Source organism: Aulonocara sp. 'chitande type north' Nkhata Bay, linkage group LG20 (assembly GCF_057382095.1).
Source record: "Aulonocara sp. 'chitande type north' Nkhata Bay isolate Kocher_YH1m ecotype deep benthic linkage group LG20, A_spYH_male_GT1.1, whole genome shotgun sequence".
NCBI lineage: Eukaryota > Metazoa > Chordata > Actinopteri > Cichliformes > Cichlidae > Aulonocara > Aulonocara sp. 'chitande type north' Nkhata Bay.
The window spans coordinates 32,681,568-32,798,211 of record NC_141363.1 but is presented as its reverse complement, the minus strand read 5'-3'; the positions used below and the strand labels follow the sequence as shown (position 1 = coordinate 32,798,211).

The 116,644-nt window shown below is 41.2% G+C and overlaps 7 protein-coding genes across 13 annotated transcripts in view; 4 read left to right on the top strand and 3 right to left on the bottom strand.

The window, feature by feature from the left end:
* The first annotated feature begins 21,477 nt into the window (after positions 1–21,477).
* Positions 21,478–38,893, top strand: LOC147306031 (uncharacterized). 2 transcript variants are annotated; one of them, XM_086277176.1, is made up of 3 exons: positions 21,478–21,969; positions 34,979–36,705; positions 37,005–38,893. In XM_086277176.1, exons 2-3 carry the CDS (start codon positions 35,137–35,139, stop codon positions 37,461–37,463), a joined length of 2,028 nt encoding a protein of 675 aa, XP_086133302.1. In that variant the 5' UTR covers positions 21,478–21,969; positions 34,979–35,136; the 3' UTR covers positions 37,464–38,893. The 2 variants fall into 2 exon arrangements, with proteins under 2 accessions (XP_086133302.1, XP_086133303.1); XM_086277177.1 differs by lacking the exon at positions 21,478–21,969 and adding an exon at positions 32,045–32,370.
* Positions 38,493–46,971, bottom strand: irf10 (interferon regulatory factor 10). The gene is made up of 8 exons (XM_086277179.1): positions 46,059–46,971; positions 44,092–44,287; positions 43,841–43,917; positions 41,496–41,550; positions 40,682–40,780; positions 40,042–40,428; positions 39,825–39,943; positions 38,493–39,212 (listed from the first exon to the last, which is right to left on the bottom strand). Exons 1-8 carry the CDS (start codon positions 46,227–46,229, stop codon positions 39,108–39,110), a joined length of 1,209 nt encoding a protein of 402 aa, XP_086133305.1. The 5' UTR covers positions 46,230–46,971; the 3' UTR covers positions 38,493–39,107.
* A 3,240-nt stretch (positions 46,972–50,211) lies between these two features.
* On the bottom strand, positions 50,212–72,703 carry bmp7b (bone morphogenetic protein 7b). Its single transcript, XM_086277257.1, has 7 exons — positions 72,027–72,703; positions 56,788–56,980; positions 55,280–55,428; positions 52,759–52,962; positions 51,595–51,671; positions 51,147–51,257; positions 50,212–50,946 (listed from the first exon to the last, which is right to left on the bottom strand). The coding sequence occupies exons 1-7, from the start codon at positions 72,424–72,426 to the stop codon at positions 50,797–50,799; spliced, it is 1,284 nt and encodes a 427-aa protein (XP_086133383.1). The 5' UTR covers positions 72,427–72,703; the 3' UTR covers positions 50,212–50,796.
* A 6,808-nt stretch (positions 72,704–79,511) lies between these two features.
* On the top strand, positions 79,512–89,440 carry spo11 (SPO11 initiator of meiotic double stranded breaks). Of its 2 annotated transcripts, none has more exons than XM_086277878.1 (13): positions 79,512–79,694; positions 81,812–81,925; positions 82,592–82,680; positions 83,012–83,078; positions 83,184–83,307; positions 83,643–83,729; positions 85,428–85,464; positions 85,558–85,667; positions 85,767–85,866; positions 86,237–86,274; positions 86,649–86,725; positions 87,124–87,235; positions 89,093–89,440. In XM_086277878.1, the coding sequence occupies exons 1-13, from the start codon at positions 79,582–79,584 to the stop codon at positions 89,210–89,212; spliced, it is 1,188 nt and encodes a 395-aa protein (XP_086134004.1). In that variant the 5' UTR covers positions 79,512–79,581; the 3' UTR covers positions 89,213–89,440. The 2 variants fall into 2 exon arrangements, with proteins under 2 accessions (XP_086134004.1, XP_086134005.1); XM_086277879.1 differs by having other exon boundaries at positions 83,199–83,307; positions 89,093–89,439.
* A 1,901-nt stretch (positions 89,441–91,341) lies between these two features.
* On the top strand, positions 91,342–98,447 carry LOC147306027 (5-aminolevulinate synthase, non-specific, mitochondrial-like). Of its 5 annotated transcripts, none has more exons than XM_086278145.1 (6): positions 91,342–91,424; positions 95,511–95,616; positions 96,049–96,217; positions 96,456–96,618; positions 96,775–96,959; positions 97,717–98,444. In XM_086278145.1, the coding sequence occupies exons 3-6, from the start codon at positions 96,137–96,139 to the stop codon at positions 97,723–97,725; spliced, it is 438 nt and encodes a 145-aa protein (XP_086134271.1). In that variant the 5' UTR covers positions 91,342–91,424; positions 95,511–95,616; positions 96,049–96,136; the 3' UTR covers positions 97,726–98,444. The 5 variants fall into 5 exon arrangements, with proteins under 5 accessions (XP_086134271.1, XP_086134272.1, XP_086134273.1 ...); XM_086278146.1 differs by having other exon boundaries at positions 91,373–91,424; positions 95,514–95,616; XM_086278147.1 differs by lacking the exon at positions 91,342–91,424 and adding an exon at positions 91,441–92,602 and having other exon boundaries at positions 96,817–96,959; positions 97,717–98,447.
* Positions 98,448–101,705: 3,258 nt separating this feature from the next.
* LOC147306026 (dual specificity protein phosphatase 7-like) lies at positions 101,706–106,326 on the top strand. The gene is made up of 3 exons (XM_086278222.1): positions 101,706–102,483; positions 103,125–103,553; positions 104,689–106,326. Exons 1-3 carry the CDS (start codon positions 102,114–102,116, stop codon positions 104,997–104,999), a joined length of 1,110 nt encoding a protein of 369 aa, XP_086134348.1. The 5' UTR covers positions 101,706–102,113; the 3' UTR covers positions 105,000–106,326.
* Positions 106,327–114,348: 8,022 nt separating this feature from the next.
* tnnc1a (troponin C type 1a (slow)) overlaps positions 114,349–116,644 on the bottom strand; it is a 3,971-nt gene continuing 1,675 nt past the window's right edge. Inside the window, exons 3-6 of the mRNA XM_086276820.1 lie at positions 116,498–116,644; positions 115,833–115,947; positions 115,160–115,296; positions 114,349–115,022 (exon numbers count right to left, since the gene is read on the bottom strand). Coding sequence (XP_086132946.1) covers positions 114,991–115,022; positions 115,160–115,296; positions 115,833–115,947; positions 116,498–116,644 — 431 coding nt within the window. The 3' untranslated portion in view covers positions 114,349–114,990. The remainder of the gene's footprint in view (positions 115,023–115,159; positions 115,297–115,832; positions 115,948–116,497) is intronic.

Genomic DNA, 116,644 nt, shown 5'->3' with positions numbered 1-116,644 from the left:
TATGTGAGGTAGGAGGTAGGAGCCAAAAAGGGTGTAGTTTGTGTGTGTGATCACCCGTGTGTACACCTGTGAGCATGGACACGCTTGTTTTTTTAAAAGGTTCCTTCATGTAATGATCTGCTAGAGGGTGTGGGGGGGCCACAGCCCCGTCCTCCAGGGCATGAAGCAGGTATGGAGGAGATCAAAACTCCAGACATCCAGAGGCCCCCAGAACACAAGAGACCAAGGAAGACCAACAGAGGGGCAGCCGCGCCACTGTCCCAGAAAGAGCTGAGGAGAGTCCCAGATGAGGGCTCACTCAGCAGCCGCAGAGCAGAAGCCAGGGGGAGTTGCAGTGACACGCCCGTGAGCTCCGCCGGCAGCCAGCCGTGCCTGAGTGACCGAGCCCCAGGCCGAGAGGCCGGGGGCACCCCACCTCCGAAGTGGCCCGAGCGAGCCCCAGGCTCCAGGCCCCGATAAGCGGCCGCCAAGGAGTGAGCCGGTGTGTACCTGGACGCCTATCCCCAGACACAAAGAACCACCAACGCACCGATGTCTGAGGGAGTCCGCCACTGGCAGGGGAAGTGGTGGTGGGGGGAGATAGGCCTCCAAACCTTGGAGGGCCTGAGATGTCCCCAGAGAGGTGGCGTCTGATACCCAACCTGACATATAGACACAGACATACAGGCACACACAGATACAAACATCCATTCCCACCCTCATGCTCTCATATGCACTTACTCCACACTCAACCAACGTGGAGACAGACATAAAGAGACGCTGTACACACGATCACACTCCCCAAGCGTACTCTACGAACCGGGTCTAGGTACCCTTGCCCCTGGAGGGGGGAACTGCACCCAGACCCAGGTGGTGTTACCCTTTTCCCTGCGGTGGGGAGAGGCAGACCGCCCCGACTCCGCAGCAGCAGGGAGGCCCCACACTCCAGACCGCAGTCGGACGGCCAACTCCTCCTCCTAGCCCCCCCGCTCCAGCAGGCCGCAGAGAATGGGGGTGAGAGAAGACTCCAAACCTCCCTCCACCCGCTCATTGTAGTGTTGATGCATGTGTGTTCTAAGGTGCATTTAAAACCCAGGAGGGCATGGAGCTACCTGCCAGAGAGCAGCAGGTAAGCGCATAGTCCCTCCTGCTAGCCCTCAATGTCTACGTGTATTTAAAATTGAGAGGTGGGCAACGACGCCAGGGGTGAGGTTGTACACCCTGATGGTAATTTGGACTCCGTGTATCGTGCCCACCCCCAAGACCCTATATGTATGTGTAATGAGAGTGTGAGTAATGTGAATGTCTAAGTTGTGGGATAAAATTGAGGCAGAGGCAGCCAGAAGGGGACAGGGGGGGGGGTAGCCTCGTCTGCACCCTGGTGACATACCCCTACTCCAAGGCCCTGCATGTGTGGGTGGTTGTGGTGAAGCGGGAAGAGAGAGGCAGCTGGAGATGGGGAGGGAAGGAAGGGAGGGGCAAGTGACCCCTCCCTGGGGCCAGCTCCCCCGCTGACCCCAGTAGGCACCCCCATACTCCGCGACCCGCCAGGGAAAGGGGGCCCAGGCCCATCCAGACCGAGGCCCAGTGCAGCAGCGCCCCCCGGCCACACAGAGCCCGGGACAGTCCACCCAACCCCACCACAGAGAAAACTGCACCCACCCCACCATCCACTCATCTTCCAGACTACATAAGACAATAGACACCCAGGCTGAGATGTTCCTCCACCTCTCCTGTATCTCCCTCTCCTGCAGAGAGAGTTCCTGAAGAGTGGAAAGCTCCTGCAAGATGTGGCAATCTTCCCCACCAGTTGAAGAGCCCCCCGGCTGGCTCGACGCACCGGCGGCACCCTGCGCCAGGGCTGGGCCCCCATGCACCCACCCGCCCACAACCCCGGCAACACACCAACCAGGACCCAAGCCCCCGAGGCCCGGCCAGGGCCCCAGCCCAGAGACGGAGTGCCCCCAGAACCTCACGCCCATCCCGGACCCACCCAGGAGCAGCCAATGCCTGGCACTTGTTGAGGTTAGTTGACCCAGCAGACGACATGGTTCGATGGTGTGGGACTGGTTGAAGAGCCTTTAGCTTTGAAGGTGTTTGAATTTGTCTTGTCCCCTCCTGTAAAGGCTCCAGGACGGTGGTGTGCGCTGGTGTGTTTGTAGTGGGTGGTCATCTAACCATTACATCTCCTGGCTTTGGTGCGGGCGTTATTGAAGGTCTAACATTCACATTGTACTTTATCTGTCTTTGCTCCTTTTTTGCACTTTCCTGCTATGTTTGCTGACTCTTCCTCTCCCCCCTTTTTGATCACCCAAGCTGTATTTTCTAGGTTTTCCCTCTCACTGCTTGACACTCTCATCTTGGCTGCCTCTCGGTGTTTCACACACACACACAGAGACACACACACTCTCTTGCTCGGTCTGTCAGACATACTCTGTTGTGTTGCAGGGTGGTGTGTGTGTGTGGCTTGAAGGGTGTGATAGTGGGTTACAGCATTGTGGTTACTATGGGGAGCCATCGGGATCAGAAGGAATATAATGTTTTTACACAATATTAATGGGTATACCAAGTTCAAAAACCTCCAGTTTCAGTGATCCTTGTTTAGCATAGTTTTGTGTTTTATTATTGACAAATGTAATTAACTGTAATCTTTTTTTAAAAAGCAAAGCAAAAAAGAGAATGACTGACTCAAAAATATTAAGACAACATTATTCAGTAGATTTTTGATTTCAGTATGGAGCATACAAATGGTGCTTTGTGAACCACAGTACCCACTTCAGACATTAAGAAACTGCAGTCATGCATGACAAAGCAAAGGTGTGACTTGCATGTTCCACTGGGAATTATTCTTTTACGTTTTGCCTAGGACACTATTTATCTCAAGCTCAGTAATCAGTGTTTGGTCAGGTGTGGAGTAGATTAGTATTTTCTTTTACATCACTTGTCTGGGGGTTCTGCGCAGTATGTTGGCTCTTCCGAGGACACTCTTCTGGACAGGGGGTGTCTGATGTTCCTGGAATTTTCAAAGAAAACAACCACGACTATGTCTGGTTGGCTAAGCCAGAAACTACTTGTCTGTCTTGAACTTGAACTCCTTCAGGACCTTGGTCCTATTGTTCTCAACCACAGTTGGTGATGTCTCCCATCAGGAAGATTATAGGTCACATGCAGCATGGATGTTCCTGTGCTGCATATGTACACTATCTCAGCCATTTGGTTGTGCCTCTGAGTGTACAGTGGTCCAGCTTGCATCTTACATCCTGCTACTATGTGGTGGATTGCTTCTGGGGCAACTTCGGTCCTGTCCACTGTTGTAGATTCCTACAATGGATGGATCTGTTGCTTAGAACCTGTTGTCAGAATTTGATTTGATTTGATTTAATTTAACTTAATCATTATTTTTTTAATACAATTTAAATTGATGTAAATATCCCAACCCAAACACTATTGAAATGCATAATGTTTTAGATAGTTAGTTCCTTTATATTAGATTAATACTAACAAAACATACCTTGTTTCCTGATAGTTCCTAAAACTTCCTCTTTGATTTAGTATAATCTTGAAATTGTAAACATTGTTTTGCTTTGAATAAATCCAGTAAAATTATTTTTTTGACCCTTATCACGAGGGGAGTGTACATATCTCAATATCTCTGTACTTTCAACTGCTCCCTTATTTCCTCAAAGGGTTGCAAGACATATTTTGATTTGGCGCAGATCACTGGATGCCCTCCCTGGAATAACCTTTCCCACTGCATGTATGCGGGCTTTGGACTAGCACTGAGTGTACACTGGCCTGTGACTATTGAGGCTGGGTTTATGTCTGCTCAATCAAACCGCATGCCTTTTACGTCTAAGGCAAATGTGTTAAACACTACACCACAGAGCCACTGCAGTATACATATTTATGTAATAACTTATAAAGATACAGTCACACACAGGATAAGAAGTTCATTAAAAACAGAAACACTACCTAAAATGATTGTTGAAATGCACATTTGTGCTGGGGAGAGGGTTAATTGGCACTTAGCATTATGGGTTCTTGCAGGTCCTGACTCCCCCTTCCTCAATAAAAGGCATCTAATAGGCTTCTGCTGTACGTGGTCATTCCAGTCTAAAACCAAATGCCATGTAAAACTCATTGTAGGCCATGTAAGGAGAAGAGTAATAAGATATTATTTAATGGTGCTCTTTGCCCATGAACTCTGAAATCCTCCTTATTTTTCAACAGACAATCTATTTAGATGTATAACAGAAAGCGCTCCAACTCAGCAGTGTCCTGTTACAGTTGAACTTTGGGGACTTACAGTAACTCTTACAAAGCTGCAAGGGTACTTTTTTGCTTTCATCCTATAATCCAAGGCCTCATCCACTTGAGAGTACATTGCTATACTTGTCAACAACTTCCAGTACCTAATTTTTAAGTCAGTATTGACATCTGCTGGTGAAGATTGTGCATTACAGCTCATATTAGTTCACACTTCAAGAGATTCGTTGTGCAGCTCACGGCACCATTCCTCAAAAAAATTACCAAGTGCAACTAATGCCAAATTCAGGAAATCAAAAAAGTTGAAATTTGGACTGATTGTGTGGGAAAGTATTTGTCAGATTTGCTGTTATCGCCACCAACAACAGATCAAATGTGAGTAGCGTTCATTTACTGTTGATGTAGTGTCTTTGGGAAATAAAGAAAAATTATAATCGCATTATGTTTTTTGTTTGTCATTGTAGATACTCACAGGTTTAATTCATTCAGGTGAAGAAAAGGGGATTTCCAGTCAGTGTTCATGGTGTTCTTGAGCGCGTGTTCATGAGTGTGTATGTGTGTGTGTGTGTTGTGCTTGTTGCTCTTTCAGCTTTATCAGTGCTGGCTTCCTCTTTGAAACTGTGTTGTCTCAGTTTTCTGCAGCATAGTCTCTGATGTGGTTTGTGAGTCATAGTGTGGTAAATATACAAATTTGCACACACACATTCAGAGTCACAAACACATATAGTCACATCTACACACACAGTTTTCATGGTCACTACTTAGTATTCCCTTTGCATTCATGTTTTACTTTGATGGAGCAATAAGCTATGAGCCCGCTGACATAAGTTGTTGGATTTTCTCAGGTGAACAATGCGTGCAGCTACGGCGCCTCAGCAACAGAGCAAAAAAAGAAGAAAGAAAAGAAAAGGAAAAAAAGTTCACATCTTCACTTTAAATCTTCACAGCTACACCAGACAGTAAAGGCAAAGGCCTCAAACTTTATTAAAAATATCACATTGTGCTGTGTGGGGATATTCTGGGGGTCACCATGGCAACAGACATCCAAGTGCCACATCCACGAATGTGCACACCTGCCTGCCAGTGTTCCAACTTGTGCCTCGGAGCCTCGCTGTTAGACATTATCTAGGTGCTGTTTGCTACATGTGACAGGACAGAGGCGACAGTAGCAGTGCCTTTGTTCTCAGAAAGAGAAGCACGCAGCTCTGTCAAGGTGTTAATTAGCCATTGTGAGACGAGACAGTCGTTAGGATTGAGCTTGCTTCAGCTGTGAGATGCACAAACTTTTGTGTGAAACAGCTTTGTCTTGCCAGACTTTGCGATGAATGCAATACAGTGAGTGACAGCTTCTTTGAAAGCAGCAATGCATTATATATACAACCACAGCACTCAATACCCTCTGTCCTTGCCAGCAGGAGATCTGACAGATGCAGTATATTTACCTGTTATGTCATTAAAACTTCCTGACAGCCGCCAGCTTAATATAATATCACATTCCTTAGTTGTGCTTTGACTCTCCACAGCTCGGGGCATGTATTTAAGCTCTAGTTTACTCAGTTAAGTTTAAAATGTGTAGTGGTGTAGTTTTGCAAGGGCATGCCATGTTTTTTTCAGTGTCTAAATGAGATGTTGTGACTCATGTGGAGAAAACCAGTAACTTGGACTGGGTGACTGACAGTATCGGATTGACTCATCATTCTGATCCTTGCCACCGATATACAACAGTGAACTTAGTATTTTCTTGAGGACATTACTCATTGCAAGATAAAAAAGGAATGCTGCACAGTAAAGTGGTTTGGATGACCTGTGAGTATAAAGGCCAATTGTATTTAGTGTTTTTCATCTGTGGAAATGTCAGACCATATTTGTGTGATATTATGCATGTTGTAAGTCAAAACACACACATATATGGACAAAAACAATCAACGGTATAGTCTGCCAGTTTTGTGATGCCTAGATTAGAAAGCAGATTACATTTGTGAATTCTGAATAATAGCAGAAAAATATTCTTAAAATATTCACACTTATTTATTGCAAACAAGTGAATTAGAATTTTTTTGGGCCATAGAAAGTTGGTGTCAGTGGTGTGTCGAATGACTGATTTGAAAATAAAAACAAGCTAGTGGAGATTTCTTATCACAGAACACTTGTCTGCATACATGTGCATGTATGTGAGTGTGTGAATGTATGCATGAGTATGTGAGTCACGCACCACTATCCAGCCCCCTGGGCTTCGAGTTCTGACGCCCATCTTTCAGCTCTTCTACTGCACACTGAACCCAGTGAACCTTCTGCTGTTTACACTCTCCCCCTCCTCCTGCTCACTCTGTCTCTATTTATCTCTCTCACGCACTCTCATGCTCATCTATTCTCCCTCCGTCTCTCCTACTTTCTCTCTCCATCTCCCTCCAGCTCCCTACAGTACATCTCTCATTCTCACGCACTCTCGCTCTCTTGTGTTCTTAGGCTTTTCTCTCGCGAACCGTCCTCCATCTCTCTTTATAACTGTACCTCTACACTGTGTATCTACCTCTGCAGATCAAGACTTATTCAGACTCAGACAGTCTCTGCCTTTATAAGGTTCAGACAGACACTCAGGGTTAGGCTGTGTTAGGGTTGTCCCTTTTAATGTGTAGATTTGTGGCCATAGAAAGAAACAGACAGAGAGGTGAGCGGAGTGAGAGATGTAAATGCATAGAGAATGATTTTTCTGATTTTCAGACATTTAAGCGCCAGACTGAAGATTGAATGACAATAGAGCTCCTCATTCTCAACCTCCACCTTCTCTTCATCGCCGTCTGCCTGCACATCCACATTATCTCAGTGCCGCCATAACTATCATCATCATCACTCCCAAAAACAAACATGCACTCACTCCATCAGGTTGCAGAAAGTCGAACAGCTGCTGTGTTGTCAGCCCTCTGCTGCCCACACCAAGCCCCTTCTGTCCAATGCAACTTTCACCATTAGCAGACTGGTAAAATGTGGCTCTGTTTTTGTGCGCGTCTGCGCAGGCCAATTTTTTTTTCATGAATGAGGATATGTGTGTGGGAATGTGCTTGGGATAGTAGGTGGGAAGGTTCAGCGGGGAGGGCATGCCATTCATGCCAGCTCCTCTTGTAACTTTACCCCTCACATCACAGTAATGTCATCTTCGGCTCCTCAGCTCTGAACTGCTTCATTTGAAATTCTCTGGCGCATTGTGGAAGTGAAACACGCTATTAATAATCCTGGTTGGGTGAGCGAGTGTGTGTTGGACACAGCTTGAAAGTCCATTGAGCTGTGTAGAGGAGGTAAGCAGAATGTGCATCACATGGTGTGCACCTCAGAGGAGCACATCTCGCTGTGCCAGAGAACAGTTTGTGCGTGAGGGTTTGCATGTGTATTTGAAAGTGTCTAAATGTGTGCAAGGTACTGTATGTCGTGTGTTTGTATGCGTGAAAAGTGCTTTGAAAACGTGAGATTGCTATACTGAGAATTATGCATTCACCATAAGTCACAAGGTTAATCTCCATGCAACAGCTCAATAATTCACACCTCATATGCTTTAATCATGTTCTGAAAAATCATGATTTTCCATTTACTATATATCTCTCGCTTGATGAGAAATGATGTTTGTATTGAATAATGATATTTAGCAGGCTAACTTCACGTGTTTATTTATTTTGCTTGCGGCAGATCAGCTTTCTTGGCAGAATCTCATCAGTATTTGGTACAGGTTGGGAATCCCAAGCCTGGTCACGGAAGGCACACGTACACTGTAAATGGCTAATCGGGTATCAAACCAGCAGAGAGGAAAAAAAAGAGTCTCCAGTCCTTGTCTCATTCATTTTTCACAGCCAGCAAATGAAGTTGGTACGGTGGGAGCAATCAATTATAGATGAGAGAAGGTAGGATGGAAAGAGAGAGAGAAAGATGAAGGGGAAGAAAGAGGCCTACCTCGCATGCGGCAGAGCTTTAGCACATCATTGAATATCACAGTGGTATTCTGCAACCTGCATGCACATAGCTGCTCAGGTAATGGAGTTTGGAGGCCTAGGACTGCACAGAGAACACTGGACAGAAAATCCTTCAATGTGCATGAACCTCAAACACTAAACCAGTAGCATTTGATTCAATAACAACTCCAAACACGAACTTTTACAGCGTCTTGGTTCACTCGTGTGTGCACTTGTGTTTTTCTATGGCTCATTGCACTGACACAGTCATAGCGAAACTGCATTGTGCCTTTTCACAAATGTCGAGCAACAGTAATAGCGTTCCCTCGGTAGGTTACAGCTCGCTATGAAACCAGGATATAAAATTGGTTAAGATGCAGCATTTTAGAGTTCACACACGCTCTCCGGTCTTTTCTGTGTTTGAGTCACACTGCATTTTGTCTATCCTTGTTACTCCTAGTTACTACAGTGTATGTTACACATAGCAGACCACAAACAGATTTTCTGAGATAAATTTAGTTGTGATTCTAGGAATTTAGAATTTTAAAAACATTAACACAAAAACTACATTTGTATTATAACGAACTGGGGCTGATTGTAGCTGCTGGCAGAAATTATTTGTGAATACATTTTCAGAACTCTTTGATGTGTTGCTTTCATCGATACCATAGTCTCTGACATTCAGTATTTTTTGTCATGTAGAAACTAAAAGTAAAGCAATAGCTTTGATCAAATTCAGGTACCGGGGCTTTCCTGGACAATCAAGCCGCACATTACCTCTGTGCATTTTTTTTCTGTGCCATTTAGTCTTTGATAGTTTCACAACTCCAACCTGTGGCACTTTTATTCAGTTTAAATCCACGGGACTGTCCCACACATAGAAATGCATACGCAGATACACATTTGAAATCACATTCAATGTGATTTCAGTGCAATTAAGAGGAGAAGTACTGTCTTCTCTTCGTAGCTGTCCGTAGTTTTATATACAGATGTTTTCAGCGAGCTTTCAGTGCTATGTTTGAAAAGTAAGCGCAAAGCATCACTCCGTGGCCTCACTAGTCGTTAAATGTCAGATATTAGCTTCTGGAAACAGCTCTGTTTGTGCCGTCTGTATTTGGTGTCTGTGTCTTAGTGTGTGTGTTTCTCTTTGTGTGTGTGTGTGTGTGTGTGGGCAGAGAGGCTGTTTGATGTGAGTCAGATCCAAACCCAGGCTGGTTTCTCTCACATGTGTGTGGGACGCATCCAGATGGCTCCATAGGACTGCGCAAATGTCACTCTGATAATGAGACAACAGGGCCTGCTGAAATACAGGTAGCAGGGCTGTGGTTTGCCCTTTTATACACACACACATACACTCAAAGAAATTAAGTGAAAAATTAGAGACCATTGCAATGGGATTACAACAGCCACGGCAACAGTAAATTTTCAAGCAACAAATCTTGACGAGACAGTGTTGAAAAAAAGATCTGTCCACAGGCACAAAGACATGAATGTTTGTCTGCTACAGTAGATGACAGAGACATACTCTATAGACCCACAAGATGAAAACTATATCAGCTTTGCAATCACAGCTGCTACATATCACACGTTTCCTAAATTTACTTCATACAGGCAGATACTTTAAAACACTGGAGCTGCCAATACCAAGAAGGTTCTGAGTTTAAAGCTGCTGGTAGGATGGAGCTTAAATGTTTCCATGTGCCCATAAGGGTTTGTGCTGGTTTCCTCCAAAGTTCAGTAACACTCATATTAGGTTTTCTGGTGATTATATATTTACCTAAGGTGTTGATGGGACCATCAATTATTGTCTGATTTTCTGCAACCTGATTGTATCCTCGGTTTAGCCCAGTGTCTGGTGGTGTCCACTGGTTAAGTAATAATATAGTGACATAATTTCTAGGTTCAAGGCTCTACAGAGTTTGCTGGCACCTGCTTTTTACTGAATGTTTTTACAAGGCTCTATACATTCCTGTGAAAAACTAAGTTCACCCCATAATTTGGTAGTTTGTAGAACCGCCTTTAGCAGCAGTAACTTGAAGTAAACATTTTCTGCATCAGTTTATCAATCTCTAAAATCACAGAAGAGGAATTTTCAGGTTTGGGGTTGTTTGTTTATGAACAACACTCTTAACAGCCATCTCAGTATGTCAGTCAGGTGGAGGCCTGGACTTTGACTGGACAAGTCCAACACCTTGATTTTTTTTTTCCCAGCCATTCTCTTTTAGAATTGATTTTATGTTTTTAGGGTCATGATCAATGTTCCCTCTAATTTTTCATGTGTCTGAGCGAACACACAAACTCCCTGAGCGACCACTGTGAGCAACAGCAGACGTGTGCACTGTGGTCACGCCAGCATCGAATCCATCTAAGTTACATGGTTTATTAAAATAATCAAATTACAGCATTTACATTTATGTTAGACTACTTTTAATTAACTGCTTTAGCCCACTTACAATGAAAATGTAAAAAAAATCTTGTTCATGACCTGTGTAGCATGTTAACACTATTGGAAGTAAAAATAACTTGAACTCCAAATTTGAAAACAAAACTTTCTTCTTCTTCTCTTCTCTTTTTTTTTTTTTTTTTTTTTTTTTTTATATAAAGCTCTGACTTGTATTATGAGTATGAGTCTGTGGTCTTGGAGCGAGTCCTGTAACTCTCTGTCTGCAAAATACAGTATATAATGACCAATGGGCAATTAATTATATAGTTACTTCTTCAAAAAAGTAACAGAGTTATGCAAACAACAAAGTTTTTTGCAGCTGTTTACCTAAAAGTGCAGCCAAGGCGTTTTTTTTTAAATAAACATTTCAAACTATCTACAGAACAATCAGCTGTTCTGCATCAAATCTGATGCCACACAAATTATTTGTGCCACTTCAAAAAATAATTTCTGTCCACTATGAGATAAAGGAGAACAACAGCCTGATACCTGCAGGCCTGACAACAGGAGATGTATCACTCCTGTAACACCTGTAACATTCAGTAATTGATAAATTGCCTGTATTTGTATAGCGCTTTACTTAGTCCCTAAGGACCCCAAAGCGCTTTACACGTTCAGTCATCCACCCATTAACACACACATTCACACACTGGTGATGGCAAGTTACAATGTAGCCACAGCCGCCCTGGGGCGCACTGACAGTAGTCGCCTGTTCTGACACACACAACAAAAATATTGACTACACTGCACACTAACTACACAAGATTTGCGCTAAACATTGCAAATCTCTCACATCTCAAAACACCGCCCTCACTCCTAAAACTTCCCCGTCCCTAAACAACTAAATGCCATGCTGCCATATCATTTTTTGATTGGTCGACATGGTACATTTTTCGACCAATGGGAAAGGGTGGGGGTTTTTTGGTTTTGTTTTTGCTCACATGCAGAGAGTGCTTTCAAGCGTTTTCCTTGTAAAACGCCGTTTTTACCGTTTCTTCCCGCAGTAAATACAAAAAACGATAGTATTCAGGAAGAAAACCAAACATTGCATATTTTTTTTATCATAACTCTGGTTTTACGTTGCCTATCAACACAATTTAAAAACTTGTATAAAGTCCACACTTTTTCCGTCAATTGTTCCGTCTGTCCTGCTAACATCTCCAATAGTTGTACACGTTGTCATTAACGTGGCTTAACTCCACATCAGCCACGCCGCTTTGCTAGCTAAAACACTGGTATTGGCACATAAGGACACTGTCATAGCCTGTCAATGACGTTGATTAGCTGCATATATATGAATGTGAATGGTATTATTGGCTGGACTATGGGAGAAGGTGGCATCGTTGTGCGCAATGCAGATTTTTTGTGCACAGAGACCGTGCCAGCATGTGCGCAGCTTAGAGGGAACATTGGTCATGACCCATTTTCAGCCATGTAGCTGTTAGATAGATGGCCTCACATTTGACTCTTTAATACTTTGACATAGAGGGGAGCTCATGGTTGACTCGATGACTACAAGGTGTACGTGTCCTATAGCTGCAAAACAAACTCAAATCATCACCCTGCTACACACTGTGCTTAGCAATTGTTATGATAAGTTTATGCTGATATGCTGTGTTTGGCTTTCACCAAATGTGACCAGAATCATCACCTTGGTTTTGTGTATACAAAGGACGTTGTTATACTGTTGGATTATTAGACCACTGAATAGGTTATAGATTTTCTGTTTTGTTCAGCTGCAACTTTGCAAAGCAGTCCTTCAAAACAAGTCATACTTGTTCAGTCTTTTTTTGCATGTGTTGTAGAGTTTGAGATGTGGCTCTTGGGTAGCACCTGGCTGCTACTTTTGTTAATTTGTATGGAAGCACCAGTTAGTTTTTCAGAGGACTTCATAGAGTTAGTTAGTTTGTTTCATCTTAAAGATTACAGTAGGCTTAGAGCAGCAAATAATAACTGCTAATCTTGTTGTGGTTGGCTAACACATTAGCTGCAGTTTTGTTTTCTGTCTTCTTTCTGTCATATTATGCCACTTGCCTCTGCCCATCTGTAACTTGTTCGTGCTTTACCTCACTGATAAATCCTCAACATGTACTGTTGTTCAGAACATTTTAACCTGTATGTTGAAACTTCTCAAATGCATCTGTAATTTGAATAACTCTTTGGATAGCAACTAAGCTAGCAAGCAGAGTTTTAAGGCAAATGTTAGGCAGGTAGCAAACTTCAGTTTTGTTTGAACCCCATGCACATTTTTAGATAATTTGTTAGAACTAACTCTTTTTTTTTTTTTTTTTGCCTGTCCCGTTTGGCTCTTTTACCATCAGAATTATTGTCTAAAGGCAAAGAAAGATGCCCAACGGATTTACTTTACCAAATTGACCATCCCAGCCTTGCCATAATGGTCCATTTGATTCACCTTTTATTGTTTATTTTATTTTCACTTGCTGAATACGGGACAGACTTGACTGGGGGAAAGAAGGGGAGAAAGAAAGAGAAACAGCTGAGAAGAGGGACAGGGGAGAAGGGCAAAAAACAAAAACCAACAGAATGGGCAGAAAAAGAAAAAAAAAAGAAAAAAGAAAAAGAAAATGCATATATCGATCACCTGGATCACCTGTTGAGAAAGAAAAAAGAAAACAAGCAGAAGAGAACAAGAGTAATAGAATAAACAACATCACAATGATATATGGGAATATGACAGTAAATACTAAATATTAAACATTATTGTGCAGCACATAAGATCAACAGAACACAGTGTGCTTTGAGGTAGGAGCCAAAAAGGGTGTAGTTTGTGTGTGTGATCACCCGTGTGTACACCTGTGAGCATGGACGCGCTTGTTTTTTTAAAAGGTTCCTTCATGTAATGATCTGCTAGAGGGTGTGGGGCGGCCACAGCCCCGTCCTCCAGGGCATGAAGCAGGTATGGAGGAGATCAAAACTCCAGACATCCAGAGGCCCTCAGAACACAAGAGACCAAGGAAGACCAACAGAGGGGCAGCCGCGCCACTGTCCCAGAAAGAGCTGAGGAGAGTCCCAGATGAGGGCTCACTCAGCAGCCGCGGAGCAGAAGCCAGGGGGAGTTGCAGCGCCCGTGAGCTCCGCCGGCAGCCAGCCGTGCCTGAGTGACCGAGCCCCAGGCCGAGAGGCCGGGGGCACCCCACCTCCGAAGTGGCCCGAGCGAGCCCCAGGCTCCAGGCCCCGATAAGCGGCCGCCAAGGAGTGAGCCGGTGTGTACCTGGACGCCCATCCCCAGACACAAAGAACCACCAACACACCGACACCTGAGGGAGTCCGCCACTGGCAGGGGAAGTGGTGGTGGGGGGAGATAGGCCTCCAAACCTTGGAGGGCCTGAGATGTCCCCAGAGAGGTGGCGTCTGATACCCAACCTGACATATAGACACAGACATACAGGCACACACAGAAACAAACATCCATTCCCACCCTCATGCTCTCATATGCACTTACTCCACACTCAACCAACGTGGAGACAGACATAAAGAGACGCTGTACACACGATCACACTCCCCAAGCGTACTCTACGAACCGGGTCTAGGTACCCTTGCCCCTGGAGGGGGGAACTGCACCCAGACCCAGGTGGTGTTACCCTTTTCCCTGCGGTGGGGAGAGGCAGACCGCCCCGACTCCGCAGTAGCAGGGAGGCCCCACACTCCAGACCGCAGTCGGACGGCCATGTTAGAACTAACTCAACAAGAGCACAGAATATCACTTTTAGATGTCTACTGTAACTAATTAGTTCATTGATACTATTACGCCTTTCAGCCCTGAAAATCCTCTTTTCATGGATATCTAGATACTGTGCTTTGTCTATAATGACTATATTGATCAATGTATGACAAAGTATTACAATGACATTTAGAAAAAATATTACTGATCATTTTGAGAAAAAAGTCAAAACATTATTTTGAAATATTAAATGGTATATATAAAATGTTATACATTTTGAAAAAAAATCCAAATATGTAATATTATATAATATTATATATAATGTTCAAGTCAGACAACTGCCGTGGCTGCTATACCCTCTACAACATGAGTTATTTATGAGTTGTGAATTTGTGAAGACACTTTTTTGAGTAACAGAAATTATTTCTCTTGTAGCACAAAAACAGTGCAGTTATCAGTATAAGAATGCTGAAATGATGGTGCAGAAAGCTACAAAGAAAAACCACACAAAGCTTGAGGAGTTTGTTCAATATGAATTAGCTGGCATAGGACATCTTTGGATAAAGTTAGTATGTATATGTTCACAACAGTTTAGTACACAAATTAGTTATTTTATAGCAATATTCCAAATAATAGTTCTAGTTTTGTCTCATTGGATCTCTGTTGTATTTTAGAAAAACATCTGTTGGCAGATGTTTACCATCATACTACTGTTTTAACCCTGTTCACTGGGTGGGTACTAAAAGTGGTATTTGGGCCCTGGAATGACTAACTATCCGGTTGTTCAGTGATGACGTGACGAATCCTACTTCCGGGTCTAAAGTAGTCTGCGTTTAATATGGCTTTTGTGTTGTTAACATGTTTAATGTTATGTATTTTCTTCTGTTTGATCTCAAAAAGCTCCTAAAACAGTCAGTGATCCCTGTTGACCTCCCTCTGCTTTTATTACCGCTAATCATTTATTTAAGCTCAGTTTTTAAAACCTTAGGATGTAACTACAGCCCAGCCCATGCAGCAGTATATGAATGACTAACATCGTATTGTGGATGGATTATCTCAGTTGTTCTCCTGGCTGAAGTTTGGTCTGTTTACAGCATCCTGCCATGCGATTACATTCGTTCCTGACCACCGAGAACACTCACGTTAACGTTTATCGAGTGGAAAAAAGTTAGCTTGTTTATATTATGCTAACATAGCTGTGTCGCTAGCGGTCACGTAGCACATCATTATATACCAGCTAGCCCAACTTCAGTAACCCTACAAATGTCACTGCTGTTTAGTTTTCTGTCTTCATTTATGCTGGAAGTGATAGCAGAGCTGTACGTTTTAATTTGTTTCCAAAACCCCGCAGTCAGGACATGCTATATTGTATTTAGATAGAAGCTAGCGAGCTAACTCCCTGCTAACTTCTAACTCTGTTAAATGTCATAAATTCCGTTTTCATGGATGCCTGGATGTTAAACTCAATTGTTACACCCGGTAGAGCAGAACGCTGATCATTTTATTAAAGATGAAAGACTTTAGACAGTTTTTCAACTCTCAGTAATGCCATAGTGATCGTTTGATATATGGACCTGCAGCGGAGTTAAGACCCAGACACGGCTAGTGGCGTCAGACTGAACAATCGGATGTCAAACCTTGAAAGTGGATAGGCTTTCACCCCCTCCCTTTGCTGGACAAACAGACAAGAAATCTTAACGCATGAATGTAACAAACACACTGAGAAAAAATAAATATTTAAAGTAAAATAATGTACTGATCACATTTGCAGGCATACCCACTAAGTGACTCATGAGTTATAGTCTAGAGGTTCATGTGCTTTGTTCTCTGATCACTTGATCTGTAGAGAAACAATGTATCTTTATTATCAAGGCTGGTTATTGACTTCATCAGGGAGATGAATGCAGTAATATTCTTTCACTGACTTGTGCTAAATGACGGCTTCACCTCCGTCCCTCTCCAGCTGTCGGAGGTCACCGTGGGTCACCACACAGTTGCCATGGGAACGGGAAACAAGAAGGAAATTTCTCCTGAGCACCAAACAGTGACACCTTACTTCGTCTCCGACAGACTCGGTTGAGTTGCACATCAAGTGTGAAAGCAGGAGTGAGAAGTTGTTGTTTATTTAATTTTCTTACGAGTCACAAGAGTGGCCAGTCAACCCCACTCTTTTTCACACTCCCTCTTTTTCTTTCTCTCTCCTATGTAGAAACCTATTTTCACACGTACCCTTGTGGATGTTTGCTCTCACATATTTTCTTTGTCTGCATCACTCCACTCCGTGGTTCTCTCACACAATATATATTCCTGCTATCTGGAACAGCAAAGCACAGGTGCAACCCTGTCTGTGTGTGCGCAAGTGAGACGGTATTTGTTACTTCAGCTCTCCAACTGCTGTGACCCAGTGTAACTATTGCACCTACATTGTCAACCCTCTAACAGCTCAGTCAGCCTCTCGAGGTTCCCACACCTGTTTGCCTAACAAGCACACCAACATACTTTTTATATCAGGCCTCAGTCACAAATACTAATCCACTGACACCATTATGCTCCAATGTGTATGGCATGTGTGCGTAGAGGGGGTGGGGGTGGAGCTGATGGCATTGCTGCTGTATCAAACTGCTGGAAGCAAATTTCCTCTAAGGTGATTTGTTATAGTGACAGAGCAGGAAATATTTTTAGCCAGAGTGAAAGGACAAATAATCAAGCAGGAAAGACAAATGGTAGACAACAAGGGAAGTGAGGGAAGGAGAAAGCGAGAAAGCAAAGGAAGAAAGAGTGGGTAAGTGAGAGAGAGAGAGAGAGAGAGCAATGGGGGAGTGAAATCTGAGGGTAAACCAAAACCACCTGGATGTTGCTGACTTGCTACTCTTGTGTTTAGAGCAGTCTATCTACATTGCATTACACATGCACACTCGCATAACCACACATACCTCATGGTCATATGCACACACACACGTGTGCACGCACACACACATATGGATCTAAATATGTGCAATTGCTTCTAAAAAAGTTAAAAATCCTTCTTACTTATGAAAACTCAAGTCATGTATGTTGTAATAAATGTACAGCAAAATGAACCACCAGTTAATGTAATCTTTTCTGCTGTTTAATATACAGTTTTAGTTAATTAAGTGACTGCTTTTGATTTCTTGTGTTTATTTATACTTTGATGAAAATGTGTCTAACCACCTGATCGTCTGATCATCTGACTTGCAATTTATACGACTGTAATGCCAGATTGCCCAGATGGTTAACTAATGAAATAAAAGCTAAATGTAGGAATAAAAAGTCCAAGTCGAAGCAAATTTTCCTTGAAGTTGTGAATAAAGCATAGTGGAAACTTCTCGTAGCATTTACTCAGCAGACAAAACCAGGAGTGATATAATACAACTAAAGGGACAGAGACTAAAACTTCTTCTTTTTTACTTCTCCTTTTTTTCTCAATGGAATTCTTACAAGTGTAAGACTTTGGTTTTCTGGGTTCTGCTATCACGGCAGTCAGGAGCCTTGGCCTTAACCTCAAAGTGGTTGGTAAAACAATTTATAGTGAGAAGAGCGGTGGTCGGGACAATCTGGTTTGCATACACAAGTCGAGAGGCCGTTATGTAGCACAATGTCCTCCTCTCTGTCTCTGTCTCTCTTACACACACGAACATACACACACACACACATAGCCTACACACTTTCTCTCTCTCTCTCTCACTGGTTTGTTCCCTGAGTCAGCACTCTGCCTCAGCTCCAGTTTCTCTATCCCGGCCCTCCTCTGCCCGCCTGCCTGCAGGACACTATTAGGACATCATTGTGTGCATTTGTGAGTGTCTATGTGAGCCCATGCTTGTGTGTGTATAAAAGAATGGGTGTGCGTGCCTTTGAGGGAGAGAGCTACTGTTGCATTTACATGGTCAGGTCCTTTCAGCATCTTATGCAATACGATATTTTTCACTTTGCGAGTAACCCTGGATATTTTTGTCGGCTCTACCGAATCAGCTATTATTGCAGCTCACCATAAAAGATGCACGTCTCCTCTCACTCTTCCAAAACACTCCCAATGGGTTTTGCATGTTGTAGTGTGAGTGTATCTATTTCTGTGTGTGTGTGTGTGTGTGTGTGTGTGTGTGTGTGTGTGTGTGTGTGTGTGTGTGTGTGTGTGTGTGTGTGTGTATGAGAGAAAGAGAGAGATTCTGTATACTACTAGTTCTGCTAACGTGGCCCAAAAATAGCGAACTGGAGAGGTGTGAAGTAAAAATGGAAAGGACACTTTAGTAGAGGAGTAACTGACACGGGGTGAGTCACTTTCTCTCTCACACACACACACACACACACACACACACACACACACACACACACACACACACACACACACACGCAAACATGGGGTGTGCTCATGCAAACTATAGACTTACAAGCACACACATGCATACAGTACCCAAAACTGTAGCATGTCACAAAAACGCAGAGTTGTGAAATTGTCTCACTATGGCTTTGTCACCACTGAGTGTGTAGTCAAGACTCGCAAGATTGTGTCTCACTGCCATGTGATTGGCTGCTTCACTGTTGGTTTGATTCCAAATTACTGTAAAAGATTCCCCCATTACTGGTTTAAGGTACTGCCTCACTTATAAAAACCTCCTTTTTTTCTTAATGGCTTAGCCTTTTGTAATCCTTTGCAGTTTCTCCACAGAGATCTGTGGGCCCAGTTACAATCAAAGACTGTTATATGGCAAAGTGCTAAATCGATTTGCCCGATTTAAGGGTAGACGGGTCAGATTTCACCCAGAAACCTATTCCCTTGCTATTATGGGCTTCTCGAGGTATATTTGACTTTGTGACAGCCTCTGATCAGTGTATTGGCATTTGTGCTTGTCTGTTTACGCTCTAGGAAGTTAATCCCTTTAACACATTGTGAAACGCCCTACATCACATTGACTGCACTTTACACGTAACACCACCACACCTCACAAATTAGTCATTTGTTTATTAATGCACTTGAACACTTTAACACTACAAATTCAATGTGGCTACATTATTTTCTGTGCTCTTAAAGTGATTTGTCATTACTGTCGTTCTGAGTCAGCATTTTTGTCAATGAACTGATGTTTTAACAGAGCATATATTCAAGTTCAAGCCAAAATGGAGTTGTTGGCTTTTTTCGTAACCTTCATTTTTGAATGTTGACTCAGTGATAAGACTAGTGTTTTTTCCCAGTTCTATTTACACCAGTGCTTAAAGGATGTTGTATTGTAAATGCAGAAGTGAGACTGGGAGAGAGAGAAGGAGAGAGGAAACGATACTAAGACGTTTTACTGACACAGTGCCTAATGATCACAAGAGCGAAAGATACATGCACGATTATGAGCACACAGACACACACAAGCCATGTGATCTCTCGATTAGTGCTGTAGTCACACCCTCCCACTCTCTCTGGTTGTTTGATCACAATCTCCCTCCTACTCCTGGGCTCCAGTCAAACAGAAACTTTCAAGAGATAATGCTTGCTCGACATGAAATCACTGATGACCTTTGCTGAAATAACTTAGATATTCAATTTTTATGTTCAGTGGAGATGTTCAGCTGACAGAACAAAAATAAATCGCTTCGAGCATATGTAGACATTTTTACGTCAGTTGATATTCAAAGGTTGCGTTTGATGGTATTCAAAACCTAAAGGTGAAGGATATAGCCTAGAATTTTATCTACGGGGGTTATAACACTGTGATGTAGCTGTAATTTTGTGGGGGTGAGATGGTTTATCTTATCTTTGCCTAAAATTTCTTCTTGAAACATGTTGATAGTTTTAAAGATGGCTGCACTTTTCTAAAGGCCCTTTACAGAGCTGAATGTTAGTCATTCACCATTTACAAGGGAGATCGTTTTGCCTGTCGGATACCCAGCCTCTCTGTGCTGTTCTGCTTTTTTTTGTTTTAAGAGGTCATCATATGATCAGCAGGAAAGAGTGATTGGTGGTGTGGTTAACAAAAATGCAATGTATTCAGTATATCCACAAATTAAGTTATTATTTTCGAGAAAAACTTTTAGGTATCTAACTTTTAGGTGTATGAGCTTCTCTGCAGCTGTTATAGTGCCTCTGGGAAGCAATCATAAGATCATAATCAACAATGATTATTCATCATTTTCGATGGCCAGGGTCATTATAGACGTGACAGAAGAAAAGACAATAACACAAATAGAACACAGTCTGTAATCTAAACAGAAACTATGCATTATTGATCAATCAGGGAAGCTTGTGATCACAAATAAGTGAGTCTTGAGCTCTGTTTACTTTCACTGTTAAATAAAAGCATGCAGATCATACATTAGAACTCTTAAGTTGTATTTAATCATTCAGCGCAGTCAAGAGTTAACAGAAATTAACCTCATAACAAGAAGCTTCCCACCAGAATGTCAGTCAACACAAACCTATGCTCCCAAACCTTGTTTAGTTGTCCTTAGAGTGCAAAATGTAATTTAATGATTAAAGAAAAGAGTTGGAACGGCAATTGTTTGAACTACCTTAAAGTTTCTATAGGGAAATGTTTAGTTATTAGTTCTGTTTGAACCAAAGATCTCATGATTTTACTGGCATTCAATTGATGGGAAACTGCTGATGTTGATCCTACACAGCTGTCACATTGTGTTAAAGAAACCACCCTTCAAGGACTTATGCCAAGTCATATGTTATGGGAAGTGGAGCACACAGTACAGTAAAGAAAAGCATATGACTTATTGCTACATCACACAGGACATTCCCATACCTCAGTGATTTTGCAATAAGACGTGTGAGTGGTCTTTTGTGGTTTCACGCTTGAAAGAAAAGCACATGATGGCACTGCACGCAGATCATGAACAAGTGATTACGCTAAAAAGAGAACTGACTTGTTATGACTATGACGAAACTCTCAGTGTGTCAGATCTGGACAGCTGGTATTACACTTCATCTGTCACAGCATGTCAATACTTAGTGATTATGTTTAGCTGTCTCACCTACAAGTACTGTGTGCCCAGCAAGCACACCTTTTCTATTGTCCACGCTGACTGTGATTGGCTGATGGGCTAAGAGGCTGAGGTGTTGCAGCAAATAGCACAGCTTGTGGGCCGGTCCATTCTGCAGCTCGAGGGAGGTTAATGAGTGAAGCCACTGGGCTATCAGCCAAACATGAGCAGCAACGCTAAGGCTCCCACAATGAGCCTGACTGTATTACCACTGAGCTCTGTCTAATTATACACTCCCAGCGAGGGAGAGAGTGACAGAGAGCATGTTAGGCAGGGGAAAGAAAAAGTTATTAAATGTTGCTGTGTGTCAGAGAGACTTACTGAGGGGATGACTGTAGACTGAAGTTATAACAGTGAGATATATACAAGGTGTGTGCTAGCAAGGAGATAGAAAGAGAGAAGGAGAGAGAGAGGGAAGGAGGGGGTTGGAGAGATCAAGCAAGAGAGAGACAGAGAGCACACTCACTCAGAGAGAGAGAGAGAGAGCAAAGAGGCGTTTAGAAAGTGAGAAGGAGGAGAGGCAGGAATAGGATGAAGGGAGGGAAGGCTGAGCAGTAGAGAGGAGGAAGAGACTCGCAGTGTCAAAACTGGATATTCCTACGTGCCTGCTGCCGCCTGATCCAATGAGTAAACTCTCTGATACCTGCTACGCAAAGGCACCCGGCAAGGTATGTGACCACACTGCTTCCTCCTCTGAGTGCGCGCGTGTGTGTATGAGAGAGAGAGCACAGGTGTGTTGGCAACTTCGAGTGACAGGATAAACAGACTGGGCTGTGTGATTCGATTGCCCCGAAAAAACTGGTTCATGAGTTACTGTAGGTGCATGTATTCTGAGAGTAAGCTAATCTGATTATAGCTAGAAAATGTGTTTCAATTGTTTGTGTGTGCGTGCATGTGAATGAGCATGTTGTACAGACTCATGTAAGTCAGCACCTATGTGTGTGGGTGTTTGTGTGCGTGGAAGAGAATAACAGAGAGCGTGTGAACAAGAGGGAGAGTGTGACTGATCCAGAGAGGAGTGTGTGAGAAAGATGGAGTCAGACAGAGTGAGAGAGGTGGAGGTTCATCACTCAGCCTCAGACGGCAGATCAGGGCTTTCAGAATTAGAGCAGTGGGCTTAAATAGCCTTGGTCCAGAGATAGCAAGGGGGCCCTCGAGGAGCCCACTTAAATTGGGAGGGATGGGTATAATATTGGTGAGGGTGGGGTTAGCCCATGTGGGGGAAAATTTAGAAAGGGAATGATGGAGGAGGAGTAGAGGGGGGAAAAGATTTGCAGATGTTGGGGACAAGTCTAGGAAAGAGCTCATGCAATCAAAGGCAGGTGCATTAGGCATCTGTGATCTAAGTTCCTATTCAAGCAGTGTAAGAGATGCTTTATAATTATTCACTGGAAGAACTTATAAAGTCCCTTTTATTTTTTTTAATTAACTTCAAAAGTCTACTTAGTCAAAGACTTCGATTTTTTCTGTTTCTGTGTTTTCCTCTTGAAAGCACAGAACATGTGAGCCAGTTTGTAGTTCCATTATTGACTGCTCCCTCCTCATTTCTTTCCCATTCGAGATAGAGATAGAGGGAGACTCATACTCCACCAGTGTGCACAGTTATCATTTCTGTGTATCTATTTCTGCTACATCAAGCACTGTCCTTCTGTTGTGGTGACATCCCATATGCTGCATAAAGGAACATTTCACAGGTTCAAACAATTCTCAGCTACAGATGTGATTGAAGGGAAGCATATAACATTTGTCCCCATCGACTTAATTTACTTACTTCAATTATGAGGGTGATTTGCTGGAGTGTACAGGAAGTCTTATGTCTCAGTGTGATTGCTTTGAGAGATGCTTGTTTCTGAAAGGAACGTGAGTTTCATCTACAAGGTGCAATCGTTGCTTTGAATTTGTCATTTGCAATTTGAAGCAGGGATCCTCTGGTGTATCAGTGCAGGTTCATGCCAGAGCAGGGCTCTAGTTGTAAATGGGTGTTTTCAAAACCCAGATCTCCCGTGTTTATTTTGTGTTATAGCAACTTAACAAGTCAAAGCCTACGGCTCTATGATATACTCCAGTGTACAGAGATGTGCCCTTATGAATGATGTAAAGGCAAACTGAATGTACCGATGGTTCTATATATATTTTGGGAAAGAGAAATACAACTTTTCTCTGTGGGCTGAATTAGAAATACAGCATGTTCTCCCATGCCATGTTTCTTAGAGTACTGTCACCATGCAGAGGAGAACAGGCCTCTTGTGGGAGAGGGTTGAGTGGCTGCTGGCCCTTTAAGAGGTCTATTTTTACAGGGGCACACTCATGCATGGAGCGAGGCGCACAGACGAGGCAGTGGCACACGGAGACTGTATCTGTGCTGCCTCACTTCTGTGACTCCAAACAGCACATCCTGCAGGACCATAACCTTGTGACTGAGTGACTGTGAGAGAGTCATAAAACTTGTGCAGTCCACAGAGGAGCGCGTGTTCTTTTAACACAAGCTCAAACACGAAAATCATCAAAACTGGAAGTTACAAGGTTTTCACCCAACAGGGAGACTCAACCCTTTTTTTCCCTCCAAGTGGATCTCTCTGAAGTCTAAAAGTGATAATGAGTGGGAGCTTGCAATAAAGACACCCTTATGCACACTGTACACAAATGTGCCAACATTCCCACATACTTGTTTTGATATGCAGATAGCTCTGAAAGAAATCTGAAAACATTCATGCCCCCTTCTTACAAACACATAATACACTTTAGTTTACTTAACACCCACACACTCCTCGAAAGAAACCACAAAAGTGAGTACATTTCAGAACATTTCAACACAAACGCACATCCGTGCACTTAGAGGTGCGCATAGTGCTATACACCCACGTAAAAAAGAAAAAAATTACTTATACATCCTCAATATCTGGACCCAAAATAATCTTCTCCTTATGCAATCTGCATGTTATATAATGCATGGCCTGTCATTATCACAGCGCTCCTTCACGCCCTGCTGTGCCTCTCCACCTACAGCACCACGCAGACAGGCAGACACACACACACACACACCCTGCACCTTGTGTTAACAGTCATATACTCTACTCTAGCACTCCCACCCACGTTGAGTGTATGCTCTCAAACAGCTACCCAGATGAGTGAGAGGGAAAGACGGAGAGGAAGACATAGAGTGGGTGGGGTAAGGAGACTGAAAGTGAAAGGCACAAAAAGGGAAAACTTACAGAATGAAGTGTAAATTCATGCAGAGACATGATTAAAGAAATCATATGTTGCTCATATATACGAGTCACTTTTAAGGCTGAATTTAAAAGGGGAAAATTCTGTCTTGAACACAGTGAAGCGCATCGTGGATGCAGTATTTTAGCAAGTGTCTGAGTTTACCTAACTCCACGTAACCTCATTTATGCGTTCATTTTCTTTTTAATTTTGTTTAACAAGTTTATTTTCAGGAACTTAGAAGGCAAGAAAACATTCAGGCACGATGTGTGAGGAATAATCACCCTCATTGTCACTCCAAGTCACACCTATTGGCATACAAAAGCTTGCGTGTCTTTGCCAGTCTTGCATGTCCTCTCAAGGAATGGACAGGGAGTCACCTTAGTGCTGTCCTACTATAAACTCATACAGCGTCTAATTTAGGAGGCATAGTGAAAAGAGAAGCTGCGACATTAGGTAATTATTCTGTGAACTTTATTTCATTATGAAGTAGTTCTTCATTTGTGCCATTTTTAGTCAGTCAAAGGGACTTGCATGTCTGCTGTTCCAAGATCAGCACTCCCACAATTGGAATGGTATGAGAATTGGCTTGGGAGCTCAGCAGAGGAGCCAAGAGTGTGTGATGAATAATCCCAAACACAGGCAAGTGTTTGAATACAGTTGACACTGTGCCAGACTGCTTTAAGGTGACAGCACACCTGTTGATCAGTGTGTCCTAAGAGATGAAGGTGCAGGGAGTGGCATTTCATCGATGAATCTCCATTTGAATCTGCTTATTTTTTATGTTAACTGAAGATATGTATATGCTTATAAACCAGTGTATGTGTGTGGTCAAAAGCAAACTTACATATTTAATCTGCCGGTTATCCAAGTCTGTTCTTGCTCTTTGTATATATACAGATCGTTTTCCTTGGCCTTGACATGCTAACCCTTGTGTATGATCAAGCAGTATGTTCTCCTACTCCTCCACACTTCATCTACAATAGGGGTCAGTGACCTTTCAACCGGGCCACCCACCACTAACACCCACAGTTTTTTAGCCAAGCCTGCCGTTCTGCCTGCTGAAGCCCGTGCAAGTAAAATTGCTCCCTCAGACAGACCCGGTGTGCACAAACAATAGAATGCACAGTATTGGCTTTGGTGTCACTGTACTGAAGGTGTAACATCTGATACATCCTGTATCAATAGTGACCTTAAACCCTATCCGAAAGTGGGATGTATATTACCTTTTCTATCCGAGCACTCTTCCTACTCATTTCGTCTCTTTTTTCCCCCCTTTGGTCTTGGAGAATATTAAAATAACTCATCAAAGCATCTTTCACTAATTTAATTTATCTTCTTTTTATGAGCAGACATCATCAAATTGATGGGTGATAAAGGTTCTCTCTCAAGTGGATTTGGGACTTTCCTTGTATTCATTTTGAAACGAAGCATTAAGCCCACTCAATCATATTTCGATATAATTTGCAGCACCCTCTATAACAAACTGAATAAGCATGTGTTGAGTAAATGACTGTGACCGTGTGTGGCTGGTTGGCAGATTTGGTGTGGGAGGGGTTGTACAGCAATAGCAATAATGGCAGTGTATAGCAATGTTGCCTTGAATACCAGCAGGGATAAAGGTACTCTAGACAGTATATGTGAAGCCAGTCTAGACAGTCTCTCTGAAAATGAATGGCACTTAAGCTACCAACAGGAGACCTGGCCATGCTCTCTCCATGGAGATGTCATCACTATGTTTGCTTACAGCTTGCTGACATTTTTGCTGCTAAACCAGACAACCAACAGAAACCCAGTTTGAGTGGCAGTCGCCAGGGGACAATGCCAAAAACAACAAAACTTTGGAATGAAAAGTAATCCCCCTCCTCTTCAGCCACACACACGCACACACACAGACACTTGTCCTCTCCCTTTCAAGCTCTTTTCACCCCATCAGACTTCATCACCCTCCCTTTGGCTTTCCCCTATTCTCCCGCCTCCACCCCACTCGTAAGCTGATGATTTCATAGTGTGAGAGTACGGCTTGGATGAAGGGCTCTGAGTCGGGTTAATCATGTCACTAATTCACAAATTCCAAAACTCTGACTGTTCTACCTGTGAGAGAATGTACATAAGAAGTTGGAGATCTAAGTTAAAAGAAAAAGGAGCCTGTGAGGCCCATGATGGAAAATACCAAAGCATGACTGTGCATCTGCAATGCGTGACATCACTGCTATTGCATAAGAATTGTTTTCATCTGACAAACACTAGTCAGTTGGTGTTTGTTTTGTGTGTTTTTATATCTTTGTGAACTATTTGATGCCTAGAAATTGAAACCAAACTAAGTACTTGGTGGTTGAAAGCATATGTGGTGTAGATGCTACATTATAGGCAAATGATCACACTGAGACAATGGAAAAATGCAAAAATGAAACTTCCATCAGCAGACGCTTTAAATGTCAATGAATGACAATTGCATGACACCCGCCCCAGAGAATGTCAGCCACAAGATTTGCAGAATACCTGTCAAGTTGTTTCGCGCTGACCCATGTGTGCACACTTGTATGTGAAGTGCACACTGAAGTATTTACAGAAGTAAAGAGAGACAGACAGCAGCAGGCCACCACGGTCAAAGAAAGAGGAGCATGAGGTGGAGAATTTTTTGCTTCTGCTGACTGGCTGACCTGCATGTAATTAGTCAAGTCATATTTTTAACTGATATTGCGTAAAAGCCAGCTTAAGGAGCAATAGCTGCCCTATTTATACCCTAGGGGCTAATGGCCTGTACCACTACATAGGGGGATTTCCTCCCAGAACTATACTAAGCCTGCCTTAGGCCGTACCAGTTAGGATTCACAGGGATTAACTCAGCAATACATTACAGACTTCACATTGTAGTCTGCCATACTCTCCTCCTATTAACTCTGCTCTTGCAATCTTCAGCAGTTGTATTTTCAGTTGTCATGTTTAGGAGTTTATATGTGATGTTTATTTTTGCTGGACTGTTGATCTTATTCATACAAAAAAAAAAATAGCAATATATTTATTACTTTATGCAGCTATGAGGTGTACACAGCTGTCATAAGTGAACAAAGAATCAGTCTTATGACTCTTTGCATGCACGTTTTTGTGTACATGGAGCCTGCCGTGTGTGCGTGTGTGTGTGTGTGTGTGTGTGTGTGTGTGTGTGTGTGTGTGTGTGTGTGTGTGTGTGTGTGTGTGTAGGGGTGTTAATAGTAACTCCTGAGCCATAATCTGATCTTCATTATGATGAACCTGCTGCGGGCAGGGCTGCTGGCTCATCCTGCTGAAGAATGGGTCAGTGCCCTGAAGGCTGACCTGGCGTTTTGCCCAACAAGCCCGTATCACCGTGTCCTTTTATCAGCTTAGCCTGGCTTTTTGTAGAGTAATCTGCTGCACAAAGCTAGTAGTACTCCCCCCCACAACCCACCCCTCCCATCCCACACCTCAACCTTACTCTACCACCACAGCTCATCCTAATAAATGAGAAAATTATAACGAATGAGAATGTTTGCTAACTGGTCTACAAATTAATCAAGACGCTTGACCCCTACAGCAAAGGGGATCCAGTGGATCAGTTGCGATGTGATGGTGTGGTTTTAATCCATTAAAAACCATCCCATTGCCTGTCCAGTGCTTGACTTAAAGGGAATGGTGGGTGCAAATCAAAACAAAGTTTATATAAATATAAAGTCTCTCTCTCTCGCTCTCTCTCTCTCTCTCTCTCTTCCTCTCCCCCCCACATCTTCTTCCCTTGTCTCCTCTTCTCTTCCCTTTGTTCTGATCTGTTACATTCAGCAACAAATTTCTGCTGCATCAGACGTCCATCATAGATCTTCTACCCAGCCTGAAACGTGATCGGATACTTAATACAAGGCTACACATGAGGATGAGGGAGAGGTGGGGGTTGGTTGGGGGTGGGGAACCCCCACACTAAATGTCATTTTCTTAAAAAAAATGTAAAAAAAAGTAAAATGTCCCATGCTCTCTAAATCCTCAACTGTAGAGGTCTTTAACCCCTCATGGTACTTTACACTCCTGCTACGGTTTGTTGGATGTAGTCTGACTCATCTGACCTTTCTCGTCTTGGCCTGACCCCGTGTGTGTGTGTGTGTGTGTGTGTAGGTGTGTGTGTGTGAGATGGACAGATTAAATAGTGCAAAGCTAGAGAGTGAGACAAGCAGAAACAGAAGAGACTGAGGAAGAGTACACCAAACGCCTTAGTGCTATCATAGTACCATAAATGATTAACACGCAGTGTGTTTGTTGTGTTAATATTTGTATATATACGTTTGAATTTGCTTGAATTTCAAAGCGTGCTACATAAGTAGAAGACAACAGTCATTTCTATACCTCTGTCATAGTAAATACCCAGTGATGAACCCAGTCCTATTTCTTTCACTATGACTGGGCTATTACGTGTAAATGTCTATCAAATACTGAATAGTGTTTCATATAAAAGCTGACTGTGTTCATATGATTTTATTTACACCTGAACATTTAAATTATTTCCTTTTTTTTTTTCCCAATATGAAAGTATTGCATCTGCTAACTGACCTGGCTTTGTTGATTTTAGTTTAAAATCTTTTATTTAAGCGGCAAGTTATCTTGCATAATCATCCAATTTATTGAAATAAAAAATATATATATATGAAATAAAGGTACAGTAAATCAGCCATTGTTTTAGAAATTGGTTGCTTTTGTGTATTTTTCAAAGTTGAAATTTTCAAAACTATTCGTTCAGCCTCCACATCTCGTCTCGTCACATCAGAAAGGCAATTTGTCACTCTTTTAACTGATTAGAAGGGCCTTGGCACACCCTTGTAAATCATTATTTACAACTGCCTGCTGCTTGCTATCTTGTCAGTCACTTACATATGTCACTTATATGTAATATGGTATGTGTAATTATTAGCAACCTATAGTAGTATTAGTAAAGTATAATGAATAAGTCTACTTTGCAAAATAATTGAACCAGTTTTCAAAATCTGTGAGACTTATTTTCCGTACATTTTATTTTTTCTTTTCTTTTTTTTTATTATGTCTTTGCTACACATACAAGAAATACCACACTCTTCTACGGTACTGACTAGCACAAAGGAAATATATATTTAAAAAATGTAAAAATAAGTGGAAATGTTCGTGCAGTGCTTTATGGTAAATTACAGAGCAATTTTTATACGCCTTCTGTCATTTCTGTCTGTCGGGCTACAGCCTCTCATCCAAATCACAACAGATACGTCCCCTTGCAATGCATTGCCGAAAACCAAATCTTTTGGAATGTGTTATCCTGCCTCTGCAGGCATCTGCCACGATGGGTTTTTTTTTCTTCTTCTTTGTGATATGCAGTGCCATAAAACCGTTTCATCTTTTTTCTTTTCTTTCTTTTCTATTGCAATGATTGGCCAACAAGTTACAGTGCAAGCGGTAAAGGCGTAAGTGCGAATCCATTCCAGTCAATCTCCCACATACAGTAATGTGTAACTTTGCACTGTTGAAAGTGATACACCATAGAAAAAAAGTGCATATTTAATTATTGCTCTAGATCAGAAAAAAGTGCAAATGCACAGCTACATTTAAGTTTCTTTTATGTAAACAGCGACACAGGGACTTGTGATTCAGATTTTATGTCCATGTCCATCACCATAAATATAGTTTTGCAAGATAAACTATGGATTTTGAGTATTTCTTCATAGCTCTTGTTATAATTACTGCTCCCGCTGTCATAAAAATGGGTTGGAAAGAAATGCAAGACAAGTGAGAAACAATTATAAAATAAACATAATGTAATACAGCTTTTTTTAACAACTGCAAATTATGTTCTGTTTGTGAACTACCTTTGTTCCTACTATACTTGGTATATTTTATCTTTATTCATTATGGCCTAGTGGAGCAGTCTACCTAATAAAAAAAATCTAATTACCTTCAAAATATTTTTTTCTATTTTATTTTTAATGTAAAATTTAGTTTCATTTAAAGTCCTAATATATGCCGTGTTGTTCTTAATCTGCACCGCCTCATGAATTTACCTACAGTCTCTTGTGATATGATTGTGATACTCAAATAACCCACATAAATTTAACAATTGCTTTAGCAGACAGCACTCATGCCCACACAACCTCGATGCACATCATTTTCACTTTGAAAAAAAAATACAAGTAATGTTTTCTAAATGTCAGAGGAGATGCACTTGGCAGTTGTCGCCTGACTCTGAGATTGTTTTAATGTGGCCTTTAGGCTGATTTTTGAACACACACCTACTTGTCTGATTAGCTTTCCATTTCTTTGAAGATGAGAAGTTAGACAAGATTAACTTCTGATGTGCTGTTGGTGGGTACAAATGGTTTGCTTATAGAACTGTAAAGGAACAGAAAGATTTCTTTTTTTCACTTAACCGTGAATAATGATTTGATTGCTTCATTAAATCCTTTTTTCTCTTGTGCTCCACTTTATGTTCTTGTTTCTGAATCGCAATTTTGTGCTGATAATTAACATAAGCTTGTTTGAGATGAGGTTTGGCCCTGTTTCTTTGACGAGAATCAGACAGGGTTATTTGCATAGTATTGCGTTTTCAGTGCAGGGCCTGTTTATTATTTTTCAGAAGGCTTTATCACTGACAGGTTTTTGATTTCTCGCTGTGAATGAAATACACTGCTCGCGCCGATACAGTCCTAATAAGCCATACCCGCTATACCAACACACTTCACTTGTATCGACTGAATCACTGAAGCAAATCATTCAGAGCTCTCCTGCAGTGCTCCTGTTAGCGTACGAGCTTGAGTATGAGTGTGTGTGTGTGTGTGTGTGTGTGTGTGTGTGTGTGTGTGTGTGTGTGTGTGTGTGTGTGTGTGTGTGTGTGTGTGTGTGTGTGTGTGTGCATACATATGAAGTCAAATCAAATGTATTCATAAAAGCTCTTTGAACAAGCAGGTTCGCCATAAAGTGCTTTGATGAGAACAAAGGACACAAATTCAGATGAAACTACAGATAAACAAAAAAGAACAAGTATTGTGTGTGTGTGTGTCTGTGTGTGTGTATTTGTGTGTGCGCGCTTGATGGATGTGAGGTTTAGTTTTGAGTCAGAAGCAGCAGCAAAAGCCTAAGTCTGAGAGTGTGTGTAGGATGAGCCTCCTACCACGTCCCTCCCTGTCTCTCAACAGTCTCTGCCTCCCCTTTATCCCTCCCTTACTTTAATGTGGCAGTATGTCTTCTGAAATATGTTCACACGTATAGATGAATGATTTTCATTACTGATTTATTTTATTTTATTTTATGCATTTAAGATTGGGTGTGCAGTATATAATCTATATGGGCTGCATCCTCGATTGTGTGTGCATATATATATTTATATAAGTGTACACACACATATATAAATATAAATATGTATACAATGTATACATATATGTGTATGCGTGTGTGTATATAAGTGTATGCATGTTTGTATCCCTCACAGTGATTAAAGCAAGTGGGCGGCAGCAGCAACTGGTCTGCCTGTGTGGCTCTGCATAGCAGACATGTTTCTCACTGCTAGATATTACTCATTTCCTCAGCCCTTTGCACACACAAGCATATACACACTCACTTGACACACACGTACTCATATACACAACAGACACAGACGGATAGCAGGCTCTCAGTTTTTTCCCTCAGTTTGGTGGGCTCGCTGGTGCTATTTCATGCGTACAGAGATCAGAGGCAGTGTGTAGCTGGAAGCTGCTGATATCTGCGGGTGTTGTAACTGGCTGTAGTGCTTTGGAGAAGCAGTGTAACACATTAAGGAGCTGAGGAGTGGGTTGACCCTCTGGGAGGACTACAATATGAATGACTGCCAACTCCGGGATGTCTGCTTAGCCTGCTGTAAGGTCAGTGTGACATCAAGTCACAACAACTTGCAACTCCATCAACTTGTCTGTCTTCTCCTTGGATAAGAGCACCTATTACATGTGTTTTTGTTGCAGTTAGAATGATGGAACTATTGTTTGATGTTTCTTTATTTAAAAAAAAATAGGCGAAATATCAAAGTAGGCAAAAGTAGCAACCAAAATTTAGCAGTTCTGTTTTTCTGATGTTGGACATTACTCCTGAGTAATGTGTGAAGAGAAAAGGCGGGACGAGGAAGAGCACTGCAAATGTACATGTCAAGTTGTTCAGAAGTTGAAAATGTAAGCATTTTGCATTTCAATGTAATAAAAAGAACATTTATGGATTATTTTATAAGTTGTAGTGAAAATGAGACACACTTGCATTTATTAATTGCATATATTGTTACAAAGCCATGCAAAAAACTGAGGAATCCCTAATTGGAAGGAACATGTAACATCATTATGGCTTTGATCGGACGCTTTTGATATATTTAAATGTTACAACAACAGTAGCTCCAGCTAAATTCCAACTCTCTGTGTGCATGTCTGCACAGTGTAGGAGTATTCTGTTAGAACCTGACATTTCTCTGCAAACTCCTCCACATGTACAATTGTGTTCTTTGTTTTCTTGTACTTTTTTTTGGCAAGTTTATATTCGGTCTATTTTGACAACCTTTTTCATAATGACTGTCAAGATGGCGAGAGTATAAGAGTCATATGAGGACAAAAGCTGAAGCCAATTTTTTTTTATTATTATTTAAGACATCTGGATTCTAGACAAGTGCTTGTTTAATGAAATTCTGCTATAGAAAAAAAAAACATAAGAAAGCCTTTGAATACTTTGTTGATTTTGATGTTTGTTTTTAGGTTTATTTTATTGCTTTCTAAAAAGGCTTTTTTGGCATATTGAAGAAACCAATAAAACTTTAAGTCAATGAATTTAACAAATTATTGTGAACATAAATATTAACAGCTCAGATGAACGCACATTGAAAATGTCTGTAGATTACGTAACGTCTGATTAAGGCCCCATATCCAGAATATATCTTTTTTGAAACACAAGGCCTTTTTTTAGCCCCCAGCTTTCAGCATAACTTAAAATAAGTCACTTAACATTGACCCTCATCATCTGCTTCATCTACTAACCTAATTATTGTGCATTATAAACATTTACGAATTTTCTTCACCTTTCTTGCCGGCATCCGGGACGAAAGAAAGCCCCTCCTCTCACTGCCCAGTTTTCAGTTTTCAACTCAGATACACAAACAGCTTGCTCCACTCTAACACTTATTCTGTTTTTGGACCAAGTCACTTGATGAGCAACAGTGTTCCCGCCTCTCTATGGAGTATCCCTATCTAACCTCTCTAACCAGCTGGATGTGTGAGTGTGTGTGGATACAGTTGCCATGGTGACAGTGTGGCGGATGGTGAGACGGCAGGGAGTCGGTAGGCAGTTGAGACAGACTTGCGGGTGAGTGCGGGGCTGGTGCGGCGGGAACAACGATGGCGGTGGCGGCGGAGGGAACAGCTGGACTCAGAGCGTGGCAGCCATCATTTCAAAAGAGCTCATTTAAAGCATTTGGAGAAGAATTGAAGGAGCTCCCCCGCACTTCTCACTGAATGAAACAAGGCTGCAAAATCTCTGACACATTTGAGGACTCAAACACAAACACACACGCACACAAAGACCTAAACAAATAAACACATTCACATATTTTTCCAGGGAAAAAAGAAAAATAACACATGCACGCAAACAAACATCGCATACGTGCGTGCAGGGACGCAAACAGACGCGCATTTTCCCCCTGCATTCCCTGCTGTGACACATAATTAATATGCAAAGACATATACCCTGTATCCACAACAACTGGTGGTAATATCAACAGTGCTTCTGTCAGCTTTGGGTGGGTGGTGACCAGCTTTGCCTTTCACTGGGGGAGTAAGTACAGCTGCCTGAGGGGAGTATTTGTGTGTCTGTTGCTGTCCATGTGCTTGTCTCAGAGAGAAGGGTTGGAGGGGTGTTAGTAGTAAGGCTTATATAGAATAAAGAGAGCACCCGAGGGTGTCGAGGGGGTGGTTCATGAAAGTGGTACAAAAACGTATCTGCATATTCCAATCATCCCCTGAGAGTCAGAGATGAAAACTCTCCTGCTGTGAGTGCTCTACGTGTGTGTTTTTGCGCACTCATACACATACATACTGCACTGCCTCTGAACTTCACTGGCTGCAAAATGTATTTTTAGCCCACATGTGGGAGTAATGTGTTTGAATGAATCGAGTAAGTTGGGTGGTTTCAGTCCCACCGCACTGCAAAGGTAATGACTAATTAGCTACAGCAATCAGAAAAACTTGGAGTTTCTAACCTCTTTAAAGTAGTTTGGAAGAGGGAGTCACCAACTGATTTCTCTCCATCTGCCTGATACAGCAGAATGTTTGTTTGTATGTCTGACCAGACTGACAGCTAAGTCTTAACTACAACTGATGCCAGGACCTAACAGACTGTTCCTCTTCAGTGTTCACACTTAATCTCTCTTACTTCTGTCTCGGTCCCCTCCCTCAAGTTTACCCACCTATCTCTGTTTTCTGTCCTCTTTTATCCTCTCTGTAGGTGAGTGGTGCTTCAGCACAAGAGAATCCACAGTGATCTGACAGTGATGCTGTGTGTCAGCTTTCCCCTCTGTCTGCACCCCTCTTTCTCCCGTGAGGCCCATGTGACCTAGCCTACACCCATAAACAGGGGGCCCCCACTGCCGCTGGAGCCCACCCATGAATCCCAGCCCTGACCGCGGCAAAGAGTGCCTCCCTCCGAAGAAGAGGGAGTCTCGCCAAGGATCAGCAGAACACCACATCCCCCTGGATGAGTTTAAACCCCCTGTACCTCTGCGGAGTCGGTCCAGTATAGGGAGAGGAGAAGCCAGTGAAAGGGACCGTGTCCAGGCAAATCCGAACCCGCATCTCCTACATACTCCTCCACCCCTTCCTGCTCCAATACCAGGCCTCCCTGTGCCCATACCATGGACCCTAAGCTATTCACCCACTGTTTCTCTTCCGCTCTTCACAGGGCAGGTCAGCGAAAGGAGGGGCTCAGGATCACCCGCTTGGAGAGATGATCCTCTTTCCTCATCCCTGCCCCATCACTCCAGGTGGCTCAGAGGGGAGGTTCCCCTTTCTCTGCCACCTTCTCCATCATCCTCCTCTACTTCATCCTTTAAGACTCCCTTCCCAGCCAGTCCCAGAGAGATGTGGTCCTATATTAACAGCGGTCGGCGGGACTATAGCTCCTCTCTCTTTTCCCCATCATACCTGTTTGGCCACCACCCTCTCTACTCCCAAGAACCAAGCTTAGTTGAAGTGAGACCCAGGTACTTGGGAAAGCGGCCCAATGGCCTGGATGGGTCAGGCAGCAGGACTGCCTCAGCCTCTAGGCCTCTGCTCACAGGAGACTATGGGAATGATAGCAGCAGAGCCCAGCTTGATATTAGTCCACACAGCTCCCATGCCAATGGTGGACGGCGACAGCAGGAGGATCTAACAACACGTATCCATTCTGGAGGGCCATTTTTGTCAGACTCTCAAGCTCAGGGGGCCGCTGAGCCACATTCCTCACTGCAGGATAGACATCTGCCTGGAATAGTTAAGACCAGCTCCAATTTGCTTTCTCTCAGTCCCCATCCTCTTGGACCAGACTCCAGGGCAAGTAGAGGGGGACTATTGGATCACCTAGGGGCCACACCAGCTGAAACCCAAATCATCTACTCCTTGGGATCGGCATGTCCCTCCAGCCCTCAGGCTCAAACCTATCCACTCTACAGCTCCTCAGGAACAAGTCTTTACAGCCTGCACAGGGAGCCAGGCCCCAGACAGCACAACTATAGGAACTCACCACACTCACCACTGGGTCTACCTAACAGCCATGACAGGCCACAAAGAGACCAGGACAGAGACCAAGAAAGAGACAAGGTCACACAAAAGGAGAGGGAGCGCAGTACAGATAAAGAAAAACAGAAGCAATCACAGTATGACAAAGACCAAGAAAGAGACAGTGAGCGTGAGAGACGACGGGACAGAGAAAGAGACAGAGGGAGAGATTTGTCTCCTTCCCATCATCACCCATCTCCCCCTGCACTCCTACCTCACTTCACCAAGGGTTCTTTGATTGAGCTAGCCAGCGGGCGACTGAAGCGGGTGGAGGAGCTGAGGACTGAGGACTTCCTGAGGAGTGCAGATAGCTCCCCAGAATTCCACCTCAGCACCTGCACCGTCCTGCAGATTTCCCCCAGTAGTACACAAGGCTTCAGTCACCTGCATGTCCATCTCACAGACCGCAACACTCAGGTCAGCTTTGCTTTGACATAAGTTCTTACACACACACACACACACACACACACACACACACACACACACACATTGATAGATATAAATCCTCAAGTAGATAGCCAAAATATTAAAGGACAAACTTAGTGATTATTCATAGTGTAGGTTGCTATTTCTTTGATATTCCCTGGTCAAAAGCTGCATTTTATAGGTTGGTTTATACATTTCGCTAAACACCAACGTGTCACTGTATTGATAATAAGTGCCAGACATGCACTGTCTTTTCTTTGAGTTTATAACAATATTGTGGTTTTGTGTAGGAGTTACTGAAGGTCTTGGTGGAGTATCCGTTCTTTGTGCAAGACAGAGGCTGGTCTTCTTGCTGTCCCCAGAGAACCACACAGCTGTACAGCCTGCCCTGCCGCCAGCTCACAGAGGGTGATGTCTGCTTGGCCCTCACCCCCACCCCGACCCATCGGACACACACTCGTACCAGCTCCAGGACCCATCGCACGCAACTACCCTCGAGGGCTGCAGCAGAATCCAGCAGTTCGCACAGGGAGGAGATGCCACCACCACCTCCTCCTCCCCCTCTGCCTCAACACCCACACCCAACCGTGCCGGCCCCTCCAAGCGCTCTGGCCCGAGAGCCCTTGGCTAAGGACCAGCAGCGCCCACGCAAACGGCGCTGGTCTGCCCCAGACACCCTTCCCTCAACCAGAACTGATGAAAGCCTCCTGGATTTACCTCATGGCTCCAAGCTAATGAAGTGGCAGTAGAACTCACATGCATACTTACACATACACAGGCACACATACACACCCTCCTTGTCTCTGTTGCACCAACCAAGACAAACAATGGAGAGACCTCAAGGCAGGGTTGCAGGGAAGGAAATTTAAAAAATACATATATATATATAAACAACAGAAAAAACAGTTTGCAGGTGTCCATACTGCTGCCCAAATGATAGTCAACTCTATTAAGGCCCCTTCCTCCACCATTCTTTCCTTTCATTACCCTTTTTCCCTTTCCTTTCCTTTCCATCCCTCATATTTAACTTAGCACAGCCCTGAAAGGAACAGCAGCTGAAGATTCTCTGGATGGCTGCTTACAAACACTGATGACATTTAGTGAGACAATCAAGCACTTGTGTGTTCACTCTGTTTTTGTAATGGTTGTTGTCCCCCACACCTACTTACCGAAAGTGTTTGCTGCAGGGTATTTTCAATCAGTGTTATGAAAGTTAATGCTACTGAAGAATTGCAGATATACATGAACAAAAATTGACTATATATATATTGCATTACAGGTGTTATATACAGTAAATATGCTAAACAGATTTAATGCAATCTCTCCGTCAATTTTGCAATGCATTTTTCTTTTCTTTTTCTTCTTCTTTTCTTGCTTCTGAGCCGATGCCTACGGGTCGGCCTGGGCAGGCAAGGTGAATGTACGAGCAACTCTTAGCCTTTTTTTATTCTCATCACTGGGAGTCATTTCAAACGGTTGTTCGTCAAGGCATTACTCTCCAATATGTTCTTAACATTATCTCTGAGAAAGGGAGAACACTAATGAAAACTGCGTAACAGACAATCCCACCCACACAGACAGGTCTGTGCCACATCGCCTCGATACTCATGGTGTTTTTCCATTAAAAACTGAATGATGGAAAGAGTAAAAAAGTGCAGTATGGCTGAAGAGTAATGGTGCTAATAACACGTTGGAACATGATGCTTTGTGAATACTCTTGACCCCTGTGTACTGTACGCTTTTGTTCCCATCTCATTTTTTATGTACTGTATATGTTTGAAGGCAGGGAAAATGATGAAAGTATTTTAAACTCAGATACGGGTATTCTCTGATTCAGCACACTCTCTCACTTTAGTTTGTGGTTTTTTTTTATTTTCAAAAATTTGATTTTTCTTTTTAAATGTTATAGCTACAAAAAAATGTATATTTTTAAAAATTGTGAATGTTATATGATGTTGGCTAGAAATAAAGGGAAAAAAAGCTTTATAGATTTATTTACAAGTGTCACTTTATTCATGCCATTTGTTGTAAAGCATTACGAATTTAAATTACTTAGCAGTACTACTCTAAATATATGAGATCAATATTGGATACATGATAAAGATTTAATGTTACAGTATTTTGGAAGCACATTTTATTGGGTTAAACAATATGTTTGCAGAGCACTTGGTAACACTTTACAGTCAACAAAAGGTAGAAATAAAAAGCAAATTACTTTGATGCATTACAAACAGGTCAGTGTTGCAATGATGTGTTTCTTAAACACATCTCCATCTCTGCTGACAACACTGTAATGCTCTGCGGGTGTCTTTACAGGGAAGAAACACACCTTCAGTAATCCACTTGTACACTGTCCAAGCCTACCCTGAAGCACGGTAGCTTTCCTCATCCTCCTACATCTTCTCTCCCGCTGTGTTGGAGGTGATGGTCAGAGGCTTCTCTTCAGTTTCTGCCAAATTGAACCTCTGCAATAGCTCCACTGCAAACAAGGGAACCACCTGACCAACAGGACATTGTGATACACAATTAATATGCTTATGGGGACCTCTGCTGGTTGACATTACTATTGCTGCACGGCGGGCTTTCATGTTCCAAAGTCCTGATTTGACTTTGGAAGGGAAAAGACTTTTCAGCTTGACATAAAATTTAGTTAATATTTACCAGGTGGGGTATTTTAAAAACATACAAGGTGATGACAGCCAATCAGATGCACTGTCACATATCACTGAACTGTAAAAGGAACATAGATTGGATTGGACTGGTATTTATATAGAGTAGCACTTTTTCACTATGAGTCTCATTCATCCAGTGCTTTTATCTAACATTTATGCTCTGATGGATGCACTGGGGGTAACTTGGTGTTTGATACCTTGACCAAGGATGATTCAACACATGGACAGGAGGAGCCATTTGACCACCATTTTAACTCATAGCGTAGAAGATTTATAGAATATGAATCTTAATTTGAAACTGAAAACCGTTTTTTAATTAAATCCCCTGTTTTTATGAGCAAATCAAATAAAAATTAAAAGGATATTTGATATTTTATTTACAACCAGATGCTAAACAGTGACAATGTGTAAGTAAATCTGTAAAGTTTTTCCACCCACCTGAGCCATGATCAGCTTCTTGGTTTTAGGTACATTGGGGTCCGGATATTCCTCTCCAAAGCAGAGCTCAATCTCATAAGAGGGTGTAGGCCCCCTCCCCTGTAGACAGTTCTGGAGACCTGCGCAGGTGATAATTGGTATATTCAGATCGATGATAAAAACACAACACCTGTTTGCATGGAGGAAAGATTTGTGATGTATGCATGAGCTGCCTTACCATTGAGAAATGTGGGTATATCAAGCAGTTTGAAGGTTTTTTCTCGCTCCAGTTTGTTGGGTTTGTCGGTGTGTTGGGCCATGGGGCCGTTCCAGTACACTCTGCCCTGGCAGAATCTCTTGATAAACACTCCATCTGGGGCCACCCATAATAGAACACCTCTTTCCAGGTGACAAAGAAGGCGATTCATTGCTTCAGCCATAGTGGGTGGCTGGCATACAGAGCCCGGGGAAGGGAAAGAAAGCTGTTGGGCAGTGCAGGGTCCGTAAATCTTCTCATTTCCCAAAGGAACATGTCCCTGCAGGATAAAACACCCATCTGGACTCCTGGTGGTCACTTTCGTCACTATCTGGCCCTGATACACCAACATCACCTGCATACGGAAGTCTTTAAGATAAGAATAAGAATCAGAATACTTTATTAATCCCAGAGGAAATTCTGTGGTCACAGTTGCTCCAAGAAAGCCAGAACAATAACTAGAGTAAACTAAATAATACAACAAATTACAGAGTTACAAAATATAACAAAATAGTTCTATTTTAAAAAATACACACAAAAGATAGTATGTGTTCCAGACCATATGCTGAAAAAGCCAACAACACGTTCACCTGTCTGTGCATAATCCTAAAAATGCTCTTACCTGATATAGCAAGTGTAGGAAAGAAGGCTATAGGTGCAGGGGCCGGGTTTTGATGTTTTTCCACTAACTCACAGTACATGTGCTCCCTCATCAGGTTTTCTAAAGCAGAAAAAACACACATAAAACGACGTTGCTGCTTTTATTTTTAAGCTGAGTAAAATTCTGAGAAGGGTTGGCATATCAAACCATCTGATTGCAACAGACAGTTTTCCCATGTCAACAAACAGTTTGACATAAGAGTGACTATCTTACCAATCCAGTTTGACCAAAAATAAAGAAAAAACTATTTGACAGCAATCTAACTAACAGTTGTTGATCAACTTCACTGACAAAAAGAAATATGAGACTCCTTCTGGCACTACAAAAAAAAAAACTGTTCAAAATGGAATTTAATTCTGTCTAAAGAAGTTTAGAGAATGACTGATTTATGGAGCTTCGTCTTTTTTTTTTGCAGCCAGCAGGAACCCCTTCAGCAAAAATATAACTGTGTTAACAGCATCAGTATCCCAATGTAAGCCAGCTTCTCACCCAAATCATATGTTTACCCAATCGGCATCTCACAAACCATTTGGGAACACAGAAAAGGGCCAATATGGGGCCATGGACAACGTATCACTGCAGTCAACTCATATATAGGAAAATGAACAAGCACTCAAATAGCTCAAAGGTGACCAAATGCCATAACAATCTCATGCCACGTGTGAAACCTAGCAAGGATAAATGCACACTTTTACAAAAAACGTTTGATCTTTGTGGTCATGATTATCCTTAATGGTTCTATAGTGATGTACCAGTTTGTGTATGTAAGTCTTACCTGTTAATATTTTTTCTTCTTTGTCTCCTTGAAAGGATTCTTCTTTATTTGGGGGCTACAAAAAAAGAAACCGAGGTTAGATAAACATTGCATGAGGCTTATACAGTGGGGCAAAAAAGTATTTAGTCAGCCACCGATTGTGCAAGTTCCCCCACTTAAAATGATGACAGAGGTCAGTAATTTGCACCAGAGGTACACTTCAACTGTGAGAGTCAGAATGTGAAAAAAAATCCATGAATTCACATGGTAGGATTTGTAAAGAATTTATTCGTAAATTAGGGTGGAAAATAAGTATTTGGTCACCTCAAACAAGGAAGATCTCTGGCTCTCACAGACCTGTAACGTCTTCTGTAAGAAGGTTTTCTGTCCCCCACTCGTTACTTGTATGAATGGCACCTGTTTGAACTCATCATCTGTATAAAAGACACCTGTCCACAGCCTCAAACAGTCAGACTCCAAACTCCGCCATGGCCAAGACCAAAGAGCTTTCGAAGGACACCAGGAAAAGTATTGTAGACCTGCACCAGACTGGGAAGAGTGAATCTACAATAGGCAAGCAGCTTGGTGTGAAAAAATCAACTGTGGGAGCAATCATCAGAAAATGGAAGACATACAAGACCACTGATAATCTCCCTCGATCTGGGGCTCCACGCAAGATCTCATCCCGTGGGGTCAAAATGATCATGAGAACGGTGAGCAAAGATCCCAGAACCACACGGGGGGACCTGGTGAATGACCTGCAGAGAGCTGGGACCAAAGTAACAAAGGTGCCAGACGTGTTCCGCTGCTGAAGCCAGTGCATGTCCAGGCCCGTCTGAAGTTTGCCAGAGAGCACATGGATGATACAGCAGAGGATTGGGAGAATGTCATGTGGTCAGATGAAACCAAAGTAGAACTTTTTGGTATAAACTCAACTCGTCGTGTTTGGAGGAAGAAGAATACTGAGTTGCATCCCAAGAACACCACACCTACTGTGAAGCATGGGGGTGGAAACATCATGCTATGGGGCTGTTTTTCTGCCAAGGGGACAGGACGACTGATCCGTGTTAAGGACAGAATGAATGGGGCCATGTATCGTGAGATTTTGAGCCAAAACCTCCTTCCATCAGTGAGAACTTTGAAGATGAAACGAGGCTGGGTCTTCCAACATGACAATGATCCAAAACACATCGCCCGGGCAACAAAGGAGTGGCTCCGAAGAAGCATTTGAAAGTCCTGGAGTGGCCTAGCCAGTCTCCAGACCTCAACCCCATAGAAAATCTGTGGCGGGAGTTGAAAGCCCGTGTTGCTCGGCGACAGCCCCAAAACATCACTGCTCTCGAGAAGATCTGCATGGAGGAATGGGCCAAAATACCAGCTACTGTGTGTGCAAACCTGGTAAAGACCTATAGTAAACGTTTGACCTCTGTTATTGCCAACAAAGGTTATGTTACAAAGTATTGACTTGTATTTTTGTTATTGACCAAATACTTATTTTCCACCCTGATTTACGAATAAATTCTTTACAAATCCTACCATGTGGATTCATGGATTTTTTTTTCACATTCTGTCTCTCACAGTTGAAGTGTACCTCTGGTGCAAATTACTGACCTCTGTCATCATTTTAGGTGGGGGAACTTGCACAATCGGTGGCTGACTAAATACTTTTTTGCCCCACTGTAAGTAACATTTTTAACATAACAGCAAAAGCTTCTTATTGGAGGTGCACACTGTTGTGTACCGTGGTGAACACATACACATTTAAAGGGGACTTTTTTTTTTTACATTTTTATCTATTTATATTCATGGATGTTTCTTATATTAAGTTGACCAGCATATGCAGTAGTCATCAGGTTTCAGATTGCTCTAAATTCTTGGTTTCAGACAGTTTGACTGCTCTGTATTATGTCAGTGAAAGCAGATATTTCACTGACTTATCTCAAGCACACAGTTCTGGCTTTGAGCAAAGAACACCTACATGTGTTCTTCACACCTTCTGTTTATGAGGGACAACCAATCAGAAGAAAGTTCACATACAAGGAGATAAGATAAAACAGCTTGCAGAGATAAATTGAGTACCTGTACCAACACCCCGGATTAATTAAATGAGGATTATTTTAAACTCGTAATCATGCAAAGAATATAAATGGAAAGATCCAAAATAGTATAATCGATAACTCTTTAAACTCCGTTCAAAACTCGATTGCAATGAAGTGCCAACAAGAAATAATAGAAGTAATATTCCCATTTAAAAGCAAAGTGATTTTTTCTTCATTTCTTTAGGATTATTACAGTGTGTCCACTGCATAATCCACTATCAGATATTTTGCTAATCCAGGGATTATTGGCTGTATGGGTTAGTTTACCAATTTGTCCAGATAAGCGGGGGTCCTTGGAGACCTCTTGGCATGGTGCATCACTTGATCCTTTATTTGAATAGACTCTGAGAAGAGCAACAAGTAGATAAAGTTAGCACAAATAAAATACTCACATATACTGTACTATATAGTTAAAGCAATACCCTGTAAAGTAAAGATAATTTTTATTTTTTAAAAAAGCTCAAAAACTGTAGATAGATCAAAGATATATATAAGAAACTCTTACACTCGGTTTTTACCTGCTGGCCTGGATTGGCTGTTATCATGTTGGATGCGATAGACCTTGTATGGCTCCGTGATATCTAGCTGGTTGCGTTCAGGGACTTCCTGGAAGTCTGTGCTTTTGTTAAGTGCACAGCGTAGACGAGTCTTCCACATGGTGGGATCAGCTCTGTCCCTGCCCTCCCTATATTTGCCCTTGTACACAGCCCAAGCCTGAATACAAAGATTAAAATATGAGACAATCTATGTTTAGAAGTGGTCGCATGAAAGAAAACTGAATGTAACTCTAAACTTCAACATATTTAAAGCATGTTTTGATGCACTTCATCATCTGCAAGTGTCTGATTAATCTTCTTTTCTATCATTAAATTATTAAAAGTGTGAATTCATCAAACCATCATTGAGGAAAAATTGAAATGAATTGCTTTAAAAACAAGTAGGGATATTTTCAAATAGCAGTTTTAGACTTTTGGGTTTATTATTTCATAAATATGCTTAAAATACTTAAAACCTTCCTTTTTGACAAAGAATATAGTTAGGACTGGATCAGGGGACTCTGAATCCCCCCTTAGTTGCATTGCAATAAGTCTAGGCTACTGGGAGCTTCCCATGATGCACAATTTTTCTTTTTCACTCACCTTTTTTACTCTCTATGTGTTAATACACCACTCTGCAATTAATCATGAGTTATTATTAACCTCTGGCATTCTTCCACAGCGTGTCTTTCCGATCTTCTTCCCCTGATCCCCATCCCATCGCAGCAGATGGCCATCCCTCCCTTAATCGGGGTAAGCTGGAGGTTTCTTCCTGTTGAAAGGAAGTTTTTCCTTTCCACTGTTGCCAGAGCTCTTGCTCATAGGAGGGCTTGGATTGTTGCAATTTTCTCTCTCTCTCTAACTTACAATATAAAGCACCTTGAGGCAACTGCTGTTGTGATTTGGTGCTATATAAATAAATTTGAGTTGACTTGCATTAATAAAGTGATAAACCAAACATCTATTGAAACAGATATAAAATAATTATTTATGTGCTATAAATACGTAAATAAAAATATATTGTTTACCACATACTTTCAGATGAATAAATCCAGTGAAGTCACCGTTATCTTATATAGTCTAGTTATTATAGCTTTGTATTAATATCGTTTTTTCTTTTTCATTATGTTTTCAGCTTTTGCTTTTAAATCTGTTCAGTTTCATTTTGCTTCCAAAGCTGAGTTTCAGTTTTTAATTTTTGAAAATTGTGAGTTTTTGTTTACTTTGTGTTACAAACACTGTTAGTTTATTGAGATTTTAACATGGATATTTTGTATTACAAAATGGTTCAACACAAACTTTTACTGAATATTTGTATTTTAGTGAGAAACTAGGTTTCGTTTCTTGGTTTTTTCTCTTTCTTGAAAATTATGTTTTAGTTTTATTCAGTGATTTTTTTTATTGTTTTTTCCAGTTATTTATTTTATACCTAGTTCTAGTTTATATAACCTTAGTCCATATCGCCTCTGTTCAGTCAAACTTGGCTGCCTCCTAGTGACCATTAAAAAGCACTTTGCTGTGTTGGCCAGGCCTAATAGTGGCCTGGCCAACACAGCAAAGTAACGGATTTTATCAGTAGACTAATTTTTTTCTCTCACATAGTTAAAGTTAAATAAATAAAAAAAATAATTTAAAAAAACACTTCCTAACAAAGACTTGCAGTTCATTAATGCGACCATCTGCAACCGTCCAACAATCTGGCGAAAATAAACACCCTCCACTTCTAATGTTCAGTGAAATGAATCTTTTCTCATTTCCTTTGCATCTGCTATGGTTTAAGTTCTTATGACAATAAACCAGTGCAGGAAATAAGGGTATCGTCCAAATTACTTCAACGCAATGGCAAATTGGGATCCGATTATTTATGCAGTTTAAAACACCCCCAAACAGTATTTTCGGCAAATTTTACGTTTACATTTTTGGAAAATAAAAGTTTAGAAAATGTTGACCTTGAACAACGCCGCATCTTCCGTCTGTTTGTAGTCCTTCTTGGCTGCGTGCTTCCACGGTATCCTGAACATAGTTTTGTTCTCATCCTCCCAGCAAAGTCCTTCATATTCCCCACTCTCTATCTGGACTATGAGCCACTCTTTCAGGTGCAACTTAGCCCCGTCATCCATCTTCAGAACATACTGTGTCTTAGAAGAACAAAATTCCACTTTCAAATGTCAGAGACATGTGCACAGTTGACCCAGCACAGTTTAATCACGTTCCCACCTTGCAAACTGGAAAAATACCAGTATTTTTTATCTCGCTGCCGTCCGAGCTTCTTATGTGATGTTAAGTACGGCACAATAGACCAAAAACAGACTAAAAGTTTATCAATTTAACACAAACGGATCTCACCGCAAGCTTAAATGAAGAAGTCGCAACTAAAATTAAGTGGGCTCTTGGAAGCGAAAGCGAAAGCTTTAACTCATTTGATACTTTCGGTTTCCCCCCTCGCTTGCAGAGCTGCCACGAAGGTAGATTCGTTTCAAAGGAAGGTGAATGAAAGAGAGTGAATTCACTGTGCCACGCGGACGGCATTCAGGAAAAGACTTAAATGTAAAACTGTAAAAATTTAAAACCGCTTTTTGAAGTCAATATGTAGTCACCGTTTAAAGTAAACTATTTAAATATGCATTTGATCACAAAACTCCAACCAAGGACACATTATTGTGTAAAAACAGCTAACTAGAACCAGAAAACTACTAAAAAAAGTTACAGGTGTTCATTAATTAGCTGGGAGAATCTGAATGAGCACTTGTGTAGAACCGAGTCTAAATGGGGAATGAACACAGACACAGCTGTGTCTTTCATGGTTTTAAAACACATTACATTGGAAATACACTCCAACCTTACTCATAACCGCCCATGAAGCCCAGTCGGACCTCTAAGCCTTCCTTTTATCCCTATAAAAAGTCGCCACAATGTGACTGTATAAACGGATTTAGGTCCTCACAACATGAGTAATAACCACACACACACACACACACACACACAGAGAGAGAGAGAGAGAGAGAGAGAGAGAGATACTAACAAACACTTGTACCCGTCATACCGAAACGTTCTTGTGAAAATGAAAGCATGTGGGCGTAAGGATTTTTTTTCTTTTCACCAGAAGCTCCTCCTCTATTATGTGGGGTTTAATGCTCCTTACTTAAGACCGATATTATTTCACATCGGGTAAAGACACTGAGTGGGCGGAGACTAAAAATTCAAAGTTCACTTGGATGAAAGGTGAGGTGCGTAGGTGTTTTAAAGAAGACTTTTGGCACCGTTTTGCAAACGCACTGTTTAGTTTGCCCAGCAGGGGGCACTGTAAACCTTGGTTAATGCCTGTTCCGACAACGTGAACTTCGAGTGAACCTGATCAACCAAACGATTGTGCCATAGTAAATTAATATGACTATGGTCTATAAAGATGGGTATATGAAAAGCAGTTATAATGCCTAGAGCTAAGACACTAAAGTTCTATCAGTAAGAGGATCTAATCTGTTGTGAATCATTTGTGGACTTATGATCTTGGTGAGATTTAATTCACAAGAATTTGTTCATATGGGAGCGAAGCAGGATTAAAAGTGTCACATTTTTATGTTAAAAAAAGTTCAGCACAATACTTCCCCCTTTGTAAGAGCAGATATGAAGTGCAGTGTTGTAGAAGTGGCTCTGAAACCATGTGATGATGTGACCTTGACACAGAATGTCTTCCGAGGAATGATATGAGATGTTTATTAACTAATATATATATAATTCAGGATCCTGGCAAGACAGGACAGTTTGAAAATTGGTTGACAGTTATTAAGCTAAGCATAGCAGAGGGGAGGGGGGTAACACTTACCTGCCACTTCATTAGGTATACATGTTCAGTTGGTCATTAACACAAATATCTAAGTGCATTTCAGCATTAAGTTCAGCTGAAGTTCAAAATAAGCAGCAGAATGAGGAAGAAAGGTAAGTTACCTGTCTTATGGCATTGTTGGTGGTGCCAGACAGGCTGGTTTGAGTATTTCAGTAACTGCTGATCTGCTGGGATTTTCCCCCATACAGTCATCCCCTGGATGACTGTATGGGGGAAAATGGTTTAAAATATGTGAAAATACCCAGTCACGAAAAGTTCTTTGTGTGAAAATACATCAGAAGAGGATGGGCAATCTTTGAAGAGGACGGGCTACAGCAGAAGATCACACTGGGCAGCTAAGAACAGGAAACTGATTTTAGTTGTCTGAGAAGATGGGGAAAAAACATTGCTTAGGGGATATTTTCTTAGCACACGGTGGACCCGTATTTCCAAGTGAGCATCATTTAAACAACAAAGCCTACCGGAGTATTGTTGTTGACCATGTCCATACCTTTAGAATGAACCCCTATGGCTGCTTCCAGCTGAACACATTATGCCTCCAGTTACGAAGCTCCAGTTATGTCAAACTGGTTTAGTAAACATGAAAATGCGATCACAGATACTCTGGAAAAAAAGCCCTCCACAGCCACTGGATCCCAGTCAATAGAGTACCTTAGGCATAGGCTGGAACAGGAGATTCACATTAAATCTGCATCAAATATGAGATGCTTTCATGCCAGTATGGACTAAAATCTCTGCGGAATGTTTCCAGGACCTTACTCTGAAAGTCAAATCGGGTCCAACCCAGAACTAGCAAGATGTACCTAAGTGTTTGTTCAGATTTCCACATCAAAGGGGTAACACCAAGACAAATGGAGACATTAACATGATATCAATTGGCAATATATGAGGGCATGCAGCTTTTAAAAACATGTAGTAAATCTTAATCAAACTTGTGCTGATAATATGGCTCCTAACACTCTCCTTACTGGTATGTGTCTGACAGGAAAACAGCCAGAAGTCTGTCTCATTCTGACCATCTCTGCAGGAACTGACCCTTGATGATAATTGCACCAATAGGAAGCCAATCCAGCACAGCAAGTTAGTATTTGTAGTTATACATACTTTATGAATTTTAGAATTTTTACTTGTCAACACAAATTCACAATTTTACAGAATATTTCTCACAGATGAAATATCGGAATTATAAGCTGAAATTTCCAGACTGTCCAGCCTTCAGCAGGTAGTTATGTGAACACACAAAAGCTACCTCAACCATCCCATAATACAGTTATCCAGCCAGATTACTACTGGGGTTATAACAATCACCTTACACTTCTTTAAAGTACCCAGCACTTAACCAAGTGTGCAGAAGTTCCACTCAGCTGTTTTTAACAATTTTCCTCCACTCATTCAGGTGTGCAGGGAATTGCACATAACGTAACTCTTTATTTGTTTTCATCAGCCCTTTCAGTAAAAGTTCTCAATATACTGTAAGAGCTCCAATGCTTTGGAAACAGAAACTGCTGTGTAGTTAAATGAACAGCTGTCCTAATGAATCTGAATCTGAATCTGAAATCTGAAAACAAAAGCTCGTGTCACGGATCGCATCGTTTAAATGTAAAAGTCGGTGCAGCGTGCTTGACACCGATGCGCACAAGCGTTCTGCATTTTCCTCAAATCCTCTGTCAGCAACCACTGCAAAATATTTACACGTAAACCCAGTGTGCTTTGTACTTGAATGCATGTGGGAGCATCGACGCACACTCGCCGACAGAAAACAACCCACATCCACCTCATATACGTAAACCACAGACACAGGCATGCAAACCCACACACACGTAGTAACTAAGCCTGAGAAATTCTTAGTTTGCTTTTGAATGTGGAAAAAACTTCTTACAGATCTCAGGTCAGCAGGTGAAGGGTGAGGCTACAATCCGGGCAAATATTTGTGCAGGAACGTGTAAGACAGTTCAATACCAGCGTGTGTCCTCCTCAGACTTGGACACAGTTCTGCTCTCCGTCCAGATTAAACAATAAATCTCAAAGTGGCTTTGTTGCTTTTCTCCTCTTTATTGTTGTACCAGTTCAGCAGTGAAACATAGTCGAGACATTGGAGCACATGGTTACTTAGCCGGCTCTCAATAAATAGACCTTTTAAATATGACAGATTGTATTACAGCAGAAAAATATAAACCTGAAAATGTCGAGCACACAGAACAAGATGCTTCATACAAAGATCCCACTCTCTTCCTCCCCCCATCTCTCTGACAGCTCAGCTGATTGTTGTTACAAAATAAATGTGTCATGCTTCTGAGGCAGAGCGCCGTGTGCCGTATTTGAACTCAATGCTAATGCCAAAAGTAGTTTTCTTTTCATTTCTTCAGAGTTTGTGTGCACTCATACTGACAAAGGAAGTAGGCAGCTTTACATAAAGGAAGAAAAAAAAACACAAATCCAAGTGACAGAAAATAAATACACTTGCTTTGTTTTTGAAAAAACAAAATATTTACATGGTATTGTACATAGAAGAAAAATATAGATTCATCCTCCCTCGCTCAGTAAAAGTATAAACTACAATAATTAGAATAATTACTGAAATAAACAAAAGATTGTTGGGTGTGAATGAATATACATTACAATCACTGTTTTAAATGTATCGTATACACAGTAGAAAGCACAAACATGAGTGTGTGTGTTTATCTGTTCATCTGAGAATGACAGAGAGTCTTCAAAAAAAAAAAAAAAGCACATAGTATATTTTGTAACCAACTCTCAACATGTTTAAATTACAGCAAGGGGGAAGCCCTTTTTTTCCCAAGAGTGTGTGCGTACGCATGTGTCCATGCGAGGATGGTGATGGTCTAGTGGCAGCCACAAGCTCTGACCACCATGTTGCGGTATTTCTTGAGAATGACGTTCGAGCTGTCGTCGAAGTAGAGCACAGAGATGGCATTGAGCTGCGTGGGGGCACAGCAGGGTTTAGGAACTGTCTCTGGGTTAATGAAATGAACCTGGGAAGAGGAGGAGGAAAAGAAGTTGTGAAGAAGAAGAAAAAAAAGGTATTTGCGTGGATACTGCTGAAAATGATGCCCTTTTTGGATAATTAAACACAGTTGTTCCAACAGTGGCTACATTGTCTTGACATTTGATGAGATGATTAGACTCTTAACATGACTGCTGCATTTTTTCCCCTCGTTCTATGGTTACTCACAAGTGTTTGCACAATGGCATGGTTTGTGGCGTTCATGTAGGAGTTCAACGGGAAGGCACACTCTCCCTCGCAATAGTATGCTGCATATCCTTCTGGAGCAATGATCCAGTCCTGAGAGTGGAGGAGAAATTCAGGTTTGTTTGGCTATACTGTTTCGATATGTTGGATATTTTCACCCTTTGTTTCTATAAAAGGCATACAGGAGTTTAATGTGTTTTCTGTTACCCTTCAGTATTGTCTTCATATGGCCTAATTATGCCATATCTTGTACTATGTGTTGGGAGAACACAAATAAAGCAGTAACTTCATCTAACAAAGGTATTTCTGGGCTTTTATTGTGTCACTGATCAAGATTCTGGGATAGGAGCAGCAAACAGCAGTGTCTGGTTTAGGTTTCTGTTGGGCCAAGCAATTCTGGCGACCGAAGAAAGAGGAATGGTTTCCGTACCTGCCACCCCAAGTCTCTGAAACTGACGTAGAGCTCATGCTTCTTGCATGCCTGCTTCTGATCAGTACTGCTGTTTTCTATAGAACAGGAAGAAAAATAGAGAGTTTATACTTCAGCACAAGTGCTTTTATCCTTCTCAGCTAGACGAGTAACTATTTGCTGTCGTCAGACCCCAATTAGGCAGCAATGATAAAGAGCAGACCTAAACATGCCACCATGTTCTCATGCAAAACATCAACACTTGTACAACGACTAAAAGAAACCACCTCCATCTAGAGCAGCAGTTTGGTTAATTGACTTAAATGAATGGGCTATGCTGTACAGAGGTCACTGTGTCGGGCTTTGAGTTTCTACTGGATGAAGCAGATGTGCACGCAGAGTAGCCGAGCCACATTTTCACAACTCTTGACTTTATTTATTCTCTCTCCCCTTTCTCCCGCTTATTTCAACATGTGTTTTTTTTTTTTCCTTTTTACTCGGTCCATGTGTTGAAAAGAATAGTCTGTTTTCGATCAAATGCTATCTCTCGCTTCTCCTGGTGACCTCTGGGGCTCTGCGGTGCATTAGTTCCTGAAAGCGGTTCACATTGGAAATGATGATGAGCGACTGGTTCTCATCATCTAGTTAAAGACCACTGCTATTCAGAGTTCTAAACAGGCCCATTTAGCCCATGTGTCGTGGCCCGGGTTGCCCCACAGCAAGCTGCAGATGTGTTCTTCCATAAAAGCCCGTGCTGCCTTACCTCCATGCAGGGAACTTGGCCCCAAGTACTCTGTAATGCTTGTGTAAATAAACAAAGACAGCAGAGGCATATTTGAAGCTCAGGCATTACAGTCTAATGTTTCAGTGCTTCACATAAACACAGCCCTCTCACACCTTCAAAACAAAGGCCTTGAATATTCATCGCAGGAATCACATCCATTAAAGGGATGTACTTTTGCATTTCGGTACATGCACGTGCTTGTGTGTGTGTTAGCGCCTCAATAAGCATGCTGCATGAGTTGGCCCTTTTATTATGAAACTGTAGAGTACCAGTTATTTATTTCCCATTCCATGAATTCTTCACTAAGGATACAAAAGACAAATGGATCCGGGGGTTATCCCAACACGCCAGAGTAAATCATAGCTGAATGTTTATAAAACACAAACACATTTTGTGTTTACCTGCAACATTGGCCACTCTAAGCGCCTCTTGGCTTTTTGCCCCTTTCGAGCGGTTGGGGTTACGCTGTTTGCCCCCTCCTGTAGCTGAGCGGATGCTTCGCAGGTGCACCTCAGTGGCTTTGAAGAAGGCCACCATGAAGGGCTGTTTATTCTGAGGCCCACTGCGACCAACCAGGCCTGCCGTACGAGGACTGATACTCTCTCCTGTAGGGGGTGACAGAGAGGACAGTGGAACAGGTGTTCAGACAGATCAGTGTGCAAATGAGAAAAGCTGAGCTCCTGAATTTAAATAAATATGTCCCTGCTTAGTGTGGCTGTTTTTAAGTTTTTATTTTGCATATAAACTGCTCTTACTGAAACCACTTTCGCTGCATTTGGTTTTACACATGTGACTTTCTTCTCTGAATTCCTCTCCCTTCTCCACCTCTGAAATAGCAAGAACAAACGCAGCGCTGAACATCAAAGCCTCCCTTCTTGTGTTTGCGTGGGTGTGTTTGTGCTTGCGGGTGTACAAGCACTGCAGTAGTGTCTATCTGGTTCCCGCATGGAAGAATGTGTGTCTGATCACTGTTCAGTGGTAAATCAAGGCTTCTGGCCGCTGCTGGCGACGAGAAGTCGCAGGAACCTGTCTGTACACGCTCATCCATAACCCCTTCATACCTGATCCAACACACAAACACACACTCATAGATATGGCCTCACCAGCACACCCACTGCACGCCTCGAAGGCTACATAGTGTCTGTTTTCCTCACCTAACATGTAACATCCTGCCATCCTTTGATGGATGATATTCTCAAACACTCCCTGCTGACTGTTTGTTGATAAAGTTTTTCGCTGACAAACATTTAAGGCTCTCGATGACAAACTCCTGCTGAGATGTTATCCTTTGGTTAGCACACTGTATTTTCCGCATGTCTGCTAATGATGCTGAGGGTATGGCGGATGATAGTGGTGATGAATGATGAGAAGCAGGGTTTGATTTATCTTTCCACGCACAAGGAAGAAATCATCTGACTGTAACCTTTACAGCGATGATGGAGGCCTTTGTCTGTTGCAATACAATGCCGACCTTCATTTGTGTTCAACATCTTACCTTAATCATCTGCACAGTACTGTGATTCATGCTGTTTATTCACGCAAGCTTGTTATTTTGTAACGTTTACCCTTAAATATAGCTGAAACTCTTTTGCATTAGAAACCTGTATTCTGAAGACATTTTAAGGTGCACCCTCTTCTGCTGTAGTAGTTCATCTGCTTCAAATTTTGATGTGTTTATGTGTTCAGAGCTGTTCTTCTGCATACTTTGGTTGTATTGAGCTGTTATTTACTGTTACCTCTGACATCTGACATAAAAAAAGGTATTTTCTCATTCTCTGTAAACTGTAGAGGTGGTTGTGTGGAAAATTCCAGTAGCTCAAAGGTTTCTGAAACACTCACACCAGCGTGTCTGGCACAAATGACGTGCCATTTTCAAAGTCTTACTTAAATCACCTTACTTCTCCCTTCTGATACTTGATTTGAATTTCCATTGACCCATGGAAATTCTGATGCATGCCTAAATGCACTGAGTTGCTGCCATGTGGTTGGCTAAGTAGACATTTGCGTTAATGACCAAATAAATGAAAACTTACCCATCTTACCCTTGCAAATCTTACAGTTTGCATATACAGAGTCTAGTATTTTTTATATTTTTTTTATTGGCTAGCCTCTGTACCTTTGTTCATGTCCTTTTCTGTAGCAATTTGTGAGTGACAGCTATTAATTTCTGTGGAAATCACATTACACAAGTACACTAGCTCAGTTACCTGGCACATACCCATCAGACAGTAAATATAGTTACAATCAAAATATTTTTTCCTGCCCATTTGTTTTTTTATGGGCACATCCATGGACCACTTAAAGTGGTCCTGATACGTGTCAGAACAAGCATGTATCAGGACTGATGGCTTCCACTGAACTGAATCTCTTTCTTTGTGTTAAATCAGTGACCCTTGAACTCGTTTTCTTTCTAGAAAATTAAAACAGATACACTATTCTTTCTGAACTCAGCTTTTTCACTCCATTTTATGGTGACTGATAATGATTCATGCCACAGTTCATACTATTGGCAGTTTTTTGTTCTTCCTCAGTCACCTCAGGACTTTACAGTAAAACTCTGAGTTGAGATTCTGACTCAGGAAAACTCATTCATGACATCCTGTGAACGTCTTGAAAAAACCCTTCGACCGCTGTGTAGTTTCTCAGTCATAGCCAGGCACTGAAGTCTCCTTACCAGTAATGACTGGGTGAGTATGACACAAAAGTTCAATATTAGCTCTTTGCGCAATTTTGAGTTTCGCAGTGAACAGAACAGGACTTCCGGGGAATGAGCCAAATGTAGCAGGAGCACTGGAAGCAGTGCAAGCGCACAAGGAAAAAGCTGCCAAATTTAAAGCTGGACAGGTTTTTGCTCTTTATGGGCCAAGTCACTAAACATTTTGATCACACTCTGTGTATTTCTGTGACATTCATTGCCCTGACCATTTGTGCTGTCCAGAGCCAGCTGTAGACCCAGATTTCTGCCAGGGTTCAGGACCCAGTGGTTACTGGTGGCTGTTACATCAAACACCAACCAGCCCTCCTCCGCTGCCCAGATCACTCTCGAGTCCAGCAGAAATAGGTCTGACTCCCTGAAAGGGACAAGAAAACTCACTTAAAATTAGATATTGACTTGCACTATTTTTTTTTTTTAAAGGTAGAGACAAGGTGGCAGCGTGTGCAGCTAAGTGACCAAAGCAGAGCTGTTGAGGGGAGAGAGGGAGTGTGACAGAGTCAACCAAAGAGAGAAATGAAGCAAGACAGACAGTAAGGCAAGGGAGGCGGGGAGGGCTCCAGCTGGTGAGGCCCAGGGGAACACTTCATTTTCTTAATTGACAATAATGGCTTTATAAACGACGGGTCCTTTCATACACTACACACGGTCCATCACTGGCTGGAATTTTGTGGGAGAGCCAAAAAGCCAAAGAGAGAAAGGGAGCAAAAAGTACAGCTGTGAGAGAGGACAAGAATGTGTGAAAAGAGAAACAGTGCATATCCAAGTCGGTCCTATTGTTCAGCAGTAAACTCTGACCCTTTCTGCCCTTTCACCATTGGAGACTAAATCCCTTGTTCTTCATGTGGCCATTCATGTATCCCGACCTATTTTCTGACTGGGAAGATAATGTGTCACAGAGCTCTGGTTCATTCATGTACCTGGGCCTGTCTTTGGCAAAGGGATAAATGACGGTGTTGTTCCCTTTGGATAATAGAAACCTTTAGGAGGGGCTGAAGATAGCTGGATATGGGCCATTCCAGGGTTACATGTATAACTACTGGTAGGTGTATCAAAGCCTTCAAGATAAGTTGTTAAAACTTTAATTCATTTATAAATTTTAGGTAGTTTTTCCATGTCTCAATAGAAAAAGCATAGATCTATGACATAAAATGATTGATGACTAGACTTCCTTGAATTTATTGAATTTGTTTTCAGGTTCTGGGCCTACCCCTCTGTTAAGCTGTTACTTACTGGGACATTTGTATAAGACAGGGCGATAGTTCTTGCTATTTGTATTTTTTTTCCAGATCAGTCAAAGTGTTTGCTACAGGAAACATACATTACAACAAAAGGAAGCATTTCTTACTGATAAATAACGTCAGACTAAAAGTCTGTTCTTGGGAAGATGAGCGATTTGAACTAAATATTAACATATCATGATGCCATGTCGTTTTTTTTCCACTGGCAAGGACCCCACCCCAGTTATGATGAGACAATGACAGAGAATAGCAGTAAAGCCTGGGTAGGTAACCCTTGTATGGACTAGGAGGTGAGAACTAATAAAAAGAAAAGAAAAGGTGAGGCAAGGAAACAAGAATATACTAACATGTAGGGAGAAGACGCTTATAAATGTACAACCGGCAGGTTAGTAAGTGAGGTGTGGTCCAGCCCCTGAAACTGTCTTTTCAGCATCCAACTAATCTTTTGAAACACATAGCCACAAACCAATGCTCACCTGTCTGAGTGTTCCTCCAACACCTGGTAGATGCTGATACGGAAGGTCTCATTATCATACCGTTCATGGATGAAGTCTTTATATATACGGAATTCGGCAGCAGTGACTGCCTCACCCTCAGGGATTCGTGATAGATCGAATTTGAACTCTCGATGATGCCGCCGCACCGGTAGGAATTCTTTATCGTGCTCCACTGCAAAACATAAACATAAAAAAAATATGAAAAATGTATCTTTAAAGAGGCTGTATGTATTCAAAGAATGTTTCCCATTCACATGAGTTATGTTGCATTCTCCCCTTTAGCAGTGATACAAAATTTTTACAGGCAGACACAAAGAGCTAATGTGACTTTTTTTATGAAACTTAAAAGCTTTTCGTGTGGTATTGAGTTGCATCTTCCAGGGAAACAAAACATATGCTTGCAAAGTAGGAAGACAACAAATGTCTTTTACGCTCAGACTTTCTACAATTCATTTTTCCTAAACCATCCATCATCCTCAGTTATTAGCGAGGAGATGACATAGCTTGTCAGACTCGGGGTCAGCCCCAAATTAAACACATCTATAGCTATTCAATACACATGTTGGCTTATGATTGAAACATTCATGAGAACTAGCACTAAAAGCAATGCATCTGGCACACACTGAGCCGTGATAGAGAGATGCGGGCGGACTCTGACAGCTTTATGAGCCTCTTTCTTCCCCCTCTCTTCCCTTCATAGCCCCAGAGAGTCATCCAGTCTGCCCTTCATCTGGTTCTCATGAGTTGGAGCTTGATGTTCGGTGTACCCCTTCCCCACCCCTTGTTCTCTCTCATCCTCACATCCCAGCTTTCCAACCCCTCCTGTACCTCCCTGACCTTGCTCATCTCATGTCCCAGCAGGAAATCCCAGGGGTCAGTGCCTTTCTTATCTCATCATCTCCTGAGGCACCCGCCACTTTTGTCTTTATTAGCTGATAGACAGGTTCCCCACCCATATAAGTATGTATGCATATACACACAAATATAAAATATGCACTCAAATGTACAAAAAGAAATCAAAGAAAATAATAAATATACATTATTGAGTCAGGCTCAAGTGATATTGAAACTTTTTTTTAAAAAAAAAGCTTTTTTTTTGCTTGTGTTTAATTTAAATGAAAGAGGAGGGTGACAGGAAATGTCAGTGGATTGCCATAGTTATAGGATTTGTCCTCATCTGTCGAGATATAAAGTGGGATTGTGGGTGAAATGACACTTTCTTCTGATGACTTATGTGTTAGATAAATTTCCAACAGCTCATATGTGTTGTTATAGGCTTCAACAGACCCCCTTTAAGTACATTACTTCATTACATTTGGAGAAATTGATTTGTAGAACACAGGTATCCCCTTGGTCAGTCACCTATAGTTAACAAAAGTTCAAATATAGGGTTAGGATTACAGTTTTTCTCAGTCGCTTTGGTGCGTTTCTCAGATCAGAATTGAAATTCTCATAACTATTAGTTCAACCTCCACAACACTCAGTCATTTGTGCACATCATAGTAGCAATTTCTCCTCTCTCTGAACAAACTGCAAATGATTTTGGACATGAATCAGTTGCTTCCATACATTTCCCTGCTGCTTTCTGACATTTCCATTTGCTTATGTCATGTCAGTCAAAAGTAATCATACCTATGGATGCTGAATAGTCATTCCCAATAAAACTAATAGTCATACATCCATTGCTTAAGTCATCACACACAAAATTGTTGAACTAGTTATCACATGCCAAATATTGGCCATCTGTCAAGCAAATCCTATACCTTTCTGTATCATTGTTCTTGGAAATGTCTCTGAAATTGAACAATTGATCTCAGGTGAATTACAGCTGTCACTCATGAGGAGGCTCTACCAAATGGGTGATTTTATGTTTACATGTATTCTACAGTGAACAAGTGACTGTAGCATATTTTTCTTTTGCACAATTCTGTAGGATTACAAACACTTCTACACAATGGAAATGTGAAACGTACGTATTCAGTGTCTTAGTTACTCCCAAGACTCCCATAACATCTACAGTGACTTTACTGCACATTTCAGATGGCTGTACAGGTAGGCCATAGTGCTGTTGTCAGCATTTTCAGGTGTCACCAATTGTTTTTGCAATGGGAAACACTGAAATTATAAACTGTCATAGTGGAAACATGACAATGCCATTTGACTATCTTGTTCATAAAGATGGTGTCAAGACTTTTCATTTTGATGGCACTGACAGTTTCATTGACATGGATACTTGCTTTTGAGGTATGGATAATCAATTCTGTGCATGTGACGTGCTTTTGCAGGCTATCCACTAGGTTTTGCAGTTTGCACTAATTGTTTTGGGAAATGCACTAACTGCTGTGCAAATGTTAATGGTGTTCTGAGAAACGCACCAAAGCGACTGAGAAAAACTGTAAGTTTCTCACAAGAATTTTAGGCAGCTATTCCAGCCAACAAAGCAGAAAGGTGCCCAAAATCTTATACAAGTCACAAGTAACATACACAAGTATGTAGATAGATAGATAGATAGATAGATAGATAGATAGATAGATAGATAGATAGATAGATAGATAGATAGATAGATAGATAGATAGATAGATAGATAGATAGATAGATAGATAGATAGATAGATAGATAGATAGATAGATAGATAGATAGATAGTGTTGGGGCATAACGGAGTACATGTACCGACGTTACGTATTTAAAATACAAAATATGAGTAACTGTATTCCGTTACAGTTACCGTTTAAAAAGGTGATATTCAGAATACAGTTACGTTGTTGAAATAAAGGGATTACACGGCGGTCTTTTCCTGTTTCATATGTTAGGCTATGCTCTCTCTAGAAGCATGTAAATATAATAATAATAACCACTGCAGCCTTTCAACACCTCTCTCTGTCTCTTGCTAGCAAAGTTAACCCACACAACAAAGTAAAGCTAGTTTTTGGCTACGAGCCCAACACGGAACCCGACGTATTGGTCAGAGGTCCGTTTACCTCGGTTCGGAGCCACGGACCTGTTTTATATACACGCGGAATAGTTTTCTATACGAGATCGCTGCAAAAAAGTGCAGCCTTACCTAATGTCCACCCTACTGTTACTCATTTTATATTAAGATTTAAACATCCAGTTGGTATTGGTATGGCGAGTAACCCTCAATAAATCACACAGCAATAGTACATTCATGTAGCTGTAAAAAGCATGACAATATATTAAGTAATCCAAAGTATTCAGAATACGTTACTCTCATTGAGTAACGTAACGGAATACGTTATAAAATACATTTGGGGGCATGTATTCTGTAATCTGTAGTGGAACACATTTTAAAAATAACCTTCCCAACACTGTCGATATAGATAATACAAGTACAAGGATCTCTTTCCTACATCCCCTTTCATTTCTATCTTTATTAAACCCTGTTGCTGAAGGACAACGTACAATGGCAGCACTGTGAGATGATTCGGTATAAGAAAGGATCTAATTACTCTTCAGTGAGGCACAGCTTTAGGCTCCCATTGTTCTCCATCTATGGGCACACACTGAACTGGTTTCAAAAGCTGTACAGCTTTTTAAATTCAAGGTTTTGTGGATTTCACCACATGCTTTTATCAATTCAACACCAGTGGATCTAGGCAGTGCCACTTGTTTATTATCTCTTCTCATCAGAGCCTTCATTGAGCTCCCACCCTGAAGTCAAACATTACAACATTATACTGTGTTTTGACAATACATGCATGCATACAAGCTTGCTTATACCTCTCCACCTGCAGGTCACCTCAAGCTCAGACTCTACTGCACACTGGATAACAGCACAGTGATGGCTCACTTTTGGCCTCTGACCACTTAAAGCAAAGTCTGTCTGTTTGGGGCCTTTGTTGCAGGCATATGCTGTAAAAGAATTTAACATTTCTGATCATTTGAGGTTCAAAGACTCCTATGTAACTCTAAAGAAGTGTGAAAAAGAAATATATATTCTCTTTCATATTCCTACATCACTATCATGTATCATCTTCCAGGACCTTCTAGGACACATCCCCACACAACAGGACATGCCCGCAATATTATGAGGAATGCAACAAGTAAGGACTACCACTTTAATGTTATTATTCCAGGAAACAATTACTTCTTGTTACTAATTTACCCTGGAACCTTCTCACACAATTTTAGAGCCTGCCTATTCTTCTACTGTCCCAGGGAACTCTCCCTCCTTCTGTAGCCCAGTGCAGGTGCAGTCCCTCTGGGGAGAAAGCCAGACCTGTTCTTGAGCCCCCCCTGAGCAGCCACCCCGCCCCTTTACTGTAAAAGCTCTTTATCTTTGCTTATGAGAGCAGTTGGATGCTGCTGCTGTAAAACTCCCACACTAAATATTTTCCTCTCACATCAAATGTCCACTCTTCAGTGCTGGTATTTGTGTAATTTGTGTAAAAAAATATAACGCAGCGTACAGAGTGCAGCTAAGGCCTCTGCTATAATTCTTCCGTTTTCTCTCTTTTAATTCTCTCCAAAGGAAGCAGTCGTCAGATGAGGGGACAAGGCACAGTTAAAGCCAAGTGAGTGCATTTATGACTTCCTCTGGGAGGAAGTGAGTAGCCTTCACCCCACCTGTGTCGCAAAAACACACACCACAAACATGGCGAACACACCCTCTGATGCCATGTGAACCCTTCATTCAGAGTTTTCAACGTCCAAATCAGTCGGAGTCCTTAACACGGACACACACACACACACAAACAGAAAAATAGTCCATTGCACACGCACAACTATCACAAAGTATTGCCTGTGAAGTGAACAGTCTTGTGCGTCACAGCACGGTAACACAATCATTATGGGTTTTTGTAATCCATAATTAGAGACGCAACAACACACAAATGCAAAGAGGCAAACACACACACACAAGCACTTACTCTTACACAGCGAGCTGCTTTTATCATTTGGTCTTAAGACGTCTGATTGCTTTTTCTAAAAACGCTGATGATGCATGGTTATCCCATATCATTTAACAAGAAACAAGAGCAGGCCACACACGTGCACAGCAGCACACATCACAGATATCAGAGGGACAGTGAGTCCTCCATCCTCTCAGTTTACCATGCACCTGGCAGCCAGAAGGTTTTTCATGAACACTGTATTAGCATCTTAGCCCGTGCTAAGCCAAAACCGCAATTCTTTCTCGAGAGAAGAATCAAATGTAAAAAAGGATCATTCTGAACACATTTTTTGAATTATCAAAAAAACCAAAAAAAATCCAACATGTCTTTGTGTTAAAACAGATATTGTGTGTATAGACATAGACTCCTATAACACTTTTTGAGATAGATTTACATGCCCCCCTACCACCACCACCACCACCACCAGCTCACAAGAAAAGGACAATATGTTATTTCAGCACTTTGTATAAAGCCACGGCTTTAATGTCACATACACCTTTCTGGTTGCATAAATAAATCAAACTGAAATAGTCCCCAGAAAGTGCACTTACTCACTAATTTACTTGTGTTAGACTAACATTTGAGTAAATTACTGCTCTGTGAAATCATAGGGCTCAAGGACTTTTATCCATTAGAAAAAGGGGATTTAAAAAAGCCCACTCACATTTAAAACCTACATATTTAATAACAGCAAAAACAGACACGACCACTGTTGATTTACACTTCAATAACTTTTTTAACCATAAAATAACAATTTCAAAATGAGTAACTGCCACATTAACACATGTCAAAGAGAGTGACTCCCCTTTTCATTTCCACTCTGGCCTCAAATGCATTACGTAACTTTGCCTGATTGGACACAATTTTTCCACAAGAAGCATGCTGCTTACTGCTCAAAGGCACTATGTCACAAACCACCAAATATGAGCTTTGTGACAGCTTGAAGAAGACCAAAGAGGACGCTGACTAAGAACTCTAAGCAGGGGGGAAAAGTCTTGTGCAAGAGGCAGGACAAGAGTAAATCTTTGGCTTGCTTTAAGTCTGAATAGTGAGAGCTCAGCACTGATGTCAACCTGGCACTCATGCAACTGAATTAGGAAGTAATATTAACTGGCTTACTAGGAGTATTTATTGACCATTAAAAATGGGTAACCCACATATGTCCATTAATAAGTCAAAGATTAATACACAAAAGTTACTTTTCAACACAAATAAAGAGTTTAGCCTTGTCTGATTGTTAGTAGGATTACTCAAATATAATAAATAAATTTGCCTGGAATTTTTTTGCCAAAGATTTAGCAATGATTGAATTTCATTCAGATCCTTTTTTGTTTGTTTGTTTTGTTCTTTGCAAAACAGGACATGTTGCATCATATTTCAACAAATAGTACATATGAAACTGAAGAAAATGTGGGAAATACTGTCTTGTTTTTGTTCTCAAGAAAGTATTATAAACTAATCTGGATCCAGATACATCTCTGGATCCGGGGACTGATCGCATGCATGATGTGGAGGGAATTTTCAGCCTGGGTGCAAATATGTACTCTCAGACCTCTCTTGTTATTATCATATTATGGAGATGAACAGTAATACACAGGTCTAGAGTGTATGTTGTCCTTCCTTCTCTGTACTTGTGTCCTATTCTTTATGCTTATATATGATTAGCTGGGTTCTTCTCTTGCTTTTGTGGGAACTAAACCTGATAGATCACGGGACATGTAAGCAGCAGCAGTAATGGTAATCAGCTCTTATTCTAAGTCACAAGGGAGGCTGTAGCAAAAACATCTACAAAGTGAATAAATACCAAGCCAATGAAAAATGATATTAATTTTTAAGTGCTCTAGTGCTGCTAATCAGCACCAGATGTGATACATCTCACTAAACAGATGTGAAAAGAACTAAACGAACAAATTTTTCTCTCATTGTGGAGATGGAGAAGTACCACACAGACCTGCACTTCCATGTACATATTCCTCTGTGTTGCCTCGATGACTTGATATGGGACCACCGGGCCCTGCACCATTCATGCCCCTCTGTCTGTTCCCATAGGAGCTGCCACAGTTCCTTCTCCACATATTGTGTGTTAAGAGCAAGATAATGGAGACCAGAGAAGGGAAGGAATGACTAACTGGTGAATTAGTTTAGACATATAAGAGGCTCTGGCTTGCAGACAACACTGTGTCACACACTTGTGCGCTCAGAAGCAGTTGTGTCACGCTATAGTCACACCAGAGGCACGCAGCTCTAGTTTTATAGCTAGTAGCCAAGTCAGGTAATAGCAAGTGAAGAACTCCAATATTTCTTTTTTAAATACACACTCATATGTCACATTCATTCCCTCCCCGCCCTTCTCTCTATTGCTCCTTGCATTCCTCTTCACAGTGGGCTGCCCGTGGTGCTGAGGCTAATACAGATGTTTCCCGCTGTCTGCAGGCCAAAGCAGCTGTGCAGAGAAACTTTATCTTTTCGGCGTCCAACAAGTCCCCTGAACTAAACCTCCACCATCACGTCTGGCCCAGTTTTTAGTATGTCCTACACACAGGGCCATATGATACCAAATTTCCCTGCCTATTCTCCTGAATCAACAGTATTGATTATCACCACTGGCCTCCTAGTATTAATTAACTTGTTGTTTTATGGTCCCAGAGGTGCTGCGTGGTATTTAGTCTCCAAACTCATACTCTGCCCCTCATCTCCAGAGGTTTAGGCCTCCTGTGCTCCCAGACATAAAACATTTCAACACTTTCTCAAGTTCTTTTGTATGTTTTTCTACTCCCCATCTCTCTTTCACACACATCCACACACTTTCTCTGAATGCAAAACATAGCATTCCCTTCCTCTTCCCTTAATTTCTCCATGCTTTTCTATTAAACACAGCAGAGAGAAGCAGAGAGATTTCCACCTTTCATCTATTCTTGAGTTGCTGAATTTGTTTGTCGCTGTCTTTCTTTATTACAGCTTCTTCCCCAGCTGTGTTTGAGGAGGCTTCTCACATGTGGGCCAGAATAAAGTCTGGCCTACAAAGTATGCGTTGAAGGCCAGTCTTTCCTCTTTGCATGCAGCCTGTCCTTGACACTGTGACTGTAACACATCTTTCTTCCTCCTCTAGATTTATGTAATCGCTTCTGTGTACACTCCCAGTGAATGAAAAAGCACATGCATATTTATCTACTTTCATGTGTACAAGTGTGGAGAGCAACGTATGCTCACTTTCCTGCTCAGAAAGAATGTTTCTGGAGCTAATTAGTGTTATTGAGTGCACGTTTTATTGCCTTCTGCTGGACAGGGAGTGAGCAGAAGCAAAGGAATGTAATAGCTAGTACAGATAGCCCGGCCTTCCTCTCAGGTAATTTCTCTTAATGTACTCCACAATTTGATGTACTGCACCAAGGTCTAGTGTGTAAATAAATACCACAAATGGAGACAATTAATCTCTTTTCTCATAAGCTTCCAACAGCTTCACAGAGTACACAGCTGACAAGATCAAGGAAGATTATGTTTTTTTCCCAATGTCTTATCTAAGAAATTCACCTGTTGAACCCAGGAGTCCGAAATGATATCTGGATGTACATAACAGAACCTCTGTGCATTTGGCCAGGCTAAGGCACTCGCTGAGAGAGATGATGAAACAATCTGCGGGTGGGACGATGTGGCGAGTGGTCAAAAAGCCCAGATGTACTAAGCAGCGGGCGTTCTAGCTCTGCCTCAATGATAGACGGACCTCCTTCATTGCCAGGAATGCTGCACTCATTTTAGTGTTTCTAATAATTTTACTCTCCTTCCTTGCATATTTCTTTTGTCCATATGTGGCTCTAATTCTGCAGTAACTGAAATAATTTGCTTTTTGGCTAAAACCCCAATATGCATATTGAAATGCAAAAACCTGATCCACTGAATAAAAAATATTTCCACACATTTTCCTACTTTTCTATCGTCTGCGTTACTTTGGCCTTGCCTTATCAGTGCGCAGCAGCATCTGCACTCCCCTGCACTTCCATGACAGCAGGTACCAAACAGTGAAGCTGAGAGGGCAGATGGGGCGAGAGCAAAGTCAAAGATCCTGGGACCAATAGCTCTGTTGATGCAAAAACAAATGCACCGCTCTTTGCATGGCACTGAGGCACTGACAGGGCAGAGGGGAGAGAAAGAGAGAGAAGGAATGAAATGAAAGAAGAAACATGAGGATAAAGGCGGATCGCAAATAGATGCCACACATTTCATTCCTTATTGTCTTTCCTTGTGTGAACATCTTGTGCTTGTGAATTTTCATGTTGGAGCCGTGACGGGAGTGCGAACTCAAACACTATTTTAGAGCCACCTACCCTGCCCAGTCACCAGCTGCATTGTGTAATGTGTGTTAGTTCTCCTTACAGAAGATTGCGTTAGCGGAAGCCCATAATACTGACCAGATTCCTCACCAGGCTCCGACAGCCAAATCAAAGCTTGTAAAAGCCAAGCAACAAATGTACGCAAGTGGTTTTATGATAAGTGCTGAAATATTGTGCCTGTGAAGCATGGAACATGAACTGGCTGTCACAGGTTTCTATTTCTTCAGGCAAGCAGCTGAGTTTCCCTTGAGTTTCCTCACAGCTATTTTATTTATTTCAAGAAGGAATGGGCTGTGATTCCACCAAATGAACAACAAGCTGATAAAAACAGGGTGTCAATGTGGCCATCGCACGTGCGTAAGACACTGCACTGTGATGCAGGAGACAATTTTAAGAAGTTTCTCCTTCTGCCAACATGAGTATTGTATGTGAATTTTCCTGAGGTCTATAATAAGGGGTGGCTTGGCTGGATGAGGAGGGTGTGGCTCCTGTGGTCACAAAATTAGAGAACATAAAAACAGGGGGATGAGGGGAAGAGTGGGTGAGTGGGGGAAACTGAATGGCTGCAATTCCACATCTCTGAGTTGTTTTATCCTATAGTTAATCCCTACAGTTTATCCCTGTCTTCCAGCACATTATATCAAAACAAAGACTGCTGTAGATTTAGGATGTGGCTGCTTTATAGTCACAGTCACCTTTCAATAATGTCTGATTGCCTTTGACAAGGGAGCTGATGCAAGTTGCACGTTCCAATATTCAGAACCGTCACTGTCGAGTAGGTTCTTCAGATTCACTCCTTAGTTAATGAGTAGTTGAAAAATGAACTGTGATTTGATGTAGTGAGCAACATAAAAAGATTTCAGTTAACCTCTATTATACATCATACAGAAAAAAATCTCAATATAGGGTATTTCAAAGCCAAATTGAAGGAATCTTTTTTTTTAAAACTGGATTTGTTTGCTGTCTCATCTTTATTTTGATAAAAAGATCAATATTACATCCATGGCAGAGCTAAATTAGCTTTGTACAAAGATTTAAAGCACGGGGCAGCATCTAGCCTGGCTACATCAAAACTACAAGCATCTCTGAAGTTCACCAGCTGTTTTATTCATACAAAAACAGAAATGTAAAAATGACAGCTTTAGGGTTTTAAGGAGGAGTTGTGTCAGATAGAGGATGACAGTATACAGTAAGCTACTGGAGCAATGAAGAAATAGATTGGCAAATAAACCTCGGCAAAATGTTGCTTTTACACTTCACTGTTTTCATTAATTAAACAAACAGGGTGTAATTAGTGCAAGTCTCAGCTGCCCTGCTGCTTCATGTTTCACAGCGAGCTATTGATCTTTTTACCCAACAGTCCACTACAAAGTGATAAAGCGTGTTCACTGAACAGCCAAATTATTGCTTTAAAACAAAAACATCTGCATGGCTCTATACCAGCAGAAGCAAGTGAGAATGACTGTACCAAGAAAGTCCCAAAAACTTTATTCTGGCGGAAATGGGTCGCAACGTTTTCAGTGAGAGAACTGTTTCGTCACTCATCCAAGTGACTTCTTCGGCCTCTTTGGAGACTGACTTTATCACTTTGTAGTGCTTCGGCTTTTTGGGATTGTCTTACCTGGATGATTGAGCATGCATCAAGATACCAAGAAAGTCTTTACAGTCAGTGTTTCTTCGAGGTTCTCACATATTCTGTATAAATCTCAGATTTGTGATCCTCAGTGAAGCATGAGGTAGAACCCAGAAGTAAGGTTTATGGGTGCAGAGGGCAAACATGTTTTATGGCTGCAGTGAGAGTAAGAGGTCAGCAAAGCTGCTGTTAGTATAATCTCAAACCTCTCCATGGCCTTCAAGCAAAAGACGTCTGGTTTGACCACAAGTCTTAAATGTAAAGACTCTTCTTCCTGTGGTTACTGTTTCTTCTTGTGCAAAGGCTCAAAGGCATGTGTTCGTGACCGTGCACACACTCCTGCTGTGGCAAGTTAATGATCGTTAAGTGTGAGTAAGTTATAGCATGAAACTTTGCTGACCCTTTCCCAGAGAGTCAGTGCTGTCAGACCCTACAGCAGTATAAATGCATCACGCAGGCATGATGTCATCAGTAGCTGCCAGTGGGCAGGATGTTTCCTAACGTGGTAATCGCTCTACTGTGGATAGTCACTCTGTACCCAAGAGATCAAACTCTCTTTGCTCTTTATAGGATAAACATCTTGAGCAAGCTACACTTCCCTTGCACTCCACTTTTCATCACCAGTCTCCTTTTAGCATACGGAAAGTATGACTTACTTGTTCCCAGTTCTGTGTTTAAAACACTGTTAGAGTGAGAGCAACCGAAAAATAAAGAAAAAGACAGATCATTACAGGGTATCAATTTGTATAATTTAGTGCAGTGTTCCAGTCTTGTTTGTTCAGCCCCTTTTGACTGACTACGCATATCTGGTTTTAGGTACCAGGTGTGTTATTAGAGTTAATGAGCTCTATAGGGATCTAAAGGAGGTGCAAATAGTGGTAGTTAACTCTAGGGAGAGTGGTGCCGGGGTGAGATACCCCCTGCAGAGTAGCGGAAGCGCGCAAAGCAGGACTGAGGGGTGTGAGGGTGCCGAACAGGCACTTGGGCTAATGCGAGCCGTCAGATCTGTCCGCTGCCGCTCCGAAGCCTGAGGTGTCGCAGAAGTGTCTCAGATCCACAGGACCGGGATGAGAGAGCAAGAGAAGGTAGAGGAAAACAAAATGTGATCAGAGAAAGGGAGGCCCTACAGGCAGAAACAAAAAAGGATTATAGGAACTTTTACCGCAACTTCAACTGTAAAATGGTAACAGCGCCATCTGTGGCTTCAAGTAGTCATTAAAGGATTATGGCCCGTTAATAGTGTGGAGCTCAAGGGTATCGGTACATAACCTATTAAATGTGAAACAAAAAATCCTATTTCAGTGAGACATGCCAGAACTTTAAGAATTGCTGGCAATTAGAAAAACAAAGGATAAAATTGGTCTTAACTTGGAGTAATAACATGACACTACCATATCATAACCTTATGAATTTGCTAAATGTAGCTTCCACTAAATGATTGCCTTAGTGTAGCACTGTGATTGACTCACAGCCCCATAAGAATACATTAATCCGTGATTGCATGAGAACAGGAAAAACGCTGTGACTAACACACCTCATGAAAACATCTTGCAGTAATAGACTATGCCCTCACCTCCCTCTTCACACACACACACACACACACACACACACATACACACGCGCACACACACAGCACAGGTGACGATGTTGCTTCTCTTTAAGTCATCCAGGATGCAAATAGCAGACAGCCAAGTCATGGCCCTTTCCTGTGGTTGGGAATGTGAAAATGGGCATTTCAGGTAAAATTCATTATTGTTACTTAGCTATGACAGCAGTGTGAGTGTGCTAATTTTCTGGTGTGCTACATGTACATATGCGGCACACACCCAGGACCTGGGTGAGCTGCGCTCCATGCAGCAGTATGCATTCTGAATGCATGCTGTAAGTCATTTACACAGCTGGCCTTTTAAACTGAAGTGACTCAGAGAGAGGACTTCCCTGGCCTGAGGTCTGTCCCAAAGCCCACACCCACCCTAGCTGGCTGCATTGGTCTCTGCATATACTCAAACAAGCTGACAACAAAGTGTATCAGCTCTGTTGAGTGGCAATCAGTAAGGAAGAGCGAGAGCTAGAACAATTATTTTACATTCTACATAATATGGACTATTCTAGTGGCTCAGGGATCTTTGATTTTGATGGCAATTCTAAAATCAGATCCATTTTCACATATTTGACCTTAAATTTAAATGCAAACAGTGCATGAAAACGGGCCTTTCAGGAAGCAGCGCCTAGGGTACAAAGTCTGACTAATGTACCTTGGCTCAGTAGCTATGGAGACATGCAGTTTTGAGGGACAATTTTTAAATAAAAGCTACACTCATTTTGCTCTCAGACAACCTAAATAAGAAAACAAAAACCACAACGAGCAAATGTGGAAAGGAAGGAATTTGGAGAGGAAATAGTCAATCCATTTGAAAGCCATCACTTTCTTCTCTGTGAATTCCCTCTCCCTCCCTCCCTCCCTCCCTCTCGTGTAAAGGGTAACGAAATTGCATATTATCTGCTGTTTTGAATAAAGCCACCAGGATGTCTATTTGATGGTATCACATGAGAGTACGGAACCAGCCTAACAATAGGCCCTACTGATAGATTTAACACGTGGCAGATTAAATCACGAATGCGCTGTTTATATCCAAATGAGTGTCATTTGAGGGAACACTAAATATGTGCTGTGAGGAAGACTCAACCTGAGCAGATGCCATTAGTGATTACATTAGCCACAAGATTTCAAGAGGGCAGTGTGACTTTGTTGTTGTTAACATAGGAAATAAAAAAAGTTCTCCCTAGTTGATGTAAGCCATCTTGCAAAAGGTTTTTGCTAAAAAGATGTTTGCAAAATAGACAGACCAACTTTATCACTCTGCCAAAGGCTCCCTTCTCCCTCCTTTTTCGCCATCTTAGTGCCGTCTTGGCCCTTGACTTTGTGAGGCCCTTGACTTGTGTCTTGAGTCTCTGTGGTCAGATCCATCTGTGTCACAGCCTGTCAAAAATAGTCACAATGCAGCAGCTCCCACAGTAATTACACAGTGCAGTGGAGGAGCCAGTGTCACCTCCCTCTCTCTTGCCAAGACACTCCAACAATGAGCTTTCCAGGATTGAATGTAAATGTCTCACTGCTTGCAGAAAGTCAAGAAACAAAATCTATTGGCTGACAAAAACCGTAACCACCCGTATGCCTGCTACAGATTTGATTTATTTCTATGTCTGTCTGGTACCAGATTGATATGTAAAAGCTACTCTTCTGGAACCTAAATGGAGCTGTTGCTGTGACTACATAATTTGTTAAGTAAATTGAATAATAATGATGCTTTTATCAATCCATAAATCTGATAACACATGCTAATGTTTTGATTATTTACACTTTACAACCTCTGACTGTTGCTGGCAGCAATAAAAGGTCAATAAACATATTTGATTAGATAAGCACATTGGGCCAGAAAACAACTTTCAACAAAGCAGTTTTATTGATGTGAAGTATGTCCTGTGCGATTGTTATTCACTTTGTGAACAACTGAATCTAATTAAACCACACTGTGACTACACTAACATCACTGGCTGGCATTATTTGTGATGTGAGGGATGTCTCCAGATTAGAGTTAAGGGAGGACCCAGTGCACTTTGAACTCATTCTGCTGTTGACTTACTCATTCTTTAGATAACACATGGCTGACAAGTTAGCTGCTGCTGGTCCATCATCCACAGAACAGCACCTGAACATTAGCTGGTTGCACAGCTGTTTAACAGAGAAGGACACTGGAATGTGCCACTCCTGGTATTAGCTAGATAACTGCAGTATGTAAACGTGGTTATTGTGCTGGTCTCCTTTGTGTGGACACAGGTGTACCATCAGAAAAATACTTGTGCTGTTTCTTTACGTGAAGCGCTGTAAGAAGATAAAATACCACCACAGTCATTCTGCTCTTCCACCTTTGACACTTACATATCATATGACTAAAAGCCTGATTTGTCCCAAAAACAATGTGTAAGATGTAAGCAGAGTGCAATAATAAAAGTGCTAAATCTCCTTGTTAAAAAAAGAACACCGACGCGAATTAACATATGAAAATTCTCAACACTTATAATCGTCAAGCCAAAGATATGTGTCCTTAAAAAAAGCTTTTTTTCAAAGTCCTTGCTATGTGTTTGATAATTAATATATAAAGACAGTCATACTAGTACTACATTTTAATAATCAAATAAAAGACCTGGATTATTGTGACGCGCATAGCAACGATTACATTGATAATATTTCGACGTGTTTATTATTCTCCACCGTCTTGTTTTTCTGGGAGGGGATTTATATAAAATTGAATGTGATGGGAGACTTAAGAAAATAAAGTGCCTACCTAAATTCACAAAGCTCATGACCATGTCTGCATCGTTTAAGAAGTTGTTGTCTTGCAGGCTGGCTATCGGTGGACCCTGTGTGGTGAAGACGGGTTTGTAAGGATAGGAGTATCTGTCCTCGTCTCCGTCTGTAGACATGGCGTTGTATAAGTCCAGCATGAACATCGGGGCAGCATTGTGTTTTCCATGGAGGTGGGGTCGCGGCCGGTGCGGCAGCCCCAAGATCGACAGGATCTCCCGCTGCATCTCTCTGCGCTCCTGGCTCTTCAGCCGACGGTGGATGAAACTGGAGTGAAACTCGTTGTCCAACGTAAAGTTCGTAAAGGCAGTGTTTGCCAGGACGCAGTAGCTCCAAACCAAGAGCAAAACGGGAGCACGCTTATCCAAAATCTGTGCCATAATGCTCGCAGTGCGTAATTGCGCCCAATTCGGATCACTGAAACTCTAAAAAAAAATGGTTAGTAAACTTTTAGCAGCAGACACTCTGTGTTTAATATCCAAAATCAGTTACGGTCCCTCATGTTGAGGGACGTGCTGCCGAGTGAAACATCAACTTCACTTCAAAGTCCTTTTATTGACTGCTTTCCTGGACGCGTGGACCTCATGCGCAACCTGCGGTCAAGCTCTACCAGCTGTAGTGCAGCCTGCAACTGCAGAGAGAAGGCTGCAGGCAGACAGGTTTCACTAGGAGAGACGAGAACAAGTTTTGAGGAGGCGCTATTTGCAAAGAGGAGTAGAGGGAGAGAGAGAGAGGGAGGGGGAGAGAGAGCGAGAATGTTATGGTTGCCTTATTGAGCAGAGCTAGCCTGGCTTTGTTGCCAGTAGGAGAACGCCTTGAGGCTACATGTGCAAATAAGAAAAGGATTAGGACTGGGTTTGTATTATGACGCTTCAGTTTATTATACACCACATTTCGTCAATGCTTTCCACATTTCCTAGTACCTGTAGGCTCGTGATAATTCACTAACGACTGATGTTAAGACAACCACAACAGACCGTTCATGGTGAGTGTACATATGGAAGGCTGATTTCAAATCATTGAGTTCTTATTTGACTTTGCAAGTGAGTACTTCAGTACTGTAGGAGAGGTCGCAACATGTAGTTGCAGTCCTGCCATTACAATAGTTAATTGGCTGATCCGCAGGTGCACTCTCTGAATGCCTTGGGTCATGTGGCTCTGAGACTCTAAAGCCTGTTATCTTTTGATGTCAAAGAGGCTGTACTGCAGCCTCACAACTGCCATTTCACGCTGCATTTCTGAAGATATCCTAGTTTTCCATCCCCAAAGCTAGAGCAGGAAGTTTGTGACAAAAGCAGCAGTGCACAGGGCTCAGACTGCAAAGGAGGGGTGCAGATGTTCGGCAGCTGCTTCATTCCTCCATCTGCCCCCCTGGCACCAGCACCTCTTAAACACCACACTTTAATAGAACGCTCCTGACCCTCATGTGCGCTTTGCTCTCACTGACACAGGCGGAGGGACTTCAGATGGCCCGAGAATGACTGCTTTATCTAGAGAGTACTCACTGCACAGAGAGAGGAGTTTCAAAGGGTCTTCAGGCTACAGCCTGCCAGGTGATTTTTATGACAATAAAATTAGACTTCAATGGCACAGCAAGAGAGGCTGCCAGACAGCTTAAGCTATGATTGCAAACAGAGGAAAGGGAGGAAAGGAGGTAGAGCATGTCTTGGGGTCTTAGCTCACCTTCCTGCCCATTTAATGTGGTTGTTCTTGTCTTCAAAGGCGTTCCACTCCTCTTTTTTCCAATGACAATTCAACATTGCTTAAAGCATTAAAGCTTACATACCCTGCCACTACTCATTTTGTATATCTAATACTCTATTTGCTTTTAACTCGCCTTTCAGTAGTATGTAACATATAAACATTTCTATCCGGTGCCTCAGATAGAATCAGCTAATGGCTGCAGGTGTTTACATAACAGCAGTTTCCGACAGAGGACTTGAAAGGTTCTGGGTTATAGCTATACATCTTCCTCTCTTTCTCACTTTCTTTTGACTTTCTCATTGTCTCATTCTCATGCCCTTTCTGTAAGTCTGGTGAGGTCAGATGCCCCCAGTGCTCTTCAAACAACCCCCAGCCCTCAGTTCGGTTTGTGCCCAGAGAAGGGCTGACAATCCTGGACAGGACAATAAGAACAGACCCCCCTTTGTTTCGGCCTCCATGAGTCTGGTGACAGTCCCAGTAAACAGTGGGCACAGGCAGAGGCCAGGCAGGGTAAGCTGCACTAAGGGGCCTTTGACAAGGGGGACTAGTAGAAAAGTAGAACAAACAGTGTTTGAATATCCTGTCAGTAATGCACACACACATACAAACTTCCAAAAGAATAGCCACAACTTGTCTCAAGTGTGTCCCACTAAATTGAATATTTTGGCTAAAATACACAAGCCGGACAAATGGTGAGACAATCTGTTTGGGCCTGTAAAAGAAAATGTTAAAAATAAATGAATAAAATAAAACATACACAGATTATTTCTGCTTAGCTGCTGAAAAACGTAGACATGCAGTGTACCTGAGTAAGTCTTTTCAGGAAGAAAACTCTGCTGAGTTGAACAGCTGTGCAGCCATGATGACAAGGCTTATTCTATTAGAGCTCATAATGGTAAACTCAAAAGGTCTTTTCTTTTAAAACCCAGCATTTGGCCTGGAGCATTTTGACTGCACACACATGCGCTCTTTCCATTATGATCTTAGGGGATCTGAGCAAATAAACACCTCCCCACTACACTCCAACAGGTTGGAGCATGATGCAAAGCTCCAAAGAAGACCACACAGCGGTGCAGTGAAATATACCTGGAAATGCTTTCACATCCAGGTAACACTTCAAAATATTGTGCTTCTTTCTTTTTACTTCTTTTTAGCTATGACAAGAGTTGATGCTCTTTCTGTCTGCCCGGTTAACACTGCTTAGGAGCTCAAAGCATGCGGTCAGAGGTCAGATTAATATTTATTTCATGTGTTGCCTCAGAGAGCAGCAGGCAGTAGTCCTTTGAAGACTTGTGCATGCAGTGAGGCGGATGAGGTTTGGTGGAAGAGGGGCGGGGTCTGACCAAGTTGACCAACAGACGATACAGTAAAACTTTTTTTCAAGATAAACTGACCTTCAAATAAAGAAGTGTAGGGCTGGGGTGCCAGGACACAAGAGGGCGGAGGCACATTTTTTGCTCATGCCCCCTCCCTCTTCTGCTGGTCCTGTCCTCCTTCGTCTATGTTTTTGGCGTAACCCCACTGTGTGCGCTGCACAAACCGACGGCCTGTTAAAACAGCCTAACCAGGTGGAGCTGAGCTATTGCAAATGTTCCCCTTCTGGTGTCTCACACTTCCAGGGGCCTCATGAACATATGAGACACAGCTGTGAGACAGGCAGAAGAAAAGAGGGGGGTGGGTATATGAAACAGCTTCAAACTAGTTCACATTGTAAAGCTCAACAACCAAAGAACCAAAACTCAATGTTTAACAACTAAACGTAATGTTTTGCCAGGTACAAAAATCATGAAAAAGGACGGCGATAAAAATTCAAGAGGACTTTTATTAGACTTGAGCAATAACAAATAGGTTACATATACTTTGGAACTGGCAATTGCAACCCAACCCTTATGTCGTTCTTTAATTTGGTATAAATGAGCTTCATGATACTGTGACACGTCCAAATGATCTGCAGATATTTTCCACTGAGGAATATGTGATTATCTTATTTGAAATAGTGCACCTTGCAGCTTTCCTCTCCATCACTCACTGCTTTCTTTCAACCTGGTATGTCCTGCCACCCCATGTTTGTCTGCAAGCTGATATCACACTTGGGATCACCAGAGCAGCTTGAACCTGATTTATAGCTCTCAGCAGTCCAGCCAGACCCATCAGTTATAGTTGGTGTTGCTGACAATCAGAGATACCGTTTTAGTTAAGCCTTCTATAACACCCAGCTTAGTAGAGCTTATCCTTTATAGGATGTTATCACTCAGGCGCCCTGTCACTTGTGTCATCAGCACAGAGTCCAGGCTTGACACTGGTTTCCTCATCCAGCCACACACTTATCGGCATCCGTTACTGAGGTGTGTGGGCCTGATAAATGTCCACCCAGTTTCAGCAACTCTCGACAGAGGTCCCATTAAGATTCCTGTCTGTGTAGCGAGAGGCCTTGCCCCTTTGACTCTTGCTTTCATCACTCCGTAAGGCTATGTTGGTCTGTCAATCAGAGAGGACCCTGGGTGATCAGTCAGCCCCTCTTTAGGGGATGCTGGTCTGAGGAGCCATTAGAGAGCAGGCAGCATAGACAGACTGGCCAAAAATTGATGAGAAACAGAGGAGCAGCAGAGCCTGAGGTAGTAAGTGGAGGGGAGGTGGGAGGATTGGCGTGTAGTGGGGGGTAGAAGAGCAAGAGGTGGATGAGCTGAATGTGGATTGTGAAGGGAGGGTGGTTCTGTTTTCTATTTGTGAGGATTAGGTTGACAGATCTGTATTTAGTTTCTTTGGGCCTCTAGCTGCAGCTAATCCCCCTCACCTGCAGCGGCCGCCCCCCCTTTCTTTCCTCTGACCCTGCAGCCCCTTACTTCCCCCATGTTCCCCCTCCTGCCCAGCACAAACACTCATCCCGAGACAAGCACATGACTCGTTGTACTCTGTCTCCTCAGGTTAGGGCCTCACACTCGACACAAATCTCTCTTGGGCCAAAGGAACGGCAGGGGTCTCAGGCTTTCTGGAACAGAAGAAAAAGGACCCCGGCAACCTGTGGTCTTCCACATATTAACATTTTTTCAGCTTGGGTGAGGGGTTGTTCCTCATCACTAAGAGATAGCAATTACTTTGAAATTAAGAGACATTACTACGGAAGCAGCTTGTCAAAGTCACTCAGGGGAAAGAGGGACCATTGGTAAAGCTGCACATTAGAAAATATTCAGGGTCAGGTCAGGGGCACGGACCTCTTCTCTTTAGATCCTGGCTCCCACACGCTCTGAGCAGGCCTTCACACTGTGGAAAAAAAAGACCACAGCGCCTCTCCAAACACACGCAGCATGCCTGCCAGCAATTCTGAAAGGTGGGGACTCTTGATGACCTAATAGTTGTAAAATCCAAGCACATTTTTCTGCTTTAATGAAGCGACTTGACTGCAGCACAATGCAACCAAGAGACAGAAACAGGTTCTGAAAGGTTGTTTATGAAGCAAAATGTGTAATTTCCTCAGGGTGTCGTATTTATTTAATGTCTTTTTAATGTTTGTAGCTTAAAACAGCTGCAAATAGGCAATAACTGTCTGATATAGTAAACTGAGCTCCTAACAAAAGAATGAGCAGCATTTGTACCATTTAAGAGAGCCTTAAAACACATGTTGGCCAGTATTATCGTTACGCACACAGCCATCATCAAAATTACATTTAAAAATCACTTCCACATGGCTAACAGAAACAATATATATTTGGCTTCTCACAGACGCTAACCACAACCAATTAAACTTGCACCCACCCTATGGAAACCACACACACACACGACACACCTTTGGACAAAAAGCAGCAAGCTCAGCGACACGGCTTTATGAATGTCACATAGGGTGCTGATGTGGATTTTTCTAGATTACCAGGATATGCCTCCTAATTTACACCACTGAGGTGTTAACTGGCCCACACACACTGGATCACTGGTCTTTATCTTCAACGGGAAGACTGGTAGGAATAAGTTTTAAGCTTATGTAGTGATGTGCAAAAAGACCTGAGCCACCCCTCATTTCTTTTTGTTTTGGCAGGAAAATGGGAAACAGGTGAAGGGATTAATTGAAACGTGCAAACATATACGGAGATACAGTTTACAAAGCAAAAACAGTTTGCCCAATTCTAACCAGGTGAAAGTCAACATTTGGTACAACCCCCTTTATTCTTCAACACAGCCTGAACTCTCTTAGGCAAGCTTTCTTATGATATTTATAGTATTCAGGAATAGTTCTCTGGCTTCTTGACGGACCTTCTTGAAGCTCCTTTTGGTCGTTGGCTGCCTTTTGCTCTGTTCTCTATCAAAATGATGCCTTTTTTCCACACTGCTTCAATAATGATGAGGTCCAGGCTCTGGGGAGGCCAATGCATGACTCATAGTGTTCCACTGTGTGTTTCTCCAGGTATGCTTTTACTGCATTGGCAGTGTTTGGGATCATTGCCATGTGGAAAAAAGAAAGTTCTTGTGTGTCATGCAATTTCCAGATCAGATTACATTGTTGATTAACATCTCACAACACTTTTCTGCATTCATAATTTCATTGATTTTGACAGGATATCCAACACCTTGTTTTGCAGATGGCTTCAGACATGCGCTGTGGCACCTCTGACTTCAACTCTTCCATACATATTGATGATGAGTTGAACCATCTTTAAAAAAATAAATAAATAAATTGGATTCATTAGTTTTCAGAAGTTGAAACTGACAAAGTTGTATTTTTACTACAGCATTTGTATACAGCATTTGTATTCTATTTTTATCCTATTGTATATTTTATTCTATTTATTCTACTGTATATAGTATTTTATTTTATTCTATTCTGTACATTTGTGTACAGTATTTTATTCTTATTGTATTCTAATTTTTGCTATGTAACTTTTGCACTGTCCACTCCTGCTGTGACTTATCTTATCTTATTTTCTTCCTATTTGTTAAGAATATGGCTCCATGCCGTTCCTCTGCTCTAGATCATTTTTAGATCTGCCACTTCTTTTGTCCACCACTTGTCCAGTTTCTTCAGATTTATTAAGGTCACAATGCGCGCAGTACTGAGATATTCTATGTTTTCAGTTAATAGCTCTTTGGAAATCACCTTGTTCGTCCAAAAATGGTACTTTCTGTCTCTCAAACCGTGTTGTCTTTTGGATTTTCCCTAAATGTAACAGAAGAAATTGAAAAGTATTTACTTCACAATGTGTGAAGTATCTAAAGTGTCTAAAGATACAGTTTAAAATTGTCTCTTTGCCAAGATGTCTGTTAGGTGTCAGCACAACACTGTTCTACCTCTTGACATAAGTGAGTTTTTATGCTTGAATGATTCATAAGTCACTGTTAAGTGACCTAACAAAAAACAGGCCTTCAGAAAGCCTGGGGAACTATTGCTTAAGACCAAATAACTTTTTTTTTAAAAAAGTCTGAAGAATGTTAGTGTTGCCTGTTTATCAAAATCACATTAGTCTGAAGCAGCACCACTTTTATTTATTTATTTAACCTTTAGTATCGGTCATTAAAAACGGCGTGACAGTGTTAGGAGACACCTCTTTCTTTATTTTACTTTCAAAAATCATATTAATTTAAAACTTTTATTATTATTGATCACTTTATCGTTACTATTTGTTACTACTTAAGCAATGTATCTATTTATTAGCTCGGTTTTGCTTGAATACCATGTAGAAATTCTTAGGGCAGAATAATTGTTGCAAATTAATTTATTCAAAACAAATACTACAGGTCTGAACTGCGTGATCGACACAAAAACGCGCGAGATTTCCGTAAAACATCCTTACGCGGGAATTTCTTGCAGGTAGATAAAATGACATCTAGTAACAGGTAACGTGATGGAATCCCGTGCGGCTCATTTTTGTTCTGAAATTGATAAGCTCCATGCAAAACTGTTGATCAACGTGGGAGTCACGACAGACTGGCAGCGTGCTGAAAAAGAAATCAACCAGTAAGTTCACACCGATCTACTCCAACCGGCTAATAGCCAGTTACGCTAGGTTAGCTTATTCTCTGTGTAGTGCAACAGTATTCACAGAGACTGTGGATGTTTTGAGGAGCCAAAGCGGTTTAATGTAACTGGTATTGCGGTTCTATTTAATATTTAAACTCATATTGATGTGTATATATTCACAAAGAGCCGTTTATCTAGGGTTTACTCGACATTGTGTTTCGTAGTTGGCTAGCTATGTACTTTACCAATTCACCATAGCCTGTCATTATGCCCTGTTATTATCCCAGTGTAATCAGTCACATGTAAAAATGTCTGCCAATCATGGGTAGTGTTAGTTAATTTGATTTTATCATGTACTCTACTTGAAACACTTTACTGTAGAAACAATTATGTGTCCGGGAAGTATTTAAAAATGTGGTCGTTAGAAAAAGATTTTGCACAAAATATGTTGAACTAGCAAGATTAAAATCATACACCGAGTTGCCCTTTTATTAGGTGCACCTGTTCAACTGCTAATTAAAGAAAATGTGTAGTTGGCCAATGATATGGCAGCAACGTGGTGCACGGAGACATGGTCAAGCATCAGGATATGCAGAGAATATTATGTGACTTTAAATGTGGTGTAGTTGTTGGTGTCAGACAGGCTGGTCTGTAGGTCTGAGATATTTTCACACAATCATCTTTAGGGTTTAAAGAGAGTGGTGCTGAAAAAAGTAAATATCCAGTGAGCAGCAGTTCTGTGGGTAAATACCTTGTTAATGCCAGAAGTCAGAGCCTTTGAACTGCTTTGAACCAATGGGATAATTCAGTTAACTACTTGTTACTACCAAAGTGTGCAGAAGAGGAGCTCAGTATATGCAACATGTCACAACCTTGAAGCTGATGGGCAAGAGCAGCAGAAGACCAGATTGGGCGCCACTCCTGTCAGCTAAGAAGAGGAAGCTGGGGCTACTGGCACACGCTCCTCTTGCCTTGTTTCAGTGGTTCAGACTGATGGTTGTGCAATAGTGTGGGAGAAAACTTGTTGGCACATTTTAGGGCTGTTAGTACCAACTGAGCAATGTTTAGTGTGTATTTTTGCTGACCATGTGCATCCCTTTATGACTACAGTGTCCCTATCTTGTAATGGCTGATTCGAGCAGGATAACACACCATCTCACAACATTCCAGTTATCTCACACTAGTTGCTTGAACAAGACAATAAGTTCTCTGTACTCGGATGGCCTCCAAAGTCTCCCATGGGATCACCTTTATCCTGTGATGAAACATTTCCATCTTGATAAGAGTCGTTTCTTACAGCCTGAAAATGACAGTGAATGATTTGATAATATGAAAATGATTTCAAACTTAACTATGGCCTTTGCAGTCACAAGAGCTCAACTTAATGGAAGAGCTAGAAATTTTAGACCAATCTGGCTTATTGTGATTTCCAGCACCATCATCATAATACCAAATGAGGGAATAACTTTACGATGATGGTTCAGTTATAGAATCAGTGCCAAAGCACTTAAAAGGACTTTAGAGGAGGTGTTTCTCCTGTCTCTTCTTTCCTTTTTACATTTTTATTAGTTGGTCATTTAAAATCCCAAAATCAATATATTAGTAATTATATCGACCCCATTGATATATTGGGCTCTATAAGACAATTTAAGTTGCTTTATCCTCTAATTTGTTAGCCATTTATAAATACATTTCTTTTATCCATTTCACATTATAGGTAAAATTTTGTAATAATGATGAATTTAGAAAGTTGAATTTTTAGCCTCTAAAGATTTATTATTAAACACACAGTTGGTTGAAGTAACAATTAGAATAATCTGGTTAGAAATTACAGTGATTCAAAGCTGGGTGCCAAGGGTACTCACAATGAACAGCATTGCCAGATGGTATTATATCATTTGACAGCAGTGTGATGTAGCTTCTAATTTAGGTATTTATTTAAATCAGAAACAGTTTCTTTGATTTTCCTAAATTCTGCTGGTTGCATATTATTATAAAAGAGAATCACAGTCCTAGACTACAATTGGTCTTTGACATTAATTGTAGAATTGGTTGTCTGTTTGGAAAAAGTTTTCTTGTGATATTATAACTTCATTTAGTATTTCTATTTCCAGCCAGGAAATTTTAAACCGAATTGAAAGCATAATCCTGGAAATAGTCACCAGTCTGTCCAAAGCTGAGGCCCCTGTCCTGGCGCTGCCCAACAGATCCAGCTGGGCCAACATAAGGTATTTTGATTTAAACATGCTGTAGCATGGCAAGTTTCCCTCCACACATATAATTGCTCATTCATTTTAAGCCACATGACCTTTGGGAGATAGCACAAGCCAAAAGGAATCGTGTGTAAAGCCACACAGGATTATTTCATTGTTATTTAATTTCCCTTAAAGAGATAAACGCAGACTTTTGCTCTGTTTGAATTTTTAGATGGGGGTTTTTCAAGCTGACCATGGGGTCAACCAGGTGGTGGAAATGAAAATCTTCTGCTTTGATTCAGAGAAAACCTAAAAGAACTTCCTGCTGCTAAAAAGATGACACACTGATAAGGAATTGAAAAGCACAGCATTTGTCAAGAGGCTTTAATGTGACTAGGATGGGGAGACCTTATGCTTAGAACAAAGAGGACTGTCTGATCTCAAATAGATCAAACCTTGCTACAGCTTAAATCACATTCTGGCTCAGCCATTTTAAATGGAACAGTGCTACAGGTAGCCCTCGGGGTGTGGGGAATTTTAGATAATTTGCAGGTGGGAGCTAATGTTTGAAAGCACTTACTGTAAACGGAGCACACAGTCTGTGCAGATGCTTTTTTTTTTTTTTTATAAATGGGCTCTTTTGTTACTTTGTTTACATCATGAAATCATAAATCTTTTTTTGATTGCTTCCCACTGAAGCTTTGACAGTGCCATTGGGCTTCAGATGAGTTCAAGACAGTCTGTCACCACCATTAGGGCCGACTGCCCTTCATCTGTCACTAAATTTGGTGAGAAGATGAACTGTTATGTTTGTTTGTTTTTTTCATTTTATTTGTTATGCAACATCTGTTTTTGAAGTTCTTTAACACAGTTGTATGGTGCATATGGATTTCATTTGTATTCGTTGTGAACATATGCATAAACTGCACAAATGTCAGTAAAAGTCAGAGGTAGTTTTAGGTGACAAATTGGCAGAGACGTAACATGTTGCCTTTTTGGGATCAGTTTTACGGCATGGATACAGAATGTGTTGTTTAAATCTCTGATATGTTGATGTAGTGTTTAAGGTTTAATTAGTTGTTTGTTTTTTTTTCCCCAAATCTGTGTTTCTCTTCAAAGCCCAGATTCTCAAGATTCTCTCAGTTATCTACAGGCTTGTCCAGAGCAACTCATATGCTACAAAAAGGTTCTTTATAAATAATCCATACTTTACTAAAGCCAACATATAGATACCCTTGGTTTTCATAGGAATGCTTGAATTTCAGTTTATTTATTTTTTTTCACATAACAGTGTTTGTCTCCACAGAGACATCTATTACAACAACACAAAGCTCTTTGGTTCACAGAAAGCTGTTGATAGTATCGTAGATGACATCTCCTGCATGCTAAAGGTTCCTCGCAGATCACTACATGTGGTGAGTGTGCATGTCTGCGTTAGCAGGCGATGCGGTTCATATGATTGTGTGGTAGAAAATACAAACCCCTGATATTGAAAACTTGTAGAAAAATTCCTTTGGATATTAGTTCAGCTCCCACAGATGAAGTATGTTAGTTTAGGATGGTATTTTATTTTTGTTCTGCTTCTTGTCCCAGGAAACACCTGTGGAAAACAAACAGCTCTTTTGATCAAAGAGAAATAAAATTAAAGTTGAATTCAGGGCCCAGTGCTTGAAATAGCTCGTCCCTTGTATGTGTGTGATAATATGGGCTTGTGCTAAATTCTGTAACTTATCTGTAACTTTGTTGCTAGTTGGCCACATCCAAGGGATTGATCTCAGGTGACCTGTGTTATATGGAGGAGGACGGCACGAGGATTGACTGCCACTCCAGCTCAACTGTAAGCACCACTTTAATGCTTCTTCGCCTGATTTCGTGTTTGTTTTTGTCATGGGGCATGGTCTGTGGTGCCGTGCAGGGAGGGCGGACGCACCTGCACGGCATCCTTAATCACGCCCGCCTAGTTAAAAAGACGGGGACTCAGGGGTTGGTGGGTTGTGGTGTGACAAATATTGAATAAAATATTGAATAAAATGGCTCAAACCTACGATTTGAGCCATTCACACCACAGTTTTGTTTTTTTGTTTTTAAATGACACTGCAACAAGAAACAGTACATCATTTATAGCTGGATTTTTGGTTTACTGTACTCCCCAAGAAAGTAACTGTAAGTCTGAGCTACGGAAGCCAGGCGTCCTTTTTTATTTATATAGGTTAATACCACCATACATGAAATTTCTCCAGGGGCCTTTAAAATATTGACATTATCTGACCATACACCAAATATAGTCAAAATACAGCTCAGGGAACAGAACCAGCCCTTAAAAGTGAAATCTAAATAACCCCTCAAATGTCAGTAAAAGGCAGCATTATGTTAATGAATCTGTACTAAATCTGAGCTGCTATTTAAGTCGATTCCAACAGAGGGCGTTCAGTTTATACTGTACGTGCAAACAGACTTTTACTGTTTTACTGATGGCTAAATGTCTGTCCTTCTCTGCTCTGTATTTAATTTTGTTTTTCTCCTCTCTGCTTAATAACTGATCTCAGCTGATTGCAGTGCACAGGAAAAATGTTTATTGATCTATCATTGTTTTAATTTCTATCCACCCATTGTGCACATAATTGAAGAAGCTGTATAATGTAGGCAATAATATAATTTTAAGAGTAATGTGATTACGGAATTTAGTACAGTAATGCTTTGCATTTGTGTGTCAAAGAAAAATGTAATTTAATCATAGTAGCCTTTTCCTTTTTTCTAAAATAGTCTGGCCCTCCGAGGATGAAATGTTGCCATAGATGCTTGATACGGCTAAAAGCCTTCATTAAACTAGGACTAAGATGAGGTTCTGGTTGCTCGATGGACAGGCATGAAATGGACTATGCTTAGTTCGACGTTACAGCTTTGGAAATGTGAGAAACATTTGGCTTATTTAGCAAAGCCATCCTAACGACCTCGTGCTCACTGGGTTAAAACTTTTTATTACAGTGATAGAATGTAAAGCCAGTAATTACAGGAAATTATCTCATTGAGTAATGACTCAAGCCTGCCACGTGCACCACAGACTGATAGTCAACACTTTGTTTGCCGCTATTCTGCTAGGGTTGTGAGCAGCTAGAGCCACTATGTCAATAATGTCACTGAATGAGAGATGGGCATCACAGAGGCACAGGCAACCATTGTCCCACAAAAAAACATTTCAGCTGATCTACTGAAGCCCAGTGTTGCACATCACTGTCTAGCATTTATTAGTATTAAAAGATTTAATCTAAAATAAATTCTAAATATAAATCCATAATATAGATAACCTGTATGTGATTCCCATCAGTAGATCCAAAGGGTTAATTTTCATTGTAGACAGCATAACGACAACCGTTTTCTTCCAAGAAAAAGATGAACAGTAAATTCAGCTAGCAATACAAAGCACTTAGACTGCTTTGCAGGGGAAAAACTCAAACTTCTTTTTTTTTAAATGCCATGTAGTAGTGCAATTTTTTTATTTATTTATTTTCTTTTTTATCTTTTTTTTTGCTTTCAGGCTGTCTCAGTTTCATCGAACATCAGTGGAATTAAAAGTATGCTTTGTAATCTATTTAAGAATCTACTTTCATGTTTTGTCCCATGATTGTAAGTCTATCATTGCAGCTGTCATCCTTGTCCTTTTTCAGATATTGTATCATCTGCAAAATTTGTCATGATCATCGAGAAGGATGCGACGTTCCAGAGACTTCTGGATGATGACTTCTGCACAAAGATCTCCCCTTGCATCATTATCACAGTATTTTTCTGTGTCTGCTTTTGATCTGAATGTTGTCTTCTTTCAGAAAGAGCAGTCTTAGTAATCTGTGTAGTTAATCATTGTGTTTGTGTGAATCAGGGTAAAGGTGTGCCAGATGTGAACAGCAGGCTGATGGTGAAAAGGCTTTGGGATGAGCTGCACATCCCCATCTTTGCCCTCGTGGATGCTGATCCTCATGGTATAATTCATCTGCTTGAATACTTAAGCTGTCAGACATACTTTGCATTTTCCCACACATTTAACAGCATTTCAGATCCACACACAGACACACACACAGCTGGGTTGCATGTCTCGCTAAGCCAACAAAAGTTAGCACCTGTCCACTGTGTCATGGTGCCTAGTCTAGCTATTATTCCCGTTGGTGTGATGTCGTCCAGGGGGAGTTGGCTCGGTTTCCATCAGCCTCCATACCACTAAGTTTTTTGGCGCTGCGTGGCGAGACACATATGTAATGCTTTACTTTGTTCTAAGATCACATCACAGAGGATAATTGCTCTGGTATGCAAGTGATTGCAGCGTCTCTCTGTCCCTCCCTCTGATTTTCCCAGGCATTGAAATCATGTGCATCTACAAGTATGGATCAGTGGTGAGTCCTGTTATGCCGTTATTCCTGTACTCTGCATTATCCACTGTAGCCTGTTGAGTGTCTCTGTGTTAGCACGTTATAATCATGCACCTCTTTACATAAAAAGAATCAGTCATGCATGTTAGAAAATTAAACAGACACGCTATGAAGTGAAACTGTTATGCGATTGTGTGACAATCGCATCACTTTTGACCTTTGTGAGGCTTTTGTAGTCATTCTTGTTTCATTAACTTCATTGTAAACATGTGTTGGGGTTTGCTGTGGTATGAGAGTACAGCACTGATTAACAGTGTGTTTGTTTTCTGTATAAGCATGCTATGTGTATTTGATGTGTGTGTATGTGACTGGGTGTGTATGCGTCGGTTTATCCGCAGGCAATGTCGTTTGAGGCCCACAGTCTGACCGTCCCCAGCGTTATGTGGCTAGGCCTCCTCCCCTCTGACCTACAGAGGTTTGGACTGAGCATTCGCTACTTCCTACTTCCTCCTCCTGCCTCTAATTGGGATTATATTCTGGGGAAGTTTAGATGTTTGTTTTGGTTTCTGTTGCTGTTACCATCACTTTTTTTTCCCCCCTTCATGGAGCTCTTTGCAAAAACATATTGAGTTTTAAGTATACACCCCCTTGAACAAATTTGGGCCAAAAGAAAATTTCTGACATACATTAAATTGTAGTCTATTCGGTTTTTCTTTCTTTTTGTTTTCTTCTTTTTTTACTTGGCTGAACCTACACATAACCTCCTTTCTGGGAGTCTGTTTAAAAAAAGGGAACGAAACATTCTTCAGGGATAACATCCATGAACTGAAGTCTCTTATATATATGTTTTTAAATCTAAATTTTATTTTTTAGGTTGCGGGTTCCCAAGGACGCTCTGATCCCACTTACCAAGAGAGATGAAAGCAAACTCTGCAGCCTCCTTGAAAGGCCGTATTTAACCAGCCAACCAGAGTGGCAGAAAGAGGTGAGTGAAAGAGGACGCCAAAGAGGAAAGTGCTGCAGTTTATGTAGGAGGATAGATGAAACTGTTTGTAGAAATTTGTGGGATGGGAAGGAAAGGTATCTGAAAGGTACTGAGCTTTGAAGGATTTTTCTATCTAGATATGGTCCTGTGTGACATCCAATACATTTTATTCTCTTTAAGAAACCAGTTTTTTCTAGGGGGGGGGTTTCTTGCCTGTCAAGAGCCAAATATACAAAAGCTTCCAAAGCTCATGGTACTACTAAAAGAATTAATGACATTAAATAAAAAAATATTACAAAATCTCATTTTTAGACTGGAGGAATCTGGAGGAATGAGAGGTCTAATTTGTGGGAGAAGCAAGCTGAAGCAGTCCAAAGTCTGAAACATTTCCTCTCCCAATTAGAACAACATTTCGGTGCAGTTAGTTACAGTCTCTGGGTTTAGTTTGCTTATTGTTTATTTGAAAGAATGTAACATGAACCATGCCACACACCACAGCATTTATAGTTATAGTTAAGTTAATTTGCAATCCCCGTCCCTAAAACGCTCTTTAAAACACAGAATACTGAGCAACACATGCATGAGAGTTAAACTAAAAAGTAATCAATTTTAGAACAATAAAGCACTGTAAGACAAGAAGCAGGACTGATATACTTTTAAATAACTGCTTCAGTTTTAGGGTTCCTGTTTGAGTTCTGCAGCTAAGGAATTCCACATGTTGATTAGCTGAATGGAGAAAAAAAAAAAGCTGTTTATCCAAATGAGCATTTACGTAATGGCACCTTACAATTCCCACAAGATCCTCTACGTGTTACTGAGCCCAAACATTTAAGGGAAACCACAAGGTCACTGAGCACGTGGGCAGCCTGATTATTTTATCAGACAACAAAATGAGCAACAAAAAAAAAATACAAAAACATAACAAAGAAGCAGTTGAGCACAATACAGGTTTGTTATCGCTGTGTGTCTTGCGAGACTGTGGAGCTGCACTCTTTGTGGCGGTACTGCAACTGGACAGGCAGATACGGGAGTGGCGGTCTTTCTCACTGTGAACCCAAGTGTCGTCTGACGCTGGTCTCTGCAACTGTTGAGATCTTTCTCCTGAAATTCTTTGCACACATTTGGATGCCTTTATGAGCTGAAGTTTCTATAAGCTGATTGTTGTGATACTACAACTTTCCAAGTGTTCAGATCAGTGCCCATGGCCTTAGGATCCTACAGCATCCAACTTGTGTGTGTGTGTGTGTGTGTGTGTGTGTGTGTGTGTGTGTGTGTGTGTGTGTGTGTGTGTGTGTGTGTGTGTGTGTGTGTGTGTGTGTGTGTGTGTGTGTGTGTGTGTGTGTGTGTAAAAAATACACTAGCAAATTTAAGTGGAACTCAACCTTGGAAAGCCAACTTACCAAAGATTAACTTTGACAGGGCAAAGCGGAATTTGGTGAGCAAGAATCCGGATCTGGTCAAACAAAATTGTCCCACTTTGACCACAAAACTCAAAGCTTTGCCTCTTGTCTCCCTCAGTACATTCATCCAACCCTGTGAGATGTTTTTTGGCAGTTCTGTTGTAGCAATAAGAAAAAAGTTGATTGGATGAATGAATATAACTTGTTAATTTAAAAAATAAATAAATAAAAAGGTCAGGCCTTGAATTTTCTCCATAAGCACAGAGCAAACCTGTCGCACTGAACATTTTGATATTGTGCCGCACAGTAGAGGAATGTTTGTGAGAGGACTGTTAGCTTCCTGGAAGTTTGTAACAGCTATTTTCCATTGCTGAGTGTCTGTTATGCATCTATGATTTGTCTGTTTGCACAGCTTCCTGTCTGATCCCACTAAAACTGTGTGTTGCTGTTTTTGTAGATGAAACTGATGCAGCAAAGTAAAGTAAAGGCTGAAATACAGTCTTTGACAGCTATAGCTCCTGACTTCCTCACACAAATCTACCTGCCCAACAAGCTGCGCTATGGAGGCTGGATATGAGCTCAATGCTGCCACTTAGTGGATGAGTAAGTGAACTGCTGAAGTTGCTTTGAAGCCTGAAGAGTGGTATTAGATGTAAATTGTCAGACAAATGAAAGTATTAACTTCAGTTTGTTAGTTTGTAGTGTTTGGATAGTTATTCACCTTTCTTTGTGTATATTGGATGCAGTTGTTTGAGAAGTGTAATTAAAACCTCCATGATCCCACTGATGAGTGTTTCCACTTTGTCTTCATTAGCATTGCTGATATTCCCAAGATGTTTGTGTGTACTTCCAAAGTGAAACCACACTGTGGTACAGTAGATTCCCCCCCCCCCCAAGGCTTTGCGGACGTCATAGCCACTGACGTCTTAGGCTTCTGATGCAAAAACCACAAGTGTGCTCAAAACAATTTGGTGGTTTGTAATTGCAGCACAGTATCTGAGGATGTTCATTCATAAAGGCACAGCAAATCATGCTGCTGCCCTATAATCTGCTTTCCAGCTGTTGTAGATGGTGTGCATTAAAATTCAAATCCACTCATGTCATGAGCTTCACCAGAGAAAGAAGATGTAAATAAACTTGCAGTTCTCTGCTTGACTTTGGTCAATCAGTTTCACAGACACACTACTTTTCTTTTCTTCTTTTTTTTTTTTTTTGTGAAGGATATGATTTCTTGCTGAGAGGTAGTAACTGGTAGTTAGCTCTGTAAGTGGTCAATAACATTGTTATTTTTGTAACTTTCCCTCTACACCAATACAGTGACTTTTAACCATCAAGATGTGATTAAAGTGCAGACTTTAATTCATGATGTTCAAAAACAGCAATGCATTAGCTGTTTATGGATTACAGCCATCTTTTATACATAGTCCCCTGTTTTCAGGGTAATTAGAAAATTAACTGGTGAGCAGTTTCACAGCCAGGCAAGGCCTGTTTGTTTTCATTATCCACTGGCAAATTTATCAGATAAAAGGTCTGGATATTTTTTTTTCCAAGGGTTGAACTCTCATTTGGTAGCTGTTCACTAGAACTTAGATTCAAAGACATGTTGATCTATGTGAATCATGAAACTGAAAAAGCACAAAGTTAAATACAAGTAAAATGCAGGGCGGACCAATCTGATGCATTAAAAATGAATGGACTGACGAACTCCACAACAACAAAAAAAGTGCCACAGAAAAAAACTAAAGTGGATGACCCTGAATCATTTGCTTGGTTAAGAAAAACAACGTCACAGCATTTTGCCAAGTGACGCTAATGAGGATGTAGCCGAGCCATTGTTGATGTCTACGAGAGAGACCTTCATGAATGTAAATAAAAATGGTTTACAACAAGGTGCAAACTCATGGCTCTACTCAAAAACAAGGCCAGAATAGATTTTACCAGGAAAAAAAGACACTAAAAGAAACTGCAGTTTGGGGAAAAAAAGTGAATAGATGAAACCAACTACGAATGATTAGAAGAGATCTGAAGCATACCATATCATACGTTTGCTGTGGTGGACAGTTTTATGGCATGGCTGGTGATAGAATTGGGCCTACACTGTTTATTGATGATGTGACCGCTGATAGGAGCGGCATGAATTCTCAATTGTTCACGGCTTTACTCTGTTCAGATTCAGTCGAATGCTGCAAAGCTGATCACACTGACCCTGTGAGCAGTGCAAACAGATAATGATCCGAAGCATACTACAAAAGAAACCCAAAAGCTACCAAAGAAGTGTGATGTTTTTAAATGACCAAGTCAGTCACTTCATCTCAACCTAACAAAGGATGCATTTCAGTTATTGAAGACACAAAGTGAACACAGCAAGACTGCGAAACAAGCAGCAGTAAAGACCTGGCAGAGTATCTCGTATAGAGAAACACCATTTGGTGAGGTCTGTGTCTAACAGTAACTTTGTGTACATTTAGATTGATACATAGAAGTGTGTCATATTTGCATAAACTCAAAATTATTAGGGTTATGACAAAATAAAAGAAAATATAAAAAAAGAAAAATGTGAGAATTCAAGGACGACATTAATTCAAGGCACACAAAAAGTATTCATACCCAAAATCTAGTAAAAGTGCGTTTGGTTTAACAGACGTAAATTGAAGCCAAAGGCAATAGCCCCACCTGCTGGCACTACGAATCACTACACCCTTATGAGACGCGAGTTCGTCGCCGCCATATTGCAGCGGTGTTTCTGAGCAAATTCAAACTGGATGACCAGAGACGGTAACATTTATCATGTAGGTACTTATCTTACAATATTTAACCGCCTGTGTTTTAATTTCGACAATTAGAAATAATATTTCTAGCCTGCACAGTGTTGCAGGTTTCATGAAGTGGCAAACATTATTTTCCGTTATGCTAATACATACTGTACAAAATCTGGAGTATTTGTTTATATTTACATGCGCAGCTGCTGATGTAATTCTGCTGACGTATGTGTGTGATTTTTACAACTGCTGATCTACGTTCAGTGCAAGCAACGAGGCGATTTTGCTTGAAATGTGGAACCGCGAGACTTCCTAAAGTTTTATGTGGTTTTTGGTGTTCGTTACAGTCATGTGTGTATGTATTCAGCTCTCTATTTCCACAAATTTAAACAAAATATTATACTAGTTTACTAAAACAAGTATAGTCTTATGTTAGACCAATAGGAAAAAAAAGCAATTAACAAAAAATAAAGATACGTACATATTTTGTAATGAACATATTTTTAATTTGACAAAGTATCATTCATAGTGCCTACAAAGTGTTCTGTTAAACGAACCAAACAGATGAAAATATTATGAGTGCTTTAATAACACATGGAATCCTGTCTTTGCATTCCCAGGCCATCTAGAGACAAGACTTTCCAGCACCAATATGGCTGCGTCTATGTAAAGAAATGTAAATAGCAAAATATCTGAAACTCTTCTGAATATATTACACTGTTGCCTTATTTTTTCGTAATTATTTTCCACGTTTTTTGTGGTGTGCTATTATTCGTTCTTTAAAAAAAAAACGTCAGCAAACGTAACGTCCTCTGATTGGGCTGCAGGACTATCTTCCACTTGTTGAGTGACTGTTAGAGGGCATGCTTTTGCCACACACACACTGTAGCTACCTAACCTGTAATGTCAGTGGTTGGATTTTGGTAGAACACCATTTTAATTCAACAGGATAAACCAGATTTTTGTAAGATCAAAGTAACTGAAAGGTGGGATAACGGGAGTTTTTATCAGTAGCTACTTTCAGTTTTAGTCAACTTTAAAATTTGCCTAAAGCCTAGAGCCTTTTATGGCTCTTACAATATGAAAGACCCTGCCTTGACCCTGCCTTGACCCTGTTTTGTGGGAAACTCCGGCTGTTGCAGATATGTATCTGCATTCATCTGAACAATATATCGTTATATTGTCCCGATAACGATATAACCCTGAAGGTAAGCGCGTCATGGACTAAAGTAAAACAGTATGTTGGATGTGCCATGCAATGCTCAATTACATGGGTGGGAACTAGTGTGTTAGCGCAGTTAGCTCGTTAACGTGTTGGCCGTCTAGCCCCACGCACGGCGCGATCAGGGGTAGCTCGTTAACGGAGATTTGCCGTGTTGTGGCGTTAACGTCATTTCAACGATATTAACGCTGACAGCACTAGTGGGAACACAACGAATATGACTGCACATTTACGCCGACATCATCCTAGTGCAAAGACAAGTGGAAGTAGACAAATACAACTAACATGCATGCTACAAACTTTACCCGAGTCATTTAGACAGCCGTTAGCACATGATTCTCCTTATGGGGACCTAATATGTTTAATATTGTGGCGAGCTCAGACAAGGAGGAGACGGAGGTGTCGTTTGGTCTTGCTTCCCGTGAGCTAGCCAGGGAGCACAGCCGTTTATTGACATCTGCAGAAGAACACTGCCGCTAGCTAACTGCTCAGCGCGGCAACCGCACAGCAACAACACACAGTGCGCCCTCTGACCCCGGAAGGACACACCTCGCAGCGAGAGGGCGTCACCCATCACTATGGCAACATAAACAAAACATAACTGTACAAACAGAACCCCGAACAGCCCTGACCCTCTACATAGCCCCCACCTAAGAGGTCAGTCGTCCCCGACAACCCCATTACCCCATACAAAGTCCTGCAAATGTCCAGGTGCCTTCTTTTGGCGCATCGGCCGGTCACGACCGGCGGGGGAAAAGTCACTCGGGTCAGAACATGGTGTGCCACCATCATCCCACTTCTGACACCAATGTGGCGAGCTCAGACAAGGAGGAGACGGAGGTGTCGTTTGGTCTTGCTTCCCGTGAGCTAGCCAGGGAGCACAGCCGTTTATTGACATCTGCAGAACAACACTGGCTAGCTAACTGCTCAGCGCGGCAACCGCACAGCAACAACACACAGGGCGCCCCCTGACCCCGGAAGGACACACCGTCGCAGCGAGAGGGCGTCACCTGTCACTATGGCAACATAAACAAAACATAACTGTACAAACAGAACCCCGAACAGCCCTGACCCGCTACAATATGCTGCTGAGAATATAGCCCAGAAGAAGCGTATAGTATAGCTTTTATTTTGGAAAGAGCCATTTCTCTGTAATAAACTCTCTTTTCCAAAGATGAGTGATTCCTCAATCAGATACAGGGCTCGCAAAATCGCTAGCCCGACGTCCCGGGGCTAGCGATTTTTCCAGTCGGGCTACCAAAATCTATCTCTGCCCTGCCCGTCGGGCTATTGTAGGAATCAAAATATATGTCAATGCTTTTGCATTCTTTCAGAAATGTAGCTGGGTAATTATGTCATTGGCATCGATGAGCCACTGTGACATATTGAAATCGCGTTTGAATTTGCGCTTGTTTTTTGCTTTCACTTTGCAATCGCGCGAACTGTGTATAGAGAGCGACAGCACTGATTGGTGAGTGATGATAATTTGCGCACCAATTCCTCTGACATGGTCTTATCAATCGTTAGCTTACTATGCAAACATGACCAGTGAAATCTCCCGCAGCAAGCTTAAACATGTGAGAGGTTGATCGCGCAGAGAATCGCTGACCGTTATGTGTGTGTGTGTGTGTGTGTGTGTGTGTGTGTGTGTAAAATCAGCAGGATATATATTTTAGTTCTGCTGAGCCAAATAAGACAGGTCAGGGTGAAGAAGTGACAGCCAAAGAAAAGCTTACCACAAAACGTTATGACAAATCAGACTGAAAGGCAAAAAGAAAGTGCAGCTTTATGGTTTCATGGACAAAAGAATTTCTGTGGCTGCAATATGACGAGCTATATAACCAGGGGTGCACATAAGTGGTCCGCAGGTGCGCATTCGCTGTCAAAATAAAAAACGCGCACAAGATAAGAAGTTACAACGAGTGTTTGCGTACATAAGATTTTCAGGAGGAGGACAGACATTTGTTTAGAACTCTTAAAGATGTCGAAGAAGCAAGCTCCTTTAAGCAATTACTGTGATGTTCCTCCACCTCCAAAGAAATGTCAGGAGTGCGAACCACAAAAGAAGCGCGTATTCTCGAAAAGGTAGTTGCAGGAGGTGAGCTGGCTTCAAACAAATGATGAACGCACAGAGATGTGGTGCAGAATGTGCCATGAAAATTTAATAAATGACAAATTAAAAAGGCATGAACATTTTTTTTTTGTATCTTCTACTTGTGTGGGAGGTCATCACTGGTGAGTTATGCACTAAAGTGCCCAGTGATGACTGACATGGCCTCCAGTCCTCTGTCCAGAGCCTTGCCCTCTTCAGCTTTGTGTGTGTTCAGTGATCTGATTGTAATAAAAAATTTTGACTCCAGATCCGAAATGTAAATTGAAGTTGCCCACAGGACACTTTACTCCCCCAGCTGTTCAGGCTGTGGGCTCTAAATACCCTTTTCTGACTGCAGAGATGGTGCAGAAAAACAATAGGTGAAAGGTCATTGTTTTGAGTATGCACAGTTTAGTGACAGTTCATGTGCATACCTGAGGAATGTCATGCATTTGAAGACTGCTGAATGGGCCATACTTGAATAATAAAAACGAACATGAAGTTATCAGTTGTGGATCTTATCAGGGCACACAAGGCCAATGCAGTGGAGCCAGAAAAACCATTATCTTCCAGTGTCACACCTGACACTACCTGGATGTAAGCTGATTCTTCTATTGCACAATTATTTTCAAAGGGAATAAAACTGATCTGAAGTTTAAAACCCTTCTTCCACAATTTGTTTTCGCCTGTTGCATTCCAGTATGACAAGTTTTTTAAAAAGAAGATATAAAGCAAAAAAAACCAGACCACACATATAGAGTTTTTAAGAAGATGAACTGATCTCCCTCCTCGTTTCCTATAGCAGAAAACTACTCAAAGTTTTTTCACACAAAGAGAGATGTTCCTGTGTGGTGCAGCAACAACTACCTAGGCATGAGCCATCACCCCAAAATCATCAAGGCTATCATGTGAGTATTCACGCTGATCATCTGTAGCTCTTGTTAATTTTGTTTAGACCAAATATGATGGAGAAAAATAATTCAGGGTTCAGGACAGTAAACTCTCTCTGCTTCTGTTCTGAAGATATGCTGTACAAAAGCATGGTGCTAGTGCAGGAGGAGCACCAAACATTTCAATAACAAGCAACTTCCATGTGGATCTTCATTATGTACTACCTGACCTCCCTTGGAAGGATGTAGCAGAGCTGTTCACTCTCTGCTTTGTAGCCAATGACTCTACATAGTTTACCCTGTCAAAGATGCTACCAGCTACTTCAATTTTGGCTTAAACTAATGTAATAAGTGACCTAAAGTTGAATGTCTTTGAATGGTTACACGTTTTCTTATTTTGATTGAAATGTATTGGAGAGATTTTTTTCTTTCTTTTGTTTATTCTGCAAGGTTGTGAAATTTACTCGAAAGCCGGAAACCATGCGTCAGTGATTCAGGGTTTAAGAAACAGCTGGGCTAAAAAGTTTATATCGTCACAATGACGCCAACTGCCTACAAGAGCTACTTGAGAAATCGGACTCCTCCACTTCAAAAATCGTTGCCATCCGTTCAATGGATGGTAAGTACGTGGTCCTCCTTTTAGTGTGAATGTCTTTAATTGGGCTTTTAAAATGTTCAGCTATTCTTTTTAATTAGAATGTACAGGATTTCTAGAAGTTTCTATTACTCTCTGTGTAAGTGGATTCAGTGAAATCACACATCTAATACACGTCAGGGTCAGCAATGAATAAATAAATGCAAACTGTTGATTTGTATGAATAAAAATATTTTAATTTTCAATGCCGTGCTCTCTGCAGGAGCGGTGTGCCTACTTGAAGGGATGTGCAACGTTGCTCACAAGTTTGGTGCTATTACATTTGTGGATGAATTGCATGCTAGAGGATTATAAGGCCCCAGAGGAGGAGGGATTGAAGACAGATAAAGTCATGAAAAAAATGGATATCATCTCTGGTACACTTTGTAAGTGGACACTTCATCAGTGAGAGCAAACATTTTCTGACAACTGCTGCATAGGTTTTATAGAGGATTTAATATCCAGCTATGGCAATCAGCTGTTTAGGTGGCTATATTGCCAGCACCAGCCCCTGGTGGACACAGTGCCCTGTTGTGCTGCAGGTTTCTTCTCTACCAAGTCTCTGCCCCTCATGCTGTTGGCAGGGGAATACATTAAGATCCTGAAAAGTGAAGAAGGCCAGATGCTCAGAAGGAAACATCAGACGACTGTCAAGCTGCTTCGACAGATGCTGATGGATTCTGGCTTTCCTGTGGTTCACTGTCCAAACCACATTATTCTTGTCCAAGTAAGAAAATTCATGCACATTATGCTGTTGGAATCTTTAGCTGACAGGACAGTTGGTTCTGAAACAGGCATTTGATGCCTGGATAATGTTTTTTTACCGTATACTCACTAAACACTTAGGCCCACTTTGCTAGTAACAAGTTGGACTCGCTTTTGATTTTTTTTTTATACTTATATGATTATATTTCATATTTGCATTTACAAGTAGTTCAAAAGGTGTACCTAATAAACGGGCCATGAGAGATTCTGTAAATCTCTCTTATAGAATGAGTTCCATCTTACACTCAAAATTCAATTTGAGACTAAGACTGTGGGAAATGCAGAGAAGAACACTGTGGTTTGTGACACTATGATGTCTTGTGACAACATCAACGTTCAGGCGATTAACTACCCCGCCGTGGGTAAAGGAGAGGAGCTGCTGCGCATTGCCAGACCACACTCCCCAGATGATGGACTACTTTTTTAGTGTCAGTTTAACAATTCAGTTGCCAATCCTGTTTTTGTTGAGTTCTCCTCACCATATTGAAGTGTAAAATGCAGAAAAGTTGACTTTTATGCTCAATAATATGCCTGGCCATTAAGTAACAAAGATGATGAAAGGCATTACTTTATAGCTTCATCAGATAGTGAACCAGCTAATGGTTTAAAAAAACTCGCTTATGATAGGATTATTTGGTCAGTATTTAAGCCGTTAAGGTTATCCAACATCTGTAATTCTCAGTCGTCAGTGCATCTGTTGTGTTGCTTTGTCTTCACAGATCGGCTGATGAAACATGAAAGGAAGTGGGTTTGGACCTGAGGTCGCCCGCCTTAGCAGAGTGCAACTTCTGCCAGCAACTTGTTCACTTTGAAAGATGAGTGTGAGAGAGAAGTCTTACTGCAAAGGCCTCAGTCCCATGATATCAGCAGTTGCCTGACATCACCAAAAGCACTGAATTCTCATGATATTAAAGCTGTATTGGGTTTTTATTTTATTTTAAATAAACATGCGGTCTGTGTGTGGTTAAAGCATGAATGAACTCTTTTACATTTTTTAAAAACTACAGCTTTTACATGAATTAGCTGTTACATGTATGTGCAAAATGTCCTTTTTTTTGTTTCAGAGGTACTGAACTTAAACTTTAAAAATACTGAACATAGTTTCCATCAGAGGTTTTTATGTTCACATATATTTAAATAAATGATCCGTGTTCCTAGTCTACTGGATTTCTTTGATTTTCTAATATTTTTAATTGTATTTCTTTTTTAATAATATATTTGAGTATTCTGGGAAAAGGATGACAGCAGTGGACAAATATGTGGACAGATGTTCTTGCGTTCTTCTCAGATTAATCTTTTCAGCTGCTGTTTGTTGGAAGAGTTTTGTTACTCTACCTTTCACTTCAGTCTTGAACTGTGAATCCAATTATGACCAGGCCATAGTTTTCAAATCTTCTGTCATTCTTGGAGTGTAGAAACCTTTACCCCTACTTCCATCTACTGTTTTCACTCATACATACATTGTGCACATCAGATTCAGCTGTATGCAGGCAGTGTAGTCCATGGCCATGTCAATCTCATGTCATCCTAACAAATTTGTTTTCATTTTATCTGGCCAATGATTTGCTGCCGATATTTCTCAAGCTTCAAATCTTTTTCTTTGGTTACGTTTAATCTTATAATTTTGTGCCATTTAAAAATCATTGTTTTTCTTGGACATTGTATTCAAAGGACTACTTCATACTGTGTTCTTCAGACATTCAGCCTCTTGTGCTAAACAAAAAGCATACGTCTGCTTTCAGTGCAAGGTATGCACAATTTCCAACACAAATTGTGCATGGTGTGACTTTTTTTAATCCAAGGTGGCCACTATGCTTTCTAACACATCTTCTTTTACTGTGGCTGACCTTCTGTTTCAGCTTAAATTCAGTAGCCTACTAATGGTCTTCTGTATTGTTCTATATTTCCAAAGGCTCACATTTTCATTTTTCATTTATTCCAGTAAGTAAGGTTGCTGTGTGCTGGTGCTGGGTTTGTTACATATATCAACCCCATGGTATGAAATATCCTGAACTCTGATACACAGTTATCCAGCAGCCCAAAATGATCTCCGATCAGATCCTGTTTTATGTCTTCGTGGGCTCATCCAGTTTTATTTTCATACATTTATATGACAGTTAGGGTATCTGTGGTGCATATGTGCTGTACTGATATATGAGGAATTTTATTACATGCTTTACTCCTGACAGAGATATATCTGTTGCAACTAAGGCATGCTAAAGGGTGATTGCAATTCCGTTTTACAGATTAGGAAATAAAATAAATAGCATAAGCAAAAAAATGTTTACTGTTAAAATATTCTTCTGTTTTCATTTTTAATGCGAAACATATGAAACAACAGATACAGATGTTCAATTTAGTAGTCTTCTGCATGCAAAATGATCTTAAGGGCAGATTTGTGGTCATCTGGTTTTTCATTCATGAAATGCCCTTTGTGACATTCATGGCTTCACCACATGGAGGCACACTGGGCCTTCTCTTTGCAGCTGTGAGGCAGTGACATCAGACACCACCTCCCTTTGCAGATGACTCATAACTGGTGCAGCAGCTTTTGTAATGAACCACTAGAGGGTATCAGCAGAAAACAGGATATTGTGTTTCCCATCTAGATAACACGTGAGATCACATTGGTTGTATTAAAATCCGACAAACACACTTCCACACAGCTCACAGCATGGCACAACTGTAAAATCAGAGATTTTAGATACTAATTTCAATTAAATGAACTACTGACTTAATCTGCTATAACTGTAACAGCAGTATTATCAGTATTTTTTTCTTACATGATAGTGGTGCTCTATGCTGTAGGCCGTGATCACCATGATTAGATTAACATACTCCAACGCAAAGACAGAAATCAATGAAGAGGAAGCACTTGCTTTATTGCTCATTTCTTAATTCATCTAACTGCATCCGGACATTAAAGGAGGGTGCTTGTGCATCCACCGTGTTTGCGTGGAAGCCCTTGAAGCAGCACTTGACATGAAAGACGTGGGATTCTGCAGCAGAGACGTTTCCCCTCTTTGCTCTGGGAGAATTACCATGAGCTCACGTTTAGAGCCCGTTATGTAACCGTGTCGGTGGAAGTGGAGTAGACCACCAATATGATGCAAGTCTTGCTAGCTCAGAGCACACATCCTTGTTATGCATTGAGTTGACTTAGTAGAGTTTGATTTATTACATTACGCATAGATATTATCACACGAGACGTATGATACAGAGGCTATAATTTGGCATTTAGGGTCTTGTGCATTGTTTGACCTCATTATCACACATTACTTCCCTTCCCATCACTGTCCTTTGTAGATACGGGCTGTTCAGTTCCTTATTGGAAAGTTTTAGGGGAGGTCCAACTTTTCTACACTTCCTGTAAGATAGCTGAACTGGAGCAGAAATCATGCTGGCATGAAGGCCCACAGGCAGTGTGTGTGTGTGTGTGTGTGTGTGTGTGTGTGTGTGTGTGTGTGTGTGTGTGTGTGTGTGTGTGTGTGTGTGTGTGTGTGCGCGCGTTGGTTTTCAGACCCCTTGAAATGATGAGGAAGTTTGCTGCTGGCTGCAGGTGCTGAAACGGCAGTAAGGTGTAGAATGGCAGTGATACGATACGTGCTGCGGAGTGTCTGATCAGTTTGTGGCTGCGAGCGTTTGTGTGTGAATGTGAGTGTATTTAGCTCCATTTCTCATACTGTGTTAATCCCGATGCCCTGCACATCTGTGTGTCCCCCCACTCACGTGTGCAGACGGATGAGCTGCATGGCTGGGTTCCCACTGCACGCATCACCCTCTCCCTCTCTCCTTTCCCTTCTCTTATTTCTCCCAGTCCGCCTGCATTATTATACACCAGTGATGTACTATGGCAATGTCTTGGAGGACCGTGCTGTTGTGCTTTTTAGTAAAGCACGACAGCACACTTAGCAGTCCCCATGATATTTAAATTTAAGGAAATTAGTTTAAAGGGAAGAGGTGTGAATTTTTTTCTATTTCCACCTTCAGGGGTGTGTCCAATCTGATTATGAATATTATCATCATGAAAGATAACACAAATATTATGTAACTACATGAATCACCAGCTAAAAGTGTCTGAATTAATCTCATTTTTGTTTTTTTCCTCCTGAAGGGTGTGATTTTAATCTTAAATACTGCACCACACACTACAGTCTATGTAATGAACTGGACTGTACTGCATAGTGACAGCTACAGTGCAGTATATCATTGGATTTCGGTTTCAAAGGGGTATCATGAAGGTCCCACAGAAAATTCCACACTGGTCAGGGGAACGTGGCTGTGACCAAGAGATAATGCTACAATAATAATGCATTATATGGACCACTGCAGTTCCACCTCAGTTCTAAGCATCTCAAAGGATAAGTTAGACCTCAAGGTACAAATGCGCAAATATATCTGTTATACTAACCTACATGTTCTCAAAGGGTGGGGGGAAATATACTTTAGAAAATAATAAAAATCGCCCAGTGTTACTAAAATGTAATAATACCGAGTGCCAACAGCTCCCTTCTAAATAAAAACTCGCTATAATGTTACAAAATCGCAAAAAAATGTTTCGCTCATGATACGGCGATTGACAAAAAGTGGTTTCATTGAGACTTGGTCGTAACAAACTTTGCTATATTTCCGCTATGACTTTAAATCGTAAGGATAAAACTCCTCCCTCTTGAGTTGCTCTACTGTCAACTAAAAAAAAAACAACCTCCCATGCATGCATCGGAATGGTAAGAAGAGAATGCGCATGGATGCCCCGGATACGATGTGGAGCAGTTGAAGTTGATGAAGAAATTATTGGCCACAAAGCGTCCACATTTAAACGTGTGTCTCGTAAATTAAAGTGCAAATAGGTCTCCAATGAGTCTTTGCTTTGTTGGGGGCAGACCAGACTCACTGACTGATGGAAATAGAGAAGAGGAAAAAGGGGAAATCTCTTCGCTCAAGCAGAAGCACCACGAACTGGCGGGGCAACATTTAACGTCTTTTTTTCCGGGTGATATGTAGGGCTTTTTTTCTATTCTTTTATTTTGTTTTTTGTTTGTTTGTTTTTTTTCGTCGATCGGTGGACTATGTAGTTAGTGTTTGCACTTGCGAGTAGTATGCTATTGACTCCGATATGTCTAATGTGACGCCGAGTAAAAGCGTGGAATGGCTGCAACTCGAGTTAGAGTCCGGGGGCACTTCTCTCCTCCTGCTGGACTGCCGTTCACATGAGCTTTATGAATCATCCCATATAGAGACCGCCATAAACCTGGCCATTCCGGGGCTGATGCTCCGGAGGTTCAGAAAGGGAAACATACCTATCCGGGCTATCATTCCCAACCACGAGGATAAGGAGAAGTTCATGAGACGGTGCAAGACGGGCACGGTCCTTCTGTACGATGAGTGCTCCGTGGGCTGGCAGGACAGCGGGACTCCGACGTCGGTTCTGGGTCTGCTTCTTCAGAAACTGTGGGAAGACGGCTGTACAGCGTATTATCTGGAAGGTAAATAGTTTTGCCGTTAAAATAAACAAACAACAAACAGAGAACTGTGTATGCAAATGTTCTGTACTTGTAATTGAGTTCATAAGGATAAAAAATGCCTCACGGCGCATAAGTTTCCTTTAAGGTAAATTTGTAAAGTAAGATTTGGCCCAACAGTAGCAAAACTTTATTATAAGAGGTAAAGGCAAAGAAATGATTTTTTCCCTCGGTGGAGCAGAAGTTGGGACACTGTGAGGTTTTTTTTTAACTGTGAGGTTTCCTTTTTTAGCTTCTGGGGTTTAAAACGAAACTGTAAATGTTTATTGCGCTATACAAACGTAAATGTTAGTCCTGCGCAGATGTTCATCCTGTGCTGTGTGTTTGCGGTTTGAAGCTTGTTCAGAAGTTTGTGTGTCACTACTGAGATTCTCAATTAAAATTCCAAAATGGCTGCGCCATGTTTTGCTCTAGCAGGAACAGGCATGCATTTCATGAATGGCCTCTTTGGGGGGTCTTTACAGTACTGCCAGTCTCAACACCCTGCAGCGATTTTCCATTGATATGTGGTTTAAATAAACTTTTATATAAGGTTGCACTTTAAGAAAAAAAAAATGATTTAAATGTGTATATGTGACTTGTTTGTGTCTTTGGCTCTTGTCCAGGTGGGTTTGTAAAGTTCCACACGGAGTACCCAGAGCACTGTGAGACCCTCTTGGACAGCTCCTGTCCCAGCTCCTCACCACCAGTGTCTGTTCTGGGCTTCGGAAATCTCAGAATCAGCTCCGATTGTTCCGACGGGGAGTCTGATCGCGAGCCTACCAGTGCCACAGAGTCCGAGGAGAGCCCCATTCCGAGTAATCAGCCTGCCTTCCCTGTCCAAATCCTACCCTACCTTTTTCTGGGCTGTGCCAAAGACTCCACTAACCTAGATGTGCTGGGCCAGTACAACATCAAGTACATCTTGAATGTCACACCCAATCTCCCCAACATGTTTGAGCATGATGGACACTTCAGGTACAAACAGATCCCCATTTCGGACCACTGGAGTCAGAACCTGTCCCAGTTCTTTCCAGAGGCAATATCATTTATAGGTGAGTAACTCAGATATTGGTTTTGTTGGAAAAAAAAACTCGGAGACTCACTTTTCAGAAAGTTTAGTTTGTTTTGCTACAAGGCGTGTCATGTGAGAGTAGGTTGTAAGTTCAAGTAGGCTTGGCAGCTTTTGTTCGTGGGATTAAACACAAACAAATGAGGGATTTACTTTTATTTCTTTTGTTTCTTTTATTATTAATAATAAAATAACAAATGAGCATGCTTGAGCTATCCATTAGTTAGCTCAGTTGGTTCTCAAATGTGCTTGTTGGACAGGTGGGAGTTTAGTGGGTGATTAAAGATGATGCTCTCAGGTGTTAGACAGTATTATCACATTTATACAGGATAGCAACCTTGGAAGAGAACGTCCTCCTTTTTTTGTTTTGTTTCTAGCAGCATCGCAACGCTGTTTTAATTTTGCTTTTGCGTCTCTTCCCGTCACTGCACCTGAAACCGCAGCTTTTCGCTTGTTTGTTTGGTGGCTGCGGTTCTGCATCATGAACCAGAATGAGGAAGGAAAAGTTGTTTCCACCCTGTCCTGTGTTTGATGAAAGGGTTCAACCCAGTATCATGCCAATGTGTAAAACAGACATCGTGTCAGTTTCACGCTTTGCCTTTCCAAAACATGAAATTGAGACAATGGCAGAAGTTGCATTACTACATGTAGACATTGCATTACCAGTTGGGGGAGATAATATATTTAGTTAGTGAGCAAAAAACGTATCAAGTACATTCCCTTAATCTTTAGAGTCGTTTAAGCTAATATCTATATGGATGTTAATGTGTTATTAATGTCTGTCTAAACATTTTCTGGTGATTATTTTCATGTTGGCTTGATATAAAATATCTGCCTCTGCTGTTACTGCAGATTGCGACAACTACATTTCAGTTTTTGGAGAGGCAAAGCATGAATTGGATACAGTGGACCGGCGTGTCTATTACACGCTTTGTCTGGATTTCAGGTTGCTGGGTTGCCAAGCTTTGTTGTGTTGTTTAGATTGAGGTTGCTTGCTAATTTTGGCAAGTAACCGGGTCTTAGGTATGCTGTGTTTGTTTTGTTAAAAGCAGACACGGCATTGATAACTAAAATAACCAAAGAGTTATGCTGACCTTAGTCTACCTTTTCTCTCACAGACGAGGCTAGGTCAAAGCAATGTGGCATCCTGGTCCACTGCCTGGCCGGCATCAGCCGCTCAGTCACCGTCACTGTGGCCTACCTGATGCAGAGACTCCACCTCTCTCTGAATGATGCTTACGACTTTGTCAAGAGGAAGAAGTCTAACATTTCGCCAAACTTCAACTTCATGGGTCAGCTCTTGGACTTTGAGAGAACTCTGGGGCTGCACAGTCCCTGTGACAACTGTTCTACCAACCAGGAGCAGCTCTTTTTCACCACACCAACCAATCACAATGTCTTTCAGCTAGATACGCTGGAGTCGACATGAGATGTGATAGAACAGCCTTTTTTTTGTGGTTTCCTGAGGTGACTCTGAGGTTTCTGAGCCTTTCAGATGGCTGATATTTATAGTACGTCAGTTACAGTTTTTCTGCACCAAAAGGAACTACTCCTATATGCAGAAAACATACTCTGTTAGATCCAGTCTCAATGCCTTAATATCTAACACAATGATGACTTTTGGTATGTGACATACATGGTATTAATGAATGGTCATGTACAGCCATAATAACAGGACATTTCTCTAGCATTGCTCTTTGACTGTTATTTGCTATTCACCAGCTGTACAATGGATGTTCCTGTATTTGTATCAGTCATCAATATTGCCTTGATGGTCTAAAAAAAAAAGTCTTTGGCCAATTAGAATGTTTTCTTTGAACCGATATGAGATATTTTGGGGGGTTACCTAAGCTGATGGGGGGGGAAATGGCTACTGCGGCAATCCCACCTTGAATTACTGTCCAGTTTTTCTTATATAAGTATTTAAATACATTATAAATATTTTCTTCTTCCACTTTCACAAATTTCTGCTAAACATTATTAGACTTTACACGTAAGTTCTGGCAGCCTGTTCTGTGTATATATATATTTTAACTGTGATATTTTTTATCGCAAAATATCAAAGTTTGAATATGTTATCCTTCAAAAACGCTCCCTGTACGTCTTGTTGCTCAAAGCTGCATTATTTGCATGGGACTTTGTTCTATCAAGGTTTTTTCTTGTAACCTTTACATCATATAACCTGTTGTTGGTGAGGCCTTGACCATACCTTAACATGAAATTATAGGTATAACGTGTAGGAGTATCCTTTTAGTCAGTTGAAAGGAACAAGTATGTAAGTATTCAGTTTATGAACAAGTACACGTCCACCTTGTTTTTTAATCCAACCTTCTTCAGTCTGCAGCTACTTCTGACGAAAACGTAATGTTTCGAGAAAGATGACGTGTAATTAGCTGTGCTTTGTCGCCCGTCTCATCTCAGAACAAATGAATGAGTTTGATGAATGAAAGGGCATAAAAGGAAATGAGATTGACCAGTGTATTCTTACCTCACAGTGAGACATTTTCAGGGATTTTTATACAAGGCATCTGTATCTCATCATGGCCTCTTAAAGTGCTCCCAAGGGCTGTTTTGTTTGGTATGTTTATAAAGATGTACATAAAATGTGGTTGCCATGGGAACATTTTTTTTTTTAAATCAACAAGAATATGAAAGTGACCCTTGTTGGACCCTTATGTATAGTATGTGTAAAGCTAAATGTCCAAGACATTCTGTAAAAGTTTATAGTTCAAATATATTGTATATTTTTACTTGAATACGATTTGTTTGTCTTTGCTTAGACTTTTGCTTTCTTTTTACTGAGAGTCAATAACATTCAAAACAAAGGTGGTTACGTGGTTGAGTCAGTAACAAACAGGGCTCTAAGAGATCCAGAGAGAGTTGCAAGCAGTTGTTCAGTGTTTTCTGGGATCAAGGTTGCCACTGTGGTCAGATGTCTGTTTTCTGTCCACTCTGAAGCCCGACTTCCTGTCTCCCACACGCTTTCTTGACACAAGACAAGTGACAGGGCCAGATCTGTCAATACCACAGTGCAGGCACACCCACCAGTCACTCATATATTGCTTAAAGGAAGAGGAAGATGACACAGCATGTACTCCACCACAGATACAAGACTTCGGACAGCTCCCCTCTGCAACTTCACTCCTCTAGAGTGATAAAATTTAATAACAGTGCTGCACAATAGCTGTTATTCCTAGTGAAATTACCTTTTTTTGTTTGTTGTTTATTAAGATTTGCACATTTCCTGAAGGGGGTGAGGAAAGGGCAATATCCTATAAAGCCATTAATGAAATTTGTTTATTTACAAAGAAGAACTGAGAACTCTTTAACACTCTTGCTACCATTTAGAGGGAAATTAACACGTCATTTTGCTTTTCTCACGCTACCAATTAAAAAGAAGTCATTCACACACAAAGTTTACAAGAAAGTGTTTACTTTCTGGTAAAAAAAAAAAGAAAAGAAAGTACATTAAGTATATTTCATAATACCATGCAAACAATATACTCTATCTCATATCCCTTAAAACAATAATTAGACGTCTTGAGTTTTGTCTGGAAGTTTCTGAATTGGTAAGCAGTTCTTTGTTTTCTCCGTTTGATGTGTCATTACAGCTCCCTGAATGCTCAGTAGGTCTCGTATTGTTTCTACCTTGTCAGGGAGATTTATTCAAATGTTCTTTTCCAGATGACAGAAAGATGGTGTAATAAATTCCCAAAGAAATTGTTTCACGAACCAAAGCCAAGCTTTCTAAGTCAGACAAAAAAAGTAGAGATGGGGGGAAATGCTTTGTATTGCCCCCCTATCCATACAGCCGTTCATTGTCCAATAACTGTCACCGTATGGCATTTAATGAATTAAATAATACATTAAAACTCTTTTAGTTCCAGCTTTGAGACAAAGACAAATGAGAATATTTTGGCGGGTTAGATATAAAACCTTACAGCTCTCTGAGCAGCAATATAGCACATGAAAAGACGTGCCTAGCAACACCTCGCAGTTGTGACGATAAAAGTTGTTGAATGATGGGTTTTCCAGGATGACTGAACCTGGCAAGCCACATACCTGCAGGCTAAAGCTATGATTAGGTCTGAAAAGACACCCACTCTAAGGCAAAGGTAATGGGTTGCTGCAGCGCATTGGAAAACTAGTGTTCGGTGCCTGGGGATAATGGAGTGAGAACAATCATAGTGAACTTATCTGTAAACGGCACCGTAGACCCACAACGTATCGTCAGTGCTCTACACAAGTGAAGAAGAGTGATGTAAATGGTTACACACCTTTAAATACCTGATTTTATTGCCATCGCACACTAGTGTCTATCAAACACTTATCTTCAGGTAGAATGTACAAACTGGTGTTCAGAAGTGAGATTCCCATGCATCTACCATTCAGCACTCCTGACACCTGTTATTTGTGGAATGCCTCACCTGAGATTTAAAAATAGCTTTTTGCATTCTGCAGTTATGAATCACTTTGTGTTTTGCTGCCAGCTTCAAAGCTGGGTGTGAGGTCTGAGCAGACGGTGTATTCCCCATCACTTGCTCACTCAAGAAACATGTGAAATTACAGAGTTCATTCTGAAGTCTGGCAGAACTTTTTAAGCAAACCTTTGATAAAGAAAGATGATTGACTTCCATTTACAGGAAATGGATGCCCGTGCATGTCATTTTCTTTCTTTTTTTTTCCCACCAAGTAGTTTTTTGTTTTTAATTTTTTGTGAGATATAAGGGGACTTTTTCTGTCCTGTTATGATCATTTATGAAGGGAAGCAGAGGCTAATGTAGTGCTTACTCAGCAGCCACTGCTGGTGAAGCAGATGTGCATGAGACTGACTTGATTTTAGCTCTGGGTGGGGGTTGGAAGCTGGTTCACACCTGCTGTGGTTATAAGAACATACTTAACATACTGCATGACTGACAATAATTTCACAGCTGCTTCTGCTTCTGATGCACACTAACAGCATTAGCTCATTTATTCAGTTCACCCTCACTGAACACAGAGCCACGGTATTCACAGAGGACTATTTACGCTATTTCCATAAAATAAGAGTTCATTCGTACATTGCGAAAGGGGTGACCACGATCCTATGAGTGTTTGGCCCTCCTGCTATAAAAGCCATTCTTATCTAAATAACTGCCATCGTTAGTGCAGGGATTTTTACTCCTGCTGGTCTCATTCTGTTTGTGTACAGCAGATGTTCAGAGGAAATGAGAATAATCCTAATCTCAGTATTTGGGCGAATGCTGTCCCTGAGTAGGCGATGACATCATAGATGCAGTTCTGCTCTGTCCCTTGAGCCTTGCTGTCTTTGTTATATCTAAAAGGTTGTGTCATATTTTATGATACGAATACCTGCTATTCTTTTGTTTGTTTGTTTTTTACCAGCACTCATGATGATCATAGAAGTGTTTAATTCTTCTTAGTCAGTTCATAAGTGCACTGAAACATGGAAATTTCCTATTGCCATGTATAACTACAGAGGAATGGTATGTGTTATCATGCCAATTTCCCGTTTGGGAGATTGCCATTTGATTCCCAGATACTTGGAGTCACAGCAAAGCCATTTTTAATCCTTCCTATTTTCCCACATTTGTTTTCAAGGGAAAAAAGATTTTTAAAGTTAGATTTAAGATGCCAAAAAGCTCAACTTTGTGATTTGTTACCATATTGCAAAAATTAACAACATAACGACAAAATCAAAACAAATATTATGGTTCGGTAAACTTAATTTGAACTCAAAACCTTTCTAAGTCACATCAGTCTGTTCTGGGAGACATGTATGTTATCTGAGGAGGAAGAGAAGTGTAAGTTTTGGCCAAGAGAATACTGGGTCATGTGTAAAGCAGAGCCCCACGGAATCCGAGTGGCAGGCCGAAGCGACCATCTGTTAACACCAGAAGTCTCTCATTTCATAGCCAAATTCACCATCCAGTAATATACAGTAGCCTGCTCTCACCAAGCACAAGAACAGAGTGATAGTTATTTGCAGTTTTAATCTGCAGCTAAGTCAGTGAAAGAAAACATTCCTTGTGCAGACCTAACACAAAGTAAAGGTCATCTGTCTATTTTGCGCCCCCGTTCAGGAGCTACACGGGAGGCCGTACTGGAAATGTCTTGCTGTCTGGTATGCCATTCATACAAGGCCATATGTTGCTCATAGTACGGGACTGCTGAGTGAGATGAAAAGCATGTCTGTGCTACGGGATGTACTTCTACGTCATCGGTGCCTGAAATATTGATGTCGTAGTGCCAATAGCAGGAATCTCCACGTGTCACTCAAAACAAACCCACAAACAAACCAACAAAAGTAAGCCCCTTTAAACATCTCCAACTGAACTATTTACACTGTAGCAAAACTTAAAAAACGCATATTACTCAAGCACCAGCCTTGAAGCAGTTTTGATTAATATTTTAAAATGAACAATGACTCAAATTATATAATATGTAAATGAGAACGCTCTGCACAGGTTTTGACCCATTCAGCTCTCTAATTTCCCTGCCCACAATTTTCCTCTTTGATTTAGTCTCACACGTCTTCTTGAGTTGCCTTTAGCTGTAAGAGAAAACTGTTTTCACAAAAAAAACCCCCACACTAACAGCTAACAGCACCAAGCCAAGAGGAGCTTAAAGCTGCCATCCATGTACTAAATATTGCAGCTTCTTACTTTACTACATAGTTAGTACAGTAAATGGCAGCTTTATTGGGTAAGCAAGGCAAAAGCATCTCAATGCATTTTGGCATGTAGACATGGCTGAGGTTTAAAACGAACATCGGAATGAGGAAAAAGGTGATTTAAATGACTTTGAATGTGTCATGGTTTCTGGTGCCAGGCGGGCTGGTCCGAGTATTTCAGAAACTTCTGATCCACTGGAATTTTCCCACACAACCATCTCTAGAGTTTAAGAAGGATGGTCTGAAAAGGGAAAATATCCAGTAAGCTAACGCTGTCTGGTTGAAAATGCTTTGCTGATGAAGTCAGAGGAGAATGACCACACTGCTTGTGGCCATGCAGAAGAGCATCTCTGAAAACAAACACCACATGAAGCTCGAAGCCGCAGACAAACACACTGGATGGCTCTTCTATCAGCTAAGAACAGGGAAATGAGTAAATAGTTCATACAGGTTCAGGAAAATTTTGAAAACAGAAAAACCTTTGAATTGAATTTGAAAAACCTTCCCTGGTCCCACGAGTCTCAATTTCTCCTGCCACATTTGAATGGTAGGGTCAGAATCTGGCACAAAAACAACATGAAAACATGGATCCACCCAGCTTTGTATCAACAGATCAGGATGGTGGTGGTGATGTAATGGTGTGGGGGATATTTTCTTGGCACACTTTGGGTCCGTTAGTACCAAATGAGCACTATTTAACCACCACAGCCTACCTGAGTATTGTTGCTGACCATGCCTGTCCCTTTATGATCACAGTGTACACACCTTGTGATTACTGCTTCATGTCACAAAGCTCAAATCATCTGTCTGGTTTCCAGCACTGTGTTGAAGGCAGTTCTGAAGGCAAGGGGTCCAACACAGTACCTGCAAGGTGTAACTAATGAAGTGACTGGCGAGTGTATATTAAACATGATGCCATAGTGCCAAATGCAGGCTCACCTTTGTGATCAGCTTTTAAAACTTACTTCATGCACTTTTTTTGTCAAATACACTGTCAATAGCATAAGTAATTAAATTAAGTTTTAAAATGCTAATAAATAAGCAATAATTCAAGTTATCTAGGCTAACATTTTATTGCAGGACTTGGAGAATTTCAGTATTGTTGTTCAGCTCTATAACTTAAGTGTGCAGTGTGTATTCTTCATTTTACATGCATAACTAGAAGTAAAAATAGATAAACCCTCCAGTGGTGCATTAAAACAAAACAATAGCTGTTATTCATTTGATTCCATGAATAGTTATTGTGGAATCTGAGAATTCTGTGTCTTGTAGTCTTGCTGTTCTATGGGCCATTATGGCAAGGCAGTCCAGAAACAGTACTTTAGTGTTCTCAGCACCAGAAGTGGGATGGAGCGTCATGATACAATATTCCGTCTGTTCCAGTTTGATTTGCAGTCCTTCCATTCTCCACTCTCTCTTTGTCTAAAGTGTTCCACTTCCTCATTGTGTATTTATGGCAACGAAAACAACCTAGCATTCGCTCTCATACTGACATTCATTTAAAACTGTCTTTATGTATTTATCGTATTTATGTAATCATTTACAACGAACACGTCATTTTACACGGCCAAAACAAACAAACAAAAAGTCACTGTCACATGACCTAAAAAGGAACAACGGCTGGAAATGGGTCAGAGAATCTGGGAGCTTATATTCATGTATTTTCTGCTATTGTGAATGGTGAATAACAGAAATTTCCAGAGATTAATCTTTAATATTTGGCACTGGACAGCTTCCAAGGCCATGTGATGTAGACAAGCAAGAAAAACAGGAATCCTAAACCCAAACGCCTGCTGGCTTTAAATGAGGTCTACATGTGTGGGTATCAGGAAGACAGCACGTTAACTGTGTCCGGGGTATTGCTCGCTCTTCCGGACAGTTTGTACATGTATTAATCACAGTGAGCTAAGTTGGTATAGCTTGGTATTGCCATTTTAGGGCATTTTCCTGGTGAAGTATTACTTTTATGTGATCTAATGGTTTGAAGAACTGTTTTTATAAATCAGTAAAACAGCAAAGCAGCGTGTTTCCCTGAGAATTTACTATATAAAGCTTTGTGTCTGACTGTCTGACTCACTCTCAGGCAATGGAATAAACCCACTTTGTTTTCTATGAATGAATGAAGTCAGTTATATAATAAACTAAGCTTACCATTACCTATGCAAATCCTCCGTCTCAGTCACATTCAATAGTCGTTCTTACAGGTGTTTCGATATTTCACCAATGAGGAAACAGAGATGGCTTATGTGGCGACAATAACAAAGGTAGTTCATAACTGCAGTGTGTGTTAATAAAAGCAGGCATGAGTCATCATCAGGCCTGTCTTACGTAAGTGCTTCTCTTCTCCACCCAGCTTACTGCTACAGTGCACCACACCCCAGATTCATTCACACACTGCTCTGCTGCTGCCCAGCCTCCCATTGATGCCGAAGAGTGCACTACTCATCTTTTCCACGCTGCAAATGTCAGTTTAAACGAAAATGCTCAGGCCGCAGAGCAGCCTAATCAGTGTGATCAAAAAGTAGCACCTCAGATTTTAACGTGACATCTTTTCACTCGAGATCATCGCTTTAGTTTTAATGCAGTATTTTTTTGGCCAGTGCAGCAGGAATGTATAAAACTGTAGATTATTCCGTGTCTTTGTCAGGCTGTTGACACTGATCTAGAAGGGCAGTTGCGGTTTGCTGTTGGTTGGGGTTTATAATCCGATAAGTATCACACGACCATGTGGGGGGTGGGGGGGTGGGGGCAGAATGGAGTTAACAGGACCCCCAGGGAAGCAGAAAGAGACAGAGGGAGGTAGGAGGGCTGTCATCAATCAGGCCACTGACGTCACGCGCTCGCACAAAATGCACTTGATCCCATTTCCAAAATCCAAATTATAGAAAAGGTCTCTTTCATAGGCAAAAAATGAATAAAAATGCAACATATTGATTTTGGACATAGATCAAATGAACATTTTACTTATCAGTTGGTATCAAAACACAAGAACATTTTTTCAGATCTTGTAGTAACCTACTGCTATGTGAATACTGTTTTTATTTTTGACATTACAATTTCAACCACTAGAAACACGAAGCAGTTTACTCTGGATGCTAACCCTATTTTATAACCAAACAAATCGGTATGCGGATTCCATCAACGGTCAACCATTATCTTACTTTGGGAAGGCTGTTGCTGTGCCGTGAAATCTCTCATCTTTAGCTTGCTGTATCTGAGCCAAGCAAAAAGATAAGAATGTGTTTTCCTGCTGACATCAAGTGGCCACAGTGATAACTACATGACTCCTGTGCTGCTAAGCCTGTGTCCTGCTGTTGTGGACTGGATGGTTTAAAACGCTAGACAATGGCCATTTTTAAGGAATGCTTGGTGAGATCCACAGAACCTGGCTGAAGCTGAAATTGAAAATTACTAACATAAATAAAAACGGAAAGGAAAAAAAGACGGAAAAAAAGAATCCTTTATTATGTAAAATTAATCTCTGGGCTTTATTATTTCCGATATTTCAAGAAATCAAGCTGGATTTTTAAAAGATCTGTTATCTCTTTGTAGTCTAACAGCATGCTTTTTATGGTCACAGGCATTTGATTGTCAACTGGTGTCTGTCAATGCACGTCCCCTAACATGGGCACTAACATGATTAGACATAAATAGCTCCTGTCTCAATAGTCTGTGTAACTAGATACCTCCAAAGCGACCATGTGGATAGTTTGCATACCAGAGGCACGAACCACTATGGAGTAAAAATGTAACAGATAACTCAAAATTTATGATAGACAGTCTCACACAAAATCCACTGTTATCTTGGTAAGACAAGTAACATTTCAGGCCTCCTTTGCTTGTTTTTACTTGTTCATCTGTGAAAAGCAGAGCAGGCCAGAGAGGCAAGCATGTGATCAGCCTGTAAAATCTGGAGTACATTTAGGCAAAATGGTATAAATAACAGTGCTTTGTCCCCCAGTATAACCGGTGTAACTCTGTCTAGCACGCTAGAAACACTCAACAAACAGCAAAAGCACTGACTGAAGTATGTAGACCATGTCCTTAAAGTGAGTACAGATAAGACTGAATGAATTTATTCAAAGAGAGAAACTGACGAATTGACCATACTGACAAATACATCTTGTTTATTATATGAGTGCAAATTTCAAGCCGACCTTGCAGATGTTCCAGGGGTAATATAAGGGAATAAAAAGTCCTGAAGACATTTTCCACATCCAGAAATGTATCCATGAAATGAGCTGTACCCAGCACATTATTCTTATAATATGATTGGTCTAGCAGAGATTGCTATAAAACTGTGTTTACTCAGAGATATGTTTTGCTTTTTTGCACATTTTCTGCCCAAGTAAACAGTAGCCTCTTAGTAAAAGCATTTGTAAGCTCAATGGGGCACTTTCGAGATAAAGAATTTAGCTGGAGACAAACATGGCATTCATATTTCACACAGCCAAAAGGAGGGTGGTATCTGGCCTCTGTAAAAAAAAACAAAACCCCAAAGACACAAGTAATTTGGATACATTTACAAAAAAATCGGTATACATGGGCACCAAAAGTCACAACTGCATTTATAACAATGCAAGAGACATGATAGAAAAATACAGAAAGTTTTAAAGATGATATTTGACTTAATCTTACAAAGTCGTCCAATTGTTTTTATCAACTACATCCAATTTGGCTTCCAGCTTCACAAGATGGCAGAGGAGTTGCAAAAAAATACAAAAACACCACCCTCTCGTCTACAGGCTTACTCCACTCCTTTCATGAACTCCAAGAACTCTGCAAAAAAGAAGTCAGTGTTACAAACAGCTGAGCTTCAGACAAACTACTACGAAACCAGAACATGTCTTTATCAAGCAAATGTCTCATTGTGAATGTGTCTTAAAAAGTAAACACAACTGGTCCAAAGTCCTCACCATCGTAGTCAATTTTGCCATCGTTATTTTTGTCCCCATCCTTCATCAATTCCTCGATGTCGTCCTCTGTAATGGCCTCTCCCGTGGACTCCAGCATCATTTTCAGCTCATCCAGGTCAATATAACCATCTGTGTTTCTGCAGAATCAAAGGTGTGAAATGTCGTTAATGCGTAACAAACTTTAATTAAGCTTTACAGCTGGCATTGGGGGAAGAAGCAAACTTGTATTTGATGTGTGACTGGTCATATCTAGAATTTAAGTGTCTGGGAACCACCACGGTGAGAAAGGGAAAAAAAGCACAGCGAGTTTGTTCTTTGATGCTCAGACGAGGTGTCTGGCTTACATCGAGTGGGTGTTTAAAATATTCGGAGCTGTCAAAAAGGATTATGGAGCAAACTACATGCTGTACTCTGCAGAGCTGCTTGGCATTTTGTCAGTACTCATAATTGCACATTGGAAGCATACTTTGCTGGAACCACACAATGAAGAAGAGCAATTTGTTCAATAGACTGTGGAAATGCTCCAATGATAGCATCCTCTTGCCATAGATATTTCCCCCCCCCAAGTCTGTCAGTAAGCATGTAGCACAGTATTTCTTTTGTGGTGAGATTTTGCTAATAAACCGCTCTGAGTGCAGGATAAAGTAGCTACAGGTTTAAATATGAAACGTACTTGTCAAACATCCGAAACAGCTCTGCCAGTTCTTCCTCTGACTTCCCTTTGCTGTCGTCCTTCATGCATCTCACCATCATGACTAAGAACTCATCAAAGTCCACCGTGCCACTCCCTGCACACACAACACACTTCATCACATCCTTAAACTGGGATTTTATATTATCCCAGTTTAACCAGATGATCAGCTTAAAAGTACAGTCTGTTCACCAATGGATCACTGCAGTGATGTTATAGCATCTCAACTGATGTTACAAATGTATTTGATTTGAAGCCTATAATTGTCTTATTTATTATATTTATAACAGGCATACCTGTGAATTAAAGTGTGTGTGGTCTAACTATACAGAACTCAATTATCAGCTTTAGCTTTATCAAACAAAACCAAGATGCTGTTTTCATATTTCAACATTAAATCACATGGAAAATCCAAGATGACAAGTGCAACATCTGACACACATTTCCCTTTAATTCAACCTGACACATCAAGTTGTATTTAAGATCCCTGACTAGCATTTAAGGTCAGAGAGCTCGAACAATGCTTGTCTGCATAACATGCTTGTGATGCATTTGGCAGCTGACCTGTGAGAATGAGAGTCAAACACAACCAATTATTTTGTTCTTTTTTTTTTCTTATCCATAGCCCAGTAGCGGTTTCGATTTACCATCTTCATCCACCTCGTCAATCATCTCCTGCAGCTCCTCCGGTGTGGGGTTCTGACCTAACATCCTCATTACCTTCCCCAGCTCTTTGGTGCTGATGCAGCCGTCCTCTGCATCCTGTACGAAGATGTCAAAGGCGGCCTTAAACT

Coding starts and splice junctions, on each gene's coding strand:
- LOC147306027 (XM_086278145.1), top strand. CDS start 96,137: ATGACGCCAACTGCCTACAAGAGCTACTTGAGAAATCGGACTCCTCCA. Junction 96,218..96,455: donor TGCCATCCGTTCAATGGATG/GTAAGTACGTGG, acceptor TGCTCTCTGCAG/GAGCGGTGTGCCTACTTGAA. Junction 96,619..96,774: donor TATCATCTCTGGTACACTTT/GTAAGTGGACAC, acceptor GTTGTGCTGCAG/GTTTCTTCTCTACCAAGTCT.
- spo11 (XM_086277878.1), top strand. CDS start 79,582: ATGGAATCCCGTGCGGCTCATTTTTGTTCTGAAATTGATAAGCTCCAT. Junction 81,926..82,591: donor TCCAGCTGGGCCAACATAAG/GTATTTTGATTT, acceptor TTCCCACTGAAG/CTTTGACAGTGCCATTGGGC. Junction 83,079..83,183: donor AACTCATATGCTACAAAAAG/GTTCTTTATAAA, acceptor TTCACATAACAG/TGTTTGTCTCCACAGAGACA.
- bmp7b (XM_086277257.1), bottom strand. CDS start 72,426: ATGGCACAGATTTTGGATAAGCGTGCTCCCGTTTTGCTCTTGGTTTGG. Junction 55,429..56,787: donor TTGGAGGAACACTCAGACAG/GTGAGCATTGGT, acceptor TGTCCCTTTCAG/GGAGTCAGACCTATTTCTGC. Junction 51,672..52,758: donor TAGAGTGGCCAATGTTGCAG/GTAAACACAAAA, acceptor CCTGTTCTATAG/AAAACAGCAGTACTGATCAG.
- LOC147306026 (XM_086278222.1), top strand. CDS start 102,114: ATGTCTAATGTGACGCCGAGTAAAAGCGTGGAATGGCTGCAACTCGAG. Junction 102,484..103,124: donor TACAGCGTATTATCTGGAAG/GTAAATAGTTTT, acceptor GCTCTTGTCCAG/GTGGGTTTGTAAAGTTCCAC. Junction 103,554..104,688: donor AGAGGCAATATCATTTATAG/GTGAGTAACTCA, acceptor TTTCTCTCACAG/ACGAGGCTAGGTCAAAGCAA.
- LOC147306031 (XM_086277176.1), top strand. CDS start 35,137: ATGAATCCCAGCCCTGACCGCGGCAAAGAGTGCCTCCCTCCGAAGAAG. Junction 36,706..37,004: donor TCACAGACCGCAACACTCAG/GTCAGCTTTGCT, acceptor GGTTTTGTGTAG/GAGTTACTGAAGGTCTTGGT.
- irf10 (XM_086277179.1), bottom strand. CDS start 46,229: ATGGATGACGGGGCTAAGTTGCACCTGAAAGAGTGGCTCATAGTCCAG. Junction 43,918..44,091: donor CAGCCAATCCAGGCCAGCAG/GTAAAAACCGAG, acceptor TGCTCTTCTCAG/AGTCTATTCAAATAAAGGAT. Junction 41,551..43,840: donor CCGCTTATCTGGACAAATTG/GTAAACTAACCC, acceptor CTTTTTTTGTAG/CCCCCAAATAAAGAAGAATC.